Here is a 144179-nt window from a genome sequence, read left to right as displayed (position 1 = left end):
TTCAGCATAGGAAAATGATTTTGGCAGATTGGCAAATCCTTGTTTATAGGGACCACTCACAAATGAGTGGCTTGATCCAGTGAGTGCTCCCAGCTTAATTTGTTTCCTCAGTTGTAAAGAGAATTTGTGACTTACATAATTATTTAAAGGAAATTCTATTCATGTTAAGTAATTATTTTCAAAAATATCATTAAAGATTGGCCAGTTGAGAAGTAATGTAACTACTGTGCAATAAACTTGCAAAATCCGTTTGTCCCCTGCTCATTCATTTATTAGATTTGAAGTTCTGTATTAATGTTCTCAGCAGGTAGTAAGTCAAGCAAATGGGTCACTTTTTCTTCTAGAAGATTGAAACATTCATCAAACAAGTAATACATGGCAAAGACACTGTACGTTCCAGTGGAGAGCACTTAATTCTGAAGACGTAAAAGTACTGTGTATGAACGTCTTTGTATCTATATGGTAACATGCATTTCTAGGGTGCGTTCTGTTTTGATGACAAACTGCAGTCCAGGTAAGTAGGATTTTCCCCATTTTAAGGCTGGGTAAATTGAATTGCAGATAAATTATGCCAACCATGTGAGGTCACGCATCTAGTTTTTGACAGCCATCAAGTGAGACCTTTTCCATTCTCCAGCCTTAAGTGGGTCACCCCTGGATGATACAGCTCCCTGCTTAATTGCTGTTTTTTGTTTTGTTTTCTAATTTTTCAACATCATACATGAAACAGTGATTTTCAGATGCGTGTATATGTAAATAAATTTACATGTTTATAACAATTATAAATATCTCATTTTTATGTAATAATCTAATGATAAGTCCTTCTAGCAAGGAAATACCTTCAGAAAAGTGCAAGGAATGACTCATGTCTGGTTCTGTTGTGTTTGGTGGTGTGGGGGTTTTTTTAATTATTAAAAAATGCCTATAAAGTCAGGTAGACATGCTGGTTACTGTTCATGGACAGGATATGGGGTTTTTTGGGTTCTTGTTTAAGAAGGAGACTTAAACCCAAATCAGAAAAACAGCCACTATGGTTTGTGTGAGTATGCCAGTGTGCATGCACACACAGTTTATTAGAAAACTAAAAAAGACATTGCACTGTAACGCTACCTGTTTTACTTAAGACTCACTTTTTGATAAATACATAACATCTATGGTGAGGACTTAATTGCCAAGAACCCATTTATCAGCGGAGGTCCAAACTGCGTAGTTATAGGACTGAAGAGCTAAACTGCTCATTTCTTTCTTAGATGTTTAAAGTAACTCCAGTTTTAGATTCCACCTTATCTCATATGGTGGTTTTACAGTAGATAAACTTGATGATGCGTTGCCAATAACCCTATGTAAGGGCGCTCCCTATATAGAGGCCTTTCATGTTTTTCCTTAGCTTATCTTCATTTATAAGAATACATAAATAATCTATATTACTACTTAATGTGTGGCATATGCAGTCCAAAGTTATGAATTGCATTAATTCCAAGGCAGGCGTATTGGAGCTCTGCGTCACCTTTAGGGGAAAAAGCCCCGAGCGAACACTTTCGTAATGTCCTACCGCAGTTGCCCTCTTCCACCTGTTAATAATGTTGCCAATATTTACTGCTGCTTCCTTTTTCACTGTTGTGGTTTCCAGGCTTTCAGGTAATCCATCATCGCTACACTTCTTTATGATTCCTTGGAAGAAGGAGTTGCAGAAAAGGTCTCCTTTCACTCAAATGTTACGGTTTTTAATCGTATGGTGAGATCTTAAACCGTGTTAGATCATTCCAGATTCCTAAATAAGCAATAAGCTGGTATATGAAAACGTTACATCACTTCCCCCCTCCTCCCACTGCCAATTCCTTGTTACTGAGAGGAAGAAGCGGACTAAATATGGGGAGAAATACAGAGAAATGAGGAGTAAACAAACTAACATATTTTACAGGAGTGAGTTCATAAGGCCTATTTAGATGAAGTAATTGTTACTGTGATAAAACATGGTGAAAAATATTAAATAGTACCAGACAGCCCACAGGTTTTTCTGTTAATGTTGAAGAAGCTATGAAGAGAGAATGACAATGTCATGCAGCATGACTTAGCTGAAATGCAGAAGGCGTAGTTAGGCAGTGACAGCTGGGAATTTGAAATTTATGATTTGGATATCCAATGACTTTCTGAAGCAGGGGGTTTAGTGTATTTTTTAGTCACTGGCAATATATGAGGGCAGTAACCACGTAAGGCTGTTCTCAGGGCAGACGTGTTCACATAGCATATGTTGAGGTGTGGAAGGTAAGAAGTGCATTTTTATCAGTGAAAGAAAATGTTCACAGAGAAACTGGAACACTATGCTTCTTTCAAATCAGATGTCTGCTCTTGACCTTCTGGGGCCAAGAGCCACAGTTAACAAGAACAGTACCATGTTCTATGTCATAAGCAAAGTCCTATAAAAAGTATTCTTGTAATTTATTGCTTTCTAGTACATTTCTTATTTAGTCTTAGGCAATACTGTGATTTATTTATGAGCTGTTTACAGCAGCTATGTTAAAATTACAGAAGCTTAGTAACATCTTTCAACTGATAAAGCTGCCTTTTTTCCTAAATTGGGTGCCATCAAGCTTTTGAGTCAAAGAAAAGCTTAATGGTCAGCAGGATGGTGTTAAAGAATTGTCACAAATAAAAATACCCCCCCCCCAACCCACCAAAAAAACCCCAAACCAAATAAAACCCCCCACGTGCCTTCCCCCACTGTTAAATACTGCAGTTTTTATTTCTTAAAGTTTTTTGTCTTCTATTTGAAATACATGCTAAAACATAAAAATCAAATATATATGAATCAGCTACTTTTAGGCTTCTGTTTCATCCCAATTTTTATGTCCACAGAGCAGTGATTTTTTTTTTTTTCTTTTTTACTGGATTCATAAAATCACCAGAGCTAGTTTTATATTCTAGGAATTGAATTCTGTCATCAAAAGCATGCCTGAACAGCTAATAATATTGTCTTTAATTCTGTGGCAGTATTTGTATTTTTATTGCCTCGTGAGTTGAAGTCTCCCTGTGCCTTCAATACAGAAAGCGTTTGTAAATTTTCATTACATCATTAAATACGAGAGTCAGGTTTTGGTGCTTTTCTTTGCAGGGAGTGCATGCAAAGTTGCATGGTTTTGGTGACTTGCAGAGCTTCTCATGGTGTAATGCTTTATTTACCTTGAAGAAAGTTATCACAATTTGTTCCCGAGTAAAAAGGGATAGCAAGGCTTTTTGAGTGAATGAAGCTAATGCAGATAAACTGCAGTGATTAGAAGCGTGTTATAAATACACTTAAATTGTTGTACAGTTAAATGCTCCATGCTGATTAATATTGAATTCAATGGTAAGTGTTACCTGGGGAGCAGACTTTGGTGTTGATGCAAAATAGATACAACGTGATGTGCTTCTGGACAATATGCTTACTTTGTACTTTTTGGGTGTTTGTGCCATTGAACTTAATTTGAAATGCTTTGCCTTCAGTTGCACGAAAGTAGATAGTAAATTGTGGTGGTTCAAACTAAACTTTGCTTTTTCCATTTTCAAGTGACTATTCCATTTCTAAATACATTGCCATTGGCATAACATTAAGAACCGTTTGAATGAGCTTGGTTAATGTATTATAAAGTATTTGTCATGGAGTCAGAAATGTTTATGGTGTCATAAAAGCTTTAGGAGAAACACATCAAATAAATTGGTCCACTCTAAAGGCTCACTACGGAGTTTAATGTAAGCCCGGGAAATGTCTGATAGCTTTATAATTTGTGTACTTTATAAGCCATGAAATCTGAAGTGAGTAGGTCTGACTTTCATGCTTTCGGTTTTTGTTCCTTTAAGAAAAATTCAGAGCTTTCTCCTACCAACAAAAAAAAAAAAGGGAAAATTGTGAACATAGATCTAGAAGGAAAGCATAATGAGTAACTCAGGGCATCTTAAAGTGCCGTATTTCATAATGTGTACAGTTGTGAAGAAAATTGTAACCAAACCATTTTTGGTTCAGGTATGATTTTTGGGGAAGCTTTAATTCATAGAGAACAAGTCTGTCTAAACTGGAAAATGCATTGTATTTACCAGCTTTATGTATCTCAGTATGGTTTTGCAGTATGGTAGAGCAATCTGTTCTGAGCAGCAAAATGGAGTGGTCTTTAGTGACAAGAACTGTGGCTAGCAGCGTAAGAATCCTGTTAGATACTGAAGGCAATGAATTATTCCTGATGAATAATATAACTTTTTTTTAATCTGTGTACTGATGAAAATGACAGCATTTGAAAGAAGTTCTTGAATGACCCGCTTCTTGAAGTAACCATCTCAAAATCAAGAGGCTGAGATATGGGAGTGGTGGGGCAAGGGGTGTGATGGAGGATTAGCAGCAGTAGTAGTGTGAAATCGGGTTATGGGGCATCAGAATTAGGAGGACAGCAGAGGAAAAAAGGAATTTCAGGAGATAATCTCTGAAGATGAAGTAATCGGAGTTTTGGATTACCCAGAGGAAATAGATAGGTGTGTCTCTTTTCAGTATCACCTGTTTTCTGAATTAAAAATAATAAAATCCTTATACATGTGATGTGTCTTTGCATGGAGGATCAGGACAATGCGAGTACTCCATTGCAATCACACTTGATCGCCTCAAATCTGAGCTCGTAGGAGTTGTAAGTGATCTTACGTCTTCTGAATTTTGCTGTCGCTGAAGTGCTCCTCTCTGCCGCCTGCCTGGCAGAAGAGAGAGGAAGGTCACTAAGTTGTCGCTGAGGTCTGGGGGCAGCTACACGGCAGCACGCACGAGGCTATGATGCTTCTTAGCCTGGCTTGACGTCAGTGCAGGAAGCTGGTGGGCAAGTCCTGGGGAGGCGTGCAAGATCGTGAGCTCTCTAGTACGTAGCCAGTTCTTCTATGAGAATAAAGTGGTTTCTACCTTAATAGCTCTTGTCTCTGCGTGCCAGTAGCCTCATAAATTAGTCAGATATTTACTGAAATAGTGTAATGTGCCCTTTGACTACATAAATTCACACCTTTCTGTGAAGTGCTTTGTATTAATGGGGGAGGATTGGTAGAAAAGAGCAGATTGAGAGACAAATCTTGATGCAGCATTTTGGCTGCCTGCGGTTATGCTACCGGTAACCATATAGCCATAGTCGTGGGGCTGTGGTTTCTGCAGACACCCTGTCCACTTGTTCTTCCGTCGTGATCGTTTCCGCAATGCGGGAGGAAGATGCGGCAAGCACCTACCCCTTTCAGAGCTCACATACTACTTTGATGTGTTTGTTAGTCCTCAGGGTTTTTTTCAAGGGGGAGAACAGATAACATAATTTGTACTCACGAAGGCTAATTATAATTTTGCCTCTACAGATCATTTCTTAGAGAGCTGTATGTTCAAAGAATATTCTGCTAACTCTTTTCTACGTTACATTTATGTTCAATGTTCAGGCAATGAAAGTCAAAATGTAGACTCTTTTGGTACCTATTCCTGTTTGTGTTTACTTAATAACATACACTTGTGTCATGTCTTTATTAATGTTGTCAGGCACTTCAAAGCCATCTGTAATAAAACTGCATCAGTATAAGAGCGTGTCAGAAATCAAGACAGTAAAATGTCGGCACTTCTTAACAAAACATTTTATTGATTAAACAGCACAATTTCCATATGTGGAAAAATGAAATCAGTTCTGATTACTTCAGGACTTTGAGAGCCACTGCTGTAATACCTGATTCTTTGACTTGCCTAAAAAAATGACAGCAGACTGAGCAATTCCAATGTGTATTACAAGCAAATTCTGTGGCACAGGAATCTGTTTGCTGGATTTGCATTGACTCGAGATCGTGACAAAGGAGGAGCGTTAAGTGACCCAAGTACTTCTGATGCATAGTTAAGTTTTCCTCTGGAACGTATCATTTCTTACCTATACTTGGTAGTTGGAATGAGGCTGGCAGATGATGGTGTGACATACCAATGCTCCTCAGAACATCAGCTGCGCGTACAAGCAGTTTCCATGTCTGTTCAGGGCCAGACAGATGATTTTAATAAAAGGAATTCAGAGGCTCCATTTTTTTACCTCTGATGGTTTATTTTGGGGGCAGTAACTTGAGGTGCTATTGTTGTTAAGTATGTTTAAATTGGAAAATGGAGGTAATTTCAAGTAGCTTTACAACCTCATCAGAGAAAATAAAGAATGTGGAGGGGAGCTAATGTTATATTCTGCTGGCAACAGCTGAGTGCGTGAAGTAAAGCACACTGAAGTTAGGAGACTTACTGGATCCACAGCTGTAACACACAAACAAGGGATCTGCCTTAAAACCAGTCCATAGCCCTGGGGTAAAGGTTGCCGAAAGCACAGGAAGTTAAATATTAGAGGAAATCACTGCAGTCCTATTATAAACTCTTTTTCTTGTCTTGTTTCTTGATGTATGTATTTCAAGCAGTGTCTAGCATTTATGTCTCTGCCTCTTTCCTGGCTGTTTCCAAGGATAGATCAATTGTCTCTGTTCTACTCCTTACATCGTCTGACCATTCTTCATCCTGGGCCTTCGCTTTTCGAAGTTGTGGCCCTTGTGTGAACTTCCCTTTGTTAAACTGACCCTTCTGACTTTTCTTGGGTTTTTTTGTCATTTGCTCACATTTTCCAGCTTTTGTTTCTTGCCTTTGTCTACATCAGTTGTTTGCCTGTGTTTGAAATGGCTGAAAACTTTGATTTATATACATACATAATTATATGATGTAATAAACATCATATAATAGTGCACTTCTAAAAATAATGTAATTCTGTAGATAGATGGACAGTCAGTTTATAATAAAACACATTATATAAAGCATACTATAATCATTCAAAATATGCCAGTTCCCAGATCTTTCGGACTTTGTTTTGGGAGGGAGTGCCAAAACAGCTCTGATTTGCATTTGTGAAACAAAAGGTTTTGCGGTGGAATCTAGAAGACCTTGTGCTTTTGAACTTCTTCATGTATGCAGCCCATATCAGTGTACCAGGGTCTCTTTGGGGTCTCCACTCAAATTCCATAGCTCCATAGAATTGTATGCATGTCTGATGCTCGTGGAAAATGTTGTGTCTTGAACTCTCTGCCTATTTATGTAGATTTTTTTTTTTAATTAGTAATATTTTTGATGAATTGCATATTTGTCAGTTGCTTAGAAAATGAAGCATAATGGAAATGACACAAAATTAAATGTCTTTGACAGTATGTTTGTTGTCAAAGACTTTTTACATGTTGGTTTTCTGACCTTTCACATGGGCTGCTGTCTGTGGTGTGAGCAGGAGATCCCAACAGCTAGCGGAGCACTTAATGCATTACATTGGATGCAGTTTACTATGTTGCTGGGTTGTGCAATGAAAAGAGGAAGAATGAATGGAGTTCCTACATGAAGAATTATTTCATATTTCATGTCTGTACACTTGTGAATAAGCTTGGAAACCGCACCAAAAGCTGAATGTTCATATATTCTTTCCATAACTTTGATTATAATGATTGTGTAGCCATGGATCCTGGTCAAAAGTGAAGGAGACTGATTGTGAAGGTAGTTACTGACTAAGACATCTAGCCGTCTACATTTGAGGACCTAAACCAAATACGTAATCCATTTTTGTGAAATGCATATATAGAAGCTCCTTATAAAGACAGGGAAATAAAGGAACTGTTGGCTGAAATTTCTCACTGAAGTGGAGGACTGATGTGTTTGAAGGAGTGTGGTTTGCTGCCATCATCTGAAAGTTGAAATTTATTTTTCCTGGTAATCTAGTATTTTTTTCCGCATTTTGTTTGATTGGGATTTTTTTACCTTTTTTCATTCACTGTTGCCAAGATATTGCAGAAGTACCTGTATTCAGCTGCTAATTACGGATTTAATTCAGTTACTTGTTTTCCAGTAATCTGATTGCCATTAGTGCCTAGTGCACTAATTGTCCACTGTACTTTGTCAGTTTATTATGAAGGTAACGTTCCAAGTATTCTGAAACCTAATAAATGATGGCAGCAGTCTGAACAGATGATGGGTAGTAGTTGTGAACTGATTTTTTTTTTTTAACGGGTTCATCTTCAGACTGGTGGACAGTCAGCATGGTTATCTCTCAAGCAGCACTGAATTGAAGAAATCTCTTGCCAGTTAAAGACAAAATTCTGTGTTGCATGGAGTCATTCCATGTTTTAGAGAGATATGATACAAACAAGTCGTTTAATCCACAAATGATGGTGCCCATACTCTCCTCCTTGTACTCGATGATAATTGAATTCTTGGGTTCAGTTGTTTGCTAAGGAGCTGATCTGTGATTGTTAAAAGCATATGTGTAAAAGTCTGTAGTAGCACAGACTTGGAATGCACTGAGATGGGCTTGTTTTTTCAAGTAGCCTAGGTTTAAGTTGACTGAAGGAAAGCTCTTGCTTTTATTGACTTAATTCTTTAGTCTTTTCATGCCTTAACGCTATTGCTGCAACTCAGAGAAACATGCAACTTCATTCTGTTTCTGTAGCAGGAAGCTGGCATGGCTAGAAGATCCTTATAACACATGCACCCACATATTTTTGTAGTCTCTTAAGCTTAAGATACAACATTGGTATTTCTGTGTAAGACTAAGTTGGGATGTTTCCCAAATGACTGTATTACCGCTGTGCTGCTAAGCTGCCTTTCCACTGCAGTGGATAGGAGAACAACTAGATTGCATTTGGAAGATAGACAGGCAAAACACTTGTTTTCAGCTTTCTGCTAAATTCAGACATTGGAACAGGTGAATTCCTGTTATGTGGTAAAGGAAGCTGCTATAAAAGTAATGTTGCTTTCTGTTCTTCAGTCCACCGGAATGATTGTAGATGCAAAATGCAGGCTTGATAATCCACACTCGTGTGCTCACTAATGTCAGCTAAATGAAAAGAAACTTTATTGTTGAAAACTTTTTTTTTTGGCTGGCATTCCAGTAAAGATGTGTGTGTGGGGGAGAAAACAATCAAACAAAAAAAAGCCACCCCAAGCTTAAGATGAGGAGTTTGACATTGGGCTAATACCGTTGCTGTGAATGAGAGTACATGGCTCTGTGGGAGAGCCCTGCACAGGCTATAGGTGGTGGGTGTGGTAGTCATAAAATGCCTGTTTACTTCAGGAAACAGGAGGAGACCCGTTCATAAATTGGTTAACTAGACTGCCAAGAGAGTAGATGCATTTGCCGAGTCGCTAGTGGAAAAAGAGGGCTGCTGCCTTTTGAATGTGGTACAGACAGTGAAATACCGTTGCAGGGTTTTTTTTTCAGGAAGGGGACAGATTTTCAGTGCTTCCAAATGCTCGTCTGAGGTTATTTGGGTAATTTTGGGTTATTCTTTTCCAGTGAAGGCTTTTAAAAATAATTTATGTCTTAAAAAGGGGCCTTTCTGACAGTGGGAATAGCTACAAATTCAGACGCTACAGATAGTGTCAGTTGACGAGCTGTATGCTGTACTGAAATCCTCACAAAAAACAGCTTTCCCCCCAAAAAAATGCATTTTCTAAAAAGCAAAGACAGATAACTGGGTGTGTTGTAAGCAAGTAACATGGAACAGTTTTGAGAGGGGAACAGTCTACCATGGGACAGTAACTTGGAGAAAGCTACTCAAGCAATAGAGATCCCTATTGTTCAATTTTTAATTTTTTTTTTTTCTTCCTAACACTTTCCAGCACTGAATTTCCCTTCTTCATGCCCAGCTTTAAGAAGCATGGATGTACCCCGGGAAGGAGAATAGGCAGCCAGCCATCTCTCATCAGTGTCTAACTAAGATTCATTTGAGGAGTGAATAGAGGAAGAAAACAAAACAAAAGGAATTGTTTTTAAACAAAAAATGTACTTTTGGCATTGTTTGCACTCCCCAATGAAAAGTAAGCTGTCCAACCGCTAACTGTGGCCATCCGAATTATGTCTGTACAGTATGTTGGTGGTTGTACTACATGGTAGACAGTGAAGGTAAAACCCATGGTATAAATGAATATTCCCAGTAAAGCTTTGAAAAATGCTAGGAGTGAATTCTAACTCTGGAAATGAAAGCAGACTTGAAATGAAATCGAGCTGATCGTCCTTCCCGATTGCCTTGTTCAGTTTGCATTGATGCTCTAATCCCGCACTTGCACGGGGGTACCTACCGCTGATGTACTCAAGCCTCAAGATACCCCAGGGAAATACTCCTCCTGTGTAAGTGAAATATGAAAAGACGGTGTGAGACGTGTAGGCACTGCTAATCAGGCTAGTGGAAGAAATCTGAAGAGTAGTAGGCGATTTTTCAATATTGCATTTGTGGTAAGTAACTAAAATGCCATCACTTCAGTATTTAGATGCTGATATGACTACCTGTTTTTCCTTGTGTTTATTGTCAGTGTTACGATGCAGGCTTGCATGCTGCTTATTTCTCAGTTCATTTCTCTTAGGAAGTAAATCTGAGTTATTATAAATTACTTGTAAGTGCTATTTCAGTTTAATTACATTTATAACAAAAAGGATACCGTAGACAGAATTTTGCATAAATAAAAGCATTTCTCTTGCTCTTTTGCTTTTCTACCTACTATCTTGTAGCAGTAGTTCCTAAAACAGTCTGATCAAGAGGCTACAGTTAATTGTAATGTGCTTCAGGAGGTGGTGCAAAAGAAGCATGTAAGTTCCTCCCCCCCCCCTTATTATTACTACTATTTAAAATGCTGAACTTCCAGGTTTCTTGTTACATGCCCTATATCTTCATGTACAGACAAAAAATATTTAAAAATACGGTTACAGTTTCATTAGTGGCTCTTTTTCATACACACACGTTCACTACCTGCCACAAAAGTCTGGGTTCAAAGGGGGCACTGGAGAATGATGGCCATGTACCTGGGGCAGGGGATGCTGCTTACCCGTCTAGCTCTTGTTTTGACCAACTTCATTACTTGTTTAATCTTGCTCTTCCTCAGTGTCCTCATGATGAACTTAAAGGTTTTTTTCCCCAACCTAAACGTTGCTGTGATTCTCCTTGGAGATCTTGGTATTTTAGAAACCTCTATAATAAAGAGGCACTATACGGGTATACACTTTGCCTCTGTTGTGCTAATATTGGGAGATAAAATCAAGTTGTACCTTCACGAGTCAGCACAGTCACAGTTCTCATTTGTGCATAGTCCTTCGATCCACAGCAAATACGAAGGCGTTCGCTTTCCTGTTGCTGCTCTTGACTCTCTGCTCTCAGTGTTGGGTATTGCTGTCTTCAGTGAGTCTTTTCCAGACAAATCATGCAATAACATGTTTCTGGTAGGTTTAGCAGGTGAGAATGTTGAAGAATTTGAACAGGTACAAGATAAACAGAATTTGAAAAATTAAGTCACCCTATGTTTTTTTTTTTGGGGGGGGGGGAGAAGTCACAACCATGTTAAAGTTTAAGAATTTTAGTACCTGAGGCAAAGCTTGAAAAAACTGATAGGTTTCTTTCATCTGATTCATTTTATATTCTAAGTCTAGAAATATGTGCTTATGTATAGCGTGAATTCAGGGTTAGCCCTTGCCAGGATAATTTTTCAAACAATGGTGTGGTTTTTTTAAGCCTGATGAGCTGTACAAGTAAAAAGAATGCATCCACAAATGCCAATTTTTCAGTATTGTGCACAGCTTTCACTTAAGTAAGTGGATTTCTGTTTTGCAGGTCAAAGTTTAATAGGCTAAACATTTTGAGGGGAAAGTTTTTGAAAAAGTTACAAAGTAGACATGACCTGTTTTGTTACAGGCGTGTGAATTCATCCCCTTTTAATAAACAATAATTATTCATAATTCCCTATTCTATGTTGCATTCAATGTTTCAAAAATACTAGTTTTCCTAATACAGCTGTGATTCATTTGAAATAGGAATTATTTTAGAATCTTTTATTTATGTGTTTTACTGTTAGAATGTAAATATTTTTCTAACCAGCTTTTAAAGCGTATCATGAAAATGTACGATGTTGTAATGATTGTGTAGGTATATGGAAGAATTTAATCGCCTTTTACATCTCTCTTTGGACTTCAGAACTGTTATCTTGAGACTCTTACTTTACATTAGAATCTGCTATTTCTCACTTGAGAGGGTTTTTCTGGAGGCTGGCGTACAGAAGTGACTTAAAACCAGACGCTCTCCAGTTTCTTGGGCTCTGTATGTGTGCGAGGTCCTGGCTTTTACCTTTACAGCTTCCACTGACTTCTGTGGCATCACAGTTTCATTCTTGGACGTGGCCTGGACATGGCTGAAGTTTGCGTACGGTGATAACTAGTTCTCCGTATACACGTGGAGGCTGCTTAAATCCATGGATCTTGGATAAAAATATAATTTTGATTTTTTTTCTTATTAAAGCACTTACTAATTCTCATATAAATGCTGCATACCACTAATTTTAGGCTTTTTAACAGTCCTTTTAGTGCTCTTGTAGGCTCCTTTTGAGGAGTAATTTTGAGTGCCGTGCAACCCCTGTTTCCCTGCTTAACCAAGGAGGTACCAGCCATGGATGAGCAGCTGGGACAAGTGTGTTATTTGCTTTTCCAGTTTTGTTCTCAGCATAAAAGAAGGGTTTAATTTAAAACAGGAGTTATCCTTTTTCTTTTCCAGCTGCCCTGGAGCATTGTGCCTCTCCTGGTCTCCAAGTTTTCTCTTACTACTGGAAATTTTACAGTTTTCTGCTAGCTGCAGCCAGCTCCAGCCAGTCTTTCTCTTTTTGTTTTTAGTAACACCCTGTTTCTCTGCCCTTGAGTTCCTTTTAATTTTTTTATATTTCTGGTATCACTGGATTACCCATTTCCCGTGCCTCTGTGAACCAGGGAACACCCCTAGGCCGATTCTGTCTTCCCTGTCTGTTCCGTAGGAGCTTCCCTGCTATACAGGGTTCTTGGTTCACTTCTTCAGTAGTTTCTTATGTTGTCGAAAATGTGTGATGCGTTTTAAATTTTGAAAAAAACAGATGGCTAGAGGCATAAAGTCCAAAGATGGATTTGGTAGTAAAATAAGCCTGTGGCAGCAGTAAAACATTAACGTATTTAGCATTAATTTGCTCTTTGAAAGGTAAGATTGCCTGATAAAACCTTTTATATCAGCCAGTAGAGCTGGAAGACAATTTTTTTCCTACTGTGGTGAAGTAGAGATTGAGTTACAGGCTGTTGTGTTGGTTTTCTGATTGTCTGACGAGAACGTATATCCATTGTCTGAGCAATTAAAAGTACACTTGCATTCAGTAAATTTTTACATAGAGTGAGTCAGAAGCATAAATCGTCTTCCGTGTGTGTCACTATTTAGTCTGCATGCCTTTTTCTTTAGGACTTAATGCTGCAAAAAACTTAGGTCTGATCTGCTAAAAGAGTTGTGAATGTTTTAGTCTTAAATTACGTGTGCATGTCAGAGGTTACAAGACGTCACTACCCATTTGTCCCCAGTAGGATCATACTCGGCTGACATTAGCTTCCCCAGAACCATGTGAAAATAGATATGACTGCAGTCATTGTTCAGTGACTTGTTTTGCCTTGTTTTACTCGTGCTCAAATTTCGTGTGTGTGTGTGTATACATATATATATACACACATGCATGTATATACAGTGCTTAGCTGTACTTCACTGCAACTAAATTTTTGCATTCGCTGTGATTGTGAGCAATACAATAGAGCTAAGATAGAAGGAAAGAATAAACATAATTAGGTTAAATTTAACCAGGTAAACTCATGGCATTTCTAGTACTTAAAAATCATACGTACCCACCAGTTACATACATGTGTAATATGGTGTTTGACAAAAAAAGAAAACAAAAAAATCAGTATTGTGATATCACTTTTCATTAAAAAAGAAGGGCCTTAGTCAGGTTCTTTTGTTTCTTTATTTTCTAAAGATAGTCAAACGCTCCGAAGTGTCACACAAATATTCGGTGATATCGCCAAAATGGGGCAGTAGGAAGTGTCCACAAACATGCATTTCGGGAGAGAAAAAGAGGTCTGTAAGTTTTATGGTACATCCTTGAGATCAGACTTCCCCAAGAGACAGTCCATAGATGAAAAGCAAATTGACTCTCTTCAGTTCCTGTACAATCTCCTAAAGGACCAAGAAAACAAAAATGTGGTAGTTGTAAGGCTTTTTAACATCCCCAGTTCACATCTGGAACCAATAATCTATAATATAAGAGCAAACCCAGAAACAATGAAAGCAAGCTCCAACCTGAGATACTCTCCTGGGAGGTAATTTTGACTTTGGAACATACTCAGAGAAGTGCTTGGCAGAGGAACTGAAGACCATTGAAAGAAGTTTTATGTTGTGTCTCTTGAAACAGAAATAAATTTAATGTACTTAAATTATCCCTTCAGACCTCAGGCTCTGTATTACTATATAATTCTTTTCTTTTTTGTTTTCTCTTTCCCCCCGCCCCTTGTCTGAATTGCCAGAGATTCCAACTAGGTATATGAAATTCATTCTTATACAGTACTGGTTCACATACTTTGATTGATATAAATATTTGACATATTAAGTTAGCAAGCTTTTTCCATAAGAGATTATAAAAACTGAAGAAGTGGATGCAAGAGAAAATTATGCAGACATTTTTACTTTCAGAGAATTTGAAGAAGTTTTTTAAATGCTTTGTCAAATTTTGGTTAGTTTTGTCAGGTTGCTCATGCAAACTGTTTAAGGTTTGGACTTAAATTGAGAACAGCTTTGATTTCAGTAGAAGGCAGCAGAGTATTTTCAGCATAGAAGAAGGGAAGCTGATCTCGAGGCCCCTAATAGGGTGTGTGGTACATGGGTGGAATTACAGACAGCAGCCACACAGGACTGTGGTGTGGAACAGTGACTTTGCCAATCACAACTTCAGCTGAAATAGTGGTAATTCTGCTGTGGCAAGGAGTCGGTGCAGTCTGATATTTGAATCGATTGTTACAAGATATTAAATGCTCACATATTGAGAAAATTACGTCCACTGAAATTGAAACAGGTTTCTCCTAGTGCATTTGAACCCTTGGCAACCCAAATAAGGTGGCTATCCAGAAGTCAAACGCTTGAGAAATCTTTCTTACAGTACAGAAGAGGCTAATAGTAAGGCATCTGATAATGAAGGGAGGGGAAGGAATATCCTCTAGATGAGGTCTTCTAGTAGCGTGTGCATAGTGCGCTACCAGTGGTACGCAATCCATCCATCTCTGAACGATGTTTGGACAGCCAAGTGTTTTGCCCTTCTCCAGGGAGCAGCCTATCAGTTGCTTTGACGCCAGTGGCGGTACCCACCAAAAATGTGGGAATTGCCTCTCTTAATTATCTATGTCCGAGACTTCATGCTTCAGAAGTTTTTGTATTGCGAAGCCCTTTGAGGAGGAGAAGGGTCATAGGAACTTTTAAAAGACTTATTCTAGCTCCCTCTGTAAAATTTTGCGGTTGTGCCTAGTTTACAGCCAAGATCAAAAGCTTATTAAATGTTTCCCTTTTTAGTCCTGCTATTTAAAAAAAGGGTCCTTTGCCTTGAACAGGCATAGGTGGGAGGCAGATGGAGAAATAGAGGCAGAGATCCATGTTCATGCAGCCAAACAGAGCATGGGAGGCAGATACGTTTGTAGCATCAATTTTCTTTTTCAGGAAGGTAAGTCATAGTCTTCCTGATCAGTGAGTGAGAAAGCATTTCCCAATGAATGTATGTCTTCAAGTTTGTACATTATTGTATTTATGAACCTAAACTTAGTTAATTGCTTTGTGGAAAGTTACAGGAGTAGGAACACATTTGAAACTCTATTTACTTTGGGTTTTATTTCCTGGTTTGGTTTTTAATACTACCCAATATTCCTGTCAGTTATCTTAGTTCTGTATAACATAAGATGACAAGAGTTTTTTTAGGCAGCCGTGTAAATTGCAAACTAATGTATCCCGCTTACGCATGTGCAATGTACTGAAATGTCAGATAACTTCATTTCTTGGGCTGTCCTAAGTATGAAAATCACTGTATGCCAGAGCCTCCAGAACAGTAATATTCTTGTTATGCTCTGATTGTAGCCACAACATGAGAGACGTAAGATTTTTGTGTAGAAGACAAGATAGCCAAGAATCAGGCCAATCCTTATAAACCTGAAAACTTTTCATCATGGCACTCTGGTCTCACCAGCTTCAACCAGCATGGATCAGAATCACACATGGTAGACAGAATATTTACAAATGTTGGGCTTCTCCTTCACTGTTGGTTTTAAAGCCATTATTGAAAAGATCCATCATTGCCTTTCTTCTGCCACGGCTATCCTTTCTCCGATTTTAAATTGGCGACAAGTCATTTGCAGTGAAAGAAGCTTGATTCTGTAGAAGTTTGTGGATAGGTAGGTGGGTAAATATTTTGGGACATGTTGGTTTTCTTAGAAGTGGAAGTTTTATTGGTCGAAGCAAGTGTGTTTTGAGAGAGATGTTGGTTCTGGTAGAGTAGTATGACTAGAACAGGTTTCATTTAATTGGCCCTCCAACGAGTCCTGCCTTCTTGTTTCGTTCTGAGTGATCAAGTAACCAGTATGGTTGCTGGAGGCTGGTTAGTCTGTCTCAGTGTTTTTCTACTCTGTCAGTGCCTTGGTATTTTGATTTTGTGAGGTCTAAGTGTTTCCCAGAATGAAGGTTTCCAAGAAAGCAGAAAGACCCTTTGTTGAACCTGACAGTTGAAATGTGGGCAGTTCTATCAGATAATATCTTTTAGGAGATCATTAATCTTTCAAATTCTAACCTTTAGTTGAATAACAAAAAATGCAACATTAGGCATAAATTAACATGCCAGCAATTATGTTTGGCAGCCTTTGCACCTGTCTTTGGCAACAGTAATATACAAATGTAAAGAGCCTCAGACCTTTTATTCTTAGATCTCCAGTTAGACTGGAGGCAGGCGAAAACTTGTCTGGATGATAAGGATTGGGAAAAGTCAGATGAAGAAAGAAAATGAAAAAGAGCAGTAAACTCCCTCTCTGTTCCTTGTTATTCAGAGACACTGCTGAAAGAAAGTTGGGTTTTTCTCAGCCTTTTGTGGCTTTGAAATTTGAAGTTTCAGAAGGCAATAGTGTGTTTGAATTTTTTTGTAGGAGAAGACAGGCAAGGGAAAGACTATTCCAGTAACTAGAACTTTCCTCTCTTTAATAATTGCTGTGTGTGTATATGTATATGCGTGGGAAACTCGGGGCTGGGGGAGGAACTGCAAAACTTAAATATAAAGGCAAAGCTCTTTGAGCAAGAGATGATGGTGGGTTTGGGGGGGGGGGGGCGTCAGGGGCGTGGTATTTGGTTTTGGGGGTTTTTTGAGAATGTTCTCCAAAGCTAGAAAGAATAACAATTAGTATTCAGAATTGTTGTAATGGTACTTAAAAGGTTGGTCAGGTCCCGCTGGTTTAACTGTTGTGCAGTTTCATAGGCTTTGTCTATACTGAGAAGATGGAAAGGGGATGGGAAATTAATAAACACACCAACTGAATAAATAAGATACAGCAGCAAATGGCGTATGAGTCAGAAGATAATGTCTTTTCACACACCTCGTGAGGATGGGTTAGGCCATAGACCTTGTGTCTGTCTCCTTGGGATAAGGAAAGAGGGAACATTGCTTCCCTCTAGATTGAATTTGCCTGTCTTCAGAACTTATTGTCACTTGGCATTATTTTTGGTATCTCATTATTGTAGACCAAAGAATTTCCCTTTGGCCAGAGAAGATCTTCCTATGACCTGTTAATGGAAAATGTAAGGCCTTTACATTCACAGGGAGACGTGGGTCTTTTCTTGGCTGGCTGCATTGTAACTGGGAACACGATAAAGGGGATCTGTGGTGGTGTTAATGCGCACTGGACCTGCCGTAGCAAAGTAATGTATGAAATGGATAGTGGATTTGCCTGCGTGGTGTTTTAAAAGTGTATTAGTGTAAGTACTAGTTTTCCTCATACTTTGCGCTCTCAGCTCTTCTTAAATACCAAGTTCACCATGGACTACAATAATTAGAACATACAGAAATTATAATATTCCTCTCCCTTTTTCTGGCCCCATTTCCTTGTGTCTTTTCCTCTCTTTTCCTCTCTCAGTTTTGAAACAAACAAGGAGATTAAGTACCAAAACTCCATTAGTACAACATTGCAGTTGAGAATGAAATTGTCAGGATGGGAGCTTATGGTTCCCACAACAGTCATAACTAGGCTAAATTGCACATATGTATTAAGACATAAAACACAGAATATAGCAATACAGAATATTCCTTATAACACATTATGCATGCTGTGGGAGCCATCGCTTTGAAAATACTGACTTCTGTGTTTTTAAAATCTCTTTTGAAATGTAACATTAATGTATTTTTTCCTTTTGCATGTAAATTTTTTTCTGTGCCCACTGGTGATAAAAATCAGGTCATGAATGCCATCTTGGTATCCCTGTGAACTCTGCATAGCAGCCAGTCCTTCTCTTTCATTTAATGTTCTTGCAGTGAAAACTGATGCGAGAATAAATAAATAAAAGCATGCAGAAAAATGAAAAGTGTGAAACAGTGAGCTCCCACTACGGCCATATTACATCTCGGTAAGTTCCAAATGATCTCTGATAAATGTTTTTAGAAAAACAGATTGAAATACTACTTTCTTGGCTTATAGGCACATATAAAGGGATACTTAAATTACCTTTCTATTCTGCTGGCTGGTAAGTGTTGTCTCATTTTGCAATCTAGTCAGCCTTTGGTTCTTGTACTGCTGTACAATTAACAGTTCCCGTGCCAAGGCTCCACCGTGTAGATGTTGGGGTTACTAAAACCCTGAACTGGGAGGATGTAAACTCGCAGCGATTGCTGAAGCGAACATCACCAAGCTGCTGTGGCAGCATAGGAAGCCTCGGTCTGCCTTCTGGTTCAGTGGTGGGACTTGTGGGCTGTTGTCATCTCCTTCTAGCCTACTTCCAGTCTCATCTGTCTTTTACCCTGTTTGATTTGGTTCTGGTGCTTGATGGTCAACCAAATGAAGACTTTCATATGGAACTTACAGAGCCAGGAAGACTGACCTGAAACTGGTTGTGCAAGGGTCTGAATATTCCTCCTCAGTTGAAGAAGATCGCTCCATTTTCAATGTCGGCGTTACTGAAGCGCTTCAGGCTTTCTACCATCATCCTCTTCTTACGACTCCCATTGAAATCAAGAGGAGTTTGTGTGGAGCAGCAGGATAGTTTGTAATCAACAGCAGGGTATTGCATTTAGAGTGATTTTGTTTAATTTGCTATAATTGGAGTTGAAGTGCAGAAATCCTGTTTAGTTGTATCTCATTATGATAAGAAGCTGGAATTTTCATAAGGGTCTGTGATATTTTGGTGTCCAACTTTCCTTGGAGGTTAATGAATGTTTAAGTGTCTTTATTGTTCTACATTTTGAGCAACTGCACTTTAACATTGATTAACAGAATGCTGATAGGACTTTTACAGTTTTAATAGAGATTTGGTTTTGTCCCTAAACGTACACACCACATTATTGTCTCATTTTGGCTGATGGACTTGTTTCTTGTATTATGGTAGCTCTAAGCAGCTCCTGTCAAAATTCAATGTGGAGGATGCTGGATAAACACAGATTAAATAGCGTTTCCCTCATCAAACAGTATGCAATCTATTTAATTTTGTAATTCTAGTTAAAATTGCAAATTAGACTTTAAATTCATGGTGGTGTCTGAAATATTTGAAAAGCAGCTACAGCTTTTTGTGGTTTCAGAGGTGTTCTTTGCAGCTGCTGATAATCTTGCATTGGTGTCAGGAGATGTCCTGTGAGACAGTAGCTCTGACAGCCACAACTCCAAGACTCCTTGCTCAGAGGTCAAGATGAGGTGGACCGTTAATAAAACCAAATATTTTGTGGTCATACACTAGCAGGGATGTCCTAACTTGTGTGTTTGTTTTCCGTGAGCTGGCTGGCTGATTCAGCAGCTCTCTTCAGGAGAGTCAAGATTCAGAAGAGGAGTAGAAAGAAGAGAGAGATACTACTGTTCTTTGGAGTTTTACCTATTTAGTCGTTCTCTGATGCAAAAAGTACCCCTTAGATGTGACACTGAGATCAGAGCCTTGAGGTGTCTTCAGATCTCTGTGCATGCAGGAGTTTCTGAGGATGAGTGCTTTTCTGGCACAGTTCTCAACTTGAAACCAACTTAGCTTTGCTGGTGGTGTTTAGTTGAGCCTTTAATATACTGGACTGCATGGTGCAGCTACATGAGGTGCTGGTGGGCCTTTTCTTGATCCTTCCTCAATTATGGAAATTTCCTAAAGATAAGTTACTTAGATATTTAGAGGACAACCTATACTGTGCCCACAAGTCTTCTGATTCATGACAGCTGTGGGCCTACTTAAAAATACATTACAGCACTGACCTTACTACTAGATAGTTTATTTTCTGAGGCATGCAACAGTTTTATTAACTTTATTTTCTGTGGCACTTTTAGGGGAAGAAAATGAAACTTGTCAGGTTATACTGTATATATTGTACATGCATATAAAAGCTAATGCTAATCTGTAAGACCTGTGAAAAATCACCTATGCAACGTAGAAACCTGGGCAACAGAAAAAGGAAAAAAAACTTCAGCCCAGTTAATCCTGTTCAGCAAAAAGAAATCTGGCTGACATTCTGGAAGTCTAAATTTCAAGTAGAAGATAGAGAACATTGCTCAGAGATACAACTGTTTTAATTAGAATATTTTGGAAAATAAGTACACTCTCTAAGGCAGCTGAAGCTAATTTCAAGTATATTGTGTTATAAAATTATTTCTCAAGTCCTCCCATAAGATATGACCATAACTTTTATACTGTCAAGTCATTGCTCATTTAATCACAAAGAGAAATTTCTGATGGTAAGAAAAGTTTTGGTATTTGAGACTGGGATTTTTTCATTTCTATAATGGGGTGAAAGATTTCACTCAATCATATGGATTTGTTTGCAAGTCATGCGTTATTTCAAGTCCAGTGATTCTCCAGTGGAGTTGCCAGTGTGTGAATATTTACATGTGCTCCTGCTGGTATTTGCTAAAACCGGGAATGTGCTAGAATTTGCTGATTTGGTTTTAGCTGGAATTTGCTAAAACCCGTAAGCTTGCTTATAGTCAGCACCTATGTATAACAAGTCCCCAGGTGTTTTAACCACATTTTGAGATGGAGTGTATTTAGTAGGGATTTTGTGGGAGTTTTTTTGGTTGTGGGGGGTTTTTCGGCATTTTTTAATTAATACTTACAAACCAGATTTCATAATCGTTTTGTGTGATTTTTGAGATATTGTAGCACTTCCGATACTCTTTGTGGAATAGTTCCTTTGCTTTATCCTTCTATATGAAACCGTGATTCTCTCCTCTTTTTCCCTCTTAACAGTGTTTCAAATTGTACAGTATGTACGTATTTTTATTCAATATTTGATAAGATTTGTTTTCCTATAGCGTGTCATAAATTAAGCAAAACTTGCAGTAAGGTCGTTTTACTTCTTTTATTGTCTTTTGCAGAAAGTTCTCAGGCAGATAATTTTTAATATCAGAAGAAAAGACAAGGGCATAAATTCTTGCCATTGCACTTTGACGTGTTACAATAAACCATGCAAAGGCTAAGGTCTTTTTTGTTGGGAAGGATGATTTGCAAGAGGGATCGTGGTTCCTCGGTACCAGACTTAACAGTGACAGGAGTGGCTATTGACTTGCCCTTTCTTGTAGTTGTTTCATCAGCGTTTGAATACTTCAAAGGTATCAAAATAAATCCTGAAGCTCAAATAGCATAGCATTACATAAGAAGAAGTATTGACCAAATGGATTTTGTGTTATACAGAAAATGATGGTTTTAGTTCTTGCAAGGGGAAGGTCAGCCTACACTTGAAATATGATTACATAGGTGAAAAATACTTGATTCACAGGTGGACTTTTTAAAAAGTTCAGAGAGGAAAAAGAAAACCTGCTGGATTACGTGGCTGAATACCACTAAGATACTCATAACCAGCCAATACGAAATTTCAGTAAAAGAATTTAGGGCAACTGAAGTTCCAAAGTACTCATTACATTCTGAAATCTTAGAAGTACTTTCTTGAATTTTTATGAAAGCCTTTTGTTTTTCCAAAGACTATTAAATGAAGGTCCCATTTAACAGTTTTGTTCAAGGTCCAGGCTGGGACCCAAGCCTGGAAATACATCTCTGCTTGAAAGAATCTGTAGCATAGAACTGTCTGATATAGGTCAGTTTGTCATAGTCAGTAAATTTCTACCACCTCCATTTTTCATCTTCAAATTTCATAAATTATACTCTCCTCTATCATTATTTCAGTGTTGTGCTTTATAATCATATTTTTGTTTACTCTCTGATACTGAGCACAGCAATGAAAAAATATGATGATATGGGCATTCTGCAATGGAAATTGAATATATTACAGGCTATAGAACTTCATTCCCGCACTTCTCTCCTGTAATTTAAATCTCGGTATTGTTAGATCATTGATGTAGTTAGTGGTTTCTAGTGCCAAGTAAGACAGATTGTTTCACAGCAGGTAAACACAATTTTGGATATTATAGAAGTTTTCTTAAAATTATATTTGAACTTGTGGAGGCTTCAATGTGTATAACAAGATTTAAAGTACTCAAAAAAACCTCACTGTTTTTCTGATTGGTTTTTGACTGTCTGTTTTGATTAAATATATATATTTTTCCAGTTTAAATTTAATAGGACATATTCCTTGGAGACATTGGCTTGAATATTTGATTTCTGCTGTGTATTCATTGCTCTCTTTTATTAGTTCATGTGTCATGAAGCTTTCTGGCTAGGCATATGTGGAGTGGCCAATTAAATTTGTAACAAAACTGCTTAGCTCTCTCCCATACATATGTCATAATTTTTTCCCTGAAAAACACAGAGAGACATAGAAACACTTTTTCTGTCCTTTCTTTTGTTCACAATATCACATGGAGCCTGGAATTACCCACTGGAAAAGGCAAGCATAATGCAGAAACCACAGGGTTTCTGGCAAGATACGTTCAGAAGCCAAAGCTGCAAATCTATGAACTGGCACTGCTGGTTCTGTAAACCTGGGTTTCTGCTTTTCCTCTCGTGACCATTGCAGCTGCCTTTGAAGAGGATTTCTTACTCTTGCTGGCCATGAGGGTGACAGTGTAAAACATCTGATCAGTATTCTATAGTCAGATTTTTTGTTGTTGTTGTTGTTGTTTGTTTCTTCAGGAATTGATTGCGACGTCTATTGTCTTGTACTGATGCTGCTAACGAGGAAGCGTGGTGTGTATCAGTAGGTATCTTAAGATGGGTTTTAACATGGGGGGGAATCACTAACAGTATTTTTAGACGTGGCAAGGGAATTGACAAAAGATTGATTTCTTTGTTATTTCTACAAGGGAGCATAAGCTGAGGATATTTGGCACTTAAGTGCTTGGAGCGTTGTGCGTAAATGTGTAATGGTTTCATTGGGTTTTATAACATGCATTTAATCGTTAGGCATTTTAACTTCTAATTTATACTTATAATTGGCATTTTTCTAAATTTTCTTTTGAAACCATGGCAATATAGAGCATTGAATACAACCTGTAGCATGCTTAAGGCTTCTTTTTGTGAAGTGTGCTATTTAATATTTAACTGCATTGCCTGAGACCAGCCAAAATGGGACCAACAAAATGGGATTAATGTATTTACATAAAATACAGGTATGCATACATAAAACATAAAGATACACAAACTAAAGCCATAAAACATATATTTTTATATAAATATATAGGTATTGTTATATATTATAAATGTTTATAACTCCCCTATAGTATTAGGACAGTAAGGTATCGTTTCTGCCTTAACTAACTTTTTCTTCAGAAGGGTTTCAGACAATGAGAAAACACGGGGATGTGGATCTGACAAGAAAAAGTAGTCATTCTTAGGAGATTCAAAGTTAAAAACGGGGGCATCTCCAGATTTGATTGAAAATTGCCAAAAACTTTTCTATACCTCTTGCAAGATTTCCTACAGAATAGTGGTATTTATTAAAAGAAGCTTACTTGACGATGAGATTTTGTCTATGTAAACTGTTCTCACTGGACATTGCTCTCCTAAGTCTACTAATAGGCAAAAGAAGCCATCAGCCAAGCATTTGTATTCCAGCATATTTTCTGATAAGCACAATCAAGAAGAAATATTAGGAGTGTTCCTGTGTCGATAAAGATAAATTAATAAAATAATATATTTAAAATCCTAAAATAGTCTTGTACTGCAACTCTCAAAGGGTATAACCTTTCTTGCCTTTGGTAGAGGAGACTTGAACAATAACTATACAAACTGGTTGGAATATGAGCTTGGAAAACATACTCTGCATTACAACAAGGTTGATACCAATTGTCTTTGAATACGGAGAGTATAATTGCACAGTTTCTGAGCAGCAAAGTTAAATGGGGGAGGAAATATAGCGTGTGATCGGGGCGAGGGGTGGGGGTGGGAGGTGTTTGCTGGGTTTTTTTTTTAAACCTTACGTAGATTTATAGGTTTTTATTTGTATCTTTTTCTGGAAAGAAGACTTTTTCTTGAGCTGCAGGCTAGTTTTGTTTCAGAAAATGGTATTAGGACAAAAAACAATAGCTACTATGTTTAATTCCAGTAAGAGAGTTTTGGAGAGAAATAATGTTTTGGTTTTGTTTTTTTCAGTTCTTATGTGAAAGCTTTTTGGAGTTTTGCAGTCGGTGTTTGTCTGCTAAGGCAATTCTAGTTGTTAAGCGCAGGTCTGTTTCATCAGCATAATGCTGCTTTGCTGTTAGCAATTATTTTCTTTCAGGGTTTGCCAATTAAGCTAGTGCTAGTGAAAATGCACCTAATTTGTCAAGAAATGTCAGGATGAAATATAGGGGCCATTATATAAATTGGGAAAGAAAAAAATCAGGAAAAGCATATGTGAGACCCGGTGATACTTGCTCCGTCCCTGCGGCATTTTCGTTCTGCTTATGTCTCCATCCACTGGTGATGTTGGAAGAAGTATAAAGCTACTGGTCAGAAGTTATGGGCTACCCATGTCCTGAGTATTATGTATTTTAAATGTTTTCTTTGGGAGAAGCTGCTCAGAAAGTTTGTGCAAGGACTGTGTTAGCAGTGTACAAAATTGTTTTCTTTGTTTTGTTTACTTTTTTTCCCCACCTTGGACTCAACTGGTTTGTGTTTGGCGCAATTAGTTATTCGTGAATGAGGCATGATGGCTTAGCGGGCCACTTGTTTATTACCTGTGGTCTGCTTAGGCTGAATTCTTGCCTGTATGCTCAAAATGCAGATGCACGGTGCCTGGGTTTTCTAGTAAAGTCCTTAAGCTTTAAGAAGAACTGAGTAAAGAAATAGGTTAAGTTGATCTTATAGTTGCTATGTGTAAAGCAAACTGGACTTAATCCGTGGTTTTCTATTCTGAGAGAATAGAAATGGCAAAGAGAAGGCATCGAAGGAAGAAAGAGTAGGGGTAGCTTGACTTCTTGAAACATACTTTGTTTCTCTAACTGCTGCGTTAAAATAAAATTCAAAAAAAATTGTTCAAATTAAAATTAATGTAATTATATATTCTTCCAGATTTCATTATGTATAACAGCGTATCATGATGTACCACAGACAGCTTTAATTACCTCATATAGACTGTGCCGGATTATCTGTAGTCCCACCACGTCGGTCTGTGACAGCTTCCAGACTCTACGGTGGCTCTGATTGCCCTCAGCTCTGTGGGGAACCCAGGCTCATTTATGCTGTGTTGTTGATCAGTGTTTCATACAGAAACTATAGTATTCCTTCTTGGGATATCCTTATGATACCTGTCATATCCTTATGATAACCTGTCTTGAAACTGGTTTTGGTGTTTGCGAAAACAGAGCTCCTGTAGTGCGTTCACCACTGTGTGCCAATGGGTGGGGGAACGTCTGTCTCCACGCTGAGGAAGAGCATGAGAGAGATGTAAGGAAATGTTTAAGCAGACCGTCAACTGATAAAAATCAGACTAGATGTAGATAATAATGGAAATAGTGTATATCTGTTTAACTGGTAATTAAAAGCAACTGGTTTCTTTAAACCCAATGGCAAATAATGAGGTGATGTACAGTTGTTTCCCACAGAAAGAGAAAACAGGAAAGCTATTTAAAATAAAGAATAACTATTGGCTCAAGAAGAAAAATGTACAAAGTATTTGATGTATACAGTGAGTTAATGGAGAAGGTGTCCTGGCAGGGCAGTGAGGTTCTTGTAATCTTACTGCAAGGATGTTTCTAGAGCATCTTCCCTAGGACCCCCTCTAATCTTAAAATAAAGCTATCAGTCTCTAAAGAGGACTTTGTGATAGAATTATCTTTGATAACTGAGAAACAGACCGGATTATCTGGGAAGATGAGTTTCAGTCCCTCTTTCCCTTTGAATACTGGCTGATGTTTTCATTACAGGATTTGAGGAAAATGACTTTTGTGCATTGAAAGGATGGCTGGGAATCACTGTGTCTCCGTGTTTGGAGTCACGGGAGCTGTGCTGTTTTCCACCACCTAACGGTTGGACCAGTGAGGTTAATGACTTTGATTTTAGGGAAATTTGTCAGGTTTATGTCTGGGAATGAGATACAAATTGGTGTATGTATTTGAAATGCGCAAGGCTGTTTGGGAGGCTGGGCTAAAGCAAACAACTCATTCCCAGGGTGCCGATTCGTACATCAGATTAGCTTGTTAAAAGTTTGGGTGTTACTCTGTTCCTAGTAAACTTGCATGATTGACATTTATTAGCCAGATCCCTCAAAGCCTCATATCTTTTCATGCTGATCCTGGAAGACTTCAAATGGTCATTGTGACAGATAAAAGAGGTTGTTTTGGGGGGTTTTTTTGAGCCTTTTCTTAAGTATTAAAACAAAACAGGCTCTCCCTATAGGCCATCTATATTTATTTTCCCGGGTAAAGCTTCTAGCTTTGCAGAAATATAACAAGCTAGAGGGAATATCATCGTTATTACTTGGCTGAAGATGATGACAGTGACATGAGGTCTTCTGACAGGGGATTGAAGCGGAAAATACTGGTGGCAATCCACTAGGAACAAGAGAATCCCTTTGAAAAAAGGGATCAGGTGTAAACCACAAAAAATTGCTTTGTTTCTGGGTTTTTTTGGCTGTTAGACTGTTCTCATCCCCACTGTAATTTGTAAATATTGGATTTCATGTGCAGGCTGGGAGGAAAGCCAGTGCTCTTCCAAGATAGAGGCTTCAGCTGGGATGCTGCTCCTCATATTGTGTAGTCACCTCTTTTAAAAAGATAACTGATTGTTGCATAGGATCTGAAATTGGATCCAATATATTTCAATCCGCCCCGTTTTCATCAAATTTGACCACCATTGCCACTGATGGCTGTTTGCTGGCATGCTTATGTGGGTCAGTGGCCTCTGCGCTGTTGCTTGTACACAGGTGCTCACATTTCTGTAACTCCTGGAAAAAAAAAAATGTGTTTGCTGACAGGCTTTGTTAAAGTGCCAACGTTAAATGAGTCTAAATAACCTTTTACCCACAAAGGTCTGTGGCACGTAGGAGCAGAAACTGTAGGCAATCACTGTATCTGTTTTTGTAGTGATGATGGAGAGGGGACGAAGTGAAGACAAGAGGAGGTGGGAAATAAAATAAGAGTTCAAATGTTTCCTTTGAAAGTGGTTTTTTTTCCTTTTTTTTTAAGGTTTAGTCTTCAGTGTTTTAACAAGCAGTGAACTTGTACGATTCCACATATTTCACAGCCTTAATTTTTATTCAAATTTTTTCATACTAAAGAATTTTGATCTGATAGCTGGCATGGATTATTATCCTGCTATGCTAATATGCAGCAGCAAACTTGGCTTCCAAGTGCATATGTGTATTTCTGTGGGAAGGCAGTGAGATGGAGCACACAGTACCGCCTGTCTAATGATGTAGGTCCTGAAGACTAGGACTGATAATTGAGTACTAGTGTGTTCAAACTAAAAGTCTAGGATTTATTTTACTTGCCTTTTTTGGGTGTGGTGGTGGTTTTTTGTGGGTGGGTATTTTGGTTGTTTGTGGTGGTTTGTTTTTTTTTTTTTTTTTTTAAACAATAAGTTTTATATCTTGAAGATATTCTTTGAAGCCACCACAGAGGGTTGAAGCTTTTGTTTTCAGTGTGAAACCTGGGATTTTTCATAGACTTGCTTGATGGAAGGAACTGAAATTTTTAAGTAAATGTCAAATAACAGGAAGTTTATGCTTTAAGCCACGAGAATTTGGCAACATTGAGGGCTGTGTATACTGATAATCTTAAGATGCCATAGTCCATTTCCAGTCGTTTCCAGGAATCTGATGAGTTAGCAATTATGAGTCAAAGCTATCTTTATACGTATGGATGAGGTATATATTGCATAGTGGAAATCACGACTGACATCTCTGCTTCCAGCTCATGGGCTCATAGCTGCAAGCCCTTCATGTGAGTGGAGAATCACTATGGGGTGAGAACGATCCTCATGTGTAGGTGCTGCCAGCATCAGCCAGTTCTCATTTACAGGCTCAAATGGTTTTAGCTATAAGCTCCGCAGCTTTATTTGGAGAAAAAACCCTTGGGTTTCACTCTGTCAGGGTTCAATCCTGCCTCCTGCTGCTGCCTGGTCTTGATTAAGAGTATGCTGTTTGGCCTTCAAGCATGCTCATCCTCTCCTGTGAGAGAGGACATGTTGATACTTACTGGGTGCGTAAGGATCTCCCGCTTCAGTATGCGATACCTTCGAGACCCTCAAAACATTTCCTGATACATAATACAGAAGGGGCTTACTCTCCTGTGGTGGGCTCTTAGGGTTTTGTCGGATGTTACTCTGTTCAGTTTCGGTTGATGGTCAACTATCACATCTTCACTGAAGAGGGCTTTCTAATGGGTTTGCTCGTTTTTCTGTTCTGTGCTTTTTTGACAGCTCTTCTTCTGGGGATAGTTTTTAAACTCTTGCATTAACTTACATGTATTCCTTCCCACAGACTTTTCTTGGAATCTGCGTGGTATGTGTTGTATGAACATACGTGACCATACGTGCCTTCTTCCATCCCTTTCTCTCTGAGCTCTGGCATAGCTGCTCAACCTGGGTAGTACCCTTAGCTTCTAAAGTGAAAATCCTGTTAATAAGGAAAGCAATTTAAGGAAAAAACCAGCATTTCCATCCCACAGTGTGTGCTGATCAGTTGGTGCTTATAAACTCTGTACAAACAGATGATATTTCCATTGAAGTGTTTCTACAAATGGCTTGGTGGGCACCTGTGTTTTCTGTTGTTGCATTGCATTTTGCTGTACGATACTCAAGTTTCTTTAAAGGAGTTAGCGGCTGAAATTTTACCGCAAGCTCCTGTGGATCGCTTCTAAGATCCCAACACAACTATGAAATTTTGCTCGCGGAGAAGGTGGGTTTTGCCTAGCAACAAGCCTTGCGGTTTCTACCTGAGGATCAAAACCACAAGTGCATTTGTTCAGCTTTTTGCATCACTTCGCTACTGAAGGTTTTGACAGTCAAATCATCACTGGCATTTCTGTTGATGTGCAAGGAAGAGAATAATCCAGTATGTTTTTCTATAGCAGTGCTGTCATTGCAGGACTGACAATAGTAAAAAGTGCATTCATCACTGAATAACCAGATATCCTGGAAACGTGTGAGAAACAGAGACGTATTTTCAATCAAAATGTCTCACTCTTAATGGCTATTTTCTGACTGATTCCTTTTTGCTATTTATACTTTCCCTGAAGTATTTTATAGAAAACCAAGTCCCTTTGAAAACCCACCCAAACAACCAGAAGTGTACTACAATACGTATTTTACTTACGTATGTAAATGATTAGTCATCACTTGTAAATTGCCTAATGGAGGAGGAGGAAACTTATATTGAGGGAAGGTGAAAAGCTCGATGGTGACTGCTATATGTTTCAGTCTTCCTGCCCTTTTTTTTTGTCCCCGAAGATAATTATGAAGGATTTAAAAAAAATAATAATCCTAAGGAACGTTGCCATTGTGGGTTTGAAAAATGGTAGCTGCACACTCTAAACTTATTTTCCACTTTCTTATGTTTTCTTGGGGAAATGTTCATAGACTTTTAAATTAAAACAACAAAAAAACCCCATACGTCTTGTGCGTTGCCAATGAAGAATGATGTTGGCATCGGAGACCTTAAGTGTAACAATATGGGGAACTCAGTTTATGAAGAAATATGTCTTTGGTAAAGCATGATAAGATTAAGTTGAGCATCTGTGGCACAAGACCAGTAATGCTATTTATTGGAGTCTCGGTAGATCTCTTCGCTTGCTGGATATCATACCCTTTGTTTGGTTGGTTTGTTGTCTGGTTTTTTGTTTTGCTCTGTTTGTTTGTCTTATGAATAGCTAATTCACAACATATGGTAAAAACAATTTCTTTGTGTCCTGATTTTGGTACAGATATCTCTTTCTCAGTTAGTTTTGGAGGGTTTTAATTGCAGTGGTCTGTCCCCTGGCTGGCTCTTCTCCAGGTGAAATGGTAATGCACTGTATTTCCTCAGGTGTTCTGGTTTGTGTTTGGTTTTGGTGGACTTTTTTCCCCTCCTCTCTCTTTTGGAAGTGTGAGGGAAGGGGTTAATGGAAGATGGTTATGAGGAAGCGTTTTCAGTCAGTAGTTTATTCACTCTTTTTCTCTCCGAGTATTGGCTCTGTGAAATGTGTTTGCATGTGCTTGAGTGCTTAGGCATAATTTTCCATATTGTTCCTCCACTCCCATCGTGATCCTTGTAAGTATGTTTGTCAATGAGATAAAATTTCTGCAAACGTCCTGTGAGAAATACCAGAAACTGAGTGGGAAGACTTATTTTGTGTTACTCTGTACAGACGTACTTTGTATTACTCTACAAATCATTAAGTGGTTGGAGGAGAAGAAATATTTTTATGTATATAAATTTGCAGGGTGGCAGTGGTAGTTCATAGAACTGCCTGCTGGTCTCCTCTGTGCGCCTGAGATCCCGGAGGGAGCAGGACTTGGTTTTTGTGAAAGACTAAGTTCCGTTTCTGGTGCATGAAATTCAGCTCTTAACGCGGTGAGTTCCAGCGCGCTTGCCACATACTGTACCGCCGTCACAACCATGCGCAATTTAAAACGTGCCTCGGAAACAACAAGTCTAATATTAGAGTGAGATGATTTTCAGTTTTGGTTGTGCTCCCCCCCACCCCCAGTAGAATGGTACATGTTTCTTCCAATTTGCTGTTTTTGTGTGTTTGCACTAATTGCTTCAACCATGATTCATATGCAAGCCTTGAGACGAGGTGCCTGTTGTATCGAGACAGTTCCGCACACGGCCACGGCTTGTAAATCCGTCCGACTCATCCCAAAATGCTCCTTTTCTGTTGGATCAGCTGTTCAGCTGGCAAACACGATCCTGATGAGCAGCATAAATTGCATTGCTGAGGCAACTCTTTCTTCACGTTTATTTTCCAAACCGTAACCTGGAGATCTCCTTTTTCCTCCTCAGACAGTGCCTTGAAAGAAAGTTTTTTCTGGTGGCCGTTGTTTGGGGAATAGGATTTCTTCCTTCTCCTCCTTCCATTCTTGATCATTTCAACTTTTATTCGGCTTATTAAATGAACATCTCAATTCACTACCCTGGCAAAGCAGGTTACATTCTAAAAGCACCCATCTAGCTGCTTTTTCAATAGTGTCTGGCTACTGAGATTTTAATTGGAGCAGAAGCCATAATTCAAAAAGCAGGCAAGTGCTTTTTCCTCATACCCTCATTGATTTCTGTTGAAGCAAACAGATGAGCTTATATATAAATATGTATGTATGCTTTTTTTAATGAAAAGTGCTGGAATTCACTAAAAAAGGTTAAAATTGAAGTGAGTAATCTTCAGTGCATAATGCAATTGTTAATTTTAGCTCCTTGCGTAGGAGCTGTTATGACTTGAACAGCCGGCTCTAGCCTTCATTAGAGAAGAAGCAGGCAGTTTTGAGACAGGTGGAGCTGGATCAAGCTGTGAAAGTGATTTGCTTGAAGCTGGTCATTAGTGTTAGAAATCTGGTCCTATCTATTGCATCCTTACCTTGTACCATGATCATTGCCGTTGTTATTATTTACCTGTCGTCTTTTTTCCAGGTTGACTATGATCCGTCAAGCGCTCTGAAGGACCCAGCATGGCGATTGGCACTCTGACCTGTTAATGGGGACATGGGACTCACGCTGTCATTGAGCATTTGTGTGGACTTAACCAGCAAAGAGCAACAGAAGACGGTAGAAAGACAGTGGGAATTATAGCAGTTTTTCAGGTAAATGGCTGCTTTGCTGCAACTGGTAAACTATGAGTGTAATTGTTTTTTTTGTGAACATTGCGTAAGCGTGTGGGTGAGCTCCGGGGTGATATGCCCGTGAAGAACTTGTGCATGCATGTGCATTTTTTAAGGATTTACATCAACAATTTAAGGGTTAGCAGACTAGTTTCAGGTCTTGCCATTCATTGCGTTTTGAATTTTTAGAAAAGCACTTCAAGTTTCAGTTGTAACTGCGGAATTATCCAATTCCATGGGACTTCCTGGGGAGGGCGGTGGGAGGAATGAGAACACCCCAAAGCTTGAATTGGCTTACTGTCAGCTAGTCTGTGAGCTTCGTATTCCAGTTTGTTTATTTATGAACCTTGTAGCTTCGTTTTTTGTGAAATCCACAATCCTCCTCAAACGGCAAGACTATGTGGGGAAGGGCTTTTTTATTTTATTTGCTTACAGTGTCAAAACAAAAGCAAAAATTGGAAGAAGTAAGTTTTTAAAACTCAGTAGGTCTTATTTTTTCACTTAAAACTTAGCTTAAAAAATGAAGGTAAGTCGTATCAGACCTGTTGAATGTTAATTACAAGCTGTAAAAAGAAACACGGTAAAGTGTGGTTTTGCTTAATAGCTGCCGTTTCATTGTTGAGAAGCGGCAAGTTATTGCAAAAGACCCTTTCTGAAATAACTCCTTTTCTCAACCGCAGTTGTTTTTCCTGACGATACTTAAGCCAAGTGGATGGGGAAAGAAAAGTTAAATTATTCATGAGTCTCATTTGACAATTGATCAGTGGGGGAGGCTTGGAGAGGGAGCTGGGGGGGGGGGCGGAGAGAGAAAGAGAGAGAAAATAATAGGCTTTAACTTTGAAAAGCCTTTAAAGCTTCTGTACAACAACCCATTGTGAGCTGCGAGTAAATGCAGTTCAGTTAAGATATCTTCGTTAGAAATACCTGCCAAGAGCTTCCTGTAGGATTTGCATAGTGCTGGGGAGAGTGACATGGGGTTTGAGAAGAGGCTTATGATTTTAATAATGGAGCTGTCAGTTTGATGCCTGCAAACGTTGACCCTGAGAGCTTTATTGCCAAATTTAGATTTCATAGTTATATTGAATTATTGCCTCTTCAAATATATATATAATTTTTAAACTGATAATGAGCACCATGGGCTTCTGCATCGTACAAAAACCATGATTGAGTGCTAAAAACTGTGATTTTGCTCATTCTTGGTTTTTGTTTCTGTTTTGTTTGTTTGGCTATTCTTTTTCTCTTAAAAAAAAAAAAAAAAAGGGGAGGGGGGGGAAGTGGCAGAACATTTAGAGGAGGGCAGCGCTGAGACGCCAGAGACCTGGAAGTCTGAATGGGTCGTTCCTGCCTGGTGCTGCTGAGTCCCTCACCGTCCCTCCCTGCCTGCACCTCTGCAGTACCAGGACTGGGCTGTGACTCCTTACCTTAAATCTGCTCTCCACCAAGGCTGTGTAGATTGCACCTCTTCTTGTTTAACCTGACACAATTCTGCTCTTATCCAGTATTGTCAATTCAGTGCATCTCTTCAGCTGGAACCATACACAGCTTTCCACTCCTGGAAGCATGTTTTGGTTTGTTTATCAAAAGAAATGAAATTACTTGGGAACTAAAAAAAAAAAATTCACCTCCAGTGTTTTTTTGTGTGTGTGTTTGTGTTGTGATATCTTGACCTTTCAGGTCACCAAATCTTGTTATTTTAATTTCTGTCTGGAAGAATGTCTGAGCAAGGTAAATTGAACCAGGAGACAGCAGAGGAAGCTGCGAAAGAGCAGGAGACTGCTATCTCTGAAGCGAACCTGGACCACTGTATCCTTAATAAATCTGAAAGCTCGGAAGTAGAGGAGAAGGAGGAGAAGCTGAGCGATGCCAAGACAGAGCTGCAGGTAAGACAGGATTAGTGAATGGGCGCATTAATACCATTGTGTTACCATTGCCTTCCCATTTCTGTGATCTTTCATTGCCCACGCTTCCCTATTTTTTTCTCTCATAATTTTGAGACCTTTTGTTTTGTTTTTGCTTTTTGTTTTTTTGTTTGTTTAATTTTGGGTCCTTTTTTCTCTGTATAAAATAAAACGCTGTTATTTGTTATACCTTTCAAGCTCTTTAGGCTGCTGTCCATGTAATTAATTTTCCTGAGAAGTTAATTCCTAGATGTCTGTATTAAAGCTTGGTGAAATATTTGACTGTTTTCCCTCTTTGGGGATTTAGAAAACTACCTTGATCTCATGAATTTACAGGTAATACTAATGTATAATTACTTAATGTGTGGTTTGGTTTGTAGGTGTTACTGCCAACAAAAAGTTGTTATGCAAAGCCTAAGAAGGTAATTTGATAAGAAGACTTTATCGGATGAGGGGGTTTTAATCGTTTTTGCTCAATCGAATATAAAAATAAAGGGGGACACTACAATTTAAGAGGAGTTTGGAGAGGGGGAGCATTTACTTAAGTATGCCTTTTCTTACGTTTTTCCTTATATGCAAAATTACAGAACACTGTGCAGTGTGTTTTTGTTGTTTATACCTGTTCTTAAAGTGAATAAAGTGAGCAGAGATGATTCTTGGTTTTCCCTGCTTTCCAGACTGGGCTTGGGGAAGTTGTTTTTTGCAGTCAGCAACTGATTAAAATATTTTCAGACTGATTTAATCTCTTTAGTTATTGGTAATGCTTGTCATGCACTTTTTCCACTGAAGTGATAACTGCTTCTCTTTTTTGCTATACCCAGAAACGAGGTGCAAATCAGAACCAGCAGAAAAAGAGATCCAAGGTAAGGGTCCATCTCTGCTTGGAATTGCAGGTCGCGGTAGGGTAAAGAATTTCAATCAACTGTCTGTCTGCAATTGAAACTATGGCCTTTCATCACTTGTGTGGTGGTTGGCGTTTTTTTGTTTGTGGGTTTTTCGCCCCCGCCCCACTTACCCCATAATCCTGTTGCACAAAGCAGAGGTAAAACGTGTCAGGTTGCCCGTTATTTATCCATCATACTTTTATGCTGCTGGGGTCCCTGTGTGCTTCTGTTTGCCTGTGTGCTTGTGTGCACCACTGGGGAAGGAAAAAGTTCATTCCTTTTGCTTTAGTAGTTAACGTTTTTGTTTGAATTTTATTTTAATGGACTCATCTTGACATAAAAAAAAATCTGAGACTGACTAGCTGCCTAGAGTAAATAAAAAGAGCTTGTAGGAACAAAACAACAAAAAACCCATTAAAAAACCCCGAAACAACAACAAAAAAACCCAACAGAAAAACAACAAACCCTTCCCCCAGCCCCAACCCAAAACCTTCTCTTAATCTTCCAAGTGCAAATCCATAAAACTTGCGCATTTTACTGTCTGTGTTCCTTGGATACGATACCACTGGAAGAAGAGAGAGGGTGGAAAAAGAAAAAACAAACAAACAGAAAAAAAAAAGCAAAAAACCTCAAGCGACAGAAGGAAACTCAAAGATTAACTCTGTTAAATTAGCTTCAGTATGGGATTATCTATTCTCTTGCTGTTACGATTTTTGGTGGTAGTAGGTGAACTGTATCAGAAATTATTAAAAGCAAGAAGAAACCTACCACCTCCCCTGTGTGGCAAGTGGCTCGTTGCTTAGAATCCCTTTCTATCTGCATTGAAGGCAGACAGGATTTTGCTGCCTAGGTGTAGGCAGTAGTTCTTGGGGATGTTTAGGGACAGCGGATGTGTGCAGCTTATGTGACTGGGGGTCAGTAGTAGTGTTCTCTGTTTTGCTTTCTTTTTCTCTTACTCAGTCAGGAGCTAAAGGAAAACTTGTCCGGAGTCTTGCTGTGTGTGAAGAGTCATCTCCTCGCCCGGGAGCAGAAAATCTTCATGATAATCAGGTACACTTGCAGTTATTGCTGTTAGCTGCATGGTTGACTTCCATGTTCAGTTGCATGATTATGTTACTTAATTGGGCATTTAACAATGTCTTTCTTGGGGGAAAAATTACATCCGACAATGAACACGTTTTTATGAAGTTATCTGGTTTAGCGTGAACTTTATTTTGAAATACTAGTTTTATACTGTATCACAGGGTGTTGTTTGCTTTTTTTTCAGACCCCCTGAAAATTTCAGCAAACGGAAAAGAATTCAAAAGAATTCAGATTTTAAAATTTAAAAAATAGTAACAATCAAAAAGAATATTAATATGTTCTTTTCTCTAAGGCTATCTCTTTCGAGGCTGCACCAGATAGAGTTATGAATATGCTCTGGTTTCTGGTTCCTCTGAGACTCCAGTTCATATCAGTGTCCCCCTTCACGTAAAATTCACAGGTCCTTTGCTCTCTAAAATACCTTGGTAGAGCCAAGGATGCCTCCTGCTGAGTGGCATTCATTTTCTAAACTCTTGTTGTAGATTTTCCGGTATTAAAAAGTGTGTATTTGACTTTGTACTGGTAGTGTTGTATTCCCAGCAGCTGGTAGAGCTCTGTCCCCTGCACCCCTCACCTCGCACAGTAACACTGGTGGCAGTCCTTATAGATTAACTTCAAAAAATACCCCAAAAAGCAACAGTAAAAACCTCAAGTATTCTTCTTTGCTTGCCTGGTAAAAGCAAGTCTTAAAAAAAACAAAACCAAAAAACCCCCAAAATAACCCAAACCCAAAATATCATGAGCACTGCCTGTAATTTATGAGATGTTTATGCGCAAATCGGATCAGCCATCAAGAGAGCTTGAGGAAGTGACTTCCTGTGATCTTAGCACAAAAAAAATCATATTTAAGTGTACTTTCTCACCGTTTCCTCTATTGACTTGAAACGAAACAGATCCAGCTCTCCTCTTAGCTCATAAGTATGGAGAGCTTTTTCTATTTTTTTTAATCTTTTTTGAAAGACCAAAAACCAAGTTGTTTAGCAGGGGGACGTCTACATGTTCTACTGCTCTACAATGATGCGAACGCAGTAGTCGGGCAGGTTATTTTATCAGTTGTTCCGTTGTAGGTATATGCTTTCTGCTTAACTCGCGGTACTCGAGAGGCGTGGCTTTTGTTCTGCTTTCATTTGTATTTTCTGTTGTTTAATGGCGAATGAAAAGGAGAACGATATCAAGAGATTGTATTAAGCATTGCGTGGTAGTTTATAATGTACTGCACAGGACCTGTATTAAACGTCAGAGAGACTGACAGGTTTTGAGGTAAAATCCCTGTCCGGATTGCACCCCGATGCCAGGCAGAGGAGGGGTTCCCGTTACACACAGCCTCTGGTCTTACCTGACTTTGACCAGCTGCGGCAAAGATTTCTTTGACCGTATTGAAACATTTCTGGGAGATGAAGTGCCTCCCTGGACCCCGGCATCCATTTCCTAAGGACATGGCTTAATTAATTAGATAGGAATTGCACTTTTGCTCTTGCTGACCTTTTACTAATGAACGCGGCTCAGCTTTGCCATGGAAAGCTGGACCTGCAGGCTCCTCCTTGGACTGGCTGAAGGATATGGGAAGTTTTCTGCCAACCGAATTGCTTTGCTTTCACTTTAGAGGAGAAAAAGCTTATTTTTGGTGTGGGTTTGTTTTTTGTTTTTGGTTTTTTTTTTTTAAGATTATTATTTTATCTTAATGGTTTACAAAGCACAGGGAATTAATTACCAGAGAATGTATGGTACATTGCCAGAACTACTGACTATGGATTGTACTGCAGACTTGATGTTTGTATTTATATTTGAATACTTGCCTTCATTTTCCTGTATAGGGAAAAAACTTGTTTACCTGTATTACTTGATCTTGAACGCTTACCTGATAGTTCACTATGTCCTTACTTAAAAGGAATGTTGCCTTTAATGTTATACTATTGACCAAGAAGTGTATTACTGCAATTTGAACATTTATTTTGTTGTTCACTATACTAAATCTTGTATCGATGTATTTATTAACACTGTATTTTATTATTGAGAAAAATCAATAAAAATCTAAGAAAATGTGCAGTAGCTTGCTTTCGCACCTCTACAGCCCTTTTGTGTGTTTCTTCTAGTGCAAATATAGAAGTATTATGTTACATGTAAGAATCTCCTGTATGTTCATATGTGTGCTTATGTGTGAAGTCTGTCATCTTTCTTTTCATGAGTGCATTGTAACAACCACTGTGAAGCTTAGGATTTATGTCCTGGGAACAGCATGGCCAGTTACATTTTTCTCCTGTTTTGGAAAGCTAGCAGCGCAGGGAATCAGAGTTACCCTTTGGGGTCCTTTGGCAGTGGTTGGTCCAAAGTTTGTTGTTTGAATGAGAAATCGAACTGCCATTTGAAGTGAAAGAAAGCAGGCGTAACGTTAGCCGAGTGCAACTGAGCAGGTTAGCAAACATTTTTCTATGTATCTTTATCCTGAATGACCAGGAGTTCCTGCTCTTTCCCCCTGTACGCTCAGTTTTTCAGCAATACTGTCAGCCAAAACGAACAGAGTAGGGATTAAGGACGGTAGTTCAGGTTAAATTTTGGCTCTAGGGCTTTGTTTCTCTTTTGTAGTGCTTTTCATCTCAAGTCCCTTGTGCCACATTTTGAACTTCACAAAAAGTTGATAAGGATTAAGCTGAGAAATTACTCAATTTCTGTCTTACTGTGGCATGTTTATGCTGATATCTTGTTCTGTTAGGATCTTGTCTTACATGTGTTGTGGTGGCTGATTTGTAGGTCTTCAAAAAATTCAGAAACCTAAAATTTGTAATAATTATTGAAAGCATCTTTTGAATTCATAATGGTCTGGTTGCTTAAAAAAAACCCAAACCCCTTACTTTAAAGTTTTGTGTTGATGTTTTGGTATGCTAGTGTTCTTTAAAAAATTGTGAAGGAAGGGAATTTACTAGCATTCAAGAAACTGATTTTCTCCAGTCTTGGTGAACTTGATTTTCACTAACATGATGCCAAAAAATTATCAGGCATGCAGGACTCTCTTCTATTAAAGAAAACTGCATTACTAGGGAGTTTTGCAACAGTTTAATTCAAAGGTGCATTTTTACACTACTTAAGCATATAGTATTAGTTTGGCCATTTTTTTCTTCAAAAGAATATGAACACAGAAGTATCCTGTCTTAAATTTTATCACAGAATCACAGAATCAGATTGGTATTTCTTAAAATATATAAATTATGCCATGGTAACTTGAAAAGGAAACAATTTGTGTTTTGTTAAAACGAAGCCAATATAAAGTAATGTTGTAAGTCGGGAATACTAAGTTCCTTAAAGCCAATTGGAAAACGCAATACAGCTTGAATTCTCAGTTTTAGTTAACTTTTTAAAGCTGAAGCATGCTTTCAAAGGAACTTGTAGTCTCTGAAATACTGAAGTATAAAACTTGTGATGCTTTGGAGAAGTTCACTTACCACAACTTGTTTGAAAATCACAGTGCACACTTCACCCCTTTTAGTAAAGGCATGTTTGCATATGTCTTTAGATACAAAGTGCCTGATGAGCACTCTTGTAAGTAAGCTCTCGTATACAACTGAGTTTATGATTTGCTGGCACTCTGCTACTGTCAGAGCCTGAAAGCTCAGTCTAGCTGATACTGCGCTTACATGTGCAAAACTGTTCATGTGAGCCTGCAGGTTTAGTGAGGGGGAAAAAAAGTTATATTTTTTTTTTAGATGTCTAGCCATCAATCATCATTTAACGTGTAATACTGATTAAATTATAGAATTATTTAAGAAAGGCCATATAAAATGTATTTCACTGTTCTGACAAGTCTTGAGAATTACTAAAGTGTAGAATAATATAGTGCCTTTAATATAGGTAGACTAAAAGTTATAGTATTCAACTATTAGGGAAGAAATACACTTGGCACTAGAATTTGGCCTCTCAGCTGTCGTCATTCTCCTGGAAAAAAACAATTTTTCAAATAGGAAAGAAATGTATCTGGCTTCAGCTCTTCTAGCTACACAGAGCTTAACGCACATCTCTGCAGGTTGGAAGCCATGGAAAGCTTACTGAATCTGCCCCTAAATTTATCTTTCTTTTTTTCCCTGACAGGAATCAATCCAACTACAGCTTTCAAGTTTTCCTAGCTTGCAAGAAGAAGATAAATCTAGTAAAGATGACTCGGAGAAAGAAAGAGAGAAGGATAAAAATAAAGAAAAAGATAAAGGCAGTGAAAAGAGCAAGATCAGAATGTTATCAAAAGGTGAACGTAAAAATATTTAAATTGCTGTAATTACTGTTATAAAAAGGATTGTATGTTTTTATAAGCATGCATTTCTTTATTTGCATATAAATACACAGTAGAATTGTTTTCATACATTGAGAAAATTCAGAACCTGAAATGCGTATGCATGAGACACTGTTTTTCACGCAAACAGCGGCCTTTGAAAGTGAAGAAGGCTTCCAAACTGAGGTTTGGTATTGGAGGTTAATTTTATTTAATGTAGAATCATTCTTCTGAATACTTAACCATGTTGGTATAAACACATGTATACGTAAATATACACGTGATTATATAATGAGATAAATGCAAGACTGATACAGTATTTTGCCCATTAATGATAATACAGTGGCATGAGATTTGTGCAGTGTAGGCAGCAGAGAGTAATCCTGTGCACTATTGCCCCTCTCTCGTGGAGAATTCCTCTTAAATGCTGTAAGGAAATCCATCCATGACCTTTAACCTGCATTGCAGTCTATTATTGTCGCCTACTAAGACTTCTTCAGAAAAGATACTGTATCTAAATTTGGTTTGGTTTTTTTGTTTCGTTTTTTTTTTTTTTAAATCTTTTTATTAATACATGGTATAAAGTTGCAGTGTAATCTGTTAAGAATAATCATTGCCTACCTGGGTGTGGATCCGCAGCTGGTGTGAATTGTCAGTTGGCTTCAATGGAGCTCTCACAGTTCACGCCAGCTTGAGGATCTGTGTGTACTTTTGAGTCAGGCGATACAGCAGTGCTGAAAAATGAATTCTGACTACTGTCACGCATCCCTATTACACACCCACTCTCAGGCGTCACCAGATTTCAGTCTGTTAATGCAAATAGAATTCCCACTGGCACAATGCCTCATTTGTCGTGTGTACAGCATATATTAAGTGAGGCAAAGAGATGCTGATGAATATAACTTTTAATTTTTAAAAATTTTATTTAGTAGCTTAAAGGAAGAACGTGGCAGGGTCTTGAGTGGCATTGAAGGTTTCCTATGATTTTTCAAATGACCAGCAGTTTCTGTCAGTGTCTATTTTTAGTGCTGCGTTCTCAGTAGAATAGGATAGAGGAACCATGAACGTCCACCCGATGCTTCCAAGCATAGGTCTTTCTTGGCTGAATTCCAATTGAATATTTTCTTTCAGAGCATATGCTTTCATATAGATGATGGAAAATGGATTTTGATTTACAGTATAGCTTAATTGTAACTGTTGAAATGAAATAAAGGGAGGGGTGTTTGTTTTTATTTTTTCAGATTGCAGTCAAGAGTATACAGACTCAACAGGCATAGACTTGCATGAGTTTCTCATTAACACATTAAAGAATAACCCCAGGTAGGTATTTTCTGCATTAGAGCCGGCACTCCTGAAATTAGAGCTGGTGATCTTCGAGTTCCCGTAACTGTACACTGTTTTATTAGTTCTGGAGATAGTTATGAGGGAAAACGTATAGGAGGTAAGCTGTTAACTGAGCAAAAAGCTGTAGAAAGTCATCAACTTCTACTCCACTGTTCAGTCACCCATTGCTTAATTTCACTTTCTGCAACATCTGGTCTTTGTCCTTACCTTCTTGCATGTAGCTGTACATGATGTTGGCAGTAGTGTATTATAACCATTGCAGTTGGACCTTTCTATATGAATATAAAGTAGCTTTCTTTTGGCAGTGCTGTACAGAATTAAAATCCTGTGCACAGTGCCAAATTCTGGTCTCGGTATTCCCATAGTTTTGATTTGAAGCAGCAAGCTCATCTCATCGTTAAATTTGCCTCTAAAGTCTAAGGAAGGATCTGTAACATTTTTATACACTGTGATTTTCGATGTTCATTTCAATTGCATCTGTTAAACAGGTACCACGTAATTCTGCAATTACAGGAGAACTAAGAATAATTGGGTACCTAACAGCTTGCATAACCTCTTGTATAGATGGCAGAAGGTCCTTGAATTGTTTTATCTGCACAAAATGAGAAAGTTCAAACGAACTAAGGAGTGGTGCACTCTGTCAAGCTTAGAAAAAAATGTATGTGTGGAAATATGCTGGGGAAATTTTTGAACTTTTTTGGCCAGAGAGGATGGGTTAAAAGGAACATCTGAGACCTTCCACTTGAAAACAGAGCATTTTGACTAAGAAACGCTGCGGCATTGCCTCCTGGGAGCCATAGTTCAAAGGCGTTGTTCTCCATTGTGCTCTCTAACTAGATTAGATGTGCCCAGTCTTCTTGCCTGCAGATCAATGCCTCGTGGAAGATATGTCTTGGACAAAATGTTGAAAATTTCTGTGGGTAGCAGCTTTTCTCATGAAAGAGCTAGTTTAGCTAGAAATCTCATTTTCCATCAAAAAAAAGGGTGAAAAAGGACCAAAGCTATCCATAGCAGTCAAAGTCTTTCTATGCAAAGCATTGATCACAGCCTGGCGTGGCTGGAAGCACTCTCAGGCCATAGTTGAGCTCAAGGAAGAGCTAAATCTGTCACGTATGTTGGCGAAGGTGCAGCAAAGCAGGCCGCAATCTTCTCCAGACATGCCAGGGCAAGGCACGTTTCATTTTTAATCAAGGTGGCTGACAACGCTTGCAAAATTGGCTTACAAACATTGATATATTCATTCTTCATCTAAAATGTCTATTGGTCGTTGATGCTACAAATACTTGCATTTCTTTTTGACAGGGACAGAATGATACTCTTGAAAATGGAACAGGAAATTATTGATTTTATTAGTGACAACAAGTAAGTAGAGTTCCACACTGGGTTATTAAGTCACGTGTGCATGTAGCAAGGCGAGCTGTGCAAGGGATGCGCTCATATGGACCACAGTGCTCCTGAGCACTGTTACTGGCACGCTGCAAGCTCAGGCTTTTATTTCCTGACATATGGTGGTACTGCTTAAAATACAGGAGATACAAATGAAAACCTTTTGTTTTTCATTGTGTCATAATTGCACTGGCTCCGCTCATTTAGGTCCAAGAATATAAGCAAAGCTTTCAGTGCAGATTATCAAATATGCTACCTCATGGGTTTCCCTGTGTACTATATTATTCTAATACATTGGAAAATAAAACTGAATTTGGGTGGAGGGATTCTTGCTACCACATGTTCTATAAATAATAAAATGTTTCTGCAGCTTTAAAGAGTCGGACTAGCAGTATAGGAAGAAATTATGCTGACGGGAAATAAGCATTTTGTCAGTGAGAGAGAAGAAAGAAGTACTTGCCAAACTAGATCGTTGCAGCATCGCCCTGCATCTCACCTTGGGGAGAAAGGCAGAAAGCTGTTGCCAGTATCTCATCAAATCTGCAGGATTGTTTGAGCAGGGAGCATGAGTGTGTGTGTGGGGTTGGGGGATGAGTTCTTCCCGATATACAGAATGCTCAGTAGATACCATGAAGCGTGAGCTGTGTTTGTCCCAGTGTAGTCCATGGAAATATGCTTATTAGAAACTCTAAACATAATGCCTTTCTTTTTTCTGCCTTCTTGTGGCAAACACTTATATGTAAATGCGCAAAGGAGAAGTTTTCAGTTAGATTTCTGTCCGCTGAACTATCGAATGTATTGCTATTTTAATTTCATTATAACTCAGAGGGAAATGTAATTGTCGCTGTCATTTGTTTTCTTTTTTTCTAGCAATCACTATAAAAAGTTTCCTCAGATGTCATCATATCAGAGGATGTTAGTGCACAGAGTGGCAGCTTACTTTGGAATGGATCACAATGTGGATCAGACTGGAAAATCTGTAATTATCAACAAGACCAGCAATACAAGAATGTAAGTAGCAACACTCTTGTGTTTTCCCTTGTTCCCTCTCACAAGAGCTGGTTTGTACCATGACTGCGTGGCAATTTTTTTTTTTTTTTTTTTAATTTGTAGTAAGAATGGGTGCTGTTTATCACTTTGTAGGGTGGGAAGGGAGGACAGGGCTAGCATTGTGGGGTTATTTGAGGATATGAAGATGCATAAGGAGAAATCAACCCAATTTGTCTCTTGCTGTAAACTTAACGCAGTGTCTTGGAATGTTACTTTCCCTGAGTCCTTAGTGCTTTACATGTCACCTGATACCATACAGCTGTATTCCTAAATAACCCAAACGTATTTGAAAGATTGTCTCTTCCCTTGTTCTGGCTCTCCCTGCTTCAAGAGTCATTTTCTGCCCAACCTGATTATTTAGGATTTGGTTCCCTTCTACCACCTGCCACCATTAATTCCCTTTTCCTCCTCTTCTCCCCTCCTGGTTACACTTTATTTTCTCTTCAGATCTCAACGTTTGACCACAGAGTTTTTGTGGGATATAAATTCCATCTGATGGTTCAACGTGTTGCTAAATTCCTGGCAGGTTAAACTTCTGCTGGCGTTCCTTATGCTGTCCTCCATGAACCTGTATAAAGCTGGCAAAAGCTCGAAACAAAGTTCCCTGGCTAATTCAGCAAAGATGCAGTCCTGTGTCCTTGCCTAATCAGCATCACTTGTTCTCCCTAGTGCCATGTCTGTATTAACCATGGAACCATAGCCTTCCTCTCCCTCTTTACCTATAAATTACTTAATGAAGAGGAAGTAATTACAACTGGGTAATGGAGTTTTAGTATCTGGTATTGAAACAGGAAAGCCCCATTTGAAAATTGTGTACTTCTTGTAGTCAATTAGTAGGAGAAATAAAAACATTTATTTCATTTACATATCCAGTAGTTAGGTGATTTACTTAGACTCCGTTGCAGAGAGGTTTGGGGTTTTTTTTAATGTTACTAGCTTCTCCTGTGGAAGGCTGGAAGGACTATCTAATTTTGCAAGACCAAAACCTGAAGCGTACACATCGGTATTTGTGATTTTACTGAGCCCTAAAAATCTTCCATGTGTAAAGTAGATTTAAGATTATGGACAAATTATTTGAGATTCTTTTTATGAGCTATCCCCGAGATACTCGGGCATCTGTAAAACAACACTTAGACATCAAAGTTTTTAAAGGTCTGAATAAAGAGTGCACTAACAATCTAATTTGCAGAAGTCACTAGAGTTACAGTGGCTTGATAAAACTGACACTCGGGCTGCTACGGCTTAGCCTCCGGGTCTGGTAATACCTGCCCCTGTGCAAGGCCTACGTTGGGGTATAAATAAGCAAAAGCTGGGTATGCAGCAAACTGGTGTCCATTTCTGAGCTGTAAATGAGAAAAAAAATTAGTCTCCTCTTACACAAAACACAGTCAGTCGTATTTGAATGCTTTTTAGGCATTGCTCTCTCTCTCCAGTTCTCCCTTTTCCCTTCACATCTGTGTCACCTCTGTAGTGCACCAGCCGCTACAGGTCTTTCCTCACAGCACTGCCTGCTCCTGGCTGAGTTGATGATGTGAGAACATGGCATCCGTTTCTGGCAATGCCGTGCTGGGTTGTGCGGCGGTGCGTCGCAGGGCTGGGTAGCACTGGCAGCGCTGTTGGAAATGCTTACGCAGCACTTCTGGGGAGGACACTGAAGACTTCTTCAGCAGCAAACTTTATCCGAGTGCCCCGGTGAAGCGGCGGCTGCTTGTGTGGTGGGAATGAACGAGCAAGCCTGGTTACCAGGCGTGATCTGGCGTCCCTGTGGGCAAGCTCAGCAGGACGTTGCAGGGGGCTAACGGGTCGAATGACCCTGTCAGCTGTGGTCGTGCAAGCTGGAGGTGAGGCGTGGAGCCGGATGAATTGGTTCTGACACCATTCCTGCGTAGATCCTCCAGAAAGAAGTACAGGGCTTTGCCCCTCTGTCGACTGTGAGTACAGACGTTTTGCCAGCACCACACAAGCTGCAGATTTTTCTTCCCTTCTGCGGTAACGTGGTGGTAGGTAACTGAATTTATATGAAGCTCGTATTCCATCACGGTGCTTCCAGTGTGTTATTTACATTATTTTGATACTGCTGTAAAAGAAAGCCTTGTAGAAGTAGCTCTTTCTTTTCATAACTGGAGAAGATGGCATGGTATGTTTTTTGGGTTTTGTTGTTTGTTTTTTTTTTTTTTAAATATCCATGGCTCTGAAAGAAAATAGATTGTTATTTTCCAGCTTGAATAAGGGCTGATGAGATTTTATTATCCACAGCAAATATTGTGCAAGTTCTACATCGGAAAGCATCCGATGTGATTTCATGTGTTCTGCATTTCAGTACCCTCAGAGGAGACAATTTTGTATGGTTCAGAATCAACACCAAATACTGGGAATGTGTTGACTCTATTAATTACTACTTGGAAAGTATCCAGAATACCGGAGAATCTGGAGAGCGGCTGAAACGCTGTTCAGTGTGGTTATGCTGTGCTGTAAGCCTGAGCCTCGACAGTTTCATACAAATTTATGGAGAGGCCCCGTAGACAGATACTCTGAAGATTTGCATTTTGACAATAAATTATCTCTTCATGGCGTATGGCTTCCAAATTACTTTAGCTGCATACTGTGGAGAGGGAAGAATATTCTTGCATACTCAAGAATTCATAAATCCTGCACTGGCTGTGTCGTCTGTGAGTGTGTGCCTGTTTGGGAGGAGCGTACAACTCTGTGGAGTCGCCGTGTGAGCTTGAATAAGCAATTTCTTATTATTTCTCTGGCCAAGTGAGGGTTCGTGTCATTTCTGCCCATGCTCGCAGGCGATGTGTTGTTCCCTGGCTCCAGGCAGTGAGTTGCATTTTTTCGGTTCAGCAGAGACCTCCCGTGCTTGCTGCCCGCAGGTGCGTGAAGGCACAAGTGTCAGGACAGTGAGTGGTTTTGAGATGAACGGGCTGGTTGGGGAAAATCTGGTCACAACGCTACTGTACGGGTGCCGCGGTAGGGAGTAGGGTCTATCAAACGGGGGACTAAGAGAATCAACGGGGTGGATGGGGACATTTAATCTCTTTCATCAGTTGACCATCTTAGGGCAATGTGTGTCTGCTTCTGTGTACCTGTGCCTGTAAAAGTACCTGCTTTTTGGGGACTTGGAATTTGAGAAAGTGCTTATTGAAGGGGTTGCAGCTGGAAGGAGGGCTGTGGCTTGTTGGATCAACCTTGCTGCTTTACAGAGAGGGAAACGTGATGGTAAAAAGGCGCTAGGACTTGAATCTCTCCAGGATTACAATCCTGGAGTTTTAGTGAACTCTCAGTGAAGTCTCTCTTAAAAATACAGTCAGACCATAGTGGCAATTTTGCAGTCTGAGGTGCCTTTTTTTTCTGTTTTTAAATTTTATTGGAACAAGTCATACTGCTCTTGAAGCTTTTTTTTGTGAAATGAAATGGTAAAACACAGAGGCATGACCTCAACTACCCAAATGTTTGTTAACCTTCATAAGGTTAAGTGTCTGTACTCGAGCTCTCATTACAGAATAGTGGATTTTAAAAATAAATTATCTTTCCATACGATTTTTTAAATTAAGACTAGGTTAAAAACAACTTAAAAAAAGACCATTTTTCATGGTCTCATATCTTACAAAGTCCTGCCTAACTAAATTGTCCAACTTTTAAAATCTTATTCTCCGCAGTATACATGAGAAGTTGACAAGAAAATGACAGACGGTTTTTTGTTGTTTTGTTTTTATAGTCAAAGAGCTCAAATACTACTTAAAATGGGAAGTGTGCTTAGTCCTGTATGAAACTGCTCTTGTGTCACCATTGTAATGTGTATTTGTCTGTCATCTGTGTCTGCCTGTCATCTCTCTGAAGTTCTACTGAAATGTATGGGGAAATTAAGACAGTGAAATACGATATAAACAGAAGTTTGGAATTGAGGCAATATGTTAGGGTATCCCAAGTTGGAGCCAAAAAAGTGTATGTGCCACCTGCTATTCTGTATATTCCTCATAATTCCTATCAAACAACTGGAAGTACTTCAGAGATTTTTGCAGAAATGTTCATGTTACACATCAGTTCAGTCGGAGTCGTTCACTTGCTTATCTGTAGATGGGTGCAGAAATGCTGGGGAAGTGTGTTTTGTGTGCTTGGTAAATGAAGAGGGTTTTCATTTGGTTGAGGTCATCATCCATGTGACAGGTACTGCAGCCCACACATTCATTCACGTACATTTTTATATAAGTGTGAGTGGCAGGGCTCATCAGAATTGAGAAGGTGGAGTGCTTATAATATCTAATGGTTGTATTTAGACATTATCATACATTCTGAGGGCGTAACATACCTATTACGAACTTTATACCAGTACTCACATCTTCAGTTATGACTAATTTTTTTTTTTCCAAGAGCATCACGATTTATGATCCTTGTAATATTTGGTTTTCTTCTTACTCTATGTAAATGCTAATATAATATTCACCCAGTTGGAAGGTTTTTTGCTGCCTTTGAGCAAAAACTTTGGACAATGTAAGATGTTACGTGTTACTACAGGGGTTCCTTATAATCTAGAGCTGAACTCAGAAGGAGACATACCGCATAGAAGGTACTTCGAATAACCTACCAGACCTTTGTAGTTATGACATCCAATCTGTGGTGTTCTGTCTCCTGTGTGTAAGGGTGCTTTGAATCGCAAACAGAGAAGAAAAGTTCTCCTTAGGTTTCTGTTGTGTATACACTGACTGATCTCCTTGTAGATAACATCTATCCTAGTAGAGGTGTGCTGTGCTAATCTCACCACCTTAAGAAAAGAACCTGAACTTTGGTACAGGATCCTACAGGTATGTCAGTAAAATGGCATTCCCATGTAGTTTCTAGAATCTTTTTTTACCCTAGACTGAAGTGCCAAGAAGACTTCCTTGAGGTGCCAAATGTTACAGCCTTTGGAGCATGCAGAATAGTATGCCCTTCCCCTTGACTGAATAAGGTATTCATGGTTGCTCAGTGTAAATGACTTCATTTCTTTAAGCAGTTGTTTGCTGATGGAAAAGATAGGGCATATTCCACATGCAGTTGGTGAACGGTTCTTTTTTTTAGTTAGGTATATGGTAGTAGTTACAACTGTGTACCTAAATGTGTACATCTTATTTTTTTGTAAAGTCTCAGTCAAAGCAATTCAGTGTTTGCCAGGGAGTTTGAAGCACAGTTTTGGGTTCCGCACCCCCACCCCCTCCTCCCCGCCATTGTAATACAGAATAGGTATCTGGTAAATGGTTTGCTGTATGGTATTGCATCTGCATTTAAGCACCTGATGCTATCCTTGGTTATCATACAGGCACAGAGAGTAGTGATCTCATCAGAGTAGAATCAGTTTTATGAGCCGTATGATGCAGGCAAATGTATGTGAACACCATTATTTCTGGTTTGTGGGTTTTTTTTTTTTTTTCCTTGAGTCTTGCATTGCTATTCTTCAAGGGGCTGTGGAGTCTGCTCCATTCCTCTGTTTCCTACTGTATTTACCTCTTTTCTGTCTTCAATACAGAACAGTTGGTCCTTGACTACTGAGAAATAAGCAGAAACTGGGGGATATCTCTACTTTCACTCTGGTTTACAGTTGCTGTTGCCCAATCAGTATACTAGGGTCAGATGTTACAAAGGTGTAGAGAAATGTAAGGGTGCATAGTAGATGTATGTAAATAAAATGAAAAAAAAAAAAAAAAAAGTATAATTGAGAACTAACACTGTAATTGGCCGAGACGTTTTGTTCCAGTTTAAGGTGAACTAATACACTGTGCAACTAGGAATTTGGTAAGAGCATAAATAAAACAATAATGTATAATAATAACTATAAGCTTATGTAACTACATAGTAACATAGGTAGCACTTAAGTACCAAATTATGTTGGTTTACATGGATTTTAATTTTGACTTTTTCATACAGGAATAGTCTGTTTATTTCAGCCTGGGATTAAACTTTTTTTTCAGCGCAATAGTAATCGTGTTTAGGATGCAGGAGCCCAGCGTCCCAGTGGGCCATTGCTGTGATGCTTAGGTTTTAGCCTTTAGCTCCTTTCCGGCCTTCCCTGCTGTGGCCGGAGCCGCTGGGCAGCGCATCCCTGCGAGCCGAGCAGGGGAAGGCTTTCGCATCCAGGGAGGAGTGGGGAACTTCCCTAGAAACGCTTCAGAAAAGCGTTAAGGGGAATTAGACGTTTTGCGTTGAGTGTTCATGAAACGTCTGCATCCGGCGGTGGCCGGAGCCTCCCCGTGCGCTGCAGCGCCTCGGCTTTTACTGCAGGAGAGAGGCACCTGACATGGAGGCATTGCGTCTCTTCTGTCCAGTCCCATGGCGATTGGAGAAGTAAGTCAGGGTGTACTTATCGTAATAACTGCTAGGGATTTTAGCAATATTTTAATATTATGCTGCAGGCATTTGTTTTGGACACGAAGCTGCCACTGTTCCACTAAGTGCATTGTTTGAGGTTGTGGACATTCATCATTTCACCACTTGATGGTTATCGGGTAGAGACTGAGCGTTTTTCTCCCAGTCTTTTTTTTTTAATGTTCATTTTCTTTATCTTATAATACTTGAATTAGGACAGCCTTTTTTCAGAGCAGGCATTATCTCATTTTAGTCACATGCCTGTTTTACATGAAGATACAAAAGAAAACAATACTTGGTACACTTGAGGATGAGCTGAATATGACTCATATACTGGCTTCATTCTTTCTTCGGTCAGTGTAAGGCACACACTGGACCTATGGAAGTGACTTACTTTGTAAATGAGGTGTTAGGGTTAACGAACCAGTTCTAATAGCTCCAATATTAAATTTTCACCTAATGTAATTTATCAAAACTAAATTGTTTATAATTAAGGTGGACATGTAGTTTACAGCTGTTCTATACTGTAATGAAGTATTAGTTAAGCATGAATCAGAGGGACCTCTCTGTTATTTCTCTTTTCTATTTTTTTTTTTTTATCTTTGCAACCACACCACTGAATAGCATGTTTTGGATAAACCTGGAAGGTTATCATGACCTGCTCTGTGTGGGGAGATGGGAGGTTACCCAGGAAGAGAGGGCTATGGAATAGCAAGTAGGTAATTTGGTTGAGGGAAGCTCTTCCTTGCATGAGTAATTAATCAGTGCCTTTACGTGCTCATCCAAGCTGTAGCAGGAAAGTGCCCGTTAATCAAGCTGCTCTTTGGTCGTTTGTACTTTTAAATGAGTGGAGGCGGATCTGGGAATCTGGAGTGGCCCCTGTGCTTTCCTCAAGAGGTAACTGTACATCAGCAGTAGGTGAAATAACGTCTTTAAATCATTTCAGAAGTGAGGTGCTGACACACAAGCAAGTGAATTTTAGAGGTGGTTCAGACTGTTGTTAGTAATTGCCTTTTACACTTTTGTTGCTTGCCTCATACTTAATGTAGGAAATACGATGACCAGAAATGAAAAAAGTATTGTGAATTTTGAAAAAATGGTGTCTCTATAAGCAAAGTCAATGGCTTCTGTTTGTTGTTTCCAAGGTAGCCTTATGAGGTTGTCTCTGACAGGTTATTATAAACAGGCGCTGCTCCTCAGGGCAGTGATTGTTCATGGGATGGCCTCTGATCCGTGAGTCTTTCTTCCTGGAGATGGGAAAAATGTTCATGACCTGAAGTAGAAGTAGGCGCAAGAATCTATTATGGTATTAATTTATGTGCATGGGGCATTTCAAGAGGACTAATGGTTTCTTCATTAGACAGTCAGCTTTTGGGGAACCATCTTGCCTTCATTGGTAGACTTCAAATCTTGAATTTGCTTCCTTTTTCTTTCTCTCTTCTTTGTTAACTTTGAACTTCTAAGCTAGAAAAATGTAATTTTAAATAGATCGCAGCAGTTATGCAACACTGTAATTTTCAGCCACTTGGAGTATGCCACATCCTTAAAATCAAATATTAATGAATTCTATAATAAACTATGCTACCACTTATGAGCCTCTACTAGCTGGAAGTAACTTGGTGCTGTGCAATATGTTCAGTCTCAATAGACATCCTGAATATCAAAAATATCTTAAATCAAATCCAGGGGAGTGGGAGCAGGAGAAGCAGGTCCCTCAAGTACAGAAATGATCTTAGTTTGATCACAGGAGGACAGCGGGGCATTTTGAAGCTCCTAAAATGGTCCCTGTCTGAGAGAGGGCTTTGTGCTTCAGCCCCGTCTAGCAGAAAAGCTGGTATTTCAGTGTGGCCTTGGCCTGCTTGCTTCTCCCTAGAGTTCAGAGCTAGATTCCTGTGTTCTGGCCCCAAAATACTGTGCCTGCACTCAGGCAGACTCTCAGGGAGTCAAGAGGTACTATGTTTTTACATCCATAGATTAAAACAGGATGACTTTCTAGAATTAAACTTTAGGAAGGCTTCTGAGGGTCATGAGTTGTGCTATGATACCTCAGCACTAGGTCAGGTTTTTTAAATACCGTGTACTCTCAAGACCTGGCCCTCTGCTTGGTCCTCAGGCAGAATAACTTGGCATGGAAGAGGTTCTGTGTACACCATCTCTGTCCATCCCACAGCCTTCAGCTTCACCATCGTTTTCATAATGGGAAACGCTACTGGTGCCAGCCCCACTGAAATTGTGCTGCTGGGGTACTGGGACCGAGCATCCTGAATGTGGGCGAGAGTGACAGAATAAACCTCACTCCTGCTGAACAATAAACCCAGGCAGACATATCTTTCATGTAGCGTTACCAGCTCTTCCTTTCCATCCTGCTAGACTTACCTGCAACCCTAATTAGAGGGGAGAATGCCTGTCAAAATAACTTGTGACTTCTCCCACCCTTGTTGTTCAGTAATAAATACAGAACATGTTTAGACTCCAGATGCTGTTCTGAAAAAAATGTTAAAGAATATACAGTTTTTAACCAGGAAAAATGCAGCATTTGGTATTTGAGGGGTTTTTCCCCTGTGCTACAGAGAAGGCAGCACCTTGAAGGAACTGTCTTGTGCAAGGTTGATTTTTTTTTTTTTTCTTTTTAATCGCTTTCAATGTGCTTTTATCATCATGACAGAAGTTCTTAGTGACTCATACCATAAAAGCAGCAATGTGTTAATGAGGCATTTACCTTCAAATGCTTGAAATGCCATCTTGAGTGGTTTTAGGTTGTGTCATTTAAGTTGTGATAACTGCACTGTACTTCAACAATTATCTGTATTTAAATTCTGACTCTGACTTTTTGAACCTGTGTGTTAGAATCCATCAGCCCCTAAATACATGATACCTATTTGAAGGCTGTAATTCTGGGCCCTCATTCTTGAAAAATGTTGTTCTAAGAGAATTTAATCAAATAATTTAACCTGTAGGGCTGGAATTCTGCCTTTCGTCATTAAGTTGGGGCCTTTTGACAATGGTGATATTTGTTTCCAAGTTCTGTAAATTCTCGAACTCTCAGAATATATTGCCATGCCTTCGTGGTCAAAACAGTCATTAGTACTACAGATAGAGTTTTGGCCCGCAAGGTAAGGCAAAGAAACAGTAATGCTTTTGTAGTTTTACTGTGGTGGTAACGCAGAGCCCTAGGAGAGCCTCCAGCATTTAAAAAAAGAAGGCACAGTAGGCAGATGCAGTCAATACTCACAACTGGCGAAGGAAGAAGGGCCACCATACTGTGTCACAGCGTGCCCTCAAAATAGAGGCCGACGTGGTGTTGGACTGAGCAGTCGGTTTAATTAAAGAGCAGTGGAAATAACTAGAACACACCGTTAGGCCATCGGAACACCTGCACAAGAGTGCCCTAAATCGTCACAACTTGCCTGAACCCTGTTGGCAGCAGCGCTTCTCCCCGGCTCTCGCTGACCCGTCGCTCTCCTGATGGCACGCTTGTGTAAGAACAGTCTGTCAGTTACTCGTTTTGTTTGCCAGATGATGGTCCTGCGGGCGCCCAGGGGCGGCGTTTTGCCCCTTGCTCGCCCATTACCCTGCCAGCCTTTCACTCTGTGCCGCCGTTCGTTCAGGAGAGGAGCGTTAACGTGCCGTCCCCCGTTGCGTGCGTTGAACGAAAGTCGCGTTGCCAGCGCAAAACTCCTTTCCTTAGACGCGCGCGCGCCGCAGCAATCTCCATTTTCGAACTGGCTTTCCTGTGCTGCCTTCCTGCCGACGGCTGCTTCGCTATTACCTGTGGGGCTGTTGCAGGTGACGTGCTACGGCACTTGCTAGATTTTTAGCTACATCAGGTGCTGTACTGGCAAACCCATCTTTTCCACACGTGGTGAGGTGGTTATTTCTTTTGAAAGGCATCTTGCAACAGCCTGTGTGCTGTGGTGCTGTCAGAAACATATGCCTCACATACAGCGCACAAATCCTTATTATAAGTCAGCCCTGACAATCCCAGACCGCGTGTGCGCTCTGCTAATACAGTGACTAAGCCTTCAGAACCGTAACGTTCAAAGCTCATGCCTGTCTCTTTCCATTTGTCCTTTTGGTGTGGTATCTGTGTTTCCTGTTTCTTAGCCAGTTATTTCAGAGCTAATTAACTTATTTTAAATGAGTGCAGATTTTTTCTCCCCAGTATTTTATTTCTTATATCCCATGTAAATAGAGGTCTATGAAACTCTATTAATTTGCTTCTAAACATGGCACATACAAGGAGATGCCCTGTGACTTGTGACTTCTTTAGTCCATGTATCCTGATAGCTATTACCACTCTGCAGTATGTTTTTAAAATCTGTAATTTGATTAAGTAATGAATACCTGGTTAAGGTACTTAGAGTTTGTGTGGGTTTGTTTTTTTTTTTTCATTACTACTTACAATGGTTGACTCTAAATCAAAGCATTAAATGAACACAAAATGGGGAATTCTCCTTAAAGAGTCCATGTAAAAAAGATGCCTGAGGGATGAACTCTGTTTTCTGTCATACTGAGATAAATTGAGAGGAACTCTATTGAAGTGAGTGGAAGTAGCTCACATTAAAATCATCATGATAGTAGAAAAAAAAAATCTTACAATGGATGTTGCTATCAAAATCTTAACTTTTTTTTTTTCCTTTCTGACACACAGAAACGTTTTGCTGCTTATTCCAGCTTTATCATTTCCAAAATACAAGCTTTGTTGTAAGGAATGAGACCAGAAAAGTGTCTTTTGTTGGGGCCTTACTTAAATAAGGACTGCAGATGGCTTTTAAGTAACTATAAAATGAGAATAGTAAATGATAAGGGCCAACTTGTGAGAAGAAGGAAAAAAAAAAAGGCAGACACAAAAAACATCTGAAAGGGATAGTGGTGGAACTTTGTTCAGCTATAGATTTGTTACTGTATACCTGACTTAATGTTTCACAAAATGGCAGCATGGTTGAGGTTGGAAGGGACCTCTGGAGGTCAACTTGTCCAACCTCCCCTGCTCAAGTAGGGCCACCTAAAGCTGTTAGCCCAGGACTGTGTCCAGATGGCTTTTGTGTGTCTGCAAGGATGGAGACTACACAATCCTCCCTGGGCAACCTGTGCTGGTGCTCAGTCACCCTCACAGTGAAAGTATTGCAGGCACAGAAATAAGAAACTTGACCCGTATCTTGATGTGACTGTCACAATGATCTCCCAACACGAAAAGGAGGCTGAAAGAGTCAAAATTATCATTGGCTGCATGGGAAGGAGCACAGCCACTAGAAATGGGAAAGCAGTACTGCCCTGAGATTTTGCTTGAATATTCTCCCCCAAGTCTGGACCCAGTGGTGCAGTGAAGTATACAGAAGTGCTCTTAACCAGGGAAGAACCCTAGATAGGAGATTTAATGATGCCCGTGTCTAGCAATTGGATAAGCTTGTTGGACTAGATGACCTTTAAAGGTCCCTTCCAACCCAAAGATTCTATGATAAGCTGATCACTCACCAAAGAGTTATTTCATAATCCATCTTCTCCCTCTTTCTACTGTGAAAGAAAACGGATTAGGAAAAGGTTTCCAAAGATTTTCAGTGATGCGAGCAGACTTAGCAAAAGTTCATAGATATTCAGAGAGTTTCAGGAAGCTTTTCATGGCGAAAGGTTTGGGTGCTGCAGGGAATCTACCGAAGTTGATTCCCTGTGGTTATCCTGCTGGCAGCTACCTGAATGGTGCTACCTTGCTGGGCAGGATGGAGAAGAGAGGCTGTCTTGGCTGCTGAAAGGGCCTACGCTTTCTGGCAGCTCTGGGGGTGGGAAAGGAGCTGTGCAGCTGCCTAAGGATGCGCAGTAAAGAGCACTGCCGTGCCCTGAGAGCCGATTTCTCTGTAACGGATTCGTAACAACCTGATGAAAAGCCTTACTGGGAAGGAAGAAACGGGCTGTGTGTCTTGTTCTGAAACATGTTGCCAGAAAGATGAATAACTGAGCTACCTGACAGCTTCTTTTGGAAATATTAAATGAGTTCATATGCGACTGTGTTTTGCTGAAGTTGCATTTTTAGGGCACAGATGTTTTGCTTCCACCTGTACTGTCAAGCAATAAAAAGTTGGATGATCAAAAGGTTATATTCAAACAAACAAACAAACCCCTCAAAACCCAACCACTTTACATTTATCTAGCCTGTGTGATCCCCCCTCCTTGTGTGTTGGTTTCTGAGTCTTTTAAGGTATAATTGGGTCATCTTCCTGGCTTTCTCAGTACAGTCCTTAAATTGCAAAAATCCTATTGACTTAAAGGGAATTGGTATTTCCTCCTTAAGCTTTTTTGGCATAGTGAGATTTGAGGTTCTAAAGGGATCCACTCATTCCAGATATGGGAGCTAAATGAAATACTGAATATCTTACAGGCGGGCAGCACTCTTTGTAAGCATACATTTGTCTGTCTGTTTTCTTGCACATGGTTGTTAGCATGTAGATGGGTGTAGTGTGTGGCCAGGGTCAACTCACCAATATAGGATAGGTATTGTATGTTGTTTTGTTTGGGTTCATTTGCAGAAGATTCCTAAATGGAGTACCAGAGTCAGTGAGAAGGTCCTTAGAAGTACTCACTGTCTCTTCAAAAAGGATATGCAAACCCCATTTTTACCACCCTGTATTAAACTGAGATGTGGTTAGTGTCTGAAGGTGTAAATTAGGTAACCAGTGTGGTGATAGTGAGTAAGTTCCTGAGTTTACATGGGTTTGTGACAGTAATTGTAAACTATGCTTTGACTTGAGTAAGGTCTTAATTTATGCCAGTACTGAAAATAAGCTGGATAAATTCAGTCCCTTAGGTGCATGAACACAGTTTGTGTACTGTACAGACTCCAATACTGATAGCATCAGGGCTAAAAAAGCTTAAATTGTTATTAATATAGGACTTGCATGAGGTGAATTGACTGGATCTGATGTATGACTGTAATTATATGTTGTATTAGTATATTGAAAGTATACTGTATCTTACTAAAAATTGCATATTATTTTCTTCCATTTTCAAGCAGTTAGTTTGCCTGCAAACTCATAAACTAATGCAACAGATTTCCCCAGAATAACCACAGCATATCTGCTTCATTTTAGCAAATGCATTATACGGTTACAGGGGACTTCAAAGCTGTGAATGTGGAACTTGCACTGACTTTCATCAGAGAACCAGACCTAAGTCTTTGCAGAGTCGACCTCTTCTCTTCCCAAATGATCAGAGCATTTGGCTCCACTTACTGGGTTTAAACTTTGTTTGTGATCTGTATTCTAATAATAATATATTTTTGCAATAGTTGTTAGGAAAGAAAAGGCAGTAAACAGTCTTGAAGGAAAAAAACCCACAGCCCTATATGTAAATGTTGCTGGACTCTGATACCTTCTTTAAAATAGTTCTTAGTTTCCATTTCTCTCAACTGAATGTCCTTTTCTGACCTTGAACATTTGAGCACTTACTGAGGGTTGGCATGCCTGGAGATACTTGCTGCTGTGGTATCCTATTTCTCACTTGACAGTCTTCCCTCAGCCTTTACATCCTTATTAACTGAGCTGGTTGTGCTCTTTGCAATCTAACTGGTGACAGTGACCTGGAGTTGCAGGGATAACTGGGAGGGAAGGACCTTCTCATGGCATTCATAGTGCTGCGCTGCCCCGTGATGCTCTGCATGTTCACCCAGGCAAACTTCTGTTCACAGCGGTGGAGCTTAATCATCTACTGGGCCTGTAGATTAGTTTTATTAACAGGCACGTACTGGATCATTAGTTCAGGTTCATGGCTTGATCTTAACACTTCTCCTATTCTCTTCCGACAAGTGCAAACATTTTATAAATACTAAATGAAGTGAAAATGGGATTCAAAAATGAAAATAACGCTATGAAGTATGAAAATCATGTTTACGTAAGTTAGTAGTTGGAGGAGACGTTTTCCCAAGTTGCTTTTTGAAGCTTTTTTTTCCCCTCTAATTTTTCATTACTTTTTTCCCCTCTGCATTTTAAAATCGTAGTTATTTATTATGCTCGGTATAGAGTTTATTAGGTGCGCAGCAGATAGTTTACAACTATCAACTTTACACTGGATAGAACAATTGCAGAAGCTCACTTTGCGTGTTAGGATGCAAAACGAGAAAACTAACGTTCCTCAGCTGGTCTTGTCGAAGCAGACTATTTGAGGGAATGAGTTTTCCTTTCCGGCTGTGCAGGCACCGTGCTCATTAATGGGAGCAAAGGCAGAACAACCCACCTGGCAATCCATTAATGGGGCTTTGTAGCCTTTCTGTTTATGAGCAAACATGGCTAATGACCCATTAGGCTAGCAGACTCTGCAGAGAGCCGTGCCCCTTTCGGCTTGCCAAAAAGACGGCTAGTACGCCATCCAGCCTGCTCATTTTCATCTGTTGGGCCCTGTATCTGGTCATGCTAGCACTTACAGCTGACGGAAAACGGTATCTTGAGTTCTCAAAAGCTGTGGGAATCGGGCCAGTGCGTTTTGTTGCTTTGTCACAAACCTGCAAATTGTAGGCAGAAGTCGGAGTCCTTAAAATTCATACAGAAAGTGAGGCAGGAGGGCTGCTGTCTCTTAATATTGGATTTCTAACAGTTCAGTATAAATGTTTCCTGCGCATCTAACAATGAATTGTAATGGACTGTAATTATATGGCATGAATACGTGCTGTATTTTGATTGGAGATCCATTGCTAATTAGTTCAGTGCAACTCTGAACGCTGTAACAAAAAAAATGGTGGCTGATTTACACATCTGGCTTGAATTTCCATTCTGCAATAAGATGCAGCTGAGGTTTTTATTTTAAAGCTTGTAGAGGGCTTTTGTGTACGAAGTCGCTGACTTCTGTAAATTCTACCTTTTGATTTCTTCACAATCGGTCCGTTAATGTCAGTGGAAGCTTCGTGCCTCATTCATGGGGGTGTCTAGACATGAGCATCTCCTACCAGTAGCGATGTTAGCGGCTCCTTCAGCGCGGAGTGCCAGGTTTGTGTTCCCCGCTAGAAACCTCACAGCGTGGCACGGCGTTATTACTGCTTTTAAAAACCAGCTCGTGCGTTGGCGGGGCCTCAGTTGGGCGACAGCCGCGTATGAATCCCGGCTCCGTTCTCGAGGCCGCTGGTCACCCTGCGGCAACTGGTGAGGCTTAAAAACATTACAGGTTTGGATCTGGGAGCGGCGCAGGCTGGGGCGTTATTTATTGACGGCTACGAGGCATTGGCAGTGACATGAGATGCTTCTTAAAATTTGCTTTTTGTGCAAGGTGAGGTAAGGTGAGGTGATGTGAGGGGCTGCTTTTCGTGCAAGGTGGGAACGTGGAACAGCATCCTCCCAGCTTACAAACCTGAAAATGTTGAGCTTTTAACCAGTGGGGTTTGGCTTTTAAAAAAAAAAATTGTCTGGATGGGTTTAAATCGGTGAACTGGTTGACACTCTTATGATTGTTCTGGATTATTTTCCCCACTTAATGGTGATGAGATAATATTTTGTTTAAGCAAAACACCACCAGTCCCTCCCATTACCAGTTTTGTTTATTAGGAGTGCGGAAACTCTTGTTGTTTTTTTTTCTTAAGATTCTGTCACTTTTGCCTTACCCGTGGAGGTGGATAGGCTTCACCAAGCGGCAGTGTTGCCGGAGGTCACAGCTACTGAAGGAAACAAATTAAGATACAGTATGTTAATTTGTTTTCCCTGTCCTTCAGTCACAGTGAGGAGAGTCTAAATATTTCAGCGACTGAGATTTTGGGTTCCCGCTCCTTGCTAGACAACAACAACAACAAAAGCTATTTATAGCAATAACAGTTCGCAGCGATACAGCAGCCTCAGACAGCTATAGGCAGCGTCTCACCATGACCACGAGTGTTAACTGCTTTTGCACTGAATGCCTCTGTGAAAACAAAGAGCACTGAGAAATAAAGATCAAAGCAAAACCCAAAGAAAGATTTTTTTATTGCTATGTTTTACTTTGCTGGCAGACCAGAGCAAAGGTTTTCTGAACATTTAAAAGATGAAAAAGGTGAAGAATCCCAGAAGCGATTTATCTTGAAGCGAGATAACTCTAGTATTGATAAAGAAGACAATCAGGTTGGTTCTCGGTTCGAGAGTTGCTGAAATTTGTTCTGTTTTTGAAGGTGGGCTGACTGATGTTATTGTTGTTCTTTTGTTGTTGCTCTCCTCCTCCCCTGCCCTCCTGCCCCCTCCCCGCCTCCTTCGGCGTACGTACCACCGCGGGTCGCATTGAGCCCCGGCGTGGCCGCTTCAGCCGTGGCAGTGTGTGGGGTTGCATGGGTGGTTTGCTTGGCGCAGGACTTGCTGCATGCCCACGGGAGGGGGAATGCCGGCGGCGCCGGGCTGCGTGGACGGCTGTGTCAGTCGCATTTCTCAATGTCTCGCCTGTAGCGGTTGTTCTGCTCCCTACAGCTTTCTCCTTCTGTTATACCCAGTTAGAGTTGGATTTCAGTATGGGCCGATGATAAACTGATGTAGCCCAAAAAGGAAAGAGGGGAAAAAAAAAAAAAAAAAATTGAAAAAACACAAATGCCCTAAACAAACATGTGATGGTGAGGCCAGGTTGAAATTTTTTTTTTTAAAAAAACATCCTAAATTAAGTTTTGACCAAAAATAAATCAGTTTTGTGTTTTAGTTCCCTTCCTTCTCCTATGCCCTCACCACCTTTTACTGTCTGTGTAACTTGCTTGTTGTGCATGTACTGTGGCAGACGTTCCCCCTCTGTGTTGCCTGTGCCATAACACTGCCTTACCTTAGGTGAGCCCGATGAGTAGGGGAGCGCCAGGGAAATGTGTGTGTTTGTGCTGCCTTTAAAAGCGGGTATTGTGCTGTTTCGATCCAGTGCAAGTTGTGTATGTGGAAAAATCAACAACAAAAAAATTCAAAAAGGGTTCTGATGTGAATTGCTTGTATGAGAAAGTTCTCACAGGTAAGAAGAAAGCATATACTTTCTTTGCCTAGGTTATATTTGTGGAGGGACCTGCCAGTGAGTCTCTCATTGACACTCTCCTTCATGTTTTCAGTAAAAGACTTGATTTTTTTTTTCCTTTCTTTTTTTTTTCTTTTCTCTTTTTTTCCCTTTTTTCGTTGACTTTCAATTGTACGTATAACAGCCTTGCCAGTTATGCTGCATCTGAGTTGGCTTCGAAAGCAAAACCCAAACATTTTCAGGGTGTGATGAATATGGGGATCAGCCAAAGGAAAGCAGCATGACCCATCTCACCAGGTGCCTGGGGTGCAGGGAGAGAAGGGGCAGTGCTTGAAACCCAATTGCCAATGAAGCATTTCTTGCTGGGGGTTCTCTTCTCCTCTCATCCCTTCCACGGCACAGCCATTTCCTGCACTGTGGTTTACCGGGAGGCACAAATGGCCATTCTTTTCCCAGCGAAACTGAAGTCCAGGGTTCCTTTATGGTGTGGAAATGGTTAAAACTGTCATCCCGAATTTTTGGGACTTCTCATACACATAGACTTTGGTGGGTTTCTTCTAGGGTTTGCAGCTTAGCTCTCACTGCCTAGTCTCCCTCTTTTCTTCCTCAATTTCGTAGGTAGCTCAGTGCTGCCTGCCCTCCTGCTCCTCGCAGACGGTAGGAGAGTGGAGAAATCTTAGTAGTTGAGGGCAATGGCACTTAGGCTTGGGGTGAGAACACCCGATTTTAGGACGGTGAGTCCACAAAAGCCATGCAGAAAGCCTTGTTTTGGCCACTTACTCTACAAACCCGCGGTGGGTGTTTGTACAGAAATCCTTGGGCACCCTGCGAAGTGGGGCGCTTCGTGCAGGAATGACAGCTATCGTTTTCATGCTTCATTTGTTTAAGTGAACATTTATTATTCTCAGATGACAGTTACTTAATGGCAGTTTTTAACAGCTCAACTTATATAACCCTCCTGGTTTTCTTTCTGCTCAGCAAAACAGAATTCTTCCATTTAGAGATGACAGACGAAGTAAATCAATTGAAGAGAGAGAAGAGGAGTATCAGAGAGTGAGGGAGAGAATATTTGCACAAGATGTGAGTAGTTGTTTTAATTGCCTCTTTAGTGCCATACCTTTGCCGGTAGTCAGATAGTCTTGTCCCCTTCCGAAACGAGCACTGCAGCTGGACTTGCCCAGTGGATCTGGAGGTGACAGGAAAGGGCAATTGGCGCAGAGGGTCCGAGAGGAGCTCGAGAGGTGCGGAGGTTGGCTTCTGGAGAAGGAGGTGATGAGAGTTGCAGGGAGAAGGGTAGAGGAGCGATCAGGCCCAGCAATGTTGTCTGGGGAGTGCTTAGCCCGTTTCTTTGAATGTTCGTGTTTGTGTGGTCTAGGTTTCCTTCTTTCTTCCCCTCTCTTTTGCCAACCAAAGAGCAGTGATTTTTTTTTAAATGGACACTCTCAATAAGTTCAAATAGCTGTGTTATTTCATATTTCTTTTGAGCTGGATCAAATTTTGTAAGCGTCCTTCTGCAGAGCCTCCTCGTAGTTTTGTTTCTTTGGACCAGTGCTCTGGCACTAACACACTTAAGAACAAAGAAAAGCCAGAGGTTAAACATGGAGTTGCCCAGGTATTTTGAAATGACCGATTAAGGAACTGTATTTCTGCCGTCAGAAAGAGTCGGTCATATTGTGGATGATTTTATTCTGAAAGGAATAAAACAAAATAGGCAGTATAATTCCTGCCTTTATCAAAAAAATCAGAACTTGCGCAACAAGCTATGATGCTAGAGGAAAACATTTAAATATGAAACATCCGTGAGCAATACCTCATGTTCCTGAAGAAGGAAGAAAATCATAATTTGCTGTAATACTGTAATGACGGGGTTGTAAAAGGAAGAAAAGGAAAAAAAAGTCAACATTTTATTGTTTTCTCTCACATCTCAGCGGGAGCTCTGCCATTTAGAGGAATATAGGAATAAACCCAATTAAAACTATTACTGAAAATCCTATTTGGCAGTGTCCTTTTAAATTAAAGCTGTTCATATGTTGCAGGGCTAATAGTATTATTTTAGATTTATTTTGTTCTGGTTCTGGAGTTGCACACATCCAAGTTATTTTTCTTCAGCAGAATACATTGTATAGTTTTAAGGTGTGTGTTGTCTCATTTATGATAAGTAATCTTGCTTTTTAATAAGTAGCTTGCCGCATCTACATGTTATTAGCCTGGCTTTTTTTTTCTTGACTGAGACAATTCCAGGAAAAGCAGAGGCCCTTCAGTTTATGTTTTGCTTTCTACATGCGGGTCTGATGTAAATACTGTCCCAGTATATATGGTAGCATTACAGAGTCGTTCAAGAGCTGCAAAAGCCTCTTTGCAACCTGTTTCCTATATTCAGGTTGCTGTTTCTGGCTTATTACGAAGGAGTTTGTGTAAGACCAAAAAACCTGTGGGTTTTGAAGCAGACTTCAAATGAGGCAAAATGTTGTTTAAAAATACCATATGGAAAGCTGTTGCCAAAATAATGCAGTTTCTATCACAAGCAGCAGCTAGAAATGCCAGGCTGGGAAACAGAGGTGGCTGGAAGAGTGTGCTGAGACTTACTCCACAACGTGCTGCTGGTTTTTTCGTTAGATACTTGTATTTTAAAGACAGGCAAGCGGTGAGCATTTTAATTGCCCGCAGCAGGAGGTGGTTGTGGTCTGTTGGGTTAGCATCTCCAAGTGGCAAGGCCTTAGCAATGGCGTGGTTTGTGGCAGGCATTTTAAATGGGTCGGGAGTGAGCAGTTTTAAAGATGAGCAATGTTAGGTGTCTCTCCCTCTCTCTCTCGTATCCGCTCATTTGCTCTCTCTCTCTGCTATTGCAGGTGTTAGTGAGCATCGTAGCGCAGTGAATTTCAGCAAGCTGTACTAACTCTGTTAACAGGAATATGTGTCTTAGCTGAGCTTTTTTGAGTGGAGCGCTTCTCACAGATACGAGGTGTTTTGGGGATGATGGCAGTGTCTGTGGTGGTGGACAACGTCATTTTTTTCAATTTTAGTAAAGAGCAATGGCTTCCTATTATAGGTAGACACTTACTGCATGTAAGACCTTATAGTTTTAAAATCCTTTGCAATCATCATTTCATCCAGTTCTCCCCAGGTTTTTCTGAGGTAGGTACCTAAGCCTTGTCATCCTGCAAATTATAGATGTAGAGAGAGAGACAGGGAAGGATTAATCATATGGTATTTTTAATATCTCTATACTGGTTACACAGCTGTAGTCAAGCTTTGTCAGTGCTTTGCTTATGAACTTTAGCAAATGGATTATAAATACTTCTAGAGTATGCATGAAGTGAGCTTGCATGAGAAGTCTCCAAAGGGCAGCCATGAAGGTCAAGAGTACTGCCATAACTTGTTGCACCTAGCACCCCTCTCTAAACATGTTTGAGGTACCCAAAACTCTTTGCATAACGTATCAGCCCAAAAGTCAGAACTCTGAAGAAAATTTAGGAGGAAAACGTAGCCTGGTTACAGGGGCAAAAAATGCCATGCATGTTTCAAATGCTGTGAAAGATGTCTTAACCTGGACCCAACGTACCAGCCAACACAAAGTTTGCTTGCCCTTCCTTTGATTTTGCAGCACTCTAATGTGCCAGATATCTTAATTTCCAAGTGAGAAAGTTTTAACAAAATAAATATGCTCATGAATAATGTCACCATTATGATAGTCCTTCTGATGATTAATCTGATATTAGTCAGTTTAAATTATACTTTCTGGCAAGTTTTCAATCTGTTGTGTTGGCTATCATAAATTTTGACAAGGGGAGCTGGAAGTTTTAATGACTCCTGTCGTGTAGAGTCACGGCAAGTGGCGGGGATTGAGAAGCATATTAATGTGATATCTTAATAAAAGGATTAACGAAGAAATAAATAGTTAATAAATGTGATCATTCCAGATCACTAAAGTAAAAACTGCAAAATACACCTCAAACTGTTCTGACTGCTAACAGTAAAACAGCGCTGCATGAGCTCCGTTATCCTCAAAGCTGTTTTTAAGGTTATTTTTTAATTCCAAAGCCTACAACATTCCTTTCTAAAACAATGTTTTTGTTGGAAACTTAGTTTTACAACAATTTGTGAATTTTACGAACAAGTGCACTGGAACAGATGACCTGGAGTATCTGGGTCTTGCAAAGAAGTTGTTTCTTTTCCGAACTGCTTTAATTCTTTTAGCAGGTTGAAAAGCAATTGTCCAAGAAAGATAAAGAACAATTTAAAAGAATTAAAAAAAGTATAAGTTGTTTTTTCCCTGTGCGTTAATTTAAATTGTAGATTTAACGGAGAATCACAAATGCGTGCATAAATGGTACACTACTTTTGGCTTTTAAGCATGCAGAAAATTGATTCTAAAGACTAGCAATCAAATTACATAGGGGAAACTTCATTCTTCAAGGTTAATGCAATGTATAACCTCATGAACCAGAATCACATAAGGACCATCCATTGTTCATAAATGTGTTCTCTAGTAATCATTGTGTAGTCACTGAAAAATGTAGATGTTTTATTACTTACACAAATTGCCCATGGTACACATGGAACTTATTAAAGGAAATACATGTGCTTTTTATTTTTTGTTGTTAATTGTAATGGCTATTTTTGATTAAGGAGTGTATTCTGAAGAGCCAGATGCTTTAGATAAAATAAATCATGACTCCTCTACTTAAGAAGACCCTGAGGACCTTTATCACTGACTAGAGTCACGAAAGAAATATTTGAAAAGGTGTCTTTAGTCGGTCCTATCCTTCTAGTAGGAAAAGACTAGGAAGAAGAGGGTTTAAAATTAGTAAAAACAAAACAAAGATATGCCTCGTGTTGACTAACCATAAACCCATAGGTACTAAAACTCCCATACTGCTGTACTGAGCCTTTGTTTGTGGCTGCAGATCAAGCAAGAAGCATTAGTTGGAAGCCTGAGATCTATCATGTCTTGTTAACGGACGTGAAAATGATTACCTGATGCTATCCACTGCAGGATATTGCTGCATGTTAATAGTTATCTATGTTGGCTAATGTAATTAAAAACAAGAGCATGAACCCCCAGTATACCTAGCACACTGACAGACCTGATGCACGTTTTCCAATTGAGACTTTAAAAGGTTCTGGGAAATTGGAAGAGTGAAATAGTAATTTCATAAATGACAGTTAGTTGTACAGAGCACCCTAATGGAAATCTTGCATGCAGAGGTCTCCGAGGAGGTGGATTTGTAGGTAATCTTGCATAACTTTACTCCTTTTGTAGGTGTGTTGTCAGTGTCTTTGAGTATACAAGAGCCAGGTGTTTTAAGAATGTTTTTGATGGCAGCTGTGCTGTGCACTTGAGCTTTCCTGGTGCTTTAAATTGAGCATTATTGATGCTATAGATCAGGAAAGCGAGTCCTGACCTTGTAGTAGCTAAATTTGCTATCCAGAGCTGCTTAGCGATTTGATTTTTAACAGCAAGAATAACACTATAATAAAGAAGTGCCTGTCTTCTCTGCTTCTCAGGCTCATACCTGTACTGAAAAATAGTTTCCGGGGATTGTGTGGCCCTGTGCCAGCATCATCAGCCAGGAAGACAAATGGAGTTATTGCAGACTCTGTCTTTAAGCCTATAACGCAGTTGATAGTGGTTCCCATCAAGAAACGGAAAACGGAGCAGACCTTTCCACTTGCTTGATAGAATAAACACCTGGGATTTAAATTTTGCTTTATCACACACAGAATCACTAGCTTGGAAAGGACCTTTAAGATCATCAGGTCCAACCATTAATCCAGCGCCACCATGTTCCCTAAACCATGTCCTGAAGTGCCACATCCACATGTTTTTTGAACACTTCCAGAGATGCCAACTCCACCACCTCCCTGGGAAGCCTGTTCCAATGCCTGACCACCCTCTCAGTGAAGAAATTTTTCCTAATATCCCATCTAAACCTCCCGTGGTGCAACTTGAGGCCATTTCCTCTTGTCCTATCACTAGTTACTTGGGAGAAGAGACTAACACCCTCATCGCCACAACCCCCTTTCAGGTAGTTGTAGAGAGCGATAAGGTCTCCCCTCAGCCTCTTCTTCTCCAGACTGAACAACCCCAGTTCCCTCAGCCGCTCCTCATAAGACTTGTGCTCCAGACCCCTCACCAGCTTCGTTGCCCTTCTCTGGACACGCTCCAGCACCTCAACATCCTTCTTGTAGCGAGGGGCCCAAAACTGAACACAGGATTCAAGCTGCGGCCTCACCAGTGCCAAGTACAGGGGCACGATCACTTCCCTGCACCTGCTGGCCACACTAGTTCTGATACAGGCAAGGACGCTGTTGGCCTTCTTGGCCACCTGGGCACACTGCCGGCTCATGTTCAGCCGGCTGTCAACCAGCACCCCCAGGTCCCTTTCTGCCGGGCAGCTCTCCAGCCACTCCTCCCCAAGCCTGTAGCGTTGCATGGGGTGGTTGTGGCCGAAGTGCAGGACCCTGCACTTGGCCTTATTAAACCTCATACAGTTGACCTCAGCCCATCAATCCAGCCTGTCCAGATCCCTCTGCAGAGCCCTCCTACCCTCCAGCAGATCAACACTCCCACCCAACTTGGTGTCATCTGCAAACTTACTGAGGGAGCACTCGATGCCCTCAACCAGATCATCTATAAAGATATTGAACAAGACCGGCCCCAGAACTGAGCCCTAGGGAACACCGCTTGTGACCGGCCGCCAGCCAGGTTTAACGCCATTCACCACAACTCTCTGGGCTTGGCCATCCAGCCAGTTCCTCACCCAGCGAAGAGTAAACCTGTCTAAGCCACGAGCTGCCAGTTTCTCCAGGAGAATGCTGTGGGAGATGCTGTCAAAGGCCTTACTAAAGTCCAGGTAGACAACATCCACAGCCTTTCCCTCATCCACTAGGCGGGTCACCTGGTCATAGAAGGAGATCAGGTTGGTCAAGCAGGACCTGCCTTTCATGAATGCATGCTGGCTGGGCCTGATCCCTTGGTTGTCCTGCAGATGCCCTGTGAGCACTCTCAAGACCAACCGCTCCATAATCTTCCCTGGTACAGAGGTCCGGCTGACAGGCCTGTAGTTCCCAGGATCCTCCTTCCGGCCTTTCTTGTAGATCGGCGTCACATCTGGGACCTCCCCTGTTAACCAGGACTGCTGATAAATGATGGAGAGTGGCTTGGCAAGCTCCTCCGCCAGCTCTCTCAGTACTCTTGGGTGGATCCCATCAGGCCCCATGGACTTGTGGGTGTCCAGGTGGTTTAACATGTCCTTGACTGCTTCCTCCTGGATTATGAGGAGTATATTGTGCTCTCCATCCCCATCTTCCAGCTCAGGGGGCTGAATACCCTGCGGATACTTGGACTGGCTGTTAAAGACTGAGGCAAAGGCGGCATTAAGTACCTCAGTCTTGTCCTCGTCCTTGGAGACAATGTTCCCCGCCATGTCCAGTAGGGGATGGAGATTCTCCTTGCCTCTCTTTTTGTTGTTAATACATTTGTAGAAGCATTTTTTATTATCCTTTACGACTGTGGCCAGACTGAGCTCTAGCTGGGCTTTTGCCTTTCTAATTTTGTCCCTGCTTGACCTAACGAGATCCTTGTACTCTTCGTGAGTTGCCTGCCTCTTCTTCTAGAGGTGATAAACTCTCCTCTTTTCCCCGAGTCCCAGCAAAATCTCCCTGTTCAGCCAGGCCGGTCGCCTTCCCCGCCAGCTCTTCTTATGGCACATGGGGACCGTCTGCTCCTGCGCCTTTAAGATTTCCTTCTTGAAGGCTGTCCAGCCTTCCTGGACCCCTTTGTCCTTCAGGACTGTCTCCCAAGGGACTCTCTCAACCAGTGACCTGAACTGGCCAAAGTCTGCTCTCCGGAAGTCCATGGTAGCAGTTTTGCTGAGCCCTCTCCTTACTTCGCACACAAATGTCCCAGGCTCTTTAAAAACTTGGGGGGAAAAAAAAATCCAGACAGGTACATGCCCCTGTGCTTTTGTACCTTCGTGGGGACACAGACTAGTACTCTGGTCTATGCAGAGGTTTCTTCTCACTTTTGTGGAAGAGTAGCTACAACACTGCTTTGGAAACGTGACTGCAGTGAAGTCAATGCACAAATGCCTATCATGAACCTCAAAGTGAAGACACAAGCCCCACAGCTGAGGGTTGTACAAGCCCACAGGGTGATTTCGCCATGCTTGTAGGTAGGTAGACTATGCTGAAGTTTGCACAGCCGCATTTGCTAATGAAACGTTGTGAGTAAGGTACATAAAATGAGAGAAGAGGCAGTGTCATACTGTGACGCTATGTACAAAGGATCCCAGTGGTTTTAGGTGAAACAGTTTTGTCTCTCCTCTCAGCCCGGGGTGAAACCCTAGGTCTGCTGCCGCTGGTGGGAATTTGGTCCCTGGCAATGGAGGACTTGTTCCTGATACCCTGAGGCTTTGTGCTAAGGAGGGATGCACTTGCCACCGATGCGGCCCAGAGCATTGCGTGTTTAGTAGCAGTGCAGGGTGGGGGCGCACCTGGGAAGCCCACAGAGCTGTCAGATGTTCCCTCATGTGGATGCTGGGCGGGTGATTTACAGCTCTAAGGAGAAACCTCATTGCCTTCTCAGGGCTAAATTCATTCCTTGTGTAAATTGATGGGCTGGCGCCGGCTGTGGTGCCAAGGGAGAACTTTGCCCGTGCATCCGCTGGAGCACTGGGAAGGAGCAGGATATGGCTTCTGGCGTTGGCCAGTGCTCCTTGAGTAGGTCGTTAGCAGACCCTTTTCAAAACAGAAACGTCCCAAATCTGTGCATGTCCCATACCTTTAAAATTTGACACAGCTAATGATGGCATTGCATGATTCTGTGAGCTGTGTCCTGTTGTTAGAGAAGTGATGGGCATGATCTTTGGTGCCCTCCACCCTTTGCCTGCCTTTTGTTTAAATTCAGTGCAACTCCTGACTGTCCTTTTATCTGTACCTCATGGAGATATAATCCAGCGACAGCTACGAGGCACTGTGTGTAGTGAACATGAAATAGGAGGGAAATTAAAAAATCAAAGAGGGAGAATTACTCATGGGAAATTGAGCACAGCTTCATTTCTCTGCATAAAAAATTAAGTAACACTAAAACAATTATACACTTGCCAATAGGATTTATTTCGTCCAAGCCCTTCACCTTTCTCAGGATTTAAGTCCTCCAGCAGAGAACCTTTTTGCAATAGATTATTATTGTTGTTAATACTACTACTAAGATGATTATCATAATTTTATATCTCAATGTGGGTATGACTTTCCTCTCAAACCATAAAACGTGAAGTCACATAGTATTTCTAAATACTGCAGTATCTTCTCTCCCTTTGAAGAACTTGGTCAATTCTGCATGCTTTCCTCCTGTTTGTCCTTCCTTACCTGCAGCTCTGTGCTACTCTGCAGTCTTTATTTTGAGGTGGTAGGGCAGACCAGTGGAACCTTACATTATGTAGGAAAAGTGTTTTTTTCCCTTGGAATTGCCAGTATTTTGCACATACCGCTGCCTTCTGATCTCAAGACCGAGAAGTTTCAGTTTGTTTCCAAACTGAGACCCCTCATTGGCAATGTGTTGTAATGCATGGAATTTATTTTACTGGCCTGACCTTACTCTTGACCTTTTTTCCCCTCTTGTCTTCTGCAAATGCAAATGATGCATGAATTGAAATCCCCTTAAGCCTGACCAGGGGAGATAATTCTAAAATCAAGGAAGGAATTGGAACAGCAGAGAATATCTAGAACGTCTGATACAATGCCTTTTTTATTTTTCAGTCAGTTTGCTCCCAGGAAAACCTTTTTGTGGAAAACAGGTAAAAAATAGCTTTTTTTTTTTTGTGTTAAACTTAGCTGTTTCTTTCTCTTATTATTTTGTCTGTCTATAGTTGTTTATCCTAATGTGAAGGCTGTTGAGCAAATTTGTAATCCATATGATCTGCAGTGTTCTTCTACTTTAAGGGGAGGGAAAAGAGATTGCCTTGTGGTATTGTATCTGAGCAGATAAGGTGTTACTGCTGCTTTCCCAAGACTTTGCGTTCAGTTTAAAAAGCAGGCTGGGCTGTGTGAGGGAACCCACCTAACGCTTTGTTTCAAATGCTCAACCTCTCCCTGGAGTGCCTTTTGAATTTAACTTACTGATGGTTGCAAAGCACTGCAGCAGTGGCTGGATGACGGTATTTATGAAACACCACACTTGTGATTTCTGCTGTTTAACGGGCTCTCCCGTGGGGCTGAGCAGCAGCACCAACTTCGCTTGTTGCTTGTGAAGGCTCACGAGTCCCCTAGACCAGACCTTTACTTTACTGCTGCATTGTAGTAATGAAATGGTGGTGTCTGAGGCAACTGTTACTTTGCATGATTGTGTGACAGTTCTTATGGATGTCCGTTTTATCATAATAAATCTATTTAAAGCAAAGGGAAGAAGAAACTGTGCTCGACTAAGGTCTACAGAATAGCAAGTGTTAGCTCCAAGCAGCCATGAACTAGCTTAGCTGTGCTGAAGATCTTAGAAATTGTGCACTTTTATGGCAGATAGGGATTTTAATCAAAACGCTGAGAATTTCACTGGTGGTGTTTGAGCAGTGCTAGCCCAAGCCTGTCCTGTGCAGGTTTTAAAACTGTTTATCATCCCCTTGAAGGAGGGGATGTTATCTTCCACAACATTTCTATCTCTGTCCATCCTTATATCTGTCAGATGCATTTATGGGTAAGGCTGTTCCCATAGCAAATGACTCCATGGTAATGGTACAAACCAACTTTTTCCGATGGACAGTCCTGTAGATGGAATGAGGGAGGGCCCTCAGGAGGTAATGGCCACTGTCATGTAACCACCTCGTGTTCTGAGAGCCAAGGATATTTCCTCAGCTGCTTTTTCTGTATTGTGACTATGGAGATGTGTTTGCTCAAAATTTCAACAGAGGAACCTGAAAAGCGGAAAAAAAAAAGATGGTCCCATAAACCCACTTTTCCCTCTCTGGAGAGATTGGGACGGTAAACGTGACGTAGTCGTTCACGTTCCCAAGTCAGTGTGGAAGGCGCCCAGACGCTGTGCTGCTGCGGGGGGGCAGGGACCTTTCTGGGATGAAACCACGAACTTCACAGCCAGGCCTCCGCTGGTTTGCGCGTTCGGTCCCACACCTGCGTGCAGGAGGACGTGGCCAGCTCGGGTGCTCGCACGTGGTTCGCTTTGCTGGACCCTGTGAGCGGGCTGAGCCGCTTTCCTGGCGTGAGGGTGCGTACGCAAGTGGAGACCAGTAAAAGGCTGGGTTGGAAGTTGGGCCTCTGTTACTGCCTGCCGCCTTGTCGTCGGAAGGGAGCCCCAGCTGTGTTCCTCAGAACGCTGCTTTCTCCTGCTGCATGCCTTACAGCCTTTGATGGCGGCGGAGCGCTTAGGCTTGCGCTGAGCTCCATGCACATCAGCAGTCGTCTTGATTTGCTGTGTGGAGCGTTAGGTATGTGTTTAAGTGCTTTGCCTTTCTTCTTCATCGGAGAGCCTGAACGTGTCTCTGAGCCGCTTTTCCCAAGCGACTTAGCAAGTGCTTAAAATTATATATGCAGTATTTTGCTGGCTTGCATTTTTTTATGTTCTTATTAGGTGATATTTTTATGAATTTTCTTTTAGATGTAGATGTATGGTTCCTTGGCTTATGAGAATTACCTTGCTCGGTGACAGGAAATGTTAAATGGCTTTCAGCCTCCCTGGCTGCCATTTCTTATGTTCGGTTGACTGTGCACAGTTGGGGGAGGGGGGGGCGAGCAATTTTAGCCTTGTTTTTTTGAACTGTGAATCTAATGCAAGTTGGAAGATGTTGCTAGAAATTGAATGTAGCTTTACAGATAAGATAAATTTGAATTACCATGTCTGTTACCATAATCTTTCTTTTCATTTTTCAGTAGGCTGTTGGAAGAAAGTAGTATATGCAATGATACCCATAAGAAAAGACAGCTGTTTAGGTTTGTATGACTTTATTTAATATTCATTTCCCAGTCACTCTCACTCGTGACTCTATCTGTGTCCTCACCAAGGCAGACCTTGACGGTGTGGGTATGTCATTTTTCTGGTTAGAAAGGAGCATGGAGAACAGAGTTCTTACCTGCTCATCCCACGCTGTCTGAATGGGAGGTCACGACGGGACCCTTTCCTTTGGTTTTATGGATCATTGGCTCAGGAACCGTATGAGATTTCCAGCTGCTTGGGCTATCATAATTTGGAGGTGACTGTGACTGCTGGAAGTTCATTATGCTCTAGTATATGAGTATATGACAGGCACATTTCACAGACTAGTGCCCAGACTGGCCTTGTTTCCTTTCGTTGGTTTATTAAAAGCTGAAGTAAAATTACGATGAGGTGAAACGGATTGAAGTTCCCTTACCTAAAGCAGCAATGTTTTGAAACTTTTTCTCTGTGAACTTTGTCTTCCAAACTCCAATTCCTTCTGCCCAGAGAACATTCAGATGTATCCTGTATCCCAGATTGCATCCCAAACCACAGGGAATCGGTAGGAGTCAGTCTGTATTTTCATGGAGAACTTTTTCATCAGTTGATACTCTGGATCAGTGGAAGACCCAACCCAGTGGTGACACTGTTCCTCTGAGAGGCTTAGAAAGGCTCTCTTCCTGCACCATGAGCTCCCACAGGTTCAGTTCAAATCAACCAGAGCTGACCATGCCAAGCTGCTTTTAAAGTCAGTCGGCTCCCAGAAGTCTTAAGCAGAGCAGGCAGAAGTAATGGATGCTTTCAGAAGCATGTCCTTTATCCGGTAAGGCCTGTGGATAGCTAGGCAAAAGTAGAGTGATCCCTAGATATCTGTATGCACTGGGGTTTGCATATGTAGCAGCGATAGTTTGTGTCACTTCAAACCTATACCATCTATATTACATAATTTTTCATTACGAGGAGAAAAGGATGCGGGATTATTTGATATGTTGTTGCTGATTGTGCATGTAAGCACAGCAGCCATGGAAGAGATGGCAAGACTGCACCAGATAAAGAGCAGTGCTGGAGCATCTGGAGCTGCGTCCCGTGGCCACAGGCAGCAGGCAGAAAAACTTTTCTCCATGCTTCGGGCTAACCTTGATCATCTGAGAGTCCTGGATTGGGCAAGCAGGAGTAAGGAGGCATTTTACACACAGAGACTCTTAGTAACTAACATCTGTTTGGGTTTGGGGAACAAAAAGGACTTTTATGTAGCCCAAAACCACAGATAACTGAGATACAAAAACCATTCTGTTTCTCTCCCTTTTTTCCACTAGAATACAAATATAAAGACATTGTTAATTTCGAAGCACAAGAATACAAAAGAGTCTGTAAATAATGTACTTTTTTTTTTTCTTTCCAATTAAATCTTAAGGAAAATTTCTTTTTAAAATCTTTTTCCTTTTCTTATGTTGTTGCTTCTGTGCTGTTTCTCTTCATGCTTTCCCAGTGTCTGGGTCTAGCAAAGGTCAACAGGTTAATACTGCTGATCACATCTGTGGGAGGCTCTGGTCACAGGCAAGGAATGCGCCAGCCTGGTCCCGTCTTTGAAACACTGCTGCTTCACGTCCTGAGTGGCACAGCTCGGCAGGTTCTCCAAATAAAAAGCGGGAGCTACGATCGCAAGGAGAAAGGGGACCAAAAAAAAAAAACCCAAAAACCAAACTCACCCCAAACAATCCCATCCTTTTGATTTTGTAGAAAACACTTTGAGCCTGCAAGGTATTATACTGTAAAATAAGACAGAGGGGTGGAAAATGTCTTCTAAAAGCCTTCCAAAAGCCAGTGTTATTAGCATCGCTTGGGATAATGGTCGTGGTGCACCAAGCTGCGGTAGGCATGCTGGTTTTGTCATTTTAGAAGCACGTTGTAAGCTGCTCACCATAAACAAGCCAAATTCTGCTCTGGTTTCTGCTCACAATTAACTGTGGTGTCGCTTAATACTCCGAGTGCTCGCAAATGTTCAAGGACAGACAGTTTCTACCCAGAGATGTTTGCAATTAGTGTATGCAGAGAGGGGGGAAAAAACACCAACTGGTGGGTTTCTTAAGTGGAGTTAGCATTGAAGAGTTTGGGGTCATGCTTGGAGGACACGTGTTTAGGGGAAGGCTTTGGGTGATTTTGCAGAGCAGATGATGAGTAGGGACAAGATGCGATAAAAATATAGAGGATGGATATGAAGACAAAAGTAGAAGGTGAATTTAGTGAGAAAGACCTTACAGGTCATAGACAGCAAAGGAAGAGGTAGCGAGGGGTTTGCTGAGGGAAGAGACCAGTCAGCAGGCAACTGAAATGCAATGTGTGTGCCACGTAGTATTGCTGCATCAGTCCCGTCCAGTGAAGTGCACTTAGGATATATGTGAAAGGGGAGCAGTGGTAAGTGCTGTGCGCATAAAAGGGTATAGAAATGTTTAGTTGCTGAAGGCAGTTAACTACTGGGGTCAAATCCCCTCTTTCAGGCATGTTTTCATAAATGCAGAATATTTCCTTTTTCTTTATTAGGCTCACGGCAGGGTAACCAAAGATAGACTCTGCCCTGACATGGTTTTGTTTGTGTATAAAGCTGTTGTTTCCTGATGTCCATAGGGGTAACAGAGACAGCACGGGGAAGGCATCCGGCAGTCGGCAGAGCAGTACTGAGAACGAATTGAAGTGGACAGATCACCAGAGGCCATGGAGCAGCACAGACTCGGACAGCTCAAATCGAAATTTGAAGCCAGCCATAACAAAGACAGCCAGTTTTGGTGGAATAACTGTCCTGACAAGAGGAGATAGCTCGTCAAGTAACAGAAGTACCGGCAAACTGTCTAAAACAGGTAGCTAGTACTGTATTGGGTTCACAGTACTTTTTGTTGGGTTGTGATAAATGGCTGTACTGGTATTTGTCTGAGTATGGTACATCACAGAATGGTTTGGTTTGGAAGGGACCTTCAGAGATCATATAGGCAAACCATACAGATTGGACTAGATGGTGAATTGCGGGTACAGTTGTATTTCCTGTGCATAGCAGATGTGTACGGCCATCTACGTACACTAGTATCTGGGTACTTGGTATTGAGTTCTTATGAATCAAGAAGAAACCTGGTGCCTGAGGTGGGCAAGTCGCAGGTGAGAGAGGCTTTTCGTGGAGCAGAGTACATACACATCCTATTTGAACACTGCACTTGTAGCCCAAAAAGGTGGAAGTCCTTTCAGACAAAGCACAGATTTTACCTTTTTATTCATCTTACTCTTCTTGAATCATGAAGAATTAAATGTTGTGTATCTGATGAGAAATCCAAGAACATTTTGTTGTCGTTGCTAAAATGCAGGCCACCTGTACCGTGGAGTACAGCCTCTCATCTGCCAGCAGCGAGGGAGGCAGTGTGCTGCGGTGGAAGCAGTCAGAAGCGCAGGATTCACAGAGGTCCTGCAGTCTCTCCATTTTCTTGTTTAGTTCCCATTAAATGAAAGCATCATTTAAGGGGACTATGAATCTGGTGGGAATTCTGCATTTATTTGCATTAACTTCACGAGTACATTAACATGTAAGTGAGTCACAGGGTCGGGATCTAAGTCATTTCAAGCCATGCCATTAAGCTATTCTATTTCATTTTTGTGTAAAAGTGCATAATAAATAATGAGTCCATCAGATGATTCCATCAGTTAGGCTCATTTGATAAATATAGTACAGGACAAGTGGTAATCAATACTTAGCACTTAGTGCTTTTTCAGCTTGAGAGTGTTTTATGGACAGTACTTAATTTAAGCCCAAGTTTATCAAACCTGAGTTGGTCAGATTTCACTCCTGTTCCCAAAATTGGAGGATAGCCTTTGCCATGATTCAGGATGATAGGGAATGGAGTTTTCAGAGAAAACTTTTGACTTTGTAATTACATTCTGGATCTTGAACATAGTTAAAAAATTTTGTTATATTTCACAGCTGGAAAGGAACCCAGCTGGTTGGAAAGTTGCTCTTTCAAACCCTGCTCATCATAAAGTTGCTGGGAGCTTTTGGAATATCATGCTTTTTTTTCTTAATGCTTCTATTTTATGCTTTCTTTGAGACCATAGACAAATACTGGTTTTATTATCTTAAGATTCATAGAATCATAGAGCATCTCAAGTTGGAAAGGAACCATAAGGATCCCTTCCTAAGACAAGATTCTCTTTCAGTTTTACTCCATCCTTACGAATGTAAATTTTTATGGAATTAAGACATGAATTTTACTTTGAAAATTAGTACAGTATAGTTGTTTGCCTCTGGCTTGTTCCTGAACATGAGCATATGCAACGTAGCATATGTGCATATGGAGTTTTGAAACTACATTTCTGTGTTTTTTATTTGTATAAAGACTGAATAGGCTATATAATGGGGCCTGAAGTATGCAGTAAACAATGTTTTTGCCTCCAGATTTATTTGCCTCCTGCGAATCTTTCCACTGCATCAGAATTCAATTTGATGTGTATGAATTAGGGAGGAGGCACAGGTTTCTGGTATACTTTTGTCATATTATTCACCTTCAGTAGAATGCAGGTAATGTATTTCTCTGCAGCATTGTATTGCAGTGGTGCGGAGCATTTAAAATGGTGTCAGGGAAATCCAGTTTGGAGGGTTGAGACATGTAATTGAAGAAGAGTAATACTTTTAAGGAGCTGTTTTAAGTAGCGTACTAAAGGGTGCACTTAGAAAACGTATAGATCTCTTAAGCATGCCAATACTTGTAAATGCCTCTGCAGTCTGTATGCGCCAAACCCAAAACTGCTTTCAAATGAAAGCTCTTATAATACATTTTAAAACATCAGTGATATTAAAATTCCACATTCGTTGCAGAGCAATTACATATTGCAAGTGGTTTGATTTTTTTTTTTTAAGCAAAGTGTTTAAAATTGAAAGCTAGTTGAGCACAAAAAGAGTAAAAAAAGAAACAAAATAAAAGGAAGTGGTGGGAAAAAAGAGCAAGTCTGGATGTCAAAACAAACTTATACCTCTAAAGCCAGGACACAAAGTCAAATTCTCAGTCAGCTCGAGGAAAGTCAAAGGAAGTAGTATCTGAATCGCTGCTTCTATTCTTCTCTCTAAAACGTTATTGAATGGCATTACAGCAGAAAAGAAAGACTGTTCAAAAAATAATGGGGAAATATGCCTTGATAAAGTGTTTTTCCTTCACCAAAAAATGCTGAGTGCATTCATACAGCTGTCAGAGCCCCCACGTGCTATTTGCATATGTTTTCTAAGGTAGATTAGGTACTGAGCAACGCTTCATTGTGCATGTTTTGCATTAGATCTTCATCGTTCTGTAATCCAGTCATAGACAGCACTGGGTGTTCTGTAAAGCTTGGTCATATTTTTAATTTGGGGGATTTTGTTTATTTTCTGTTGTCTTTACTGCAGTGATTGAAATGGGAGTGTAGAGGCGTAGCTACAAACGCTGAGCATGGCAGAGCCTGGTAGGCACCAATTCTGTCCCGGTTCTCCTCTGCAGAAAGTACTAGTCTGTTCTCTGAAGTACATTATGACTCACAGTAATAAATGCTAAACATTTTTGCCTTGCATATAGTATGTATGAAATCAGTCTGAAGTCATTAGTTGGTTAACATGTTCTTCATTGGCTAAATGATGGAAAATGTTTGTTTGTGAGCTTTTTAAATGTGAAGATTACTCTACGTATATGGCATTCATCCAGAAGCATTGTCAAACTTGTTCTTGAGCGTGGAAATACTAAGACTTCAAGGATTTTCACTGATGGCTCACAGCTGCATTTGAAAGTATATATAGTGATGCAATATTAGCACTGTAGCCTTTCTGGATCATTTTTAATATTGTCACCAAAATTAAATGTCCTGCCTTAACTTCTGACAAATCAGTAATTAATGGCACATAGCAGACAAACAGAAACTGAAGCACAGAAAGATGTTAGCTTCCCCTTAGGCAAAGATCATACAACATGCTGTTCTCGACAGTAGAGTCCAGTAGTGTCAATTAATCTTGGACTTTAATTGCATTCAGCTGCACGGGAATTAGAGCTTAGCAAAAGAATTATGTTACTTTATTCTTGCGAACTTCACAACGGGGGCTGTTTGAAACCCATTGCATGGTTATCTTACTAGTTCTGATGGTTATTTTCATGCACCTGTTGATTGTTTAGAAAGCCCTGTTCCACTAAAAAGCACAGACTGTATATTGCAAAATTTTCTGCTCTTTTATTTTGAAGCTTAGTAGATATATAGAGATGTATTAAGTTATAACTCAGTATTGAGTGGGGAGTTAGTAATTTAACAAATTGCAATCAGATGCATTCCTACAACTCGGCACATCATACAAAACATTGGTTAGTTTAAATATCCATTAATATAGTGGACTTTCCAGGGTTGACTAAGCATGTATAGTTGTAAGTGAAATAGGTGTCCCTGTAGGCATCAAAGATGTACCTGTTCAGTCTCTAACATGCCCATGAAGAGAAAAATCTAGCTTACGAATTACCGTGTTATTTTCACTGACACATTACAACTGGTTTTAATATACGTTATTAGGAGGGAAGACAAGCCGTGTTTCAAAGAAATGTCCTCTGTGTATCTACATATCTATTTAAATTACTGTTGGAAGACTTAAAAGATGTAACTCTTGCATCTTTAGCTTCTCTTAATGCATTTTCCATTCAGTGGAATGCACATCTGTTGGAGTGTATTTCTTTTCCCCCCATTTACGAAAAGCTGGCTGCACTGGGATGTCAGCTGTGTTGATACAGATCTGTAGGAATCATTAACTACTTTGGCGGGGCTCCAAGTAATCGGAGCCACAATCTAACCTCTCCTGTTAGGTGTTCATTGATACTTCTGTTGGGCAAAGACGATTATACTGCAGGCATTTCAATACATTAACCTTTTTTTTTTTTTTTTTTGATAAAGTGTCCTGTAAATTATCATTTTGTCTTTGAGTTTTGGAACTGAATTTCTGCTTCTTTTGCTTAATTGAGCCTGATGGATCTTGTGAGTCCAAGAGAAACCGTAGGAATGTTGATATATGGGCAATAAATCATGAGCCAACTGCTTCCAGTCATACGCTTCCCGCCAACCGACTGTGCTGAAACATCCATCTTATTTTTAGAAGTGCAACTTGCAGAGGAATAATCGTGTTCACATGAACACATACCATTAGTATAAAAAACCCTAAATACATTGTAATATACAGAAATGCAAGTGACTTATGAAAGTAGCAAATAAATGTTCCTAAGCCAGGAAACTTTATCCAAGACAACAGTATATCCAGAGGTGATCAGCACTGTACTGCTCCTAAACAATTGACTGTCTGGAGCAAGTAGTGGTTAGATCTTGAGAGTTCAGTTGATAAGAAAGAAAAAAATTACGTCAAACTTGGAAGGTGGGATGAACAGAGGTGTTCAAAGTCATCAGATACTGAATGCTGACTCCCCAAAAAATAGAGCAAGATGTGTTGCGTTGCTGGCTAGTGCTAAGGATATTGGAAAACTAATGGTACCTCCATGCTCTCCCTCTGCAAACTCCCTAAGCTGTTAAGACTTTGTGGTGATTTTTCTGTCTCTTTTTCTTCTACCACTCTTTGAACTGCTGCATCTCAGAGTAGTTTAAAAATATATTAATGGAAAGTGACGAAAATGTGAAGGTTATTATTATGTCAACTGTGAAGCAGCAAGAAAATTATAGAAGAATCTAGAAGAAGTAGCCATCATGACATACTGAAAAAAGAAGTTGGATTATGTAATGGGGGCAAAATTCTCATTTAGTCTAAGTTCCTTTCAGAAGTCTTTAGCAAGACATCTCTTAATGTGAATCTGAATAAAGTCAGATAGTTCAATTTTTTTCATTCACTACAGTACTGAATTCATTATGTGATGATTTCTTACTCCAGAGTTAGACACTGTGAAAACAGCTAATCAGAGCTGCAAAGACAAGATTAATTGGTGTTAATTTCCAAACACTAATGTTGGAATTTACTTGGCTTAATATGTCTAGACTTAAAATGATAGGAAATAAGTTGTAATGATGGGAAAAAATTAAAATAGATCATTCTTATAAAAGGGCAAAATTGGTTAAGTAGTAATTTCTGGATTTTTTTTTTTTTTTAAAGATTCAGAAAGTTGCTGAAATAGTTTTGTGTGTTATTTGTGATCTTTCAAAATCACCAACTTGATGCACTGACATAGCAGAGCAGCTCTCCGATCGTTTAAGGCAGACATTTCAAAGCTATCATCTTGGCCAATATGTGGTGATCGCTCCAGAGGCTGTTCCACTGCTTCCGCCTACCATTTGATGGGTACCTCCGAATTCATTACAGTCCTTTGGCTTTTAACATTCAGAAACTAGTAAAGATCAATCTGTGATTCTGCCATAAAAAGAGCTGAAAGGGGGAAAATAAAACCCAATTGAATGTCAGAGTTGTAATCTTTTATGCTAACAGCATTTCTTCAGAATAGCACAAAATGGGGAGGGAGAGGTCTGAACTCAGGCTTGGTACTTCTTACCTGCTTAGAAATAATACTGGCAGGTTGATGAAATCTCATTATCGCTCCTGCATCTCCAGGTAGCTTTCTAACCTGTTGAATTCAATAAGTGATGGAAAAGAGGAGAAAGTAAAGCAAGAACTCAAAGCAGCAACATGAAGTGCCTGTAAAAGGGCCAGAGAAATACAGGAAAGGACCTGGTAACTGCTGTAGAAAGAAAACGAAACTCGCATGGTTGTGTTTACATTTGGGAGAAAGATGCCAAATACTGCCTGCAGCTTGATGAGGATGACCTCCAGGAATATCTCTGTAATTTGTAGAAACACTGAAATCTGAAATGATCCATTAAATAAACCAATCTCTGCAGAATAATCTTTCTAAATATCTAACCTCAGTCTACAAGGAGGGGAAAAAATATAGCAACTAATACAACTTCGAAGTGTGTTTATAGAAATTAAAAATTTCTTCTGAAATCTCTTTTACTTTCTTGAGTAGATATTGGAGAAGCAGATTTAGGGTCCTACTGATGGCAAATAGTGCACAGTTCATAGAGGACTGTCTCTGTAGTAGCTGCCGTATGGATATGAAGCGTGAAGGAGATGGATAAAAATGTGTTTTACACAGCAATCCACAGTAATCTATGGAAAGACCCTCTGTTTGTTAAGTAACAGGATGCTGGTGTGACTTCTTCAGTGGAAACCTGTTTTGCTGTAATTATGAGGAAATAAATGAATTCCAGTATGGATTTGACTGAAAATGAATCTGAGGTTCTAAGCAGTCTACTGCAGGGTCCTCCTGTAGTATCCCAAATATGAGGGGATGTAATCTGCCCTCTAAGAACGAAGTTTGCTAAAACCTAAGTCTGAGTTCTGTCTTCTCTTTTAATCAATACCTGCAGGAGGGCACTAAGGAGGTTAGCAATTAATGTAAGATGCATAGACAGTGCACAGAAGTAAAATAAAAGAAGTTGCAATTAAAATATACTTTACTTTTGGGGGGAAGCATCCATACAGATGTTTGCTTTCACACCTCCCTTGTATTTGCCTTAACATCCTCCCTTAAGGCAGCTGTTCATCTGAGCCTTATGCTCTCAGAGATTCTTGTCATTTTTACTTGAAGCAAACTGAAATCTAATCAAGTAAAATCTCTGAAGTTTGGAAATTATATTTGGTGTTTAAAATAATGCATCTCCTCATCCTTGCAGGCACAAATGTGTTTTAGCACATTAGATTTATCTTGATTGATCAATTTTAATAAGCTAGGTGCTGAAAAATCAAAGTGGCAAAAGTCTTAGGTAACGTCTTAGGTAGCTTTACGTTAATACACATATGGCACAGCTACCTTGTTACTTGGCTAACACCTCAGTTGCTGGTGTGTTGTTTATGGTTTTTTTGTACAAAATGTTTGGTGGGTGTGTTGTGTGTTTGCCTAGTGCTTGCCTTTGCAGTCTGTGAACACTGTCCTCATGTACACACTGCGTCTGGTGAGGACTGGCATCCCTTGTAACCGCCCCCGTTGCGGTTGTGTCTCTCCGTTAGGCTCAGAGTCTTCCAGCAGTGCTGGCTCCTCAGGATCCCTGTCACGAATACATCAGCCTCTCCAAAGTGCATCTCTTGTCCCTGGGGTGACGGCCAGCTCTTCAGGCAACGTGTCCTACCCAGAGAATGGGATGAGTGGCCAGGTGGCCCCCAGCAACACCAGCTATATCATTCTTCCACTTGAAGCTGCAGGGATACCGCCTGGCAGTATCCTTCTCAACCCGCACACAGGTCAGTATGATGCTCTCCTGCCTGGTACTGTCCTTCAGTGTTTCCAGTGTCATCTGGGGAGTTGGCAAATTTCATGTTTCTAGAGATATTTTCCTTGAGGCACTTTATGAGGAAGCATGCAGCAAATATATATAGAAATGACATTTGGCAGGTTGTTTATTTGAATCTGCAAAGCTGGATGGGCTTTCTGAGGCTGTTGTGGCATAGCCGGTGGGAAGTGATGCAAAACACACTTGTGCGGTCCCAGGCAGGATATCTTGTAAAGCCCTGGCACTCCCTGGCTATAGATCCTCTGAGATCCCATTAGCTTCAATAAGGACAGAGGCTCTTCCATATCAAGTGTGCTGAGATAAGGTGCCACTGAAATATGATGCTCAAAGTTTTAGAGATTGTGCTTAACAGCAGAAGAATTTCAAAAGGCTTAGAGGCTGCCTTTGAATTAGCACTGAGTTAATTTCCTTATGTGATTAGCAGTTGTATTTAAATCGGAAGTTTTGTGATAAGAGGAACTGTAATCTCTCCAATTCTGCATGGTGGCCCTGGTAGTGAGCAGCACTGCTGCTTGAATGAGGCTTTCACAGTCACCCAAGCACTGTGAACTCTTCAGAAACCACTCAGCTTGAACTTGAGTGCTTGCTGAAGGTTTAAGGCAATTTGTTACCTCCTTGGTCCAGATGAAGTCCAGCTAATGTTACGCTATTACTCCACACAGTATTGTACTGACATCATTAAAAAGGTTCAGGGAGTTTGAGACTGTGATGCTTCTTCAGTGATTTGGACTATTTCAGTGACCATGACTAGCTGAGCTGTCAACTTCAGCAGAGCTATGCTGGGTTGAAAATAACAAAGCCTGCAGTGCAATGTATTTTCCATTATACTGGGAGCCAAGAGTCGAACTCCACAATATTTTTTTCAATGTCCTTAATAGAGAGTTCATGAGTTTTTTATTTGGGGATTTTTATAAATAAACAATATTTTATATATATATAACACCCCCACGTTCCAATATTTTGGTGCAAATGCATAAAGCTTATTTGTGAATCCACTGATAAAAATACTTCTTTAGTCAGAATGCAATCAAGAAAAACTGAAAGTTGCAGCGTTTAAGAAAAACAACCTTGAAAAACCATTAAACCAAACTTTGCACAGACATTTAGAGATAATAGTATCTGGGGCTGATCAATGTATATCGGCGTACATAAAATCAGGGAGGAGTTCTTGTTTGTTTAGATTCAAATGTGATAAGTTCTTTCCAGAGAGATGACTTAGAAAAGTACATGCTTGTGCCAGTTACTAAAGCCTTTACTATTTACGTGTACTTTTTTCCAAGCTATTACATGATTGACATGAGAGCCTTATACTGTCAGCATAAATGGGGATTTTAGTCATTTCTTCAAATGACTCAGGGGAGAGGACAGAATGGGAGGGGGGCATAAGACAAAACCCATCGTTACTAATTTACTCACTTCTGTTGTTCTGGTAGTTGGCAGTTCTGTCTGTAACGCTGGACTTTCTTGGTCAATACAGAAGAAGGTATTTTGTGTGCTATGTGATCCGCTCCCATACACAACTCAGCAGGCCTAGGCAGAATTCCATCCATAATTCAGGTGATAGAACCGAGAGAAACAAATGAAAGGAATCGCTGCTGCTTCAAGCCTAGCGACAGCTGAGAGATAGTGCTCGTTCCTGGCCATGGCAAAGACAGAATCTGCAGCTCACCACACTTGCAAGCCAGAAGAGATGTGTCGGAGGAATGTCTCCTACACCTGTTTTGTCAATTTAGCAATTTGCAGCAGCTAGCTCATATTTTTCTCTGGTACCTTGTGAGTCTTTGTCTGCCATAGGTATAACACCATTCAATACCGTCACTAGACCTCAGTACCTGGCCTTTCCTTCTAGCATGCCTCATTGTCTGCAGAGGCATAATTGAGAGCTCCGTGTCTGTTAGTATGTTTAATATTCAGGGAGCATGTGTTTTTGTGTACATATAATTTTGCATTTCTTTCAGACCACGTTTCATCTCTTTAGCTCTTTTGTAAATACCTACATAGTAAAGAAAATGGAGGGAGCGGAGCAGATTCTTCTAAAGACTGAAATTCTTGTCTCAGATGTATAGTTTCATGCTGTTACCTGTGCTGAAAGTCAGGCTATACTGTAGCATCTACTGTGTTTTTAACATGCAGCAAAATACATGCTGCAGATTTGCCACTACTTGGGCTCAGAATCTTTGCATTTTATTAGGGTAATATTACAAAAGAAGCTCTGTAGGGAGGAGACAGATTGCTGGATGCTATGATCGGCTATCAAAGTGATGGATTCTGTCAGAAATGTAGATGTGGAGAAGACAGTTTAAAGAAAAGAAAAAAGGAGCTTTGTTTCCTGTAATGAATAGATTTTCTTACCCTATGTAATACCGTTATTTAGCTCTTCTCCTCTTGCAGAGTGGCTACTTCCAATCTTTTTCTCTCTGTTGATCATAACACCGTGTCCTTTGAAGATCTTTGCTTCCTTTCACACTACATAGCCACTGACTGTGCAAGCCTCTAATGACATCCACAGATGCTGACAGTATCTCCCTGCTCTGATTAAATTATATTCCCTCTCAGCTCCTTCTCAGGTGTTGGCAGTCCACACTTTCTTTTCCCTATCCGTGGTTTCCTTTGTTTCTTCTCCTTCCCCAGGTAGAGAAGCTTCTTGCTTGCTTTGGGAAAAGGCCATTTATGTGGCTATGCTTTTTTACTCTCCGTTTCACCTGCTTCACCAAGTCTGTTTTACCCTTTAAAGGATTCCTCTTGACAAGTTCTATGACTTAACCCCTTTGACAATTTAAGAGCATTTTATGTTTCATTCTTACCCCTTTAAATGACGTTGCAATTTTTGCCCTTCTATCAGGGCCACAGTTCATAACTTACAAATGTCTTCCCTGTTACCATCTGATCTCTCCTTTTCATTTCTTATTTCAAGATTTCTTCATGAAAGGTCTTTTCTTTCATCTTTAAAAGTATTGCTGGACCTTTTCTCCTTCAGTTCTGTCATCCTTTGCACCAAGGGAAATGCTCTTCATGGCTTCCCTTGAGCATCTGTTGCAGGCTTTGGGAGCCTGTTATCCTGCTCACCCAGTCTGATTTCCCTAGCATCCTAAAGTACTTCTGGAGCCGAAGACTCTCAAATCTAGGGAGTCCCTGCCACTGTCACCCCGTGTGTTCACAGTAAGAAGGGGGAAATCAGCTAGTGGACAGAACTGCCCCGTGCTTCTCTTCCAGTCACTCCAGTCATGACCTTTCTCACTGTATGAGACATGCCCAGTATAATATGGCAATTTCATCCAGAAAGTCTTCATGCTTTAGAAAAAGACGGCAAGATTTCTTTATCTGGTGCTCCTCAGACATTTCTGACCATGATTAATAAGAGAGAGGGACTGAAAGGCTGAGGAGTAGATAGAACAGATAGAGACGCTTGTGGTATACAAATCAGAAGTTCATTATTTCACTATTGCTCTCAGCCACCTAATATGTCCAGATCTCCCTTTTTATCTCAGGTATTAATACTTTAGTTACCTATTTTAAATGTTATAACTTCATTTTTTCGTATTTTCATTTTCATCCTTTTTTTCTCATGGAAAAATCTGTAATTCCTTTGATTTATGAATTTATGATGGAAGTGAAAAGAGAACTGAGGTAATGGAAAACATTTTCCCTACAGAGAAATACCATTTCTTTTTTGTTTGTAAGACAATTACTTAAGTAAACCTTTTTTTAAATAAACATTGCTTTTGCGACGTGACTTGCCCCAGCTAAAATACCTGAAGGAAAAAGAGTTCAACAACTTACTAGAACTTTGGACTGAATTTGTCCTGTATATAAGATATTTTCAAAGACATTTTAAGTGTATCTTCCTTGATAACTTCCAGTGCTGCCTCCTCTAATCACAGTAAGGCACAGCTCTCAAAAGGACAGCGCTGTTATTAGAATGTGTAATTAAATCAAGGGTGGGTTTAGTTTTTTCCTTTCTGTACAAACTAGCGTGTCAGGTGTAGTTTTGTATATTTGACTGCTGTTGCCTGGCAATAAAATGTACATGAATATGTACACCTCCAGTGTTTGGCTCCAGAGTTCAATTTTAGTATTAATTGATTCATCATTGAATGACTTCAAGTAACCATAACACCTTGAATCATCTTATAGCCATGGTAACCTTCCATCCATTCCTTGGAAAGTCATGCTGCCGAAACAAATACCTGCGGTCTGCCTTGCCTGCCAAAAAAAAATTAAATAGATGGCTGATACTGTCACGAGGCACTGAGAGTGATGAGCTCTTTACTGTTGTAGTAGGTCAGCTAAAGAGCAGTCAGTTAAAGCAAGGTTGTATGATTTCACACAGAAAACAGTACGTTCTTAAGCGTGTTCAGCAAAGGCAGAGTGTTTTGTTTCAGGGCAACCGTTTGTAAATCCTGATGGGACACCGGCAATATACAATCCTCCCAGTGGCCAGCAGACGATGAGGAGCCAGATGGTGGGACAGTCTCAGCAGCAGCCTTCATCCCAGCAGCCTCAGCAGGTTCAACAGCCCCAGCAGCAAATGGCAAGTCACCTTGTCACACAGGTAGGTGTGGCGGCCATTGGAAAAAGACAAGAAGCTCTCAGGGATACAAAGGATGACCTAAAGGGTAGGAGGGAAGGATGTGGCTAGACAAAATATCAGGGTGTTCTTTTCTTTTGAAACAAATGGGGCCCATGATCTATATTTTCAACATGGATGAAACAGATGGAGAGGGAAGATTCCTTTTTCAATTCCATTTAAAGGATGGTTCCATTTCAAAAAGGACTGTTAAGCGAGTTGGTGTGTGTCTTACATAAATTTATTTTGCAGATATCAACCATAAGAGAAAATAAGCATTCATTATCAAACTAGTGCAGTTTGTAATTCTCTCCAAAGAGCCAGGGACCTTTCCCTGTCCCTTTCGATAGCAGTGCAGTTTAGTCAAAGAATCGAGTACAATGCAGGGCTATGCAGACGTTTCCATGTCTGGTTATATCGGGCCAGAGCTGTGGGTAGCCCACTGTCCGAGCATCCCTGCCCCAGACTGTGGATCTTCTGCCTGCGCCCCATATTCTAGCCATGACCCTGCTCTAGCTAGAAGCTCTGGAGCTGCAGCAGGAGAGGGGAAGAGCAGCATGGTTTGGGCACAGTGCCACGTTATGTTGGGCCCCTGGGCCATCTGTGGCATGTGGGCAGACATGGCTGAGCATGTGCAGCAGGGTTTGAGTCTGGTTCATACTTAATTTTGTGGATTGTGTGCCTGCTGTCCCAGAGCAGAGCAGGTGGAAGAAGCCACTCAAACAAGAATCCTACATCCTGCTTACTTGCAGAGCAGCCAAGATCTACTATGGTTCTTGTGTGGCTTTCTAATTTGGCACAGTTTCATCCCAGGTTACCCAGAAATACAATGTTTAAATTCAGTGAAGTTGCTTTGATTTTACTGATTTTACTGGGACTTATGTGTTTGTGGCTTTTATTTCTTGATTTGGTCTTGGCAGTTCTAGAAAACAGAGGTAGTACCAAACCTGTAAGTACCATTAACTCTCAAGTTAAATGAGAGATTAAAACGAAAGGAATCATAAAGCTATGCCGAGGTAATAGTTCTGCAGAAAATTGTTCTTTCACTTAGATAAACATCTGCTCCAAGCTGACAGGCCTGTCTCTGTTGTTAATTCGCAGCCTGTTCTTTGTCAGTTTTTTTTTTAGCTATTGTGTTCTGCCAAAGCAGCTTTACAATCATTATTCCTTTGCCTATGACACACTCTGAGTTAAATCAGTCGTTATCGCAAAATTCAAATATACACTTACACTGTGCTGCTCTTCCATTTTATCTCTGTAAATTAAATGTAGAATCATAATTTGGCTGTGCCTCACATCAGTAATAAGAAGGTGTAGCTGTGACTTTATTTAATTTAACAGCCATCAAATATATGAAAATAGGCAGAAAAAGCTGTAATAAAGAATTGTTTGGTATAAGGCTAAAATGAAGATTGAAATCGCAGTACCTGACCTCTTGTATTTGGGGTGGCCATGAGTCACCTGCATTTTCAGAGCTGTGTTTGTGACCTTTGTTCTCAGTAACAGTTTGTTGTTGTTGTTATCTATCTTTATGTAGGTTGTATTTATTGTCTTTCACTGTGTTTATTTTGCAGCCTGTTCAGGCAATGCAGCCATCTTCTCAGTCAGTCCAATATCCAGCAGTTTCTTATCCTCCCCAGCACCTCTTGCCAGTCTCTCCAACGCAGCAGTTTTCTGTGGTACTAAAGATTTAATTTTTTTTTTCATTCCTTGAAGTTGGGTGTGTGAGCATGACTATGCCCGAGAGCCTCCGGAGAAGCACTGCAAGGGGTGTCCCACATGAGAGTCCCATCTAAATCCCCCTTTGCCTTAACACTTTTGGTACTGACAAGCATTCTGTTTGAGCATTCCCACCAATTCTGCTTATCTAACCTGGAAGATGATGTTAGGAGCAGGGCTGTCTACCTGGTTAGCAGACCCTCCAGAAAAATCAAGCTTGTGAACAGGAGCTTGTGTCTTTCCCGCTCGATGGTCAAGGGAGCTTAAATTGCTAACTTGGGCATTTGAGACTTTGGTTATCCCCCCTTTTATGTCCACAAAAGACTGGAGAAGAGACCTCTAGAAATAATTATTTTTATTTTATATTATTTTATCGGTATACTAAATCCACTGCCTGGATTTATTCCCGGATGATACCAGAGCACTTGGAAAAGAGAGTAGCGGTGAACCAGCTGCAGAAGGTGTGGTACACTATGCATCATGACAAAGCACCAATGGACATGTATAATAAAAATAAATAGAGTGCCCTTCTGGAGTCTGAATCTGGCTTGATGGTTGCAGGGCTACGATTATACTGTTGTAAAATGAAGCCGACATTTTAAGAGGCACTACAAGATTTTTTTCTGTTCTTTTTCTCTCTTGCTCTGGTAATCTTGTTTATGATTGATTCCCCCCCCACCAAGGTAGAGATGTCATGTAGTTATATAGTAAGAGATGGAAACAAAGCTGAATGGATTCTTGCAGCTAAAAGAATGTTATTAACGCTTGGTAGATGAGTGGTACCATTTAAAGGACAATAAAAACTGTTTTGTGCTGAACAGAAGTTGCATATCTCAGTGCTGATTCTTTCGAAAGGTGTCTTGCAGGCATCTCAGATTGTTCTAGTGATAGTCATAGAAAGGCTGATATTTTTAGTGGCTAATTTAATACTGAAACTTCACCTGAATGAATGTCTTCAATGTACATTACATTATACACACAATGTATAAATTACAGGGTTTTGAAGCTCTTGGGCTCTTGTGCAAAACCAGAGGCATTGTAGGCTCAATGAAGTTTCTTGTAGAATCTGTTTGCAGTCATTCACTATCCAGGTAACGAATATCATAGCTTTTTAAAGAAACAACTTCAGACAAACACCTTACGTGCCTGAATATGGATGTAGGATGATGGCAAAGTTAATGGCATTACTTTCTTACACCACCTGAAGATCTGCCAGGAGTGTTTAGAACATTGGCCCATGGTATCCGCTCTTGGAGTGGGAGGGTGAGTGTCTGTGCAGTCTCCAGCAGTGCTTTCCACAAACAACCATTTTTTTTTTCTTCCGATTTTTAAGTTTCCTGCCAATAAATACATTGTGCAGGATGGTTTTGGAGAATGAACACCACAGGGATGCGAACAAAATCGAAGAGATTCCTTTTAAAAAATAGTATGGATATTCTAAGTGAAAAGCATCTTTATAGTGCTTATTCCCTCTCTGCGAGGGGATATAGGGAAGGATTGTAATCTGCATGTTAGCACGCAGTGGGGGTTTTATGCTGTATTTATTGCTGTATAAAGTATGCTTTAATGTTGGGTATTTAAAAGTCTTATGATACGGGCACAAACGAAGATGCATAGAACCACACATGTGAATCTTCGACCTTCATAGAATAAACTTGAGAGCGTTGATTAGTATGGATCTTTTTGCGAGACTGAATAGATACTGTCTAGAGCAACTGAAGACTTAGGTTTTTTTACTTTCTCTATGTTTACAACCTTGGATTTTCAAAACAGTCCAAAAAGGACAAGGTCTGCACTTGAATCCTACTGAATTTCTATGGGGATCATTTTGAAACACAGGTGAAATAACCACCATGTATTTGGCTGAGGAGTTCTGTGTTTGGGGGAAGAGGTATTCATAATGTTTTTTTCATGCCCTTTATATTTAAAATGTTGTCTTTTGAACACTGTAAAGTTCACTTGTCATTTTGGAATAAAAGCGGGGGGGGAGGGTAAAAGCCAAAATACCTGGCTTTTGTGCCAAGCTATGCCATTCACCTTCCAGTCTGAAAGTCTTTGTCGAAGCATTTATAATGATTTTTGTTTTAATTGCCTCCATTTTTGTAGATTTCCATGCAAAGTTTGGCATGTATTTGAGCCAAGTGATTCCTTTCCCTCTCAATGCTCTGTTTGAACCTATTTTGTTTTGCTGATTTGCTTGTCTGCTGCAGACATCTTGCCTACATCATTTTCTACTGCTTTTTGCCCTGCAGCGGGATGACATGACAACACAGTTTAACCAGATGAGCTTAAGTCGTCAATCATCAGGGGACAACCCCGAATCGCCGTCTGGTCCTGTCTACCCATCGCCCATCTTGCAGCAGCCTGCCCAGCAGACGGGTTACATTATGGCTTCCCCAAGTCAGCCACTTCCCCCAGGAGGCTTTACTGGTTCAGGCGCACCCGTATCCCAGCAAGTGCTGCCGCCGCCGCCGCCCCAAGGCTTTGTGCAGCAACCACCGCCACCTGCTCAGGTAGGCAAAATCTTTGCTACCAGTTTGGCATGGTGCTCCTTATAACATGAGAGAGAGAATATGAAAAAAAAAAAAAAAAAAAGATCCAGATTCTAGGTGGGTTTTGGTGGTTTTCCCCCTGCCCCGGTAAAAGCTTCGCAAGTTTCCTGCTGCCTAAAAATCTGCTAAGCCTCTGTCGTTTCCTGGGTTTCAGCAGTTCTGTCCCTGTCCTCAAACCATTCTCTGAACATATGTTTGTACTCCAGGACACATCTGCACATGAATATGAAGGAGGAGGGTGAGTAAATATCCATAGTCCTCCTTCCCTGTATATATACCAAAAGAGCAACATGCACATGAGCCCAGGTAGTCGTTAATCATATTTAATTGACTTGAACATGTGAGATGTCACAGATCAGTAATTTTAACTGTCTTTCTGAAGACTGATTATGTTTTACTGTTCACTACCAAACATCTCTACTTGTCTCCTGGGTACCTTTACAGAATATTGAAAGTGATTACTGTCAAGAAGTAAAATGCACAGATGACTGGCCCATTTTCAAGGCATACGCTTTAAAAAGCCAAATTTCTTTATCCAATTATGGATAACTTAATTTAAACTCTACTTTAAAATGGTTTAGTAGTATTTCTTCTGTTTTCATTTTATCCTTTGGAAGAAATATATAAAAATGAAGTAAAATCTTCACCAATTTTTTTAATGTAAAAGTAGTGTAAACCCTACTGGGTTTTTTTGTTTGCCACTTCCGACTGAAACTCTCCAATTGTGTTTGTTAATGGGATTCTGTATTGCCACAGTAATGAAGAATTTATACTGTTACAGTGTTTAAAGTGGGCTAGAGATCTAGTTAATTAGATCACTAATTAACAATAAAAGAAATCTGAAGACTACTGGATGCTCACATCCCATAGAGGACTGTTACATCCATAGTTTCTGTAGTTAGAAACTATGCAGCCATTTTTTCTGAGAGAAAAAGAAGGCTTGCAAAAAAAATTTTTTTAAGGAGCTGAAGTTCAATATAATGTGCTTTTTTTTTTTTTTAATTGAAAGTATTGCTCGAAAAAGATTTCACTGTTTGCCAAACATAACATTTTTTTTTTTAATTTTGGGAGGGAAAAAATGCCCTGAGGAGCAGAATCCCTGATGAATCCATCTCCCTGTCTAGACTGTGTCTCCTAACCGATTAAGTAGAGGCTGTCCAGACTTCTCTCCTCGTGTACAGCACCCCGGTGCCCTCGGTGCTTTCAAGCATCATTTACTCAAACCTCATGACACCCCTAGTGAACCAGATAAATGCGAACGTCTCCGTTTCACAAGCTGTCGCCGCAGCGGGCACGGCGATGCATTTCCCAGCCCTGCTGGCCGCGGCCTGCTGCAGCAGCAAAGGGCCGCCTGCCCTGGCGGGGGACCCCGCGCCGCCTCCTCTCTTCTCCCCCGCCTCAGGATGGGCTGGAACGGGTTTGCAGCCTGCCCTGGGGTCTCCGCTGGCACCTGCCGCCGCAGCTGACTTTGCAGAGGAGCTCCTGCCATCATCTCCTGCCTGCACCTGGCTGGGCCTTCGTCACCTGTGGCGGGAGCGTTGGATGTCAGCTTTGCGCGTGCAGCCGGCTGCAGGGTTTTCGCTCAGTCTGGCGTGGTGTGCCTTGGCGGGGCTGTTTTCCCTCGTTAATGTTTGCCTGGGTGCTATTGGAGAGGCGGATGAACTTCTTCAGAGGACAAGTGACAAGGAGGTGCCTTTTCATACGTAGGCTGCTGTCAGACCAGCACCGTACTGGTGTGTCCAACAGCCACAGCATCTGTCCGTGCCCCAAACATGCTGTGTACGGGCCCTTTCCTCCTACACTGTAACAAAGTGGAAGGTTACTGAGGGCAGAAAAATACCTTTTGCGTTTGCAGCAACTTCAGTTATTTCCCTGGGGAATGGTTTGTCCTCAGCGGGTGTAGAAAGGTGCGAAATGCAGCGCTGCCAGCTTTCCCTGCGCCCGCTGCACCACGTGCGCCATTCATCTCCAGCTTGTCACTGTTCCAAAAAGTCCTTGCCCAATACCTGTGTGAAAGGGGGCACGGGGCAGTGGTCAGTCCTAGCTGCCCATGTCCCTGTATTGTGAAGGCACAGCGGCCTTGGTCTGCCGGGAGGGACAGGAGGCCTCAGCGCTCTGCGTCGGCGTGCGCAGGTGGGAACTTCTGATCGACGTTTCAAGTTGGGGTTCGTTTTCTTCAGCGCTAGAACGTGGCGTGGTGGTTTGGATACTGCTTGTGGCATGTGTACGGCAAATATGGGATCTCTCGTATCCAAAGAGGAGCTAAGCCTTGGGAAATAGTAGTTCCTCTGCCCTAACAGTTCATCAGCTTTCTGTGCAGGGCAGCTAGACCCCGACCCCCTATCCCGTCTGGGGCAACATTTCACTGCTTTGCACTGGCTGTTGGCAGTCCGAATCACCCGTTACTCCTTTGGGCTTAGATGCAATATAAAGCTGCTCTCAGATGCCAAAGCAGGTGGTCTGAGGCAAGCTTAAATAAAAAGAGGGGGGAGGGGGGCCAATAAAAATGGTAATGCATGCAAAATATAATGTGATGCATTAATCAATGCAATCAATGTAAAAGCACTTTTATATCTTAAATGTTGCTATTGAATTTATGCCAGTTAAAAAAAAAAAAAAAAGCTTGACTGTAATGGCTAATTAGTTCCTGTAAATGCATTGCTGGTAAGGTTCTAGTGGGTTGGCTATGGGGCCCTGTTGGAAAATACCAGAGCAAGGAAAACTTGGGTGGAGGTCCTGTGAGTACAATCATTTCCTTTGGGAGCTGAAAGGAGGAGAAAGAAACACTCTCTAAGCTACAAACCCAAAGGTACTGCATTTAGATTATTATCTTTTGTATTAAAGCTCAATTAAACGTGGCTCTACAGGTGCTCTCCAAGGTTCTCTCTCCCAGTCTGGGAGAAGCAGAAGCAGACTGGTTTGAAATGACATGTCTAAGAAGTGGCGAGAGGACCTCTTGCATTTCTTTGCTGCTGCTTTTCATCACAGCTGTTCCCCAGCTTGAAAACAGAGTCATGATTTAATAACCTGAAAATAATGATCTATCTTTGTTCGGCCAACTGGAAAAAAAAACAAACTCAGCCATTAGTCTGCGTTTGCTGAAAGGGACTTTTAGCAGCAAATTCCTGTTTGCTTTCTGTGTCACTGATAGCAAACATACATCTTTACTTTCTCCCTTCTCTTCCATTTTCAGTTTTCTTCCCTTTCTGATGGTTCTTCTATAGCATTATGGGCCCAGGAACTTCAACAAGGGTCCACATTTGTTTTTTGCACTCTCATTGGTGCTTGTCATTGCTCTGCCTCTGCAAATGAAAAATGGGAAAACTGCGAGTACTATGCCAATGGGAAAGCACACCCTCCCTTTGAAGTTACTTGCACTTTTGACTCATTCTTTGTGGAAGCTGTACTGGCAAAATGATGTCGAAAAATGAGGTGAATTCTTGGAGTGTCCGAGAGAAATAATGCAGATGTTGAAGGATTTTGCATCCAAATTAATTTTGTCATCATTAATTTTAGCTGTCTTTTTGCAGATGCCCCCTCCTAGAGAGTCCATAGCTACTGTTAAGACAAAATCTTTACTCATAGCATGTCACCTCTAGGAAACTTGTTTAGGAAAAAGGTTCGGGAGTCACAGCAAGTGAGTGGGTCTTTCCTTGATGATCTCAGAAGATGATATTAGAGGACATACCTGCCGTTGGTTTTTGTTGCTTTTATTGTGATTATTATGGAGGATGGGGGTGGGGAAGAGAAAAGTCCTTGAAGAATTACTCATCCCAGTCAGTTAGGTACTGGGGAAAAAATGGTACCTCCATGTGTCCATACATTACTGTGGCTTCTGTTGTCTTCACTCATATTTATGCAACTGTAGCTGCCATTAGCAATAGTGTCCACATCAATAATCATCTGGGTGAAGGTGTTAATCCAAACCTATCTGGATACCAGCAATGTTAAGAGAAAGTGGAATACCTGTCCGATGGCAGAATCAAGCTGCAAGTCAGTAGGGACATAGGTTAGGAAAGTAAAATTGACCTGAAAGGTGTGTGGAAATCCTATTCCTACCACGGGGAGATAAACAACACACCAGTGTATTTAAGGGATGCTGCTAGAGAGCAGTTCAAGGGAGACGCAGCCTGGTAATGGGTTTCGAACTGTATGTGGACAGAACAAAGCAGAAAGTCAGTGCTGTATCGAGTCTCTGCCCATCATCTAGAGACAAAGCACATCAGAAGGAGGAAAAAGTGATGCCTGTTTGTGCCACTTCATGAGTGTCTCTGGAGTGATGTGCCAAGTTTGAGTTAAAGAAAATGCTATGGATGAGAGGAAAAAATAGAGATGTGGTAGAATCGTCAGCCTAGAAAAAAGGAGGGTATTCACCTTCAAAATAAGATTATCCATGGGGCTAGGGATCATCTGTCAATTGTTTTAATGGTAATTATGAAAGAGGGAGTACTCTTCACAGTGTCAAGGATTAAGATCAATAAACGATGCTTTTAGACTAAAGAATGCATACATTTATTTAGTTTATGGTCTTAGAAGGGTATTTACAAAAAAAAATGGTTTAGGATAACTATATAGCTGTGTCGGCATGCTTGTTAGTGTAGTGGAAACTTCCTGGTTCTATAAATTAAATACGTTATACTAGCAGGAGGTCCAAGGTTAGATGGTACATTCACATGGGAAAGCAATTCAAATATAATTTGGCATGTCAGTAAGCTGCTACAGAAATGTAATGTTTTTTGTTGAAGAGCACATAAGCAGAGGTGGTAGTACCACTGATGTAACGAGAAACTGAAAAATTCAAGAGGGTCAGAGTAGACAATATAAGTGATACTTGTTATCTCTGATCCCTCTAATTCCATTGTTGACTGAAGTAATATCAGAAAGGACAAATAGTATGTTTCAGCTACCGACAGAGAGATGTACTCAAGATAAATGAAAATGGATCCTTCCAGACCCTTCAACCACCAAAGACCTCTTTTATCTATGTCTATATTTTACACCAAGACCTTCATTTAATGTCTGATATCTTTAAAACAAAAACCACACCCACACCCCCCCCAACAAAACCCCACCAAAAAAATCAACCAACTAACCGGAAAAAAACATACCTCTTCTTTGCAGCTTATGTATCCATGATTGCTAGCAAATTCATCTATTAATCTTTCTAAATGAAATTATTTTCTTACCCAGTACTCCTACTACTAACATTTTTCAGGCTGATAGATTGCAGTCTGATAAGCTTCTAAATCGGGTATATAACAAATGTATTCCAATGAACTGAGAAAAGGAGAAAACCATTTGATTAACTCTGAGGTTTTATCTGTGTGATAAACATAAGTGTTTCCAAACCACTCTGAATGCTTCAGTGTATGTATATGGGTTTTTTTGCCAAGCATGTTCAACTATAAACCTCACTTCAAAACCTATACTCTTTAGGCTATGTTTTAAAGTTAAAACCTACAGACTCTTTCCACAAGAGATAATTCACATTGTTCTCACATATGCTCCTGTATTTTCAAATATCATGGGGCTTGCCGGCACAAGGAAAATGAGGAAGTTGAGGATAAATCAAATAAATTTAAATCCTTCAAGTGAGATTAAGCTGCAGCCAGGAGAAGTGAGAGTATTTCCAGAGGGGTTTCATCTTCTTTAATTTGTAGAATACGATAATAGAAAATAAAGAAAATTTGAGAGGACGTCTACTCTGTTCCCCTGCCCCAAGGCAGGATCAACTATTTGCATTGACTTAGGCTGAGTCTTCTTACTTCTTTTAAGTCTCCTATTGTACAGGTTTCCACAAGATGAGTTTATCACACTTATACTGCTACAATGTTTACAGAGTGATTTTTGCACCTTAAATGACTGGGTCAACTTTCCTATGCCTTGTGGCTTTTCTTTGCAGAGAAACAAATTCATCATGATTTCATCCATTTTACAGAGGCGTTTTGCCTTTTTTAATTTAGTCTCTAACAAAACAAATGACTGAAGGGCAAGCTGCAGCCATTAGGTGTCACTTGGTATTGTCTGGAGGGAGGATAGCTTACAACATTTTCCAATCAAACCTTCTTGTCTTTTTGGTATTTGTTTGAATCTCGCTGATATTAACTGGGGGTGGAGCGAGAAGGGAAAAAAAATAGTTTCCACTGATTCAAAAGAAAATGAGTAGACCTTGAAGAATGAGTAGGTATTCAACCTCTTTGATTGACAGGTGATATTCACTGTCAGTCGGTCTGGGGCTTTCACTTCACCAACAAGGCTGAGTCCTGTTTTGTTGATCCTGATACTTTCCCACCACAGTTACCTGTTCAGTAGTCTTCTACTTGCCAAATTAGCCATCCGTATCCTCTGCTCACCTAGTCTTTTGTATCTATGCCTGTTCTTTTTTGTCTGACATTGTCTCTAGGAATATTTCTGATCCTTCTTATGATGTCCTAGCAGTTTACAAAAGGATGCAGTTACCCTTACTCTGCTAATACTTCATGGGTGATGAGATGTTCAGGAACATTTCCTCCATGGAAATAAAAATGGCAAAACCAGTTCTTATTTTTCATATTAAAAATATTGTGTCCCACTGCAGTTTGTTGATACCGTGGGCTGCTGAACTCTGTCGGGTACCTACAGCATTCACTGCAGCTGAAAATGAAAAATTTTGAGTGCTTTGAACTTGCCAAGGGTCAACTGAAAACTGTTTAGCTCAAATGTCTCAGTAATGGTGTTATAGCATGTATAGGAAAACTCTTTAGCTCCAGTCACCCTCAAACTTCCATGTTCACCTGTGTGATCAGGTTGATGTAGTACATGTTGCTCTATAATGACAATAAAAAAAAAAGAAGCCCACCTAGCAGAACTTGCTGACTAAATGCCTACCTTCAGCTCCTGCAAGAAAACAACTGTGATTGTCTTTTGAACTGTAATTATATTCACACCAAGTGCAAGCAAGGCTTTACAGGGAAATGTTTACTTAGGGAAAGATGTAGCTGTTAATCAAAAGCGTGGATTTAATCATCGTTTCTTACAAGTGTTAGGGGCACACACAGTCCATCTTTCCCTCTATCTCACCTCTCTATGTTTTTACTCCAGGCCATTCTTTGCTTTGAATTGACCTTTTTCTCCAGATTTAACTTGATGGTTTGACATGCTGCCTATATGTTGATATGGAACGTGGTGTTTGCATCTGGTTTTCTGCAACATTTGATATTTTACTGTATTTTCTTCGGTGTATATATGTAGGTTTTTTATGCATCCTGTACTTTTTTGTCTCAATTACAATTCTTCTGTTTCTTAAAGTATCTGAGAAGAAATTTGGGCATTGATAGCCCTTTTCCTGGCAAAGCTGAAAAAGCAAGCAGCAGTTCTTGAAGATTCACAAAGCAAACCTCTCACTTACCATTGCCACTAATATGCTTTACTTTAACTCTTGTTTCCCTTCCAGTTTTGTCTTATTTTGTGAGTCGTTGAGCTTTAGAGTCCATAGTTAACTGCTGTTCCCTTTCTTTGCAGATGCCAGTGTATTATTACCCATCTGGTCAGTACCCTACCTCAACAACTCAGCAGTACAGACCCATTGCCTCAGTTCAATACAATGCACAGCGGAGTCAACAGATCCCACAGACTGCACAGCAAGCAGGTATTTACATCTGTCACTCATTTCTTCAGCTGCTCGCAGTGCCTTTGCTGGTGAAACCTGTTGGTTGTTGTTTAATTTTGAATTTGAACCGGGGAGGAGAAAGCTGGTCACTGTTCTGTTTGAAAATATGGTGAAAATTACAAATTGAGAAAACCTTCGCTTGGAAATGCCGAGCAGTGGAAGAGCAGAGGTTGTGTTCTCCGCCACCACTGTCCTGCGTGCAGTGCCGTGTCCTCAGTGTCCATACTTGTCCTGATGGACACAGAGAGAACTGGGAGGGAACTGGTGTGAGCAGTCACACTGTGTGTTCAGGCCAACCATTGCGGTTTGTCCTTCATCATGCAGACTCCCCAGACGTTTGTAAGACCTTACACGGTGGACAGGTTTGCAGTAATGCAGAAGGGGCCAGTCGTGCTCCACCACCTTCTGCTCTCCCTGAGCCCGAGGAGCAGCAAGGTGGTCTGTGTGGTTGGTGCCCATCAGGACCAGCTCCCCACAGCGACGTGCGGCTGGAAGGGGGGCCGTTACACTGTAAGAGAGTGAGTAGCAGGTCTCACAGTGAACCGGTCTCTTTTCCTGCTGTGTCATGCCACTCCTGATGACACCAGAGTAAGAGGGACGTAGGCAGAGAGTTGGGCTGGTGCATGTTGGGGGAAGGCAGACGTGCTCATGCAAGGGTCCTCACATTTCAAGGGAATAAACAGTTCTTCTGGTTTTGGAGATTTATTTTTTTAAAGTTGCTTGTGTGTTTCTTTAGTGCACACCTCCTCTCATAGCATGTCTCGAACAGTAGCTCCAAGGTGGGTGGGGGGTGTTGTTTCCCGGTAGGGCTTGCTGTTACAGATGTGCCAAGTAGGACAAGGCATTCGTCTTTCTGTCTGGGTTTGGCAGAAACCCTTCTGAATGGCAAAGTGGGTTCCCTGCAAAGGCATTGGTGCAAAAGTCTTCTAACATGCAAGTCAAGAGCCCAGACGAGAGACGTGAACAAGACTTATGGGGTCATCCAGCCCGTCAACCTGTCTCTCTAATGTGACTGCTGGCAATTTTGTTCATGCTCTCTCAGGAGCTCAGGGAAAGAGACACACAGCAAACACCGCTATAACTAAGCAATTGATTACTTTTTTTTTTTCCCCAAGCTGGTCTATGTTCTAATAAAATGAGTGTTTTTTTGGTCAGTGTTGCAGTGGCTGACTGTGTCTGCTTTCATAACTTTGTGCTTACACATTCCTGAGAGAGAAAGGCGTGGGATATTGCATAAAGATCATCTGTCTCTTCTGACTTCTCTTGCCTGACAGTCTGATACCATATTTATTATATGGTATATAATTTATTATTTATTATAGTGGGTCTTTGAACCTAAGTGCAAATCAACTTAGATGACATTGTCTGGATCTACTGTGTTGTTATAAAACCATATTTATCAGTTTAATACATATACATAGTATAGTGGAGATTATTGTAAATGAAATATACAAGAGATGGTCTGAAGCACTTGAGCGATGTTCTGGAGAAGATCCAGCTATTTGATCTTCAGGAAATCCTAGTTTTTTTAAATATATTGTAGCACAGGAGCTGTTATGTTTGAGTACAGACAACGCAGAGATGTAAATGCTAATTTTGTTTCTGTGTTTACTGCATTGTTTTCCTTACATGTTTGGAAAACACGAGTCAAAGAGTTTGTTTAAAATCTCTAGCACGTCAGTCTTTTTCCTGCAATTCGCTCTTTCAACTGCCTGCTCGGTTAGAAACGTTATTCTTATCTCTTGTTTAAAAATGAAAACATTGTGACTACGGTTTAGACTCCCTGCTGTGGTGATGATTTTAAGCATTTAGCTATCCTCAGATCTTGAGACTTGGCTGAGAACAGATTCCTCAAGCTGGCTCATCCCTTGAGCTCAGATACATCCTTTCCCATAGTTGTTGTCCGAGCGTGTGATAAGCATGCCAGGGAGCAGCTTGCAGTTTCCTGCAGATCTTTTCTTGGAAAGGGTGTAAGGATCATTCGAATTTATGTTCCAGTGAATCCCTTGCCATTTGGAAAGTAACTGGCTTTCCAAAATGTCGCATAATTTATACTAAAAGAAAAGAGAAATTGAAGTATAGGGAAGTATATTATTTATGCTACAGACTTCTTGCAGGAGGTTCACTGTAAGCACTGAGACACCAAAAAACCCAAATGATTCAGTGATGCTTTCAGATGGTTTCATGCCCAGTGTCGCTGCATCTGCTTTTCTTCCTGTCAGCTTGCCCACACACATATGTTTTGCTTCCCGTGTGCCCTGTGGCCTCAGCCCACCTGCAAAATGCTCATCTCTTTTGGCTCCTCTTCCATGCCCAGTAGCTGCTCGCTGGGCACCGCAGCAGATTGACTGGTGCCACCGAAACAGGGCAAATAACTGCCAGCTCCTACCTTAGGCTTTTGGCAGGGGGGCAGGTGAGCTGGGGCGCGCCTTTCCTCTTTCAAGCCACTGGTTTTTATGAAGCATTATAAATGTCATGTCTTTGCAGCTTCTATCTCTGTGTCAAACGCGATGGAAATTAGATGACGAGCTCAAATAATTACTCTGAGGGTTATTTGAGGGAAATCTGGCAGAGTAATCACACTCATTTTTCCTTCAGAAAGAAGCTGGGGAAAAAAAAAGCACAAAAACACCAAAAAAGTTTTGAAATATTCCTAGAAATTTGTACATAACTGGAAAATGGCAATCAGCAAGTGTTTCGGACTGCAGTTTCTCTTCCCATGCAGACTTGGCTTCAGATCAGCACGTGAGCAGGTTGTGCAGGAGCCGGGGATAACCAGGGGCAGGAGAACGAAGATGCGAAGGAGAATAGCGCTGGCAAAACAGAGCCCATGTCAGGAATGTTGAGGATGGGAAGGGGGAACAGGTGGGAAGGAGGCAGATGAAAAGACGATTTCTGAAGTGGTTTCCCCAAAGACCTCACGACACTTGCTCCTACTTGGAAAAGGGGATGGCTGTGGTGCAGGCAGCCCATGGGAGCCCGGTTGTCTGCCTGTACCTGCCAGCTGGCTCATACGGCAGCATGAAGAGGGAGGCAGCTTCAGCCTGGCAGATCAGAAAATGGTTTATTCAAATAAAAAAGTTTGCCTGCTTGGAGGAGCTTTTGGAAGCTTTCAGAGCAGCAGCAAGGAGTTCAGATCTTACTTTCCCCTCTTTGGGCTGCAGAGGTCAAAGTTTGGTCTAATGCCAGCAATTTGTTTTCATTTTTTTAGAAAAGGTCTCTTCAGGACTGGAGCGATACTGATGACTTTTACAGCAAGCAGCTAAAGTAAAATGTCAGCACAGCGTCTGTGGTGGCTCAGGGAGCCTGTTCTCTCTTGCGGCTCTGGAAGCAATATTAAGTTAAAATGGCTCCAGGGCATAAAAAAAGATGAGCTCACCTAAAATTTGATTAGAGCTCTGGCAGCAATAAATCATTTGGAGAGAAGGATGAGAACCTTTTTCTGTGTTTATTAACCTTTTTATTTTTATTTGTTTCCTTACGTGCCGGCTTGTATGAGAACATAAATGACCCATTTCTGGCAGGAACCTGGTACAAAGAGAGTTGTCCGTGAAGATTTTATAAAAACCTCCACAATTTGAATTGCATTTGTTTCTGTTCACACCAAAATGTGGTGTCTGACAGTGGAGTAGCATGGTCTATAAACAGAAATACTTGTATTTTGCTCAGGTGCATACCATCACTGCCGCTCTTCATTATGCTACTTCTGCCCCATCCTTGTGTCCAGTCCTGTGCAATGCAGTTTTTCAAGTGTTGCCATTGAGTGGGGCCAGGGTCAAGCCAGTGTCTGTCACACAGCGGCGTGCGCGTAGGACATCATAGGTGGATTCCTGGGACATGTACAGGCAGCTGTTCTCAAACAGTATGCTCATTTTTCAGACTATTTGGGTATGTTGTTATTACTCATTTCTGCACTCTATAACAGATGATACTTAAGATACCATGAAATGCCTGGTTCTGTAACCACACAGAAGCAAATACTGTTTCTGTATTCCCATCTAGCAGTACTCTAAATTGTACTTTTAGCATCATCAGTATTTCATTCTTCAGCAATTATGTCTCTATGAATAGTTTTGAAAGCTTTCAATCCTTGGTAGTGTGTTTGAATAGAACAATATAGATATATTAATGATAAATCAGTAATGATTTGTATTTTTATCATGATAGAAGAAATCAGCAATGTGTTATTTTATATCCGTGTCTTTGTATTTTCTTTCATTATAGCAAGTGCTGCGCACTTCGAGGATTTTTCATCTTTAAAGTGCTTCATAAACATTAGCTGGATAAGTACATGAGTATTACTTTGGGATATGCAACTGTTCTTATTGCCATTCACAAATGAACAAGCTGCAACAAAATATGTTATTTTTTTCCTACTTCGGTTCATTGTTGTATGTCTGTCTCGTGTTCCAGATAACTCCATAGTGCAACAGGAATTTTATGGATAAAATAATGTTTAGATTCTTGTTTGGGCCATAGTTCTAAAAGGCTTAGCTTGATTGATCACACAGTTGTAAGGTAAAAATCTGTGGCATGTGTTTTGCATCAGTAATGAAGGTCATCTTTTGAGGAGATTAAAGCTAAGACCTATAGTATTTGGTTGAAAAATCTTCCAGTCAGAAGTTTAAACTATAATATTTCCAGAAAAGATAACATGGTATGTGGTATAATTGGATGGTCTTTAATTCCTGCAATTGACATGATTTTAGGATTTCTCATACATTTGAGCATCAACAAGTGTTGCCATTATAACTTGTGCCAGTGCCCAGAACTGTGCCCAGTGCCCAGGACTTCCTGACAGGAAGGTTCAGTCTGCATGGGAAATCTCTGCTTTTTCCTAAAAGCAGAATAGTTGGTTGGTCCGTGTCTTTCCTGTGCTGAGGGCTCCAGAGCTGGACGCAGGACTCCAGGTGGGGTCTCACCAGAGCGGAGCAGAGGGGCAGAATCACCTCCCTCGACCTGCTGGCCACGCTGCTTTGGATGCAGCCCAGGATATGGCTGGCCTTGGGTGCTGTGAGCGCACATTGCAAATGTTTGTCTTGAGGGAAAGGTAATATTTCTGATGGAGTACTCAGCCTTTACAGCTTCCAGTAAGGAAAAAGAAGTAATTGTCTCTTTCAAAGTGTCTCTGCAACAAATTTTAAGCGACGAAAAAATGTACCTTAACAGAGTCCATAAATTTGTTTAGGTAGAAATCAGAGTCAAATTGACAATGAAATACTGAATTTTTGCTGAATTTAATCATTTAGGTGTCAGCATAATTGAAGAGTGTTATCTTCAATTCTCTTTCATCCTCTTTGTCTCTGAAAGCATTTGTCACTATGGACTGATACTGAGAGAGGGAAAAAAAGAATGAAGGGAAATGTGCAGCACTAAAAAAAAAAAATTGGTTTGTTATCATGGTCATTAGAGAACCTTATAAAGAAAGATTGCAGCTTTCTACCTTCATTAGCAACTTGACAGGAGCTCATGGTCCATGAGAGATTTGTTTGCATAATTCCATCTATAATTTCTGTGCTTATATAAACATAAGCAACTTCAATTTTTAAGTATCTAATTATCTGCAGAAACTATTTCTCCAGCAGTAATTGCTTACTGCAGTATTGAAACAGATTTGTGCTGAAGGTGTCCATCTGTGTTTAATGCTATATTTTTTTCACAGCAGATACTGCTTCTCCTGAAAAGCATTGCAGGGGCTGTATGTCTCACTTTTACAGGGGCTTGACAGGAACAGGAGGGACAGAATTCTACTGTTTTAGATACTTAAGCATAGTGTTGCATTTATTAATGTTGATGTAAGGCTTTGGAATTTAAAAGCATTTTATGAAATGGTAGGACCAGATCAAGAAGGAGTTAGCAGCAATTGCACTAGGAGGACTAAGTTCAAAATTGTGATCTTGAAGTGTTCCACACCAATATTATTAGTTTCTGTCCAAGTAGTTTATGTTTAAGTTGCCCAGAGCTTAAAGCTTTACCTACAAGTGCTTCCATTTTGACAGTACTGAGTGTCTTGGACCACGAGCATCTGCAAGGCAGAGCTAAGCGCTCCTCCTGCCAGCTGCCTTAGAGATTTCTTCTGATGGCTGTGAGATGGAAGTGCCTGCAGCAAACCTAGGGGACTGCTCTTCAGGCTTGTTGGGTTCGTTCTTTGCTTTTTTGTTGGTTGGTTTGTTGGGGTTTTTTTCCCCCCTCTAAATCACATCTGGAGGAGAAGGAGCCTTTTTTTAAAAAAATTGATTCTTATGATCTGGTTCCAACTTTAGGCATTCCCATGGGGAGAAACCTGCATGCCTTGGCCTGAGAGGGTTTTAACCCATGTTGTGTGCTGCGGGGGAAAGAAATGCTCACTGGGGTCTTTGCTGTTCAGGGACATTCCCCATCTTGCTTGCAGTGCTTGCTTTAAAGTTGTGAAGGAACAGAGAATTAAGTGCATGAAAAAGAAATGCATAAAGCAAGAAACTTGCTTAGTTCTGATTATATATTTTATGTTCTTTTTTTGCAAGTTTAAAGTTTTGCTTTTATAGCATTTCACTATTGTATAGTGTGTGTGATTTAAGATTAGCTCCAAGACCTGTCCACCTCCTCAGTGTTTTCTATTAGCTGCCCGTAGGGAGGATTCTACCTAGAGTTTTTCACCCTAGATTTAATTCTCCTACTGCTGGAAGAGGATTCTGTGACTGAATATTGCATTCAAGACTTTTCGGAAGCTTGCTGGGAGAGCCAAGACTGGGGCTTAAAAGTTTTTTTAAATTTCTAGTCTTAGAAACACTAAATTCTGTTGTCCTTGTGACGTTAAGAAATAGTGCCGCACCAGCACTGAACCAACCTTCAACTTTACAGAATATCTGTAATTTACATTAATAGCAGAATTAATACTATCACACTCTCATGCAGTGTACTTGATTCTGAAAATTAAAAGCTTTTGACAAAAAGCTTTGTTCTTCCTCAAATGACTTGTTTAATTATTCAGCATTCACACCAAGAGAGAGCAAATATTGAAGGAAGAGAACACCGGTAGGCTTGACAGCCATAAGAGCCTTAAGGCAGGCATTTATTTGTGGTTTTCTTTCAAGGCTTCTCAAGTTTTGTTCAACTTTGCTAGCACTAATTAAAATCTAAGCCATTTCTGACAGTGTTCCTAGGGTTTCACACTAAAATACAGATTTTTTTTTTTTTTTTTTTTTTTTTTTTAATTTTTGGGTTTTTAGAGAATTAGTGTGTGTTAATTTCACGTCAGTTAATGTACAGGAGCAAGCAGAGTGAGAAAAGGTTTCTAACAGCACTGTGCAATGGACAGGACTTCAAAATAGCCTCTGTAAAAATTGCAGAGGCCACACTAAGATGCAGGGAATGCTCTAAGGTATTCAACAACGTCTACAAAGAATCTTTGTATTTCTGTCTTTTCTTTGCCACAGAGACTCATACATCATCTCTATTGCTAATTCTGTGTTGGATCAATGCACAGTACTCCCACTTCTTGCAATGGAATTTTCCAGCACTGAATAATTGGGAGGTTTATATTGTAGTCCTTGAGAGCAAAGACAGATTTAATCTTTTCTTCTTTTATGTTTTTTATTTTTGCTTTTCTGATATCATCCTGCCATTGCTAGAACTAGTGGAGCCCCACCATTGACAGAAATCCTAGAAGGTCCCTCTCTGGAGGGGGCAGAGGTCATGTCCAGCTCTGCTTCAAGCATGCTGCTCGCAGTAGGTCTGTAGGCTTTGGGGCTCAGTTTTCTGTAACTCTCCTACAGATGAAGGCATGCAGCGGGATGGAGAAGTGCAGGAGGGCTTTTGTGTCTAAGCTGATAATTAAAGAAATACTCTGAACATACACCAGAGATCTGCTCTGCAGAGGTGGAGGGGGCCTTACAGTTGCCATTGATTGGGGATTTAAGGATAGAAGCACACTTTGCAGTTGTAAAACTTAATAGAACCGGACAGTTATTTAGATTGGGATGCGGTAGAAGAAAGGAATGTGAGTCTGAGCTGCCTGGAAGAAGGGCCACAGCGTGGGTTCAGCGTTAGGGCAGAGGAATTCAAGGACGATGTCCCAGTAACTGAAGCGGTGTTCTGCTGACCAGCCCTGATATGTAAAAAGGTCCTGGTACCTTTACCTGGATTTTGTTCAACCTTTCTTACCATCAGTTATTGTTTGCCTAAAGAGTCCGCAAGAACAGTGTCCCTCTGCACTTGGAAGGATGTTTTCATTTTGACTCACCAACATTAGATATAGAGAAGTATGCGTTTATATAGCAAGTGAGCAGTTGTCTTAATTTCTCTTTTGTTTGTTTGCCGAGTGAAATGAGGCTGATGGTGTGGGTACGTGGAGGAGGCAGCCCTTGAGTCTTCCTAAAGAAAGGAGCTGGTTTCCTTAGCAACAGACAAGGGTAGGTGATACGTCTCCAAATAGTTCTTCACCTCTTCCCCAGGTCCTGCTCTCTGTTGTAGCTCGCTCATTATGCACTGGAGCAGATAGCATTCCTGCAGCATGAGCTAATTGTAATGCATGACGGCTGGTAGCTGTCATTGGTATTGGCCAGAAAATAAAAAAAAATTGAATTTGCTGTCTGAGTGTCTGGTTCTAACAACAGCTTGATTATTTCTGTTATTACTGGTGATACACAGCCCCGCTGAGGTTTCACTTCCAGTGGGTATCACTGGCATTTATCATTATGAACGATAAGGATAAACACAGGTTTTCTTGCTCTAGACTCTGGTGAGGGTTCCCTCATGGCTGATAGGATGTAGATTGAGAAGGGAAAGAGGTGATTCTTTCCTCAGCCTTTGCTGCCAGTCTAAAGATGTAGCTGTAAATGCGAGTCGTTTTACGTTAATTCGCTCCAGTACTGACAAATATATGCTGGTTGAGTACTATTCAGAGCTTCTGTTTCTGCACTGGTGGCAAGAGGTGACTATGTCCTCATCGGGAATGTTATTTGCAGGATGGAGAGACAAATAAGCTCACTACTGAGTATATTAAACTGAAATTTATTTTTCAGTTCAATAAATCTCTTTTTAACCTAGAGATTTCCATGATGTAAAAGTTCGAATCCCTAATCCAGCCGTGCCTGAATAATGAGAAGATAGATAAGCTTTTACCCCAGTATGTCTGGAAGGAGATGTGATTAGGAGTACTTTGCTACAGATTTTCCTTCTGTATTTTTATGTATTTAATTTTTATTTTCAGTGCAACGCTCAGGATCCTAGTGCCTTAGCAACAAACACAGTCCTTTGACTACTGTCATACAAGTGCTTAAGAACAAAGGAAGGAAGACAAGGCCTATCTATATCTATGATAATGATTATTGTACCATAGTCATGCCAAGGAGCTACGGCTAGCCTTGAGAGCCCTCTGTGCTAAGAACTGTGAAGAGCTCTTCTTTTTCACCCCTGAGGTGCAGCAAAGAGCTTGTATGCATGGCTAAAGAAATATTAAAGTAGGCGCTTGAGTGGCCATCCAGTTCAGGGCTATTGTCTGTCTCTAAGTTCCTTAGACAGGTTAGATAAGTAAAGAAAAGAAAGAAAAATCTTTTACTGCAGCAGCTCTTCATTCATTCATTACCTGTGAAATGTGGGGCTCCCAAAGTTCCCACCGAGTGCTGAAAAAGGTACGTAGCTTGTGGAATCATACATGTAGGATCCTCACGTGTGCTCGCCTAAACATTACTGTTTGGAGTAATTAATGTTTTTGCAAGTGTTTTTGAATTTCTCATGATCTTCAGTCTTGGTGTTCCTTATATTTGCTTACGCAATGAAAACCCACAATCATAATGAGAAGTGAGTGGACTTCGCCTGTCAATAAGAGCAGTCTTCCGCGTGTTGCTAATCGTTTCTCTCCAAAAGACCTTAGCCCTGCGGCATTACTTAAAGGAAAAAACCACCCCAACAAACCAGCCACTTCTGAGCAAGCAAATATTTAGGCTATATATATGTATCCTTGCTCTTTTTGTCAGCCTGTGTTATCAAAACAATTTATTATATGCTTCAGCGCGGGGCTTCCAAGTACCATGCTGGTAAAACAGAACATCTTCAATAGCATCTGCTCAACAATGCTGCATTTCCAGTTTGCTCTTTGTTGAGAGCTACCTTTCATCAGGTACCGAGTCTGCAGGAGTGCAGTAGACTGGATTTTTACAGGTCCTACAAAGGAACATCCACAATTTAAATTTTTCAGGTTGCCAAGTACCACTTTATAGAATAAGAAAAAGAGAGGAAATGTATTAAATTATAAGAAGCAATGTGCTACTTCAAGATGATTGCTGCATTAATAGTTTGTATCAAATGACAATTTTAATCCTGTCTCTGTTGGAGAAATATAAAGCAATTAATCTTTTGTAGCACATTGTGAAAAAGAAGGGCTTAAAAACAGGATCTCAGTGAGGCTGTTCCTTCACTTAACCTTGAGCTGGGCAATAAATAATTACCAATGCAGCTACATCGCGAGGCAAAAGTAATTTGGTGAAATAGAATTATCATATAATGCAGGAATTAGAAATCTGAATTAGGTTTTCTGATGTTCTTTGTTGCAGAAAAGTATGAATTTTCTTGTGATTTGTGTGTAAAAGAGTGGAGCCAGGTTTTACAAAGCACCTTTTATATCCAGGCTATCAGCAAATTATTTGTGTTGCAGTGCTGGCACAGGCACCTGCTCTCGTGCGCTCTCAGCTATAACTCACATAGAGCCTCTGATGATAGGACTTGTTTTATGGAGGGAGAAGGTGATGTCCAAGATGCGTGGCTGTATTAACATCTTGCGAATAATTTCCTGCTCTTCACTCAGGGCACCGTATCATCAGTGCTGCCTTCCATGAAATTGTCAGTGGTACCGCAGCATGTAAGGTTTCGGCTGCATTGTGGTGAGCTGCTGAGGACACTGAAGGTACAAGTCAGAGCTGCTTTACCCTGAGCCTCTCCCTCCTGCCCAGGCAGCTTCAGGGGATGCCTTTCCCCTCGGTGCCACATTGCTGTTCCTTGCAGCTCCCATGCTTGCCTTGGAGATCCCAAAGCAGCGTCACTAACCTTGCTTCACCTTGGGGCTTTTCGGCCAAGTCGGTGGAAGCTGATTAGTGAAAGGATCAGTGAAGCACATATGGTATGGGTCATCAGTTCATAACATGGAGCTGTGTGCAGGATGCTCTGATAAGGAGAGGCAAAGGATGTGGAAAAAAAAAAATATGCAGGAGGAGGTGAGCGCGCTGTATTTTTCTACTCCAGAATTGTTCTTCAATATACTGGCCCTCTGGAGTAATAGGCAGGAGCCATTCGAGCCCCTGACTAGCTCTGTAAAAACGGGAAGCTGTGAGTTTGTTATGTCAGGGTCACATTAAGGAAGAAAACGTTCCTAACTAAAATAATACAATTTTTTTATGTTTTTCTTTGAATCGATCATCTCTGTCTCCCAGAAATAGGACCTTGCAATCTAAGGAGCAAGAAACTTGTTGCTACGAAAAATAGCTAGCAATAGCAGTAGATTTGTAGGGCATTTTCCAAAGTCCAGTTGAGTGTGCATACTGGTCCCACTAATTTCAGGGAGATACCATATGTCGGCAGTGAACCGTATTTATGCTTCCGTGGTGAAAACTTCACAGTGATAAAGACTCATCTGCTTTTATCTGTTTTGTCCATGTGTCAATAGTGAGCTATGGAGTGTTTACAAAGTAAACTGATGAGATTTCTTAGCTTTATAAAATGTAAAAAATAGATGTAATGTCTAACTGCTCTCACGCTAGTTTCTTCTACGCAAATTTGAGGCTAACCAAATGGCTACAAAAGCTGACATGGTATGCTTCAATTTGACATAAGTTAATAAAAGGAAGTGTAGCTTGTAATTTTTTTTTTCCCCCTTTTCCCCCCTTGGATGTATTTACTTGTTACATTATAAGGAAGAAAGTAAAAGTGCAGAGCTATTTGTACTTATTAAGAGTTGTAGTCAGGTGAGCAGTGTGTGGTAAGGACTGAGTCTTTTTGGTCCTCAAACCAGTTTTCTGACTGATTTGGAGCCTGGAGGAGGGCGCAGTTAGTTAAGTTTCTGTCTGCTCATTCTACTTGGTTGTGGTTAATATGTTATATGAGTTTACAGTGGTGTTTGAACGGCATCGGGCAGCTCATTTGTGCCGTAATATGGCCTATTGTATAAATATAGAATGATATGATTTATTGGAGAAACGGGCATGGGCATGTAGAAATACAGTTTGCCTTTGAGAGTGGTTTCTAATTGCTTAGTAAAATGCTGTTTCCGAGTAGGCTATAATTAATCAGCAAGAACTCTTGTCCTGAGTTTCCTCCTGTAAATGAAAAGACTCAGTAAATCCATCAAGTAGAAACTAAGAAAATGAGAGGGGAAACAGCCTGAGTCTCCAGTGAGCAAAGTTGTTGTATTGCCGTGAAGCAATCCCAGCAGGATGCTTTGCTGCATGATCGCAACATTGACTTTGAAAAGAAACCCTGAATTTCTTATTTCTTGTAGATTTGTTAAAGTTTTAATATGCTTGCAGTGGCTACTGCGTACCAAGAAGGCAGCTGAGATGGATCAAGAAGAACGATGGCACAAAAAATGGGCTGATAAATCAAAACGTTTCTCTGGTACCTGCTTAAGTGGTCTCAGACATTCTGTCTCATCTTCTTTTCGTTACGTTGTGGTGCGCAAGTAGCTCACTAAGCACAAAAGTGAATGTCAAAAACCTGAATATCCATTTTACAGCAGCATTGTTACAGTGTTTTCAAAACATTTAGGTCTGGCAACGTTTAATCTGGAGGTGAAACAAGTGATAACCTAGTTTTTATAATACATTGTAGTCATTTGAAAATCTCAGTACATTTTGATCATCGGAAACGTGATCTAACTTGATTTTTGTATGTATTGTGTTGGTGACCTGTCATGCTGAGAGGTAGGACTTCACTGTGGACACGACGCTGGTGATGGAACAGGGGTGGATGTTGCTAGATCTGCTGTGCAGCTGGTTGATTTTAGACACTGCTTTAGCAGATTGAAGATTCTCTCATTTATCTTCTTGTTCAGCAATTTGGGAATGAGATTTATTTGTCAATACCTGGAAGTCAAAGGGCCCCCGTTGCTTAGTGCAAGGTCCATCGGGCTTACTGGTTAGAGAAGGCTATTTGCAAGGAAGGCAGGGCTTCCATTACATTCGTGTCCATTACACGAATCAGCCCTCAGAAAACCATTTGCTTAATTTGCAAGAGTTGAATTCACTTCAAAAATCTTAAGAACTAGCTTGTTGGAGTGAAACCCAGAAGCCCTACGGTTAGATGGGGTCATGTATAATTTCATAGTTGGGTTGGGCTGTAAATGAGCAGAAGCTGTAGCGTTCCAAATTGTTCACAAAATCATTAATTTGTTAGGTCGAAGTCATGTGTCATCTCTTGCTGGTAGTTTTGAAACTAGGGATAATTTTATATTCATTTTCAAAGAATGCCCATGGCTTAAGAAACTGCCTTTGTCGTGCTGCACAGTAAAAGTACTAAAAGCACTCTTTCAAGATTCAGTATATCAGATGAATTTTTATCTTTGCTCAAAAAGTGGCTATCCAAGCATTATCTATTGCTTTCTAGTGTCTAAAGGAGGACAGAACTACAAGGAAGGTACTGAATCTGTCCTTTTTAAAACCTTGTTTCTCTAGACACCTGCAATTTCTACAACTCACTCTATATATTGTACTAGGAACAGCCTGTAGGCTACTGGCATCCTTGGAAAGAATTGTGTTGGCCCTGACAGCTGCCCCTTGCTGCATGAACCTTGGGGACTTCCTAGTACCAGCAACTCAATCTTGTTTAAAAAATACTTAGATTTTTTTTTTTTTCTTGGAAACAATTTTGTGAGGTTAAGAGCAGTCACTGTATGATGGAAGGAAAGCTGAAATAAGCAAGCCTTATTGAAATAGTTCCCCCAATTTGGCTGCTTTCGTGTGAAAACCAGCTGTCTCCTTTGACTTGTCCTTTTCCCCGGCCCTGCAGTGGAGCTGTGAGCCGCTGAAGTGCATACTTACATCCATTCCTGTTCCGGTAATCATTTCAGGGGTATGAACCCCATCTTGCTTGGCAGGACTTGCTTACATGTTTAAAATGTTCTCCTTTTATAAGGGGTTTGGGTTTTTCCTTATCTGAGGCAAAAGCGCAAGCAGAACTGAGCACTACCGCTTCCTAAGGGACAGCAAATTCAGTTCTGATCCCAAATGACCAGCAGTTGATTTAACATCTTCAACACCCAAGCTTTGGGATGAGCTCAAGACCAGATAAGTCTGTGTGGAGCTTTTTTTGCCTGTTTATTTTTCAGTACACTTTGAGTCAATCTGCTTCTTTCCGAAGATGAGCATCCTTAATACTAAACCGTGTCCCTAAGCGCCACATCTACACCCTACAATTAACAAAAGCCCCACATGTGTGACTTCTGAGTATGAGGAGAACATGCATAGGCAAGTTCATTCTTCCTCGTATGATTAAAGGAGGAAAGAAAACTTGTGGCTTCAAGCATCAACTCTCCTTGGGGCAGGAGGTTAACATTTGACAAGAAGAATGCCCTTTTGAGGTGTCCCAGCAAAAGCAGATGCAGATTTCATCAAGGCCTGATCTTTTGAAATTTGCTTTGCCTACTCAGTGTACTTCTCACAGGCTTTTTTCCCAGAACTCACAAACAGCTACACCTGTATAAGGGCTGAGGTGAAGTCTTTATCACCTGTCAAGCTCAAAACCATTTTGAAGTCCTCCTGTGGTTCACAGCATCGGAAATACGAAGATCAGAAATTCTGCTAGGAAGAAACACTTCAGTAATTTATAGGGCAAATTCAGTTGCAGTATATATGATTATTATGTAATTAAATACTGCATCTCATTCATACATGCCTAAGTTGCTAGAATTAAGGTTGTAGGGACTCCTTTTGCATTGCTTTTTCCTGATTTCTGAATATTAACCATCCCACTCCAGTGCTCTCTGAGGCCATACGGACACAAATGCATTGACTTGTGTTCCAGTTTTAAAAACCTGGAATAGGTGACCCCTTAAGGCAATGCAGCTGTAGCCAAGCAATGACAAATTTCTCAGTTTTCAGTGCTTGACTTTCATTTTGGGGGCCTGCTTGCCTCTGTACAGATGTCTATGTGTGGTTTGCTCCAGTTTTATTTCTCAGGCTTTTTCTTACAGATCGTGCATCCATAGCTTTAGGAATAAATGCAGCTCCCTGGTCAAGGGACCTTCAGTAGTGAAACCGCTGTGATCACACTATGGAAGAGTGGGACTGGCATGAAGGGAGCGTTGGGGGATGTACGGGACTTCTCTTTATTCAGACCTTAACCTTCTGCTGGTGGGAGCTGGCATTTGGGACAGGTGCATCGGCACAGACCATCCTGCACCATCAGATTTCTTATTTGTGTGCAGGGCTTGGGAGAGAACAGTGCTGCATGACTAAAGGGTATGTAGTTTTTCCATCCTGGTCACTTCAGCCTTTGGTCTTAAAAGCAGATTTATTATCTATTGAGTTAGAATTGTATTTGTATTTTGGCAGTACAGGAAAATAGAGCCTTAAAAAAGAGATACCAGTTGTCCTTGCTTGAGCAATAATATTGATCCCAGGAAGATGGAGAAGCTTTTGTCTTCATGTTATGTCAACGTAACAATCTTCTGTAACAGGAACTGAAAAATTGAACATAATACAGGGGGAATTTTCCTTTAATTTGAAGGACAATGCTGCAAAAAGACGCTTTACAGTTACTAGGCTGTAAAAGCAGGTGGTAAAATACTCTCAGCTTTTATATGGTATTTACCTTTTATGGCAGCTTTCCAGAGGCACTGTCTTAGGCCTGGGAATCCTGCTACTGTTTTCCTCGGAGACCTAAGGAACCTGACATACATGGAGCATGTCCAGTTTTCTTCTTAACTTGTTTGTGTTGCCAGAGTTGCTAGAGCCCTTGAGTAAAGCCATGGCTAGGTATGACTGAACACCTCATAAAAAGGAAGAGCAGTGGGGAGGAATATGTGCCCCAGGAAGTTTCTGAGCAGTATGGAGAAAATGGGGAAAGGGAGACAGCAAAGAGCAGATGGTAAGAGCAGAGACCACTTTATCTCCTTTTCTTTCTACGGTGCTCCCTGTTTAGTCATTTTCTTGGAAAGAGAGTTGTGAAATCATAAGTCCACCGCACTCACTGTGTTACAAGATGCTGTGTTTTGTTCCGTAATGAGATCTGTGAGGTCCAGGAGACCATCCTTGTTTTCCCTTCGGAAAAAAAATGAACTGCTGCTGCAGCAGCTAGGCTTGCTGCTGTGGCTGGAGAGCCTGTGCAGTGTGGAGAACCTGTGAAGCTGTCGGAGGAGATGGGGAAAGAGTTCTCCAGTAAATTGGGCTCTTCAGACAAAGTAATGTTTGTGTCCACATGGAGAAGTCAGCCTTCCAGGGGAAATGTCCCAAAAGACATTTCAAAGACTGCAACGTAGAAATGACTGCTTGGGAAGGAGGGAGATTTGGAACCTATTTAAGAGTGAAATTTTCCAGGGAACAGGGGATAAAGTGAATGTTTTCTGGGTTACAGGGTGCGGGGGGAATAAAAATAAACATTTTCTGGTCTCTTTTAGTGCCCCAATTACTGGAATGCTGTGAGGGTGATTTTGTTCCTTCAGGACGACAAGCGTGGGCAGGTGATGGGGTTAGGGAAGGGTATTCTTCCTTCCTCTGTCGTTGAAGCCAAGTCAGGGCCTATGGCGATGACTACTGCCTCCTGCCAAATTTTCAGCAGAGAGGGGAGAATCCCTCCCCTGCTCAGAGGTAAAGTTTAGCAGAATATTTCTGCTCTTTTGATAAGGTAAAATTTGAGGGATGCTGCAAACACGTTACTTTATGTAAGTAGCAAATATAAATCTGAAGGGTATAGACAAGAAAAAGAAGGGGGAGGAGTGACTTCCTTGTTACAGCTTTGATATTCAAGTTGTTACTGAAGAAACAAAAATGCTCCTGTTCTTCTCCTTTGCTTGAAGAAATCTATTTCTGCCTTGTACTTCTATTAAGTGCTATGAAAAAATCATAATTACAGTGTACTAAATTAATTCTTTTACACTGCATTGAGCTTAAAATAATGTTGAATCCATATTTCCATTAGCTAGCAATGGAAAAACTATTAAGAATAACACTTAACATACAATCAATTCAATTCCTGCAAATGTTTCTAAAGAAGAATGGTGCTGCAGAGCCGTAAATAAATGGAAGCAATAGCCTGCACTGTGCTGTGATATCTGTAGTACCCAGAATTTCAATTCAAGGAGAAAGTGTTCTTTCTTTTAATTATTAGATTAAAGCTACAAAAATAGATAAAGGAGCAGGTTCAAAAAGATGCTGAGCTCTTCCTTCCCAAATGCTTTAGAGAAATTGGAAAAATGACTGCTAAGTTTTGCCACTTCTGCATCTTCTCTAAGTCTCCATCTGTAGGGAAGGTGTTCAGCTACACTAAAAGCTTTACTTTACTTTTTAAAGTTTCAATCTGTATATAAGTGTTTTCAGTTACAGTGTCACTGGGGCATTTTTCATACAGAGACTGTAAATATAGAAACACGATTCGGGCATTTACTGGCATAAACTCAAGAAATGGCCAACTTCCTCTAAAAAGTTACACAAACTCATTCTATAAGTATGTAACATGTCTGAGGTCCTCAGGTTGTATGTTAATGGGTATCATAGAAATAGATATTCATTATCACTTCATGAGGGAGTGTTTTGGATTAAATAGAGGTTAAAAATGCCCACCAGTAACAAACTCTTTGTTAAATGTGCTTTATCTTTTGGATATGAGCCAATTATGGTATAATTGCTGATAAAGTTCCTTCGATCCACAGCGAGATGTAACGACTTTGACCAAGTCATTAATTTCTCCTGTTTTTTTTAATGTAAGAGCTGTAAAGACGCAAAGATGTGCTTCCTAGTGTGTCAAAATAGGAGGACTGTAATAGCTGCAGGCAGATACAATTTGTTAAACTTTTCCTGGTAATAGGAGGAGAAGAGGCTGTGTGGCTGTCCAAGTGAAGTCAATCTTGGTCTATGCTAGTACATCAGAGGGTAGAATTTAGCCCAAAATGACTTAAAAGAAAACAATTTGTCAATGTTTTTACAGTAGTAAAACCTCGCTGTGGGAGGAGACTTTAGCATCGTACTTTCTCCTTTTCCGGTGCTACTCTGAGCCATGGGGCAGGCCTGGCTCTTACTGCAGGTTTTGAACTGGTGTGACCAGTGAACAAGCGTGACCAGTGAACAAGCATGCCCAGTAACTCGCTGCTTTCACAGAAGTGATGATACAGGTGTCAGCATGGCCATGGTGACCACCATATGGCCAAGTCCCCATTTCATTCTGGATAGGAGCACAGATAAACCATGGCAGCACTTGGGTCACGTTACCAGCCCTGCAGAAGCTGCGCAGTGGTTGGGTGCAGTCAAGGACTACGGTAGGTTTACAGCCTTTGGGTCTGCAGCCCGTGGCTTGCTTCAGTGCCTACAACCTGGAAGCAAGAGGCAGCTTGCTTTTCCAGCTTCCACCTAAAAGGTAATGTCTAAACTAAAATTTAGTCTAAACTAAATTACCTTCTGTGCCAGACTTTGTTCCCCAGCCAGTCTGTAAACGCTTTGTATGTAAGCTTTAGCTGGGAAGTCCCAGCCACTTTCACCATCGTAACGTTATCTTCCAAAAAGCCAAGGAAAATGCAGCTTTGATGTGTTTCTCTAGGTGCTCAGATGCCATTGCATGTGAGGTATTATCATGAAAAACGCATTATCACAATATTTCAGAGCCTTTGGGCATCTGATGTTGCCAATTGCCTTCACTTCTTGCTGGTATGTAATTTATCACTGGCATGGCCTACCCTGCTAAAATGCGTCCTTTGTGGGCAGAGGTGAAGCTAATACACTTTCAGAGTGTATTTGAATTGTTTCAATAAATCACTGCTGTCACTGAGCAGTTTTATCACTTGCCAGAACAGTATGTTATCTTCATGCTTTATAGTCTTGATACTATTCTGGACTTTTATTTGTGTAAATTGTAATGCATCATAACTTATTTTATAAAATGAATTTGAGCAGCCCTGATTTTTTACTTTATTTTTTTTTTTAAATGGAAACTTTGCCTTGATCTGTAAAGAGGACAGCACTTTCATGGGAGGTGTTTTAGAGTAGTATTTTTTTTGTTATTATTTATTCTCTCAAAGAACACTTGCAGTTTGTTTCCAGTTTGTTGATTTTTCATTCCTTTAAGCAGTTTGTGCAGCTGGGGTAGCTTTGTTTTGTAGCTCTTTTCCTCTTCCGCTCAGGAAGAGCAGCTACACAGCCATCCAGGTCTGTGGAGTCTCCGCAGTGAGTAGGACAGTGGGGAGCTGCAGCAGCCTCCCTGCCTCATAGAGTTTGTTTGCTATCTGTGCAGAATATCTACCAAAGTAATCAATTGTGTGGATTTAAAATAAAAAACCTCTTCAAATCCAGAAAGCAGTTGCAGACAAGCCTTCCTACCTGCGACCTGCAGGATAGCGTAATGAGGAAGTGACAAGTATGTAGTTGTGCCTAAGGCATAATTAATTTCCTCATCTGGGAGTTCTTCCCCTGAATCACAGAAAACAGCCAGGAGCCTGAGTGGCATGAGGACTTCAGAGCTGCCATGTGAGGCTCAGGCGTGGGCTGGGGAGAGGGCAAGTTGTGTCTCGGCAGCCAGACCCACTCTCCTGGGCAAGGACCAGCTGTGCTCAGGCCACCTGCCCACCCTCTCCCAGTCCCAGGTGTGCGGGGTGGGACTGCCTCCATCCGCCAGCCCCACCAGGCAGGTCCCTGGTAATGTCACTGTGAGCTCTAGACAGACACAAGCTCCCTCCATCATATGGTTTTTTTGGTTTGTTTGGTAGAGCTATTCATGAGTGTGACCTGTGGATGCTTCAGGACCTTGCTGTTACTTGGAAGCTCCTTGCAACAAGCCTGAGCTCTCCTCAGCTCTTCTTTCTCAGGGGTGCTCTGACATTAAATGCGCTGTTTCCAGCACAGCCAGTAAAATGTTTCCTTTTTATGGCCATCCCTAACATACCAGCGAATATTTATGAATCAATTTGCCATGGCTTCTCCTATGATGGGAAAAAAAGTGCTTTTTCTTTTAGTTGCTGCAGTAGCTCATTCCAGAATATGAGAACAAGGCCCATCAAGTAGTCAGTTTTTATAATTAGAAAAATATTTATTTGCAGCAGATATATTTGCTAAAATGTGATGATTGTATTCATCTGGTTTTTAGTTTGAAGAAGTTACGCTAATTGTTTAAAATCGAACAATGGCTCTACTCTAAGGAAAATTTATAGGTGTAAATTGATTTCCTTGTCACAAGGAGTAGTCTAAAGGTATGACTTACATTTGTCCTTTTTCAGTTACAGAAGTTAGTGTTTATTCTCAAGGTTTGCACTTGGAATGAGCAGTAGTTGTTAAAGAACATTTTGCAGATGTGTTTGCAGAGCCTGTGATTTTCTCTTTTCAACAATTTTAGCTACACAGACATTTTCGGCAGATTGGCTAGGCACATCAGCTACCACTTCAGAAATGCACGTTGTAAATTTTACGTGGAGAGACATTTCTGGCAGCTGCTTTGCAGTTTGACTTTGAGCAGCCCCAGAAGAAGTATATGAAATCAGTTACCCGATCCAGACCACGTAAGCAAGAAAATAAGTGTTTTAGCTTAAGGTTGCCTTGGATGATGGTGCTGCATAAAATTCAGTGATGGCACGTATAGGGATACATATATACCCCTGCTCACGTGCATAGACCATTTTGTAGGATCAGAGGAGCTAAGGATGCGAGATACTTGTGTTTCTGTGAAAAACCACTAAGAAACCTGCTCTTTCCACAGAAGACATTTGTCCCACCTCAGCTGAGCATGGGGAGCTGGCAGTTGCCTTCTAGCAAGCATCGCAAAGCCTTTGCAGAGCCTTCCAGGTTGATTTCAAAATGCCCATTCGTATTGTTTTGTTGGCAAATCTCTGGTTTGCACAGACCTGTAGCTAAGACTTGTGCTCTGGCAAATGATTCTTACTATGCCCTCTTCCTCACCTTCCTGTTGGTATTGGCGGACTTTGGACTCTGGGAATTCGGCCCTACCCTTGCAGGTGCCAACAGAAAAAAAACCCATCTTTTTTGGATCAAAGTAGGGTTCTCCATCCAACTGAAAGTTTTGCAAAGCTCTGTATGTAACTGAGCAAATTCAGCACTCAAAGGTCTCTTTATATTACATATTGTATTAGAGATCAGTTGTTTTCCATTGACTTTATCAGTTGAGTATATAGCACTTCTCAGCACTGCTGGATTTCAAAATGTGTCATGAAGAAGTCACCCCTCAAAACCTTATTTTACAGATGAGAAAACTAATATGCAGAAAAGAGAAGTGATGCACTCAGGGAGCGCTATGTCCCAGCAAGCAAAATGCTATCAATATTTTTAATGTATGCAAGGAAAAACTTGGGCTGCTGGCTCTCAAATCTACCTTGACCACACACCCAGGCTGTTCTTCAGTATTTATGCTGAGTTGAAGACTCCATATTTTTATGGTCTCTATTTTCCATAGCTCCGAGTGCTCACAAGTTCAGACTTTGCAAATACTTTTGGCCATGAAGACTATAAACGCAGCTTTGCTGGGGTTGCAAACTCTTAGAAAAGTGTGCCATGTGGCAGCAAATGCTCCGTGGCAGCTCTGCCCCGGTGATTTCTGAGAGCAGACACTGCCCTGGAGAGACCCACAGCAGACAAAGCGTGTATATTCAGGAGACTTTCCTACGTTTAAATTTGTTGTATGCTTCATTCTTTTGCTAATGAAAGTAAATTTTGCATCATTCACAGTTGTGCAGTTGCAGATACCTTGAGGGGAGATAAGGGGATCAGGACTGATCCTGTGGGTTTTGCAGAACAAGTCTGCATAAAATGCTTTTGCATGGCAGATCAGCCTTCTCAGGCTGTTGCACCAGTTGGGTTAACCAAAATGTCCTTTGGCAGCAGTAACACTGGACCAGCTAGAGTGGGAATTTTCCAACTACTGTGCTCTGCAGTGAAAGCTGGGGATGAGCAAGTGCAAAGATAGGGTTGTGGGTTTTTTTCATGTAGCTGAATTAAACCACGCTCTGGCTGAACATTTTGACATCTGTTGACGGCAGGCCTGATTCCAGGCTTGCTCAAGCCCGCAGAAAGTCTGCTGCTAGCGCAAGTGATGCAAGGACTGGCAGAGTGATGTCTGCCCGTGTCCAAGGTGCCGCTGTCAGCCTGTTGGCCAACTTGGCAGAGACTTGGGAATGAATCAATGTAGAAACCAAGAAGTCTCTTCTGAAGCCACCTCCATCCTCCCTCTCCTTTTTCTCTTTCTCCTGCTGTCTTTGGGCCAAGATTTCTTGGCGCAGCTGTGCAGAAAAGCTTGCTGCTTGCTGCTGACAGTGTCGTATCTATTTAATTTCTTTTGCTGAATACACAAAGAACTTGTGTCTCCAGGTGCTAATCCTCACATTTTCAAAAGTGCCACGAAACCCTTTTTAGAAAAAGCAAAGTTGAAAGTTTACATTGACAGAGCAATCCTCTTTTTTCTTTTTTTTTAAATGTTCATATTGTTCTGCCCACCCGATGCAGGAGTTGAAAATACTTTTGCCTGTGATGTGGAGATAGGCATGTGTTGCAGATTTAGCTGCGTGATTTATCAAGAGTATTGTAGGAACAAATTATTTCTCAGATTTCTTGGCCAATTAAAACAAAAAAATGCATCAAAGTCCTGTGAAATAAGACTCACACACCCCTCCCCAGCAAATCAAAAGATGAAACAAAAGCTTTAAATTGCCTATGAACACTGAAACTGTTTCATTTCATTTAAAATATTTTTAAATGTAAATTGAACAAAATTTTTGAAGCCTTAGAAATTGGTAGTGTTCTATTTGGCATGTCAAAAGGGAATGTCTTTACTTTTCCAGACATTTTTGGTTTTTACTCCCTCCTTTGTAAGATGAGTAATTTGGCCACAGGTGAAGCTAACCAGCCAGTAGAATGACTACCTCTGTAGATTTTGCCATTCACCTCCTTCCAAGAAAAAGGTTTCAGCTGAAAGATACGGACCAGTTTTAGTGCAGTAATCTGGTGTATTGCTTTTGTACCTATGGCAGAATTGCAGCTGGTGTTTACATTTCTGCAGTGATACAGAATGTGCCTAGAACAAGAGATTGATGTACGCGTAGGTGCTGTATATGTCTTTTGCTTTGTATTTGAGGGGGTAGTGAGAATGGAGGGTCCTAATGATGATTGCTTTAGTAGCAGAAAAGGCCTAACCCAATTTCCTTAACAGCTTTTTTCAATTAAAACAAGTGAAGTAAACTAGGGTCTACTAGTAAACAACACGGGTTTTTAATTGCCAGGTAAACATGACTGGGAGCGCTCTGTGCCTGTGCCGCAGAAGTGAAGTAGGTTAGATGTGTCCCTGGTTGCTGTTTGGTTTATTATCTGCCACTATGCCAATGCTTAGTCTTATGGCACTTTCACATATGTACATACATGTACATTGGGTCACATGTGAATGCAGGCTCAGTCCCATCTTGACATGCTTTCCAGCTTGTGGATTAAGCAGTGGCTGTGCAAAAGGAGAGTTGAGAAAGGATTTGATTTCATGTATTGTAGAACTGAATTTTATTGGAATGGGACCTTTTTTCCTTAGATTGATTGCTACCTGCCTGGTCAAATTTCTCAGAGCCTTTTAAAGGATGCTAAGAGTACGCTGTGAATAAATGTGTTGGTATTTCTCCCATTGGAGATTGTCTCTTTCAAGGGGTTGTGTTCCCTGGCTTCAGTCCAGAAGTGTACTCCAGCCTGTAAATCATTGCTCTGGAATCAAGAAATTGGCTCATATGCTTAGAAGTTAAGCAAATGCTGAAGGGCCCTGCTGTATATGGGCCAGAGTAATCGCTATGTTGCAGGCGAGTGCTCCTAATATGGTGCAAAGCCGGTTAAAGCTGATTGCTAACCCCAGTAGTCTTTGAATTACATTCTGCATGGGTGCACTTGGAAAAGATTACATTTTTGCAGTTGGACCCATATGGGCAGGCATATACTCCATCAAAGTCCTGTTGGCTTCGGTATCATCCTTGTGCCTCTTTGCATCTAGCTAGGGGATGTAGCCCATAACTTGCTGTGCCCTTACGTTATAGGTAAATAAACAAACACAAGCCCCTTTTGCTCCGTGATTTGGTACATTAACCTATAGGTGTTAGTGGGGAGGAAGGGTGCTGTCAGGCAGTGGCCATGCCTTTGTTGCAGACAGTATTTACAGCTGGTGTTGTGTTTATGAGGCAGTGCCCAGCTTGCGAGGGTGAAACGCATGGATCATTCGTGAGAATTTATGCTGCCAAGAGTAACTTACCCTGTTGTGCCCTCGGTAAAGTGCAGCGCAGTACTGTACGCCATGCATCACCAGCACGCTGCAGCCTTCCTCCAGGACACAGGGTGTGGGCAGGAGCCCGAACCTGAAGCTGCATGTAAGCAAACAGCGCGGCAGAAGCAGCGAGTCACATGGACCATCATGTCCATGAGCGTGCTGTGAGCAGCAGCCTGCCTGAGCACCCCCTGCTCAGGATGGGGGGAGGCAGAGCACAGAGATTTTGGTGTATTTTTCCAGAAAAGATTTGTGCGGTTCTGTTTTCCTCTGAGCAAGTTATTTCTTCTGAGTGCTTATTTCTCCGTCTCCAGCTGTGATGTCTATTCAAGAATGTGCCATCTTCAGTGAAGGGACTGCAGCCGTTCCTTGGAGTGTGCACAGTAGCTGCCATGGTGGAGCTTCACCCTGGTCTTGTGCTTGTAGATATTTCAGTGATGCCAAGAGCTACATTGTAGATCAATAGATGGGGGATCAACGGTTTGTTTGCTCAAATCTGCTGTTATTTATTTGGAGGCGATCCAGAAAATAAAACTAGTGTAATGGTAGAGATGAACCTGCCGAAATTCAGTGAATCTGTGGGCTCGTAGCTTGCATGGACCTTTTTCAAATCTGATGCTTGTATTTGGGTTTTGAGGAGATCACACTTGATTTTGCTTGGGTGGCTAGCTGTCCCATTGCACGCAGTTCTTACAGCTTTGCTAACAAAACAATGAATATTGGAAATGATTGTTACATTATGGCCAGGAACGGTTTTGTATAACAGAATGTAAACACAGACACACTTGCATATAGGGAGTATTACATAGGCTGCTGTTTGTCTGATGAGCTACGTTGACTGACCATGTGCACTTCCAGCCTGTGCGATACGCAAAGGCTTAACCCATCTCCCGCTTCCCTTTGCGTTCATCAGAGAAAGCAGTTGCGCACCCTGAGTTCGCGTAGCCCAGCTGATGATCAGCAACTTGGACATTTGTTGTTATCTTCCTATGTCTTGAGCGCTGCCACTCATGTCTGCAGGTACTTTTGGCTGGAAATAACAGCTGTAGGTCAGTCTGGTGTCCTTGGAAGGGCCAGGCTCGTTATACTTAGTGGGGAAAGTGATCGTATTACCACCTGTCACAGGTGAAGAAGTCATTCAGATGCAATCAGACAAAGGAAGATCTCGCTAGTGGACTATCTTGAGTTGATGTTGCTTGACCGTTTTCATTATTTGAACGAACTCTCCTGGGCAGCCCTGTGCTGGACTGCTGCATCACGCAGTCTGGAGCTGCGATGTGCCCCGTGCCCCACCATTAAAGCGGGTGGTTAGGTTAGATCTCAGTGATTGCAACAAACAGGCTACTTTTCTTTAGTTCTCTATTTTATCTGCTGTTTGTTTCCACTGATAGAGATATAGGTGTGCGTATGTGTATGCATACCAAGAGTTGGTGCTAATTGTTTTTTTAATAAGGGTTTGAATTTATACCAAGTGTAAGTTTGTACCAGCTACAGTATTGAAATTCCTGCCCTGAGCTACAGGAGGTTACCATTTCACATGAAAAATATTCCCACATGAAAATTAATACATTTGCAACAAAGGTTACACTTTGCAATTCTGCAAAGTACAGTTTTCTGGGTAGAGAGATGAGAAAAGAGCAGTTTGTTCTCACAGTCTTCAGTCAAAGCTATTGTTTTGGGTTTTTTACCTGAAAATAATAGGAATAAAATAGTTAATCATATGCATCATTTCTTCTGTAGATTTTAGCTTTAAAGAAAGTTTAGTTTTTCTGCAAGAATGTATGAACACTTTGTTTCTGAATTCAGCAGAATCCTGAATATAATGTTACGCGGTCGCTCTAAACAAAGACCCTCTACAGTGTTTTGCTGGAAAGGGCGTCTCTCTAGATGGCACTTTCCAATATGAAGCAAGACCAAGGGCATGCCATATGCCAAAGGAATCTTACTATCAACACTAATGAGTTTTTACATCAGTATTTTAGTTGTACGTTAGCTATTCAAAAATCCTGTAAAGAGGAATTGCAGCAGACTACCGCAGTATAGCAGCCTATGGCCATAGTAGCAGCTAGGATTAGATTTGCATCTGTTCTGGTCTTTAAGCAGTAAAGCTCTCTTAAGAGCAACCCACAAATTCTCCAGAACAATCTCTTGGCCTGCCCGTGGGTCGGCGTTAACTCTCGTTAACGTCGGCAGGATTGGTGTGCAGGGGCTGAGAGCAGGTGGGTTACACTTGGCTTTTCCCTACCGCTATTCGGGATCTCCCTGGTGTCGCAAGAACCACGTGCCAGCTTGCAGCGCGTGCCTTCAGTGGCAGTTCTGTGGGGATGAGAAGGCTTCACCCCTCTCGGAATAATGTGTTCGATGTCCTGTAGTAGCCTCCCTTGCAGGCCCCTCCGCTGGCTTTGGGCACCTACATTGCTCCAGCGTAAACCTTTGCCCATCGTGCTGGCCAAAGGGAAACGCTTTCCAAAGCCCATCTCCCCAGAGCTGTTGAGCCTGGTCATGGATTACCTTAGTTCAAAAACAAAAACAAAAAATACTTTCCTCCCCTCTCTCTATCACCTGCATCATTGGCTGGCTGGCTGATTACTTTTTTTTTTTTTTTTTTTTGGTCTCCAATAAAATGCAGAAGCCTCAGATTACCAAAACAGCTGCACATGCTTTGTCTGGGTTAATGTATTTAAGTCAGGCTCCAGGGTCTGAGTAAGTGCCAAGATCCTGGATCAGCTGCTTTACCGGAATTATGCTGCTGTAATGGAGCCCTGCATTATTGTGTTGCAATTATTTTGGCTTGCAGCTGGCCGTTCCCTCTATGTTTTTATTGAAGTGAGATAAAAGGATTTTTGTCTTAAAAATAGAATTTTCTTTTCTGAATCTTACAGAAGCTTTGAGTTACATACCAGGTCTGTAAGAGGTACCCTTCCATTTATCTTCGGATTTACTTGCAAGGAGAAGAACAAATAATTACCATAGTTTTTGAAGAACAGGAACAATGCTAAACGGTCTCAAAACATAAAGTGTATTGAAAAGGGAATAAAATAAGTGATTAATGTGTCATATAATAACATGGTTTTAGGTTCTCAGCAAGAACAGGTTTATTTTCAGTATCAAGCCAGTTACTAGTACTAAGTTGTTCTTAAAGCTGTCCCTATAATTTGGAAATCCTTTGTGTAGAGGAGTAAAACAATAGATTTAGATTTTAAACTGAAGAAAAACTTTGAGTCTCCTATATTTGTATCCCTTTAAGCTCTTTTTGATGCTTATTTGTATACATTTCTTGTCAAACAACAGCGTGCTCAGGTTCTCCAGCTGATAGCAAAAAGTAAACTGAATGCAGTCATTTATCTTTGAACTGTTCAACTGTGCCCTTCTTCATGTTCTTGTTAATAATGCCAGGTCTCCCAGGAGCGCTGTCACGCAATTTTATCACATAAGCTTTTTGTTTGACCTTACCTGCTGTTCCCCTGGAACATGGCGGGGGGGGGGGAGCCAAAATTCCAGCCTGCCTTAATTAAAATTTTAGTCTCAGAAGATGTTACAGTATGTGATTTCATTAGGTATATAATGAAAGTATTCAATCATACCTCTTATTTGTCTGGGCCTTTTTATTTGGCAGTGAGGTCACCGAGATTTAAAACAACTCTCTTAAGCTCTGGAAAAGTAACCGAGGGGTGGCTGTGCATCTTTAAGTGATTCATAAATTCATTGTATCCATGATTTTGCATGGTTGCCCTAGAGGTAGTTGCCCGGATGATGAAGTAGAAGGCTCTAAATAACAGTTCAGTGCTCTTTGCAAAAACATTTTTTTCCCCCATGGGACAGCGAGCATATATAAGTGGGTTTTAAAAGAGAATTCTGTTCCTTGTCTCCAGCAGTTGGAACTTGGCATCATAGACAAAGGCTAAAAGAAAATGTAATGGGTATTTCTTTGATGTGTAAGGTCTAAATCTCATGTGCGATATGCAGTGTTACTTTCATCATTTCTCATTGGCATAACCTAACCCACCATAACAAGAGGCTTGCTAGCACCCAGATGAGACCATTCGTTTTATGCAGTGACTATTCTTGAGGAAAAGTCTGTGCACAAAGCACTCTCTCTTAGCTTTTGTGAAGATGTACATTGTTCCGGTTTACATAGGACAAGCAGAGTTAAAAAATAGATTTGTGAGGCCCTGATCCTGCACATCTTTTGAACTGGAAGGGTTTGCATTGCTGGGGGAGTTGTGTTACTCCCCTATTTTTTTTTCCCATTTTGTTAGCAGCTGAGAAGTGCCCCCAGTCGGCCATGGAGTCTTGAGTAGCACATGAAACCATCCATGCTTCGGGTGCTCTGTGCTTTGGGTTTCTTCCAGCCCTCGGGGTTGCAAAACAAGTAAAACCAGGATTTCATATAGCTTTCCGAGGAAGAATAAATAAAGAGGACAAGGAGGGGCAGTTCAGCTAGATAAGACAGATCCTGCTCTAGCAGTTGGACAGAACTAGCCAGGTGGGGGATTTCAGGGCTGTTATCTACACAAATATTTCTTGTGTATCAGAGTATTTTCATCAGCCGTTTTTACCAAATCCAACAAATAGGTCACTCTGAAATAATGCAAAATTGCAGCAAATTTCCAAATTTGATTTCTTCTTTTTCTGAAGATGAAAATATTTTTGCACTATTGATTTTGTGGGATTTGTAGCTTTGTAAACCAGAGAGAGACAAGAGGGGTGAGGAAGACAGACAAGCTGTCTTCTAACCAGTATTTTTCTTTCTCTTGTGACAAAAAGTCTTGCTGGCTCATATCTATGATGCATATGCGTCTTGCCGAGCACCTTAATGCAGCTGAATATGGCTCTTTCTCTGTGGGTCTGCCAAGAAATGTGGCTCTTGATCTGTTACCAGGTTCAGGAAGCGTGAATGTTGTCTTAGCAAAGCTACGGCCAATTTAGGGACCAGGGAGCTACGATTCTGGCAGCAATTAAGTGTCAAGGCTCTAAGTTCTAAATCCTGCAGTTTTATAACCCCAGAGAATTATTCAAGTCACTGTCATTGTAATCAGTTTAGAATACATTTAACGTGTTATGTGTTTTCAGTTACTGTAACTGGAGTGCCATTAGCTAAAAATTGTTTTTATCTCATACAAATTGAAAGAATGGATGTCATCAGTTTTAAAGTTTGAAAACAAAACTAGCGTAATACTCCATGCTTTCCCCTGCAAGCTGTACTGCTGGAGTGGGATGTGCTTTTATGTGAAATGAAAGAAGCCAAACTGTAAGTCCCTTACATGAAAAGGCTTCTCTTGTTTTTGAGGATCTGAGCCTGCAGAGTGCTGTGGGGAAAGGCGTCCATGTGCTGCTTTGGGTTTTGACACGTGCTGTTTTATGTGTGTTACAAGCCACATCATACCTCCAAGTTATCTGTTGCTTCTTAAGACTCCTTTATTTCAGGCATAGGTATTCTTGTTTTTTTCCTTTGTATGTGTGTGAAGACTAAATAAAATAACTGCATGGTCTTATGTTTTAAGGAGAAAGGGATGATTTTTAGCATTAAGCTGTTACATATTTGTTCTTCTAGCTCACATGGTATCCAGTTCACACCCATAAATTATCTATGATGTCTTCAAGTGGAACACAAAGCCTGAGTATCTTACTAGGTCAAGACATTTTTACGTGTATTGCAGAGAGAAAGCAGACACAGTAGGCATCGGCTGATCAACTGCAGTAGATTTGGTGTGCAGCATGCCTTGGATTTTAGAACCAAATTTAAACTACAAAATTGTTTACAAAGTGTTTTGGATTCCAGCTGCACAGGATGCAGTTTAAATCTTCAGACTCACACAGAAAATGAGACACCAGCAGGGAGACATTAATTGGTGTGTCTTCTGTGGGAGTCTTCCAAAGTCTCCCAGACACCTTGGGGTGAGGCTAAAACCAAAATCAACTTAAATTTATAGCTTAATTTTATGTTTTCCATGAGACTTTTAGTCCATCATTTGTGGTGAAACTGTCCAGGTAATGGCCAACTGCATAATGAAAAAAACCTCCCAATTTCCTCAGTAGCCACCCAAATCTAACATGTAACTCCTGGATGTGAGAAGCTGGTTTGAGCACAACGCCTTGGAGCAGCGCTCCTCTAGAGCAAGCAGTATATGGAGAGATTTTGTATCTGGTAATTACAATGTTCGTATAGGAGGTGAAACATCTGGTTGCAATCCAGTACTTGAGTATCTCGTGCGAGGTAAGGAGCATCAGCAGGAGGGACTGACGGACCCCTGCAGCAGGGAGGGCTTTGTTGGGGCTGCTAGAAACTCGTTGCCTCAAATTCCTGCTCTCAGTTGTGCTAGGAAGGGATTTCAGTATGCACCTCCCACAGCTTGGCCAACTGTCCTAAATGCAAGGTTCCCCAACCTGGCTTCCTTTCCTCATATTTTTCAGATGACATTTAGGGTCTGTTTGAGAATCAAAAGGTTCTTTGTGTCAAGACACAGTGTTTGATCTTGCCAAACTGCTTGCTTCATTTTTTTTCTTCCTTCCACTTTTGCAAGTACTTTGGGATGGACCAGCTCAGAGCTTTTGGCAAATAAGCGAGTTGCCAAAAACTTTACCAGACTTACTGATGTGTGCATGACTGAATTGCACTTTTACAATGACATGTTTTCTTCTTTGATTAGTAACTTACCATGGGCATTGTAAGTTTCCATGATTACAGAGCAAAAGCTACATCCAGCCACTTTAATACTTCACCCATAGCTTTACTTCACCCATATTTTAAAAAGGAAAACGTAGCCTAGCAAAATTGTGGGAATAGATACCAATCATATTTTTCATCCTACAAAACGTACTGAGCGCTACTCCAGCCAGGGCAAAGTAAATTAAAATAGGCCAGAAATAGCCCTTAGAATATCCACCGAACACAGGTGAGCTCTCTGCTTGTGGAGTGAGTTGGGTGGCATTGGCAGTATGTGATCAAAGGGAGGAGAGACTGGGAGGAGGATCCTGTCTTACATGCAAAAGATTAGTCCTTTTCCTTGGAAGACAGAAAAGCATTAAGAGCTAACTGGCTCACATTTTCGTAAGTATTTCAAGTCTGGAACATGTAATTTAATGCTCTGAATAATACTGGACACAGAACACACTCTAATCATATCTTTATTCCCAGAACTTCTTATTAAACTGATGAATATCTACTACCAAGCTGTCCATCCTCATTTTAGAGGTTTCGGGTGATAGCAAATTTGCTTCCTCTCTGGGGAAATTGCCCCCTTGTTAAGTATAGGGTCTGCTGAAAATTCAAATTTTATTTCTCATCTGAACAGTTCTAGGTTTATCTTCCAACTGTGTAATTTTATTATACTGTTTTCTATTCTGTTCAAGAACTACCTACCAGCAGATACCTCTCTACCTTTTGAATAAATTGAGCAGAGTGAGCTCATCAGGTCTCCCAGCAAGAGGTGCACTTTCTGACCTTGGATCGTTTTTGTAGCTCTCTTCTCAGCCCTTATCATTTTTGGGGAATCTTCTGCAAATGTACGCCCCTGCGGTGAGCACAGCACTGGGGACTGGGTGCAGAACCTGCTGTTACACTGCTTTGAGTATATCGCAGGGTATGCCCTTGGGTCTGCACCCAGAGGTGATGCTCGCGGCCCTTGGCTTTCCCTGGGAGCTTGAACTCAATCTCTTCCTGGTGGCAGCTGCAGTGGAGGCTGAGCCTCTCCATACCAAAGCCATAGGGGAGAGGTGCCAGGCTGAGAAAGGCACTGCAGTAGTTGTGGAGCAGGCAGGAGCATGGCGAAATTTGCACACCCAGCCCAGTTAGCCCCGCTGAGGTTTCCCTTTTGAATTTCTTTTGGGCTTTCCTTGCCTGAGCTGCTGCAGCATGTTGCGAAGGTACATGCATTTTGGGTTTGCTGGTAGCAACGGCGCGGCTTCTCTGAGCACTAGGCTGAGTGAAGCAGGAACGGAGCAGATGAGCTCTCAGATGACTTCACATCAAAGACACTGTGAATTTGTGTATTTGCATCAGATGGGCTTAGAAGCAAGAACTCTGTTCAAGTGGTAAGAGTACATTAAGATTTGTGGTTCAGGAGCTCGTGCCAGACGGCTGCACTCGTCAGCCCAAGTGCTGATTACTCTTTATCTGGAGTGCTGATACATGTATTGCAAAGCTATCTTGCTAATTTATGCTTCAAGTCTAAAATGAGCAATGAAACAATCCCTCCAAACACGGACATGCCGTTCACAAAGGATGTGTGCTGAGGCCAGCAGAGCACCAAATACACTTTAATTACAGCTCTGGGTGATGTTACTGGCAGAGGTGTAAGACCACTGCATTTTATCTTTCGAGCTCCATAGCCTCATCAAGAAATTAAAACATCTGTGGGTCTTTCATGCAGTCTTCCTCCCCCTGGGATGTTTTAAGTTAGCTGACTGTCAGCATGGTGATGCAGGCTGTGAAGGTTCAAAGAATTATCTTGGTGGTATCACGGCCTCTTCCATTTCGACTGCAATCCAAGGCTCATTTTTCCTCTGAGGCATTCATTGAAATTCTGTGCACGGTTTGTTCCTCTGGTTGTTTAACAATGTCTCTCATGTTTGCCCTGATTTAAAAAATCCTCCTTTGTAGCAGAGATAACATAGAGCAGGATGATATAATTGCAGTAAAGAGGCCCTGGAGCTTGCAGTAATAGGATGGTTCATCTGATGTGTACTGCCATTAGAAAATAACCCACGTATGTATGTTCTCAGGGGACAGTAAAAAGGCTTTTAAAGATTACACTTTATGTAGTATGAAAGCTAATGAGCAAAAGACCAAGTATGAAGAAAACTTGCTGCAGAAAGCATGGTGCCTTTTCCTGTTCTCACTCATTTTCTGACACCTGTGTAGCTCCAAAACATCTGTCTCTGCCCAGCAATGCACGGCCTGTTGTGCACTGCAGCCGGTTCCTGAGCCTTTTGAGAACACTGTATTATTTTCATTTCACTGAAAAATAAATAGTGTGTCAAAAGCATGGTATTGCTGAGTTCAGGATTGAAACCATGTGTTTACAAAACAAATAGTTTTGGGGGAATAGTGATCTCTGGTAGTCTGTGCCCTCAAAAAAAAAAAAAAAAAAGATTTGCTAGAATGATATGGTTTCACGAACACTGCTGAAAGGTTGATATGTAGAGTCTCAATTCTCCTATTTCCATTCTTTTCCTGGCCAGAGCGCAAAAACATATCAAGACATCAACACACAGTAAACACTGAAGGATCCATTTCAAACATTATGTGGCATGCGGAGTCGTAGTTGCAGACTTTGGGCTGCAAAGGTGGGAAATTCAGAGCAGCTGGTTTCTGATATTAAAAACTTAACTGTTCAAATAAATTGCCACGTAGAGCGCCTATTCCTTCCCCTTGCTTTTGTGCTAAAACAGAAGCCATCTAGCAGAATGGACTTGGGCTGCTTTGTTTTCCCATGGCATTTTTCTCTTGCTTATAGAGCTTGTTCTAGACCACGGAATGAATTCACCTTTTTGTACTCTGTACACTCTCTGCACTACTAGAGCATATTTTTGTACCTTGTCAGGTTTTTATGTTCAACGAAATGGATGAACTTGCATCTTCATATATTTAACATAGTAAAGGGTCAGACTTTGCTATCAGGTGAAGTGAAGTGGCTTCACTTGAGTTGCAGAGCCTTGAAAGGGGATGCTGGATTTTGACGAAATGCTGTGCTGGGGTCTGCAGCAAGGTCTGACATCCATGATTTCATTGTATTCCAAAGGGTACTGGTCATTAAAAAAGAAGTCTGAGAATATTACATGAGGAAGAGATGACAGCCAGCATCTTTGCAAGGATACAAGCAGGCCAGTAACCTTCTTAAACATCTCTGTTGCCACCCACAAGTCAAGGGAGTAAATGGTCAAGAGACCACAGTACCTCCTTCTGGGCCAAAGAAATGACTTAATTTCCCTTAATGGCAAAGAAGGTTCAGGAGAGAATGCAGTCAGATTCTTATGTTAATACATGTTTGTTCTCATCTAATCACATTGGAATTGTGTTAGAGTGCACGTGAGATATTTTTTCTCCTTGTATTGAGGCCTCTCTGTGTGGTCAGAGCGTTGTAAAGGGCTCGCAGAGGGAGTAGGAAAGAGATCTTCTCCTGACTCTCGGGGTCTAAGCACGACTCTGCATGCTGGGACAGGGGCGAGGGGTGCACATGCCCTATGGGCAGGAGAAATTGCTAAAGTCCTTGAAGAGTATTAAGATTGTTAAAATAATAACCCATGACCTAGTGGACCTCAGCTCTTAACCCGTCCCCTTTTTGTATTCCTGCACCTAAAAAGTGGAGTGGTTGTGCCATGTACTACGCAGAGTTTGCTAATACAGAGGAGATTTTCATGGCAGAGGTACGTGTTATTGTACCCCATGAGATGACGCCTACATGTTGAGTGTAAGAGTAGATACTTAGTCATTTCCATAACTTTTTGTTTCCGTTTGAGAGTCATGTCTGTATTGGGCAATAAATTCATCGTATTTGGAGAACGTGGAACACGGAGCTGATGTGAAGAGACAGCTGTATGTTCAAACACACAGCAGAGTATCAGCAGTAGTCTGACTAAAGTAATGGTAATGCAATTATATTTAGTAGAGGTGACAGAAAGGCTTCTCTCTACTTGACCCCAGTGGTGTCTGTCTCTGCAGAGCAGCCTGTGCCAGTGCATCACGGTCCAACTCTGGGAGCCCAGATAAGATGTTTGATTGCCTTCCCCAACTCAGTGTCATTTGATCCCTGGTCCACCCATCAAACTGTCATTCCTTAAAACATCTGGGACTTACTTTGATAACCGCAAGTGACGTGAGATGAATTATCTCTTGCTGCTTCTGCTGTCAGTTGACTCCTCTCTGCTTAAACTTCCAGTCTTTCAAATACCAGAATAGTAGTGCTAATTTTTTTATTTGTGTCCTTTCTTCCCCTCCCCCCCATAATTGGTAGACAGGAGTAGAAGAGGACTTGCAATTTTATTATTGCTGTATAAGCCTTCCGTAAACTCTGTTACAGCACTTCTGATGTCGATAATTTTAGTGACTAAAAAATATGCTGACACTGTTTTTGTGCATAGGAAAAGAGCAAATTTGAATGTATAATGATCTGGTGCATTTGGGAGATGTTTTAGGCTATATCCCAGCCAAGTTAATCACTCATGGAATTATTTTTTTTTTCTCCTTTGACTCAAGACATTAATCTCATATCTGTGGAAAGGCATCTTTAATGCCAAAAAATTGATCACAGGTACCTGACATTTCTCTGGCATCAGAAAAGATTTTGAAGGAAAGCTATCAGTTGACAATAGACTGGCAGAAACAGACATATTGGTTACTTTATTTTTCTTACATAATGAAGAAATACCCAGGTGATGATTTCCAATTCGTGAAGTACATTGAACCACTTACTATATTCATGAATATAAATTGAGCAGACATGACATACATTTTTCATATAAAAATAACACAGCATTGCTCCTTCTGATAATTAGTCTTTGCTTGGAATATGCTTATTCTGAGAACATCGCTATAGAGTTAATAGTGCACTGCATAACTGCACGTTAAAAAATACGAGTGCTAAAGGAGAGGGAATGTCTTAAGGAGAAATTATTCATAGATTTATAATGACTGTGGCTGGCTGCATTTTTCAAGGACAGGATCTTTCTGCATTTTCCTTTCCTTTCCCAGATTTTCTGCAAAAACCTTCATCTCTAAATAGTAGCATCACCCAGCCAGCCTATTTCCATCCAGCAAGGCTCGCTCGCAGGCTGGACCGTGTTGCTGCCAAGCAGCACACCGCTCGCACTCCGCTTCCCGTCCACACTTCTGCCTCATGAGCAGCTTTGCCCTCCAGATCATCCAGACTTTGCCCATTTCTCAATTAGTCCTAGAGGAGCCATCCCAGCAGAAAACCTGCAATGTTGTGGTGACTTTGAACACAGAGCCAATCTCAGGTTGAAACAGAAGCATCAACTTCTCATCCCTGTGCAGCCAGTTGGGTGTTCCCACCGAGCAGACCAGACGCTCCCTAATCTATAATTTTCCTCTTTTGCCAAACATGAAACTAGTAGGGTGGAATATGACCCTTAATATTCTCTAATTGTATAAAAAGCATTGCAAGTAGGAGCCGGTGTGTATACAGATGTTCTTGATTAAATAAAGCCTTCTCCGCTTACATCGTGCTAAAGAAAGGTAAGAGGGTAAGATAAGAAACGTGACCTGAAAGAAAACCACCCGATTAGACTGTGAAGGCCAAATACTGATGTCCTTGAAGCTGGTGGGAGTTTTGCCCCTGAGGAAGCAACCAGAAGCCAGTAGCACCCTGCGTCTGCTCAGGGCTTTACAGTCCCGTGCTGAAGTCAGGTGGTCCATCCCTCAAGGTGTTCTCTGCTGCAGGGCTGAAGAGCACGAAGAAAGTGTGCTGCCCGCTCATATCAGCCTGCCAGGGCTGTCAGATCACGGTGTTTGTTTATTCCCCTTCAATTTTAACTTCCAGTATTGCTTCTCTAGAAATAGAGCAACTTTCTGACGAAGGCAGGGAGAAATGATGGGATCATTTTGCCCCTGCAAGCGACAGGGTTATTTGAAGAGGTCTTTCTTCTTCCAGGTTACCAGCCTGTCCTGCCGAACCAGCAGCAGGGGTTCCAGGGTCTCATGGGTATGCAGCAGCCGCCCCAAAGCCAGAACCTGATGAATAATCAACAGGGAAATCAGGTGCAAGGCATGATGGTGCAGTATCCAGCCATGTCGTCTTATCAGGTACTTGGGAGCTGTGGAGAAAGACTGCTTTTCTCGGAGAGTGCTTAATTGCGTTAAGTTTTTTGTATCACGGAATGGTCTTTATTACTTCGTTAGGACACTGTGTGGCAGGAGGCCTCCTGATAAATAGGCTTCTAAGTCAAATTGGTTTCTTTGCTTCCTGTTTACGTATTCTTAGTACTCCCAATTTTCATTCTGAATTGGGAATACTTCAAATGAACTATTTATTACAGCCTGCAGTGCGGGTAAAATGTGACAAAGGATGAAGGAATTATACTTCTTCCTGTGAAGAAAATGAATTTATAAAAATAAAAGACAGAACATTATTGTTCATTTTTTGGGTGTTTCTTTGACAGTGCAGTATTGCTTCCTGTAACGAAGTTAAGGGCTTTGCCTGATCCAGTTAAAAATTATTCATTTGTGGAGACTCCTACCAAAGATTTTACCATGTCTTCTATAGTAAACTATAGTCAGATAGACTGGTATTTATTGGGTTTTGGGGAGAGGGAAGGCAGTGGCTTGATTTTTACCAAGTCTGTAAGTTAGCCAGACTTTTTTCCCCACCTTTATACCTGGTTTCTGTGAGATATGCCAAGACTCTGTGAGAGGTGGCCTGTCCTTACATTTCCTGCTGGTCCCTCTGGAAAGTTAAGAAAATAAATGACATCTAATTCGTTTTAATAGATTGCACTGATTGAACAGCCATTCACCTTCTCCCTCGGCTTCTCTGAAAACACTACAGAAACCCAGGTGGAAATGTGGGAATTGCTTGAGGGTAAAATTTTCCCCTTATATCTTCAGAATAACTATATTGAAAATGTATTTTAAAGGTTAATGATCAACTTAAAGGTTTAGATCTTTTAGATGGCTTAGATATACCAGGATTGAGTCTTCTGTTTGCACTGATCCCATAAATTCGTGTTCAGCTAGGTCCTGACAGAGCCACTTACTAGACCTGGGAGCAGAGGGATTTCACTTTAACCCTTCTCTCACAAAGAAAACCCTCAGGGATGAGAACAGTTCGGAGCAGCAGAAAACAACACGTTTTGGCAGAACGTGTTGTACACGCAAATTCAGCTAGAAGGAAGATAGGGATACTCAGGACCTACTTCAATTTGTTCAGTAATTACTTTTTGGTTTTTTTCCTACGTCTTTCCATATTCCTACCTAGGTGCCAATGACCCAGGGTTCTCAAGGATTGCCACAACAATCATATCAACAACCAATCATGCTACCTAATCAATCAGGTCAAGGAACACTTACAGCCACTGGAATGCCTGTCTACTGTAATGTCATACCTCCTGCCCCACAGAACAACCTACGGTTGATTGCCCCACACTGCCCCTCCAATAACGTTCCAGTTATTTCTGCCAGCTGCAGGACAAACTGTGCAAGCATTAACAATGCAGGGTGGCAGGTCAAGTACTGACACTGTGGCTTAGTGTGGATATACGAGGATAGCGGTGCATTATTTGACAAATAACTCATGGCCTTCAAATGAAGAGGAACACAATAGGATAATCAGTTGAGGACATAAGTACTGACTACGCTCAAGTGATTTGCTGCTGGAAAAATCTGTAAAAAATAAAATAAATTTTGGAAAAAAAATGTTTGCTGGTTAATGGTGCATATTTTTGTCATGTCTGCTAGGTATGCCTTTATAGCTTAGCTAGTGACATGAATTCATTGAGGTAAGATTTTTTCCTACCACTGAACACCACTGTGTAGATTGTAATATCCCCAATTCGGATTAGTTTTGTACTTTGTGTTGAGTTTGTGAAGCTAAAAGTATTTAAAAATATAATAAAATCACATTGTACCAAAGCTGTAATGGAAATGAAAAAAAAAAAAATTACTGAATGGAAGGAATAATTTATATACATTATAGAGTTTTTTTATGGATATATACTGTATTGTAGTGCTTAATCACAATAAAGCTATTTGACCTCATGGAGAAAGGTCATGTTTCTACCACCTGCTTGGTTTCCTCTCTGTTTCTGAGTGAGTGAATTTCCCTTTGCTTCTGCACTGTCTTGTTTCAGGTGAAGCTAAGGGGGGAATGGTGCTTACGGGGTTTATGGGAGCTTGATGAAAAGGCAACATACCTGTGTCTTACCATGCAGTACCATAACAACTAAGACCACTTAGAAATAGTAGCATAGATAGCATAGACACCCACAAAGTGTTCAATAAATGATATACCAGATCATCTTAAACTAAGTTTATGCTTTTCCAATCCCTAGGACAAGTAATGTCACCAATACAATTTGCCTCAATCTACTAATTTATACCTGTTCTAGAGGCCAACCAACAGCTGAATATGAGAAGAAACAGATGTCCCATGGTGTCCCATCCACTGGCTGGAAGATCTGTTGCTACTGAGATAACCACCACAGTACCTAGCAGTTATTCTGCTCTGTAGAGATACTCTACCCGATCATTGCTACTCTAGCTATAAAGCCATTTTGCCAAAAAAAGATGACAACCCAAGAATCCCATCCAGCATGTTCAAGTAGTGGGGATGAACAATGTATTTGGGGTTTTGTCTCTTAAACATGCAGCACAGTGGTTTGCCAGAATTTTTTAGAAACTTTTTTTGAATGCCTGTGGTGCTTCTCATTATTACATCCCTGTTCAGTCAAATTCCCAGCTTGTTCTGATAAATTATTCTTCATTCATAAATGCTGCATGGCGTTCCTCATTCTGCTTCAGTGATGACAACACTCAAGTAGAAAATAATGTTTACCAGACAAAAGCCTGTGTTGTTTTTCACTTAAGCTGCATTTTTGATCAGTTTTGAACACATTTTAAAATAGGTAGGAGTTGAGCCCCCAGAATTATTCATATGTATCATGAAAAAGCCTGAGATCCTTCTGTGCATAAAATCTGCATCTGTCATAATATGATTTAGGTACACTCAAGATGACAATAGCCTACAATGCCCTTGACCATTGTTAATCTGAATGTGAAACAGCTTTTATTTTCCATTTTAAGAGAAGTAGCATTTCCTTCGCACACTTCAGCTATGGAAGCAGGAACTGGAAAGGCTACAACCTATATTAAAAACAAATATTTTTGTCTTCTATACAATAAATAGGTATCTTTCAGGGTTCAGGGTTTTTTTACATATGTGTCTTAAAGTGGAATTTCTACTGAATCCAGTCCTATGGGATCATAAGAAAGGCAAACACTGAATTTTTTGTGGTGTAATCAGCATTCATTTGCTGAGAGACAGTCAAGAACATAAGCAGGTAAGCAAACACAATTCACTCTTCAGTTAGAGGCAAAATGCCTTGGGAGAACATACTGATTGATTTTTTTTTTTTTTCCTTTTTTAAATCAAGATACTGTATTTTAAGTTTACCTGTGACCCTGAGCTCTCATTTCAAATGCCCTGCACTGCATGGCTTATTTCCTTCTAATGTTTTATATGCTATGAAGGTTTCTCTCCACCTTACTATAATTACACGTATTTGTGTTTGCTGCTGCTGAATGAATGACGGCTGAATGAATGGCTGTCCTCCATCAAGGCTCCAGAGTCCAGCGGGAAGGACCCACGGGTGACTTCACCCAGGACACGTTGTGTGTAGCCAGGCTGAATGAGAGGGGAGGGAGGGTGAACCCCTGTCCTCGTGCTGCCTGCCATGAAGAGACCTTTTGGTAATCACTGTATTTAAGTCCCATTTCTTCTCTTCTCTGAAGCACTACTGTTACCTTATTGATCTTCCTTCTTGCCTGGTAAAAGAATCCACCCTCAGCATCATAAATCAATGGCAAACTGGGGTGTGGATGCTCTCAGCAGCGATCGGGAAGGGAGTCAAAAGCCTAGAAATCACGCTTCTGTAAAGATACAATTTCCCCGTGTCCTTGTGTCGCTCTCTGTCACATCCCCTTGGTAAACAGCATATCCCATGATTGACCATGGCCATGAATTCCCATGATTTACCTGTCTCTGCCCATTCACCAACCAGCTTGTGTAAAACATGCGAAGAGCTGTGGGACCTGGGATCCCGCTGACTCTCAGCCTTGTGGGAGCAGCACCTACCTGCACATTCGTGCACCTTCCTGCTGAAATGAGCCTTCAACTTTTTATGTAAAATTGAGTAGTGTCAGGAGGAGGTCACATCCGCCCACCCCAAAATGGCCTATATCCTCTGATTGTCTCACTCTCCAAAGAGTTTGAATCTCCTTAGGCATAAGAGGAAACTGAATTTGATCTCCCTCAGCTATGGAGAATGCCCTAATTATTAAGGTATCATATACATGGGGGAGACATCTCACGTGGCGGTGCACATACTTGCTTTACTCTGGAAGAATTTACATTTTAAGACAATGAAGTAACTCTGTTTCTATATCAAGTTAAGCACACACTTAGGCTCTAATTTTATTTTTTATTGTACAATTTTTTGAAGTCTTGATCCTAAACTTTTTGTTTGTTAATAAAAATATTCTGAGCTGGATTGCTTAGCAGCCTTCTGCTATTAAACTAGAGATGTTCCAGTATTAAGGCATTGTCAGAAGGTTAGGAGGAAAAAGAAGTGACCCGCAAATAAACATAACCAAAATGCGTAGGTGAAGCTCAGGGCTTTTTTCTCAGTCCTTTAAAATATTTTTGTAGGCACCCTCCATAAGAGGAGTGCTATTGGAATCACCTGGCCCAGCTCAGTTCAAGCAACTCAGCAATTGCTTGCCTTGAATTCAGAGTCCAGCTCATAGTAGTGAAAGGATTTACAGGACATGCTTCTCTCCTGTGGGGTTGCTCTGTCACAGTGGGCTTGTTTTTCTCTAGTCTTCCCTTGGAATTTGGCCGACTCGGGCAGCTACTCTGTGGCAACGCAGTTGTGGTGCTAAAGGGCTGTTCATTCCATTTTCACTTTACCTGCTGCATATTTGCTTTGGTAGTTGTGTTGTGTTTTCTCCTTCTTTTTTATATTCTGAAGTTGATAGGAAGTTCTCCCAAGGTCCCGTACATACTTAATTTCCCACTGTTTTTTTAATTTATATCGCACTGAGAAACTAAAGAGGCATATCCTGAATTAAGCTGACTGCATCAGATGACACTGGTCAGCCTTTTGGGTGTGTCTAATTAATTTGGGCTGTAATTTGCAGAGGCTGCACATCCTAACAGAAGCCAGATGCCATTTCCTATTGTTTTGCCCTATTGTGCTGCCCGAGAAGTCAATGACTTCCTTCGAAAACTGTATTCCCTTATGTTTCTGTTTAACTCCATGTGAACAGCTTCCTGCGCTGAAGCAAGAAGGAATGGAAATGCGCAGGGAGGCCGTAGTGTGCCCAGAGTATCTTGCTCTCTGCCCCACTAGCTGCTCGGTAGCGCGGCGACCCACCCTGGTGCGGCCATGGAGAGCTTCCATGCGATCCTTTCACCAGCATTCCCGAAAGCAATGCAAAACGGGCACTGGTCAGCGTCCTTCAGCCCTCCTTCACAAGGCCGTTGAGCTGTGGCGTGTGTTGCCCCTTTGGGCTAACTGCAGAGAAACCAGTTTCCGCCCTGAACACCCAGTGGAGAGGCTCTGGTGGAGGGCGATTCCCACTCAGGGCTGGGAGCTTTGACTTGCTGTCTCCCAGGGCTCCTCTCTTGACTGGCAAGGAAGAGGGAGACCAGTTTCCTTCATCTTCAGGACTATGCCACTCATGCTTCCCCCAGAGACTATGCTTTAGAAATGCTCATAGTTTCAACACTTGCTTAGCTCATGTTGTCTAAAACCACATTTCTGGTAGGACATCACCATCTAGTCTTGGGCAGTGACCAGCTTAGGGCAAACATTGAGCCAAGCTCTGACTAGTGCTTCAACAGCAATCCTACGAGTTTCAAGTGCTACTCAAAGCTGCATGGCAGGCAATAGAAATGCCTTGAGTATTTTGGAGGGGAAGAAGCCTCGCTGCGTGCACAACGCCTGCACCTACCATAATGTGGGTGATGCAGCAGTTTAGGGGATGCCTGCTCCCAAAACAGGGCAAAAGATCCCCGTTTCTAATTTAATTTCTACCCCTGGTTTACTGTAAGAATTGACTCTCTTCCCTGATGGTTCCTTTCATTCTTCAGAAAAATGGATATAATGAGCCTTCGAGGCAGTGAATTGATGGTTAAATAATTAATGCCACACAGAGTTTCTGAGGATGGTGTGCCCAGCATTCAGTGAGTGGCATGAACTATCGCTATAGTGCTACGCATTTTGCAGAGTTCGGCTTTGGGTGGCATACTGCTAAAAATACTGCTTGCCAGTGCATGTCAGAGGGGGAAACCAAACCCCACTCTTCTGGCTCTTTTTACAATATCCCACCAGCTGTAGAAGGTGATGACTCCTCGTTACCTCTCCTGATAAAAGGACAAGGGGACATAAGAAAATAAAAATTACTTATTAAAACAGCAGCCTCCAAACAAAGAAAAGAGGAGAAGAGCTCTTTTTTTTCCCCCCATAGAGTATATAGACAACCTGTGGCATTCCTTGCTGCAGGCCATTAGGTGTCGTTTCAGAAATGGGTGGAGAAGGTCAGAGAAGAAAGTTGTACTGAAGGTTGTTAAATACAACAGCCAGTGCTCAGAGCCACTGCTCATAGAGGCAGAGAACCGCCTAATGGCATGTTGCCATATCATTGCCCCATTCTTAAACCTTTCCCCAGACACTACTAGAGATGAGTATTGGACTGGGGAAGAACCTCTGACCTGACCGAATATACCAATTCCATAAAGCAATATTTATTACCCAATACTGAATAAGCAAAAAAAAAAAAAAAAAAAAAAAATTTAAAAATTGGTATCACCTGACAAAGTCCATGCTGTAACAAAACCTATAAGGATCAGAAGGAGAAGGTGAGTCTAACCTTGGGTTGATTTTCTTCAGTTTGTTTAGTGTCAAATGCCCTTGACTGCATGAGTAACTATGACTGGCCTTACACAGCTGCTTG

The 144179-nt window shown here is 40.9% G+C and overlaps 1 protein-coding gene across 2 annotated transcripts; it reads left to right on the top strand.

Moving 5' to 3' along the window:
• Window positions 1-33114: 33114 nt before the first annotated feature.
• On the top strand, window positions 33115-139297 carry ARPP21 (cAMP regulated phosphoprotein 21). 2 transcript variants are annotated; one of them, XM_081996653.1, is made up of 20 exons: window positions 33115-34082; window positions 34481-34522; window positions 34922-34963; window positions 35945-36034; window positions 40148-40298; window positions 41564-41642; window positions 42969-43028; window positions 43923-44063; window positions 60403-60511; window positions 62343-62444; window positions 71127-71164; window positions 73245-73304; window positions 75913-76142; window positions 83324-83554; window positions 87987-88156; window positions 89746-89850; window positions 92143-92403; window positions 99943-100069; window positions 137101-137252; window positions 138424-139297. In XM_081996653.1, the coding sequence occupies exons 1-20, from the start codon at window positions 33915-33917 to the stop codon at window positions 138679-138681; spliced, it is 2616 nt and encodes an 871-aa protein (XP_081852779.1). In that variant the 5' UTR covers window positions 33115-33914; the 3' UTR covers window positions 138682-139297. The 2 variants fall into 2 exon arrangements, with proteins under 2 accessions (XP_081852779.1, XP_081852780.1); XM_081996654.1 differs by lacking the exon at window positions 34481-34522.
• The last annotated feature ends 4882 nt before the right edge of the window (window positions 139298-144179 follow it).

This window comes from Phaethon aethereus (assembly GCF_964289735.1).
Source record: "Phaethon aethereus genome assembly, chromosome: 2".
NCBI lineage: Eukaryota > Metazoa > Chordata > Aves > Phaethontiformes > Phaethontidae > Phaethon > Phaethon aethereus.
Note: the sequence above shows the minus strand (reverse complement) of the source record. Positions and strands in the feature narration are given on the sequence as shown.

What these genes read in the sequence shown, in the direction of transcription:
- ARPP21 (XM_081996653.1), top strand. Translation starts at nt 33,915, where the DNA reads ATGTCTGAGCAAGGTAAATTGAACCAGGAGACAGCAGAGGAAGCTGCG. An exon ending in AAGACCAGCAATACAAGAAT is followed by an intron (nt 44,064 to 60,402) that starts GTAAGTAGCAAC and finishes CTTTGCTGGCAG; the next exon opens with ACCAGAGCAAAGGTTTTCTG. An exon ending in AAGAAAAGACAGCTGTTTAG is followed by an intron (nt 73,305 to 75,912) that starts GTTTGTATGACT and finishes TGATGTCCATAG; the next exon opens with GGGTAACAGAGACAGCACGG.